Source organism: Equus asinus, chromosome 8, assembly GCF_041296235.1.
Source record: "Equus asinus isolate D_3611 breed Donkey chromosome 8, EquAss-T2T_v2, whole genome shotgun sequence".
Taxonomy (NCBI): domain Eukaryota; kingdom Metazoa; phylum Chordata; class Mammalia; order Perissodactyla; family Equidae; genus Equus; species Equus asinus.
The window spans coordinates 98,198,926-98,341,150 of NC_091797.1; the positions used below are offsets into that span (position 1 = coordinate 98,198,926).

Sequence of the window (142,225 nt, forward strand, 5' to 3'; positions counted from 1 at the left end):
CCCTGCCAGAAAGAGATCACCAGTGGGTTCAAAGCTGCCACGCCTATTCCTGGATCCACCTCCTCTTTGGGAGTGCAGCTGCACTGTGAGCGCTCACACATGCCTGGGCTGTTTGCCCCAGCACAGAATCTGCTGATGTCCCTGTTTACCATCTGCAGTCGGCAGTCCACTGTGCTTGTGGGTGAGTCTTCCCCACTGGGACCTGAGCTATGGCTGCTCCTTGATGGCCCTGGGGCACATTGGGCTCCCCCTCCCCACCGGGAAAGTGAACACACATGTATTCAAAGCTGCAGTGACTTTCACCGCGGCCGCCCAGACCCGTCCCGTCTTTGGGAGCACAGCTGCACTGTGAGCGCTGGTGCATGCCTGGGAAGTGTTTGCTTCAGTGCGGAAGTCTGCTGAGGCCCCTGTTTATTCTCCTCAGTCGCAGTCCACAGGCCTCCGTTCTCGGTTAGTGGGGCTTCCTTGCCAGGACCAGAGCTATGGCTGCTGCTTTACAGCACAGAGGCATGGTGGGCTCTCTCTTTGTGCAGGGAGAAGGACCATGATTGTGGGCTAAGGGTTACCGCCTCCTCCTCTTACCATCAGCCTGCTGCGTGTTCCCACTTTCTGGGAGCTTGCAGCAGGTTGCAAAGTGTTCATGTGCATGCACTGCACTACTGAGGGAGAGCAGGACGTGCTCACCTATCTCTGGCACTTCCCCAGTGGCCAGTCCATCCACCTGCAGATGTATAGCTGTGTCTCTCAGGCATCCTTTGTGCTGTGTGGGCTTCCTCCAGTGGTCAGCGAATGTCCCTTTCATTGTAGTTCAAAAGGTGGAGAGACAAAGGGAACAGCTCACTCTGTCATGTTGCTGATGTCACCAAGTGGAAACTTTATTGAGGTTGGCAGCTGACCTGTTGTCATCTACCCTGTTCCTTGACCAACTTATCCTATCATGGGAGTCCTCTTGAGGCAGCAAGTACCTTGATGTCTCATCTGTTCAACCCATATCCACCAATATTGTGGTCATTTGGCTTCCAAGACGTCCCTTAGCAACAGTTTTTGCCTCATGTGCGTGTGAACCCACAGCAAAGTTTGTGTAAATAGATGCCGGTCTGCTGAGATGACAAACTCACCAGCCTGTGGGGCTGGCCCGGACAGCAGCCTTGTAAGGCCTATGCCTGCATCCTACCCTATGTTATTTCTTTCTTGTAACATTTGACACTAAACACAGAGACAAAAAGAAAAGATACAGTGACTATCTCTGGGAGGGAAAGGACCAACAAAGCCAGCAGTACTGCACCAAATTTACCAGAGTCACTAAAAAGCACAAGAAACTAGTTTCCAAAATATTTTCTCCTGCCAATCCAAATTTAGAAAGAGAGAAAGATATTCTCACCACCTGCTTCCCCCAGAGCCGGCAGACAGAGATTCCGGGAAGCTGACGTGGTCAGAATCTCCCCTCTTGCCGGCCTTCACCAGGTGACCCAGGATCTCCTCCTCTGCCCACCGTCCTAGGGAGGAAGCAGTCCTTCCAGCCAGAGAGGGCAGCTTGCCAGCCAGTGGGGATCCTGCCATCTGTGCCAAAGCTGCAGGGGAAGAGGGAGTATGCCCTCTTTTCCTCTCTGGTTCTCATGGCTGGTCAAAGAATTAAAATGACGTGAGGCAGTTTAGCAGGAGAAAATCAAGCAAAGTTTAATATGTGTACACAGGAATTCACGTGAGCAGGAAGAATTCCAAAGGCAGTCAGGCAAATGAGGTGCATATGTCCTTCTGGACTCAGGAGAGGGAGATAGAGGTCTGGGACCTAAAGGGGGAGAAGGAAGTGTATAGGAAGATTAAAAGTGTTCACGTGTGGTAAGCGAATGTTTGCATTGTCCCATCGATAGACAATGGGACCTGAAAGAGATCTTTTGAAGCAGTGACCCCAGCTAAATGTCTACCATCCCCAGAATTGTCGACGGTAAGAGCTTCTTCCTAGGGCAGGCCCTTTTATCTTAAATTCTTTTAGGCAATTTGGGGGAAGGGCAAATGTTCTTCCAGAAACTTCTGGCTCTTGATTGTCTTCAGCTTAAAATAGTTCACACACCAGAGTGACATATCTTGGGCAGCCTGTCCTGAAAAGTGTCAAAAGTTTGTGGTAACCCTGCATCAAGAAGTCTATGGGCACCCTTATTCTAACAGCATTTGCTCACTTTGTGTCTTTGTGTCATATTTTAACAATTCTCACAACGTTTCAAACTTTTTCATTATTATTAGTTTGTTATGTGATCTATCACTGATCCTTGATGTTAGTATTGTAATTGTTTGGGATTGCCACGAACTGTGCCCATGTAAGACAGCAAACTTAATAAATGTCGTGTGTTCTGACTGCCCCACCGACCAGCCATTCCCCCCTCTCTCTCCCTCTGCTCAGGCCTCCCTATTCCCTGAGACACAGCAGTATTGAAATTAGACTGATTAGTAGCCCTATGGTGGCCTCTAAGTGTTCAAGTGAAAGGAAGAGTCACACATTTCTCACCTTGGATCAAAAGCTAGAAATGACTAAGCTTCATGAGGAAGGCATGTCCAAAGCCTGGATTAGCCAAAAGCCAGGCATCTTACAGCAAACAGCTAAGATCTGAATGCAAAGGAAAAGTTCTGGAAGGAAATTAAAAGTGCTACTCCAGTGAACACATAAAAGATAAAGCAAAACAGCCTTATTGCTGATATGGAGAAAGTGTTAGTGGTCCGGATAGAAGAGCAAACCAGCCACAACATTCACTTAAGCCAAAACCTAATCCAGAGCAAGGCCCTAACTCTCTTCAATTCTATGGAGGCTGAGAGAGGTTAGGAAGCTGCAGAAGAAAATGTTGAAGCCAGAGGTTGATTCATGAGGTTTAAGGAAAGAAGCTGTCTCCATAACATGAAAGTGCAAGGGGGAGCAGCAAGTGCTGATGTAGAAGCTGCAGCATGTTCTCCAGAAGATCCAGCTGAGATCACTAATGAAGGTGACCACACTAAACAGCAGATTGTCACTGTAGGTGAAACAGCCTTATGTTGGAAGAAGATGCCATCTAGGACTTTCCTAGCTAGAGAAGAGAAGTTAGTGCCTGGCTTCAAAGCTTCAAAGGACAGACTGACTCTCTTGTTAGGGGCTAATCCAGGTAGTGACTTTAAGGTGAAGCCAATGCTCATTTACCATTCTGAAAATCCCAGGACCCTTAAGAATTATGCTAAATACTGTGCCTGAGCTCTATAAATGGAATAACAAAGCCTAGATGACAGCACATCTGTTTATAACATAGTTTACTGAATATTTTAGACCACTGTTGAGACCCACTGCACAGAAAAAATGATTCCTCTCAAAATATTACTGCTCTTTGACAATACATCTGGTCACCCGAGCTCTGATGGAGATGTACAATGAGATTGACGTTGTTGTCGTGCCTGCTAACACGACATCCATTCTGCAGGATCTGAGCAGTCATTTTGATTGTGAATCAAGGGGTAATTTTGACTTTCAAGTCTTATTATTTAAGAAATACAATTGATCAGGCTCTAGCTACCATAGACAGTGATTCCTCTCATGGATCTGGGCAAAGTAATTTGAAAACCTTCTGGAAAGGATTCATCATTCTACATGCGATTAAGAATATTCACGAGCCATGGGAAGAGGTGGAAATATCAACATTAAGAGGAGTGTGGAAGAAGTTGATTTCAACCCTCATGGATGCCTTTGAGGGGTTCAAGACCTCAGTGGAGGAAGTAACTGCAGATGTGGTGAAAATAGCAAGAGAACTAGAATTAGAAGTGGAGCCTGAAGATGTGACTGAATTGCTGCAACTTCATGATCAAACTTTAATGGATGAGGAGTTTCTTCTCACGAATGAGAAAAGAAGTGGTTTCTTAAGATGGAATCTACTCCTGGTGAAGATGCTGTGAATATTGTGGAAACGACAACAAAGGATTTAATTATTAGACAATTTAGTTGATAAATCAGTGGCAGATTTTGAGAGGATGGACTACAATTTTGAAAGAAGTTCTAGTGTGGCTAAATGCTATCAAACAGCACTGCATGCTACAGAGACATTGCTTGTGAAAGGAAGAGTCACTCAGAGTGTCAAATTTCATTGATGGCTTATTTTAAGAAATTGCCACAGCCACTCCAACATTCCAGAAACACCACCCTGACCAGTCAGCAGCCATCAACATCCAGCAAATTTTCCACCAGTGAAAAGATTACAACTCACCGAAGGTTCAGAAGATGGTTGGCATTTTATGAGCAATAAAGTATTTTTAATTAATGTGCGTACTTTCTGTTTTTAGACATAATGCTTTGCACACATTAGACTACAGTATAGTGTAAACATAACTTTTATGTGCACTGGGAAACCAAAAATTCATGTGACTCACTTCATTGTGATATTCATTCTATTGCAGTGGTCTGTAACCAAACCTGCGATATCTCCAAGGTATGTTTGTATAGTTTCAGCTCTTAGATTGAGGTCTCTGATCCATTCTGAGTTAATTTTTGTGTGGTGTGAGGTGGGAGTCTGACTTCATTCATTTACATGTGGAGATCCAGTGTTACAGCACAGTGTGTTGAGAAGACTGTTGGTACCCCTGTTGAATGTTAAGGCACTTTGTCAAAAATCAATTGGCCATCAAGAGAATGAGAAGACAAGGCATAAACTAGGAAAAAATATTTGTAAAAGACATAGGTGATAAAGGATTGTTATCCAAAATATAGAAAGTACTCTTAAAAATCAACAATAGGAAAACCAACATCCCAATTAAAAATGGGCAAAGTTCTGAACAAACACCTCACCAGAGAAGATATTCATCTGGCAAATAAACCTGTGAAAGATGCCCCATATCCTATGTCATTTGGGAATTGCAAATTAAAACAACCAGGAGATATGACTAAAACCTTTTGGAATGCAAAAATCCAATTCACTGACAACAGCAAACGTTGCTGAGGATGCAGATCAAGAGGAATGCTGGTGGGAATGCAACATGGGATGGCCATTTTGGAAGAAGTTTTGCAGTTTCTTGCAAAATTAAACATAATTTTACCATATGATTCAGCAACAACACTCCTTGATATTTCCCCAAATGGGTTGAAAACTTATGTCCACCCAAAAACCTGCACATCTATGTTTTATTCATTATTCAGCTTTATTCATAATTAGCAAAACGTGGAAGCAACAAAGCCATCCTTCAGCAGGTGAATGGATAAATAAACTGTGGTCCATACAGACAAGAAATATTACTCAGCACTAAAAAGAAAAGTGCTATCAAGGCATGAGAAGACATAAAACAACCTTAAATGCCTATTTCTAAGTGAAAAAGGCCAATCTGAAAAGGCTACATAGTGTACAGTATGATTCCAACTCCATGACCTTCTGGAAAGTGAAAACTGTGGAGACAGTGAGAAGATCAGTGGTTGTCAGGGGTTAGTGGGGAGGGAGGGATGAATAGGTGAAGCACAGAGGATTTTCTTTTTTTTGCTTTTTTTTACTTTTATTTTTTATTTTTTTTAATTTTATTAAGATTATGATAGATTACAACCTTGTGAGATTTCAGTTGTACATTATTGTTAGTAATGTTGTGGGCACACCACTTCACCCTTTGTGCCCTCCCCCCACCCCCCCTTTTCCCTGGTAACCACCGATCGGTTCTCTATGTCTATATGTTAACTTCCACCTATCAATGGGGTCATATAGAGTTCGTCTTTCTCTGTCTGGCTTATTTCGCTTAACATAACACCCTCCAGGTCCATCCATGTTGATGCGAATGGAAATATTTTGTCCTTTTTTATGGCTGAGTAGTATTCCATTGTATATATATATACCATATCTTCTTTATCCAGTTGTCAGTTTCTGGGCATTTAGGTTGATTCCACGTCTTGGCTATTGTAAATAATGCTGCGATGAACATAGGGGTGCATGGGACTCTTGGGATTGCTGATTTCAGATTCTTAGGGTAGATACCCAGTAGTGGGATGGCTGGGTCATAAGGTATTTCTATTTTTAACTTTTTGAGGAATCTCCATACTGTTTTCCATAGTGGCTGCACTAGTTTGCATTCCCACCAACAGTGTATGAGGGTTCCTTTTTCTCCACAACCTCTCCAACATTTGTCACTTTTGGTTTTGGATATTTTTGCCAATCTAATGGGTGTAAGGTGATATCTTAGTGTAGTTTTGATTTGCATTTCCCTGATGATTAGGGATGATGAACATCTTTTCATGTGTCTCTTGGCCATACTTATATCTTCTTTGGAGAAACATCTGTTCATGTCCTCTGCCCATTTTTTGATCGGGTTGTTTGTTTTTTTGTTGTTAAGCTGTGTGAGTTCTTTGTATATTATGGATATTAATCGAAGCACAGAGGATTTTTAGGGCTTACTGTAATAGTGTGTACATGTCATTATACATTTGTCAAAACCATGGAATGTACAACACTAAGAGTGAGCCCTAATGTAGACCCTGGACTGTAGGTGATAACGATGTGTCAACGCAGATTCATCAGTAATAACAAATGTACCAGTCTGCTGGGGGATGTTGACAGTGGGGGATGCTGTGCATGTGTAGTGGCTGAGGGTGTATGAGAACTCCACCTTGCTTGATTCTTAAAAATAAATGGAAAGACTGTTTTTTTAAAATCAGTTGGCCATAACTGTAAATTGGCCATGAATTTTAAAAAATTAACTGACCTTATTTTGGATTCTATTCCATTGATCTATATATGTCTATCCTTATGTCAGTAAGACATTGTCTTGATTCCTGTAGCTTTGTTTAGTAATCAGAAAGTGTAAGTCCTCCAACTTTGTTCTTTGTCAAAATTGTTTTGGCTACTCTGGGTCCCTTGTATCTGCATATGAATTTTATAATCAACTTGACAATTTTTGCAAAATAGGCAGTTGGGATTTTGATAGGGCTTGCACTGAATCTGCAGAACAATTTGTGGAGTGTTGTCATCTTGATAATATGAAGTTTTCTAGTCCATGAATGTGGGATCTTTCCACTTATTTAGATTTTCTTTGATTTTTTTCAATTATGTGGAGCAGTTTTCAGTGTACAAGTTTTGTATTTCTTTTGTTACATTTATTCTAATTATGCTTATACATAAACATTCTTTTTGACGCTATGCAGGCAGAAATATTTACTTAATTTCATTTCTGGACAGTTCATTTCTAGTGTATAGAAATACAATTGATTTTTGTACATTGATCTTGTATCCTGCCCCTTTACTGAACCTGTTCTAATATTTTTTGTGTGGATCCCTTAGTATTTTGCCTACATAAGATCACGTCATCTGAGGCTAGAGATAGTCTTAGTTCTTCCTTTCCAATCTGGATTCCCTTTATTTCATGTTCTCACCTAATTGTCATGGCCAGAACGTCCAGTAAAATGTTGGATACAAGTGGTGAGAGGACCTCCCGATGTTGTTCCTGAGCAAAGGGAAAGCTTTCGGTCTCTCACCACTGAGCACCGCAGCTGAGGTTTTCTCGTAGATGGTCATCGTCAGTTTGAGGGCGGTCCCTTCTTTTCCAGGCTTGTTGACTGTTTTTTTTTCTGCCTCTGTTGAGAAGATCGTGTGGTTTTTGTACTTTATTCTATTAGTCTGGCATACTACATTGTTTGATTTTCATATGTGAAATCAATCTTGCATTCCTGGGATAAATATCACTTGGTCCCTTTCATATGTTGCTGGATTTAATTTGTGGCTATTCAATTGAGTAATTCTGCATCTATGCTGATAAAAGTTGTTGGTCTGTAGTTTTCTAGTGATGTCTTTTTTGGGTTTGGTGTCAGCATGCTCCTGGCTGTGTAGGATGTGGTGGGAAGTGTTCTCTCTTCTTCTCCTTGTATTTTTGGTGCTTTCTCTTCACTGCATCTCCATGTGTTGCTCTGTGTAACTGCCTTCCTCGCTGGGGTCCAGCACTTGGCCCAGCCATGTCCCTGGAAGTTTAGTTTACTGTGTCAACCATGCTTGGCCATGAGTATCCATTGGATGTTAGTGCCTGTGAAGGGGGTGTGGTGAGAGCCCCTCTCTGGGTAGATAAAAGTCAGTGCTCTGAAACCCAGCACTCCAGCTCTCAGGTGGCCGTCAGTCAGGCCTTGGGGGAGCTCCTGTTACACAACTGCCCAGACTTCTTGGTTGCAAATGCACTTTTCTGGGTTTCTGTGAAGGCGTTTCAGAACAAGGAACATCTGCTCGGTTATGTTTAGGCCACACAGGAGTGAGGTGCAGGTGGGGTCACCCCTGCAGGAAGTGGGAGCCCATCTGAGAAGCTCCTCAAAACAACGTCAGCCAAATACCAGAAGGGAGCAAGGGACTGGCTAAGGCAGAGTGTTCCAAGTGGCGCCATCTGGTCTGGGGTCCACCATCTTGTCACCAGCCCACTGAGCCAGACAGCCTGCAGGTGCCCCTAACGTCTTATCCCACAAACCACATAGAAACCTGACAACACGGAGAGAGTTCTGGGGGAAGAGGATGACTGTTTTGGTTTTGCTTTGCTTGGATGGGTTGTCCTCATTCTGCTGTAAACAAGTTCACACCCTGTCACACCAGCCTTTCCACTTTCAAAGTGGGAAGAGCAGAGGACAAAGACCTCTCAGCCCCAGGAATAAATAAGCCTGAGGGGGTTTGTGATGGTCACATGATGAGAAACGTGATGTGTCCCCATGATGCGGGGACTGGCATGGAGCAGATGTTCAGCCCATGACACCTCACAGATATTCACAGTGGGGAGCTGCTGTTAGGGTCCCCCAGGCTTGACAGGTGCTCCTGGGCTGGGAGGGACTGCCATTGGGGTCTGAGGGACCCTAGGGTGCCTGAAGCTGGAGGGCTGGAGGTGGTCCCCAGGGGTCTGCCTGCCACCTTTCAGGACACTGTCTGTAGCTAGAAGCTCAGAACAGCCAGCACGAGTTCTGTCAATTCACAGAACACTCCCCACAGCCAGGCGCTCCCTCGTCAGTGGGTTAGGGCGGCTTACTGCCATCCCATTGTGCCAGAGGTCAGGGACTGCCCAGGGCCTCTCAGACACATTCAGACCCTCATCTTACCAGCGTCTTGCCTGACTCCTGCAGCCCTCAATGTTGAGGGAGCTGGGTGGTGCCCAGCTGGTGGAGTCCATGTTTTGGGATGAGGGATCAAGGAGGGCTTCTCAGCAGTGGAAAGCAGGTGGGCTCCAGACCCACTCCCCATACCTGGACATTAACATCCACAGGACTCCCAAGACCACCCCGGTGACCTGGGTTAGTCACTTTCCTGGTGGCCTGGGCTTCCTCATCTGTGAACCAGACACAGTCATAGGGCTTCCCTAGAACCTGGGAGTCTGGCTGACTGTGTGACATGTAGGTAGGTTGGGCTGAGTGCATGTCTGACTGTGAGGCGGGGCTGGGTGCTGGATCTGGTGCCCAGAGTGTGGCTGACACAGCACACGGAACAGTCGTGACGGTACCTTAGTTGAAGCAGGTCCTTCAGGGACGGACTTGGGCCAGAGAGGAGGGAAAGGCTGTGGTACCACGGGACAGCGGCACAGCAGAACTGGCTCCAGAGGCATGTCAGGGTGTAGGGGTGGGGTGCTGGGTCTTGGATGCTGGGCGCAGGGCTCAGGTCACTGTCCACTCCAGGTGAGGTGTGCTGATACAGCAGCCCGGTGGCGCAGGGGATGGGACCATGACCACTACCATCTGAGGCCACGTGGATGCATGGGCATAGCCCAGGGCCACAGACTCACTCCTGCTCAAGATCCTAGAGGCCAGGCTCAGCTCCAGGGAAGCCTTCAGTTTTCCCCCTGCTCAGAGATCCCAGAGCACTGGAGCGGCTCCTAGTGGGCTTCCTGGGGCTGCTGCCTCCCCACCCTCAGGTCCTCTCCCAAACATGCCTGTGTCAGGCCTGACCAGGCTCCCTCCCTTGCCTGGGAGGCAGGCTGAAGGGATCTCCATGCTCCCATGTGACCTCCTGCCCACCCCGCTGGCAGGCCCTGACCCTGCCTCATCCCAGTGGTTCCAGGCTTGGATCCCCAGGGCAGGGTCAGAGCAAGGACTGAAGGCTGGTCAGGACCCAGCTAGGTGACCTGTCACTCCCCTCTCACCCTTGTACATTCTGGCAGCTGGCCTGGTGCCCCTCTCAGCTGCCCATCATGGCCCATGGGCTGCCCAGCACTGCCAGCTGGCATTCTTCTGACAAAGGCTGAATTGGCTGAAGACACAGGAGGAGACTAATCATGGAGACATCGTTGTGTCACGACGTGACCACACTGGACCTGATCCTGCTGGGTGTGGGTGCCATGGGGAGAATGGGCCTCTATGTGCTCACGGGCACTGTGGTGAAGGGGATAGCTGTGGCTCCTCCTCATTGGTGGAACACACTTCTTGAGTACCTCATTGGTGGTACATCATGGCCCCTGACTGCAGCAGCTTCCTGGAGGCCATCTTCAGCCCCTGCATCTGCAGCTTCACTGAGGCCCATGTGGGCATCTGGCAGGTGCCTTCCTGGCCAAGCCTCCAGTCTTTCTGGCTGCTAGTGCCATGCTTTTGGCTTCTGCATTAGGCTCTTATGGAGCCCATGTCTCTCCCTGGCTCAACCGCACATTCTCTGTTATCAACTTGGTCATCATCTTATTCGTCATCATCCTGGGGTTTGTCCTGGCCCTCCAGCACAACTGAAGCACTGAGGAAGGTGGCTTTTCACCGCTTGGCTTCACTGGCATCATTTCTGGGGCTGCCACCTGCTTCATGCCTTTGTGGGCTTTGGTTCCTTTGCTGTCTCTAGTGTGGCAGCCTGGAACCCAAAGTGAGCTGTGCCTATGGCCATCACCATCTTCCTTGGCTTGCTGCTTGGTGTCAACATCCTCATCTCCACTGTGCTCACCCTCATGGTGCCCTGGCACAGCCTGGACCCTAACTGGGCGCTCACTGATGTCTTCAACCAACAGGGCTATTGCTGGGTGGGTTTCATCATGGCGGCTGTCTCCATCTATAGTAAAGGGCCCTTCCAGACAAGGTAGGAGGGAACAGCGTGGTGGGACACTGCCCTAAGCCTCCCAGGGAACACATCTCCATTTGGGCCTATGCTCCCAGTTGCATCCTGGGCCTAGGAAGGTGCTAATGATTAGACTCTCCACCTGGGCTTGTTTGGAGGGACCTACTCATCGCCCCTCCCATTTGTACATAGAATGTCAGTTCTGTGCATGTGCTTCCAGATCCTTCCAGGCAGAGGGACTCTGCCCTCATCAGATTCTCCAGTGGGTCTGTCACCTAAACAGGGGTGTCTTATTCCTGAGTGGTGAGGGGGAACGATCCAGCACCCACATACACTCAGGCTCACTCTTGTAATGGAAACTTTGGTCTCTGAACCTGGTGCCAACCCAAATAATGAGAACAGAATCTTGGGTCAAAAGGAAAAACAACTTGACTTCCTTTGCCAGGCAGAAGGAACAAAGCAATGGCTAGTGCCTTAGGAATTGCTAGCTCCCCGTTAGGGACTGGGGTCAAGGGTTTTAAAGGTTTGTGAGGAATGTGGCTGCTGGTAGGAAGGATGGGGAGGAAACAAAGGATACCATAGGATAATGTCCTTGGCTGTCTGTCTCTGTGGTGGACTCTGGTGCCAGGAAGCTGAGGAGTTGGGCCTGGGAAGCTTCAGTTTCTTGATATTCTCTGGACATCAGCTTCCATGTAATCAACTTCAAGGACCTGAGATTAGCCAAAACTTTTGTGTGAGTTGTAAAGCTCAGGGAGTCAAAAGTTAAAGAAACAGGTATGTACATATGAGTGTAACTAAAGACGCAGAGAAGAGAGATGAGTGTTTTTAGTTTTGACCCCATATATGCTGGATTCAATGTAGGGGAAACTATATCATGGCTGGCATTAATTGAAGGCCTGTAACATATGCCTCACTGTCATTTTTGCTTTCCACTTGTCTGGAAAAGGGGCATTGTGGTCATCTAGCTACTTCCTGCTGAATTGGGGTGACGTGAGGCGGTTTTCATGGTGGAAAGCTTGAACACACTTTTGCCACTTTCTTCTGTGATAGTTATAGTGTCAGTTGGAATACAGGAGAGAAAGTGTTTAAACATGATATATATCCCAGCCACCAATAGGTGTATAGATAAACCAAAATGTAAAATGTCAATGTGGACCAGATTCCACCCAGTATTCAGGAAAAGAAACTTGAAAAGCAGTCACCAACACTTGCTTTATACCATTCAGTACTGAAGTGTGATGATCTGACGTTTGTTAGAACCAGGTATTTAATAAGAAGCATTTCTAGAGAGACAAAAGGAAAATAAGGTTAATGGTTGGAGCAAATTATAAATCAATTTATGAGCTCAGGCACAACTGGTTAAAAGATTTATAGGAATCAGAGTCGAAGCATCTTTTGTAGCTTGCAGTGTCTCTGATGGTATCATCTAGCATTTAGGTACATTTTGATTGGCTTATACAGCAGCAGACATGAATCTCTCTTAAATTCATATCAAGTTGTCCAGCTCCAGTTTGCAAGGCTTCAGGAAAAAGGGTTGGTTCAGTTTTCAATGATTCCAAGTGAAAATGATGGGGAAAAAAGGGAACGTTAGTTTGGAGGTTTGCTATTTCAGATATTTTAGGAGACTCGAAGAATTCAGGATCCAGTCCAGTTCACAGGTAGAAAACAAAAACCTCAAAGACAATTAACAGAACCCGGGTCTAATATCCACAAATGTGTATTGTGGTTTCTACTGAAACATATTTTTTCCCTAAAATCCTCCTTATTTTTACGAAAGATAGCCAAAATAAGACTAAGTGGTTTGCAAAATAAGTCTATTTTCAATAAATTTGGCCCATTTAGTTACATAAATACAGCAAGAATAGCAATGGATCATATAGGCTCTTTTAAATCTGCTTTGCTGGAACTTTTTACCAGGAATCTCAGATTGAACTTTAAACTCCTCTCAAGGCCAGGAAAGCCAAGCCAAGGACTTGTCATCAGATTTCACCTGTAATACCTACAGATTTGGGTGGATTCCTCTCTTTGTGAGGTCCCCCCAAATATTCTGGGGTTCTTTGCACATGCCAGAGGGAGTGAAATTCTTCACTCTACCTTACCAGGTTCCTGGGAATCCATAAGTAGGGTACGAAGCCAATATTTTCAAGTGGCTTTATTCCATAAAGTCAACCTTTATTCCTCAAAAGTTATCTGGTCATATTTGAGTCTGTATGTTTTTCTCAAATATGACGTTCCAGTCAAAGTCTTGGTAATATAGTGTTTCCAATTGTCTCTTGTTATAGGAAGAACAGATTCTTATTGAACTTAGGTAATCAATTATATAGGCATGAAAATAAGAACACTTACTTATCAGGAGTTTTTAAATTCTGGAGGGATCAGATAAGGGAGAAAAAGATAAATGTTTCAATTTTGTTTGCAAATTTGTACAAGTTATAGTTGTCTAAGAGAAAAAGATCTCCTTAAATCTGGGGGGAAAACCCAAAACAAAACTTTTAGAAAATCAGCAGTATTTTGAACAAAAAGTCATAAAAGCTTACAGTTATCCTCATCAATTTATTTAGTCTCATGTAATTAATTCTTGACCTTCTGTTAGCAGTTTTATGAGGCCACCAGCTTTTCCGTAATTTTTTACCCAGTTCAGTTTTATGATCTGAAAGTTTATCAGAAAGCTGTATTCTAGAGTAAGTGCCAGAGTCCTTTCCACGATTTTTTCTGAAGATGCAACATATTTGCAAAAACATCAGAGTAAAACAGCAACTGTCTGCAAATAACAAAATATTCAAAAATGGCAACTGACAAAGACATTTGACCATTTCTGTGATATACAACGTTTTGAGATAACCAGAATTATGATTCATAACCAAGACAGATCACAATTTTAGGAATGTTATATAATTTTTAAACATTTATATCCATAACACTTATCCACACAATACCATCTAAGGAAGTTAATCATTACTTATTTGACACTCTTTGCATGTAATCTAAAGTGCCAAATAAGCCTAATTAGTTTAGTGTTTTCCTCCTTGATAGGAAGAGAGTAAATTTCTCTGGGAAGTCTCAGGGGCCCTCTGAAAATCCCCAGAGAAACTCTCCCTCCTCTCCAGGTCAAAAGAAAGCTTTTATTCAGGACTTGAATAGGTTTAGGTGAGGAGCTTGTCAAAAATTACTTACAAGTAAAGAAATATTTTTTATAACCTCTTCATTAAGAACAGACCAAAAGTTAAAGAAAACTATCTTTTTAAGACAGAGAAAGCCAAATTCTAATTCTGCGCCAGCTTATCCTTGATATTGAAAATCATTTATTTAATTGAATTTATTTAAATCTCAGCCAACTTGACCATGCACAAAACCTCTCAGGGTTTTACTTCCACAAACGTCTGTCACTTACTTTTTACATTCAGAATTTGTCCCATGTTTTCTTTTTTTTTCCCTTCTAGTACTTTAGGACAAACTTATCATTTTTAACAAACAAAAATATTTTCTTAATGAAAACATACATTTTATTTTCCTTGTATACATAAATATGTACTTTTTTCATAGAAAATTCCACAGCATACATAAAACATGTTTATCAATAAACCAAAGCATCTTTTAGTTTTTCTGTAATAAGAAAACAAAAGTAGACAAACTTATATTTAGTAATTAATGTCTAATATCTTATCTTATTTGAAAATGATCTAAATGTTTTATGAATTTTTATCTTTTAAATTAATCTAGCAAAACTTCTAAGTATCAAGTTACCAAAGAGATTTTGGAAGTGATTGAATACATGTTATATAATATAATTATTTTTAAAAGTTTACCCAACACTTTCATTGTTCCACATTTATTTAGTTTATTTACTGCCAATAATTATTTAGGTTGCCTACAAAACTTCGTGAGACATTTGGGAAAATTCTCCATCATTTGAAGTTATTCTTCTTAACTAGTTTTGTATTAGAGATGACATCAGCTTATTTGACCAATAAATGTAGAATAAAGGCTGCATGCCTGCACCATATTCAATGCTGAGAACTCTGAAAACATGTTTATTTTAATCAAACCAACAAACTTAAATGAGCTTTCAGTTACCAAAGATTAAGTTTTATCATGTTAATTTAAAAATCACTTGGGTTAATTTCTTTTATATTTAGAAACAATTTAGGTAAGTGCTTACTTTAAGCCAATTAAACAGAGTTCTTAATTATTGGCCACACTATCAGGAGGGAAAATACCCCACACATATAACACACATATAGACACACATACACAGTTTCCACAGCTATTGTTTTAAAGATTACTGCCACAAATCATGTACAGTAATACAAACCTCCCTAGTCATGAATCCAAATTTTGTTTTAAGTCTTTTTATTAATATTTGTAAAGAAGACACTCAAGATGCTGGATTTTTGGTGAGGGCAGTCTCCTTCTCCCGTTCTTTCCAGGAAGGCCTGTAGTCTGAGTGCATTTTCTGGTGAGACCTGTAGTGGAGCTGTTTTTTCTTGGGTGAGAAAGTTATCTGAGCATTCAGTTTACAAAGCAAATCTCACCCTGAGAGGGGAATGGGACAATCCGTGATACATAAAAAGCTATGTTTCAGCTTTTGTTTTCCCAAGTTGCATTCTGGCAGTTGCAGCATGGGTCTCTGTTGAATTTCGCCAGTGAGTCCAACAATGGCAACTAAGGAATTACTTAAAGATGTCAATTTGCAGTTTAACACTAAATAAGTGCCACCACTATCCACTAGAAAGTCAACCAATTGTGTCCCCACTGTCATTTGTACCAGGGCTTGTGGGGGACTATTGGAATGGGAACCACCAGTATGGCAAGGAACCCTGGGCCCCATTGCTGTCTTCCTCTTCTGAGTCTTGGACTCAAGAGGTCATGAGCTTCCTCAGGGAACCCTGATTTTTCTCTTGGGTGCCTTTTTCTAACTTAGGGCATTCGTTTTTCCAGTGTCTGTCTTCTTTGCAATAGGGACACTGATTTTTCTCTAATTTTTGGTACCCCTTCCTCTTTCTCCCATCTGGGGGAGCTGCATAAACCACTGTGACTGCCTTGGCACTATGCTGCTCTCGAGTGTTATAAACTTTGAAAGCAACTTCCACCAATTGACCAGAATTCATAGCTATGACCTCTTCAACCTCATTGAGCTTCCTTCTAATGTCTGGGGCACTTGCCATCAGTGCTTGTGTCACATTGAAATTAGGATTAAAAGGATTCAACACACTTAGGGCAGCCATGTCCTCATCAAGTTTTCCTTTTGGTGTCTGAGCATCTTTGACTAACAGAGGCTTGACTTTTCTTTGGACCATCAACTTGGTCCTTGGCTGGTCACCTTCCTGATTATGTAACTGCATAAAAGCCTGCATGTATGGAATCTCATCCCATTTTCCAGACCTCTCATAAAACAACTCCAACTGTAAGATAGTGTAATAATTCAAATCTGCCTCAAATGGTCATCTTTCCTCACTTTCCAAGACAGACATTGGCCAAGTGGTGTTACAATAAAATACCATTTATTTTTTTGTCATTGTCTTATAACTATAGGTTGACCAATCAGCCGAAATCTTTCCCAAGGGGCTCTTAGGTGGAATAGATGTCGTGCCTCCCATGAGTTACTGGCAAAACTCAGCAGAGACCCATGCTGCAACTGCCGGGATGCAACTTGGGAAAACAAAGCTGAAACATAGCTTTTTATATAGCCCAGATTGTCCCACTCCCCTCCTTGGGCAAAATTTGCTTTATAAATTGAATGCTCAGACAACTTTCTCACCCAAGAAAAAAACAGCTCCACCTACGGGTGCCACCGGAAAATGCACTCAGACTACTTTTAAAAGGACAGACAAAGATACAAACAACAAGCAAAGACCAAACAAGCACACTTTCGCGAAAACTCAGTTCAGAAGTTCATGTTCTGCTCGATGAGGATGTGCATGAGGCCCGTTTCCTTCATGGCTTCCCAGCTCCATTTTAAAGCCCTTAGACATGAGTGACTGCCTCACATTCCACATCCCCAGTCAGGTAACACACAAGGGGCCAGCTTAGGGGAAGCATTGGTCTCCCCAGTTCTTACTCTGCTTCTCTGTTGACCAGGCTCCATCTCTCTCAGGCACCCAGCCCTTCCTGCCCCTGGAGTTCTTTCTTGGAAACAGTTTGCTGATTTACCTTTTCTTTTGGTAATAACTTTATTCACATAGCATAATACTCACCAACTGAAAATCTACACTTCAGTGGGTTGTAGTCTATCCATAGCATTGTGCAGCCATTGCCTCTAATTTCAGAACATTTTCATCGCCCCAAAAAGGAACTCTGTATCCAATAGCAGTCACTTCACGGTCCCCTCTCCCCCATCCCCTGCGAACTACTGATCTACTCTCTGTCTCTACGGATTTGCCTGTTCTGGACATTTCATATCAATGACATTATACAACGTGTGCTCCTTTGTAACTGTCTTTCACTTAGCATAATGCTGTCAAGATTCATCCATGTTGTATCACCACTTTTCTCATTCTTATAGACAAATTATATTCCATTGTATGGAGAGTTCACATTTTATTTCTCTACCATGAGTTGATGGCCATTGGGATTGCTTCCACTTTGGGGTACTATGAGTAAAGCTGCTATGAATATTCACATACGAGTTTTTGTGTGGACACATGTTCTCATGTCTTGAGTCCATACCTAGGGGCAGAAAGGCTGGATCATATGGTCACTTCATGTTTGGCATTTTAAGGAACTGCCCAATGGTTTTCTAAAATATCTGTGCCATCTTACTTTCCCACCAGCAGTGTGTGAGGTTTCCAGTCACTCCACATCATCCTCAACACTTGTTCTTCTCTGACTTTTTTTTTTTCACTGAGGAAGAGCTCCTGGGACAGGCCCTTCTCTCAATTCTTTTAGGCAATTTGGGGGAAGGTCAAATGTTCTTCCAGAGCTTTCTGAGCCTTGATTGTCTTAAACTCAAAATAATACACATACCAGAGTGGCATGTCTTGTGGTGGCCTGCCCACAACCCCGTCAGTTCCCGTAATCACCAAAAGGGGTCTTCCACTCGCCATGAGACAAGCTGACAGTCAGGAGGCAAGGTGGTAAGAGAGAAAAGGTCTTTTTATTATAGCTTGCCAGCAAGGGGGAAGATGTGGGATGCATGTCCTAAAGAACTATCTTAAAACTACAAAATTTTGAAGCCTTTATATAGGGCAAGTGGGCCGAAAAGGGGGGAGGTCTCGAGGTGTTGACCGTCTGGAGTTGTGGTCCTTGAGACTACAGAGTATCCTTTTCTCTCTTCACCTGGTGACAGATATCCACAGAGGTTTTTTCCTGAAGGTCATCACATCCCTGGAGAAGCTGAGAGAAAAAGTTATTGCCTTATCAGAATAGGGAGGTCTGTGTATAAGCCAAGGCTACAAAAATAGCAGAGCAAGCAGATGTGTACTTCTCCAAGCTGCATGCAAACCAGAGGATTGCTAACAAGGGAAAGGGAGTGTCTTGTTACAGTCCCAACGGAGTTCCCCTCTTTGAGATGGCTTCCCTTGTGCTAACCGATGTTAACCATTGGCTGAATTTATCTTAGCTATTTAGGCGGCACTAAAATTCCCTTCTCTGAAACTTCCCTGGAAGTGTCACATTTTAAAAGCTGAGCTGGTGACTATGGAGAGAGAAAATGAGTTAGTAGCCAGTTGGTAAGAAATTTGCAAAGGGAGAAAAGAACATAAATTAGAATGAGGATGAACAAGCAGATAGGAAGGGATCGGAGCCCTTCTCTTCACATGCCATTAAGCCAGTTCCCGATCCTGGGAATGAGTCAGTTCAACGAAATGGGTGAGCTTCATTCATCTGATGGAAAGTGTGAATCTTCTCTTTATAGATGGAAGTTAGATACCACTTGCCCTGTTTTCATATAAAAGCAACACTTTTCACCAGTGACTGCACAAGCCCCTCCTTGCTGGGCAGTCAGTGTGTCCAGAGCAGGTCCCTTTTGGAGAAGCACAGAGACTCGGCAATCAATCTGACTGGAGTGTCACCAAGGTTTGCGTGGTGGGGTTGAACTCTTGTCCATCACCATGGAGAGACTGAAGACTGCCTTTTCCAACTCATAATTTCCAAAGCAGGGGAATAAGACTCTCGATGCTGAAAAGAACTTGGAGTTGTGATAGTCAAATGGATTCTCTACAATCTTTCAACTGGCATGTTCATGTGGCACAATCTTATGAAGAAAGGAACCTAAGTTTGCAATGTGGCTGGCATTTAGAGTAGAGTATCTGATGACAGAAGAGACCAGGTATCTAAGTCCACATCATCCTGGCCTATTAGCTGGGAGCCCTTTATATACTTTATTGTCACATAAAATAAAAAGACCAGTGTGGTTTACAGACAATGTTAGAGCTGAACCTATAGTTTCCAGGTTCTGGAGTGTTCCATGACCTTTGTCTCTGGTGCTGTTAGTGCCTAAATATCTCCATTTTCCATCTGTTCCTGTCAACCTGGGAAAGCAGAACAGATGCAGAATGGCTGGTACAGGAGGTCTGCAGCCTCATTTGGGCAGCTGTAAAGCCTGGTCCTGTCATCTGACCAAGTGAGTCCAGAGTTTGGATCCACCCATATGTAGTTCATGGTATTGGGCAGCTTGACCATGTGGGCAGCTGTACTACCCCAAGTTGGACAAGGGTGGCTCGTAAGCCATCCAGAACATGTGGTGATTTAGCAAGTGTTTGTGCCAAAGGGAATAGTGTTAGAGTCACTTACAATTTCCTTTGAGAGGTTTGAAGATGCCACCTATGGGTCAAATCGTAGAGTGAGTTTGATTGCAATACTGTCCTGGTATGTCACCCAAGAAAGTCCAGTGTCTAGTTTACTTTCAATGCAAAGGGAACAACTTTCACCTATTGCCTTTATCTGGGCAAGGGACAGTCCTGGAACTTCTATAGAGGTTTTCTGGGGCCCACATGACTCACCAGGAGAAGAGGCAGAGTGACGTCTTCCTTGTCGTGGACACCATGCCCTGTCGTTCCTCCATCTTCTGCGCTTAGTCCACCAGGTGTTCACATCAGCAGGAACAGAGGCCAGTTCAGGTTCTTCTGTGCTCTCTAGCTGTTGACATAGCCAACAGTCAGACATTATTTAGTGTGGCCAGGGTTTGGTAAACTGGGATAAGGGGGAGATTGGTTTGTGCTTGACCTGTTGAGAAAGAGAGAGTTAGTAACAGCAAGACAGAGATTGGAAAAGAGCCCGAAGTAGAAGCTTAGGGAGGGGAAGTGGGACAGATGGAGACCAGTGATCTCCAGTCAGCTTTCTAATAAATGATTAAAAGGAATATATATATTCCATAATAGTAAAAGTGTTGTTGTTATTGTGTATGTGTGTGTGTGTGTGTAGGGAGTTTTAAAAGCAAGGGGCAAAATTGGGTGAAAGAGAGATTTCTTGATCCAGGATCTTGGGAAAAGCTGTCTACTCCATGAGGCAAGCCGCTTCTGGGGCCTGGGAATCAGCCCTGGGAATCCTTAGTCTAAGGTCACCTGGGGGGACTGTCTCCAAGTGGTCCAAAGAGTGATGTTATAGATCTACATTGTTGTGGCTTCTGTGGATCCAGGAATATTTTTCCTATATTTTAATGGCAGTGTAGGTGGTCAGTAGGACTTCATAAGGTCCTTCCGAGTGAGGTGACATCGCATATTTTCTTCTAGAGTCCTGGACGGACACCCGATCTCCAGGTCCAGAGGAAGAGCAAGTTTTGTCAGCAGGTGGGGGCCATGCCTCTTTTACCTGTTGACCACATACTTCAAGTGGACTAATTAATTTTTGTCTACAGCTACTCACAGCACCAAACTGTTCGCTTAAGTTCCCATAATATTCACGTAATCCAAGTATGGAAGGTTTAGATGTGTCAGTAGGTGTTGGGTGTCCAAGAACTATTTCAAGGAGTCAATCCATGGCTCCTATTTGGAGTATATTGGATCTTTATTAGGGCCACGGGAAGAGGTTCCAGCCACTGAAGTCCCATTTCTTGACAGACCTTTCCTAAAGTCCTTTTGATGTCTAGAATTTTCCATTCCCCTTGCCCTGATGATTGAGGATGATATGGGGAATGACATTTTAATGAGTGCCCCATTAGTTTCTAATCCATCTGATCCTTGTTTGGTGCCTTTTGTATCCAATTATCTTTTTCAGATTGTGGGGCATTTGCCTGAAATTTAATATCAGTCAGGAAAAGTGAGGTTTAAAAATTGGGTGTAGAAGGGACAAGGGGGTCCATGGTGAGCTGTATATTTAGCAGCTCTGTCAGCCTGCTGTTTCCTGAAGATTTGACATCAGTCTCCTGAGTGTGGACTGACCAGGGAACAATGGCGCTTTGTGAAGGGAGGTGAATAGCTTGAAATAGGCAGGAATTAAGTGTCCATTGGCAATGGGAGTTTCCACAGAAGTTGAGAATCCGGGGGATTTCCAAATTGTGCCCACAGCATGGCCGACTCCAAAAGCGTATGTGGAGTCCATGTGAAGAGTGGCAGTTTTCCCTTTTGCTCATGTGCAGACTCTAGTGAGAGCTATGATCCAGCAGCTTGGGTGATTTTACAGTGGGCAAGGAAGAAGCTTTGAGCATTTCATGTGGGGAAACTGTGGCATAACCAGTTATTATGTTTCCCCAGAAATTCCAGTTACAGGAGCCATCACAAAACAGAAGTAAGTCTGGATTGTCTGAAACGGTGTCTGAGAGATCTTCTCATGGCTTTGAGACCATTTCTATGTTGCAGGGCAATCATGTGGGATGGAGTGGGGCTCTCCATCATCAGTAAGGGGTAATATGATAGCTGGATTTAAAGAATTACAGTGATGTAAGATGATGGAAGGGTTACTTAAAAGAACCTGCTTGCAGGTGGTTTGTCACCATGTAGAGAGGTGTTGTGTTCTGTGAACTTGCAAAAAGCAGACACAGCATGGGGAACATAGAGATGACTGGGAGAGCCTAATGTTAGAGTACTGACTTTGTCAGTCAGAGTGGCAGCTATGAACACAACAGATAAGCATGGGGCATACCTGATGCCACAGGGTCTAGCTGGCATGAGAAATATGCTATAGTACATGTCTGAGAGGTGAAGACTGTCCTAGAATGTCTGTAGCAGTTCCATTATTTTCATGGCAGTATAGATGAAAAGATTTGTCAAAATTCAGTAAGCCAAGGGGCTGGCCCCGTGGCTGAGTGTAAGTTCACACGCTCCACTGCAGGCGGCCCAGTGTTTCATTGGTTCGAATCCTGGGCACGGACATGGCACTGCTCATCAAACCACGCTGAGGTGCCATCCCACATGCCACAACTAGAAGGACCCACAACGAAGAATATACAACTATGTACCGGGGGGCTTTGGGGATAAAAAGGAAAAAAATTAAAAATCTTTAAAAAAAAATTTCAGTAAGCCAAGAACCAGGAGAGTGGACAAAGCAAATTTTAAGGCTTCCCAGGAGTTTCACGGCTCTGAAGGCCAGGGAATAGGCTGTGGGGTGATGTCTGGGAGAAGAGCACACAGAGGGTTAGCAAGGGCTGCAGCATCAGGAATCCACTGGGGCAGTAACAAGCTGCCCCTAGATGGTTACGTAGCTGTTTCTTCATTTGGGGAGAGGGGTGGACAAAATGGACTCAAGGCATTTGGGGTGAGCTGTTGAATGCCTTGACATGGCTCCTGTCCCGAATAGGGCCCAGTTGTCTGCACCCGCTGAGGTTTAGATCTGGAGGCTTTATGGCCTCGAGCAGCTCGTGCCTTCAGGAGAGTGAGGGGTCTATAAGGGCTCCCTGTTTACTCTGATTACAGAGTAGAAGGTTATCCACATACTGAACAGGAGCAGAGCCTTGAGTGAAGGCTACAGAATCCATGTGGGCTGTAGGATTGGGGACAATATGAGGGGGACTCACAATATCCCTGAGGAAGGTGAGTCCATGTGAATGGCCTCCCTTTAAATGTAAAAGCAGAACGAACTTGTGAGTCAGGCTGCAGTGGGATTGACAAGAGAGCTGAGCAAGGTCAACTCCCGTCACCCAGGCTGCACCAGCAGGAACCGAGCTCAGGATGACGGCTGGATCGGGGCCAAGGATGTGGAGGATTACAGACTTTATGGCTCTGAGGTCTTGTACAGATCTATGGATTTGGTTCCCGTCTGAGTCAAACGTGCCTGCTTTTTTCACTGGCAAGATTGGGTGTTACAGGGTGAGGCAGTAAGAACTAGTCCACCCTGTTGCAGAAGGGGGTCTGTTAGAGGTTCAGTTCCTCACTCTGTGTCTCTGCAGAGCGGGTATTGGGCTACCGATGGAAAAGTATTTTTTTCCAAGTAATATGCATGGGTTCTGCACTCAGTAACAATCCTATTTCATTTGCATGTGTAGCCCAGAGACTAATGGGGACATCTTTTAAAGACTCATCCTCTTCAGAAGAATTTAAATCAGATGAGTTTCTAGCAAGGAAAGTAGGAGACTTAGGGTTTGGCCTGAGGGCCGGGAGGTGAAAATGCCTTTGTCATTACAATTTCTAGTTGCATTAAATTCACATAACAAACCTCTGCCAAAAAGGTTTCCTGGTGAGCAGTGGGAGACTAGAGAGGCAGGGTGAGTGTTAAGGGGCTGAAGCTGTTGGAGTGGCTGGGATGTGGGCCTCGAAGTAGGTAGAGATAAACCCTCTGAAGGGATAGTAGAGAAAGTGTCACTTAAGAAATCCAGTTCCCCATCCTCTGTTTTAAGTTTCATGGTGGCTCAGGGGAGCGACTGAGGATCAGCTGATCCCATCATTTAAGGGGTAAATGCCCCTCAGGAGGAGAAAAGTGAGACTTCTGGGGGTGCTGGGAACAGGGGGTTATTTTTTTTAACCTTCCCTTCTCTTTTTTCTTTTTCTTTTTTTTTTTTTTGAGGAAGACTGGCCCTGAGCTAACATTCATGCCCATCTTCCTGTATTTTATATGTGGGACACCTGCCACAGCATGGCTTGACAAGCAGTGCCATGTCTACACCCCGTATCCACACCAGCAAACCCCGGGCCGCCGAAACGGAACGTGCAAAATTAACCGCTGTGCCTCCAGGCTGGCCCCTAACTTTCCCTTCTCTTAAGAGCAGGACGATCTCTCTCCAATGCCCTGGTTTCCTGCGAGACCTGCAAGTGTCTGGAGGTGAATAGGGAGCCCTCTGAGTGGGCTTCAGTTGACTCTCAGTTACATTTTTTTTGCTTCTCTAAAGATTCACGTTGTAAAGCCGGAAGAGTTGCTCTTATTGTTTTCTTTTACTCTCCTGCTGACTATTTTCAAAGAACTGTGTAGCAGCCTCCATTATTACACATACTGGTTGCCCTGACCCACCAACCACACTATTTGGAATTTGTTTTTTGATATCAGGAAGAAAATTTCCTACTAAAGCAAAAATTGGGAGATTCCTGTGCTCTGGGGCTTCTGGGTGTAATGCACTGCACCTTTGAAAAGTTTGTATAAAATGTTCAACAAAGTCTTTTAGATGTTCTCCATTTTTTTTTTTTTTGAGGGTTTGATACCGACTCTGGTATCTGTTCCCCCACATTAAACCCAGCATATATAGGGTTAAAACCAAAACACCCATTCCCTGCTTACTTTCTGGCTTCCTGCCTCCAGAATCCACTATGCTCCACGGAGACAGACACCATCAAGGACAAGCACCTGGACCATCTCCTCCCCACAAAGAGATACAGGCTGGTGGGAAAGCTGCTGACCAGCAAGGTCATGAGCTCCCTCCTGTCTGCAAGTGTCTCAAGGCCAAAGACAGGCTGGTGGGAAAGCTCCGACCAGCAAGGCAATATGCTCCCCCTCCCCTACCTAAAACCCCAAATAAAATCCCTTCCTTTTAGCTTTTCGGGGAGTTTTGGATTTCAGAGTTAGCTGCCCTCTCTCCTTGCTCAGCGCTGTGCAAAACTAAAGTTCCTGCTTTCTTCCACCACCCCCGGTGTCAGAGATTGGCTTGCTATGCAACAGGTGAGTGAACTCACTTCAGGTTCAGTAACAGGTTTTATTTTACTTTGTTTTTTTATTAAGATTATGATAGTTTACAACCTTGTGAGATTTCAGTTGTACATTATTATTAGCCATGTTGTAGGTACACCACTTCACCCTTTGTGCCCTCCCCCCAGCCCCCCTTTCCCCTGGTAACCACTGATCAGTTCTCTTTGTCCATATGTTAACTACCACCTATGAGTGGAGTCATACAGAGTTCGTCTTTCTCTGTCTGGCTTATTTCGCTGAACATAATAGCCTCAAGGTCTATCCATGTTGTTGTGAATGGGACGATTTTGTCCTTTTTTATGGCTGAGTAGTATTCCATTGTATATATATATACCATATCTTCTTTGTCCAATAGTCAGTTGCTGGGCACTTAGGTTGGTTCCACGTCTTGGCTATTGTGAATAATGCTGCAATGAAGATAGAGGTGCATGGAACTTCTGGAATTGCTGATTTCAGGTTCTTAAGATAGATACCCAGTAGTGGGATGGCTGGGTCATAAGGTATTTCTATTTTTAACTTTTTGAGAAATCTCCATACTGTTTTCCGTAGTGGCTGCACCAGTTTGCATTCCCACCAGCAGTACATGAGGGTTCCTTTTTCTCCACAACCTCTCCAACATTTGTCACTCTTGGTTTTGGATATTTTTGTCATTCTAAGAGGTGTAAGGTGATATCTTAGTGTAGTTTTGATTTTCATTTCCCTGATGATTAGTGATGATGAGCATCTTTTCATGTGTCTATTGGCCATCCTTATATCTTCTTTGGAGAAATGTCTGTTCATATCCCCTGCCCATTTTTTGATCGGGTTCTTTGATTTTTTGCTGCTGAGCTGTGTGTTCTTTATACATTATGGAGATTAACCCTTTGTCAGATAAATAACTTGTAAATATTTTTTCCCATTAGTGGGCTGTTTTTTTGTTTCAATCCTGTTTTCATTTGCCTTGAAGAAGCTCTTTAGTCTGATGAAGTCCCATTTGTTTATTCTTTCTATTGTTTCCCTCGTCTGAGGAGTTATGGTGTCCAAAAAGATTCTTTTAAAACTGATGTCAAAGAGTGTACTGCCTATATTCTCTTCTAAAAGACTTATTGTTTCAGGCCTAATCTTTAGGTCTTTAATCCATTTTGAGTTTATTTTTGTGAATGGTGAAAAAGAATGGTCAATTTTCATTCTTTTACATGTGGTTGTCCAGTTTTCCCAGCACCATTTGTTGAAGAGACTTTCTTTTCTCCCTTGTAGAGCCTCAGCTCCTTTGTCGAAGATTAGCTGTCCATAGATGTATGGTTTTATTTCTGGGCTTTCAATTCCATTCCATTGATCTGTGCACCTGTTTTTGGTACCAGTACCATGCTGTTTTGATTACTGTAGCTTTGTAGTATGTTTTGACGTCAGGGATTGTGATGCCTCCAGCTGTGTTCTTCTTTCTCAGGATTGCTGTAGCAATTCGGGGTCTTATGTTGCCCCATATGAATTTTAGGATTCTTTGTTCAATTTCTGTAAAGAATGTCATTGGGATTCTGATTGGGATAGCATTGAATCTGTAGATTGCTTTAGGTAGTATGGACATTTTAACTGTTTATTCTTCCAATCCATGTGCATGGAATGTCTTTCCATCTCTTTACATCGTCATCCATTTCTTTCAGGAAAGTGTTGTAGTTTTTGTTGTATAGATCTTTCACTTGCTTGGTTAAATTTATCCCAAGGTATTTTATTCTTTTTGTTGTGATTGTGAATGGGATTGAGTTCTTGAGTTCTTTTTCCATTAGTTCATTGTTAGTGTATAGAAATACTACTGATTTATGTATGTTGATTTTATACTCTGCAACTTTGCTGTAGCTGTTGATTGTTTCTAATAGTTTTCCTAAGGATTCTTTGGGGTTTTCTATATATAAGATCATGTCGTCTGCAAGCAGTGAGAGCTTTACTTCTTCATTGCCTATTTGGATTCCTTTTATTTCTTTTTCCTGCCGAATTGCTCTGGCCAACACCTCCAGTACTATGTTGAATAGGAGTGGTGAGAGTGGGCACCCTTGTCTTGTTCCTGTTCTCAGAGGGATGGCTTTCAGTTTTTGTCCGTTGAGTATGATGTTGGCTGTGGGTTTGTCATATATGGCCTTTATTATGTTGAGGTATTTTCCTTCTATACCCATTTTATTGAGAGTTTTTATCATAAATGGGTGTTGGATCTTGTCAAATGCTTTCTCTGCATCTATTGAGATGATCGTGTGGTTTTTGTTTTTCATTTTGTTGATGTAGTGTATCACGTTGATTGACTTGCGGATGTTGAAGCATCCCTGTGTTTCTGGTATAAATCCCACTTGATCATGGTGTATGATCTTTTTGATGTATTGCTGTATTCGGTTTGCCAGAATTTTGTTGAGGATTTTTGCATCTATGTTCACCAGTGGTATTGGCCTGTAGTTCTCCTTCTTTGTGTTGTCCTTGTCAGGTTTGGGGATCAGAGTGATGTTGGCTTCATAGAATGTGTTAGGGAGTACTCCATCTTCCTCAATTTTCTGGAATAGTTTGAGAAGGATAGGTATTAAATATTCTTTGAATGTTTGGTAGAATTCTGCAGAGAAGCCGTCTGGTCCTGGACTCTTATTTTGGGGGAGGTTTTTGATTACTGTTTCTATTTCTTTACTTGTGATTGGTCTATTCAGATTCTCTATTTCTTCCTGATTCAGTTTGGGTAGGTTGTAAGAGTCTAGGAATTTGTCCATTTCTTCTAGGTTGTTCAATTTGTTGGCATATAGTTTTTGATAGTATTCTCTTATGATCCCTTGTATTTCTTTGGTATCTGTTGTGATTTCTCCTCTCTCATTCCTAATTTTATTTATTTGAGATTTCTCTCTTCTTTTCTTGGTGAGTCTGGCTAAGGGTTTGTCGATTTTGTTAATTTTTTCGAAGAACCAACTCTTTGTTTCATTGATCCTTTCTACTCTCTTTTTTGTTCAATATCGTTTATTTCTGCTCTTATTTTCATTATTTCCCTCCTTCTACTGACTCTGGGCTTTGTTTGTTCTTCTTTTTCTAATTCTGTTAGGTGTTGTTTGAGGTTGCTTATGTGAGCTTTTTCTTGTTTAGTGAGGTGAGCCTGTATTGCAATGAATTTCCCTCTTAGGACTGCCTTTGCTGCATCCCAAGTGATTTGGTATGACGTGTTCTCATTTTCATTTGTCTCCAGATAATATTTGATTTCTTCTTTAATTTCTTCAATAATCCATTGTTTGTTCAGTAGCGTGTTGTTTAGTCTCCACATTTTTGCACCTTTCCCTGCTTTATTCTTGTAGTTGATTTCTAGTTTCATAGGATTATGATCAGAAAAGATGCTTGATATTATTTCAACTCTCTTGTATTTATTGATGCTTGCTTTGTTTCCCAAAATATGGTCAATCCTTGAGAATGTTCCACGCGCACTTGAGAAGAATGTGTAACCTGCTGTTTTTGGATGAAGTGTTCTATATATATCTATTAAGTCCATCTGGTCTAATTTTTCATTTAATTCTATTATTTCCTTGTTGATTTTCTGTCTGGATGTTCTATCCATTGGTGTTAATGGGGTGTTGAGGTCCCCTACTATTATTGTATTGTTGTTGATGTCTTCTTTTAGTTCTGTTAAGAGTCACTTTACAAATTTTGGTGCTCCTGTGTTGGGTGCGTTTATAAGTGTTATGTCTTCTTGGTGGAGAGTCCCTTTTATCATTATATACTGTCCCTCTTTGTCTTTCTTTATCTGTTTTGCTTTGCAGTCTACTTTGTCTGATATTAGTATAGTGACACCTGCTTTCTTTTGTGCATTATTAGCTTGGAGTATTGTCCTCCATCCCTTCACTCTGAGTCTGTGTTTGTCTTTGGGGCTGAGGTGTGTTTCCTGGAGGCAGCATATTGTTGGGTCTTGTTCTTTGATCCATCCTGCCACTCTGTGTCTTTTGATTGGAGAGTTCAATCCATTTACATTTAGAGTGATTATTGAAATGTGGGGGCCTACCGCTGCCATTTTATGTCTTGTTTTCTGGTTCTCTTCAATTTCCTTTGTTTCTCATCCCATGGTTTAGTCTGTTCTGATGGAGAGCTGCTTCTCTCTGTTGTTGTCCTTCTACTTATCTCCTTTGCTCTTGGCTTTTTAGCCCCTTTCCTTTTTTTGATTGTTCAGGAATGAGGGTTTTCCTGAGCATTTCTTGAAGAGGAGGTTTTGTGGCAATGAATTCCCTTAATTTTTGTTTATCTGGGAAAGTTTTTATTTCTCCATCGTATTTGAAGGGTATTTTCACCGGGTAGAGAATTCTCAGCTGCAGGTTTTTGTCCTTCAGATTTTTGAATATATCATTCCACTCTCTTCTATCCTGTAAAGTTTCTGCTGAGAAATCTGCTGATAGCCTGATGGGGGTTCCTTTGTAGGTTAATTTCTTCTGCCTGGCTGCCCTTAGTATTCTCTCCTTGTCGTTGACTTTTGCTAGCTTCACTCCTATATGCCTTGGGGTTGGTCTTCTTGCATTGATAAAGTTTGGAGATCTATTGGCTTCTGTCACATGAAGTTCCATCTCTCTCCCCCAGGTTTGAGAAGTTCTCAGCCATTATTTCTTTGAATAGGCTTTCTGCCCTCTTCTCCCTCTCTTCTCCCTCTGGTATACCTATAATCCTTAAGTTGCATGTCCTAATTGTGTCAGATTATTCTCAGAGAGTTTCTTCATTTCTTTTTATTCTTAGTTCTCTCTCCTCCTCTGCCTGCAGCATTTCTATATTCCTATCTTCCAAATTGCTAATTCTTTCCTCCATATTATCGGCCCACTGTTCAGTGTGTCTAGATTCTTCTTAATCTCCTCTATTGTGTTCTTCATTTCCAGTATTTCTGTTTGGTTCTTCTTTATAGTATCGAACTCTTTTGTGACATAGCTTCTGAACTTGTTGAGTTGTCTATCTGAATTCTCTTTTAACTCATTGAGTTTTTTAATGATGGCTGTTTTGAAGTCATCATCATTTAGGTTATATATTTCATTGTCTTTGAGATTGTTTTCTGTGTATTTGTCATTTTCCTTCTGTTCTGGAGATTTAATATATTTTTTCATATTGCTTGATGCTGTAGATTTGTGCCTCCACATAAAGATAGAGTTTAGTTACTGCTTCCACTTGTTTCTACTGGTGTGGTGGAGGGACAGCTGTTTATACTGCACCAACCAGGAACCCTATCAGCTGTTGCTAACTGGGCCTGGGCCCCTCCTCGTAGTCACAGTGGTCCTGTGGGTTCCCTCTTCAGCTGTGGGGGCCATCACAAGGGGGCTTCAGGCTGCTGGTGCCTACTGTTGCAGACCACCTAGACGTGCTCCCTCCTTAGGTTCTGCAGCGGTGTTATGGGCTTTCCCAGCAGCCAGGGGCAGGATCACTTATATTTGCAGCTCTGTCACTGTCAGCACCCACAAAATCTCACTTGTCCACTATGGGTCACAGCAGAGCTATGGGCATCTTCTGCAGTCTGTGGTTAGCTCACCTAGCTATGCTACTTTTGTCCCAGGGTCTTCCAGCCTTGTGGTTGCCAGGTGGGTGCTCTCTACTAGTGCTGTGCAGAGGCCATCGCTGAGGCTTCTGTGAGACTGTAGAGTTTCTCCCTGGGCCACAGAGCCAGGTTGCTGGAACTCCACCCAGCCCCAGTCCTCTCCCCTAGGATCTCGGGGTGCCCCTTGCCCTGTCTGGGGGATAGCCAGAGACCTTGAGTTCAGTGGCAGCTGGCAGGCTGCTGCCCTGCCTGGGATTCTCCTCTCGGGACCCTCCCAGCATTGTGGATGCTGGGCAGGGCCTCTCTGCTAATGACAGGTAGAGACTTTGCCTGCTGCCTGGACAGAACTCCAGAGTTTCCCCCCAGGCCACGGAGCCTGCTGCTGGAGGTCCACCCAGCCCCAGTCCTCTCCCAGGAGATCTCCGGTAGCCCCGAGCCCTGCCCAGGTGAAAGCCCAGTCAGTGGGGCTGGCGGCAGCAGCTGGCAGGCTGCCACCCCGTTTGGGATTCTCTCCGGGAGCCTCCCGGCATTGTGGATGCTGGGTGGGCCTCTCTGCTAATGGCGGGTAGGAGTTTTCCCCGCCGCCTCCAGAGTGTAACTCTGGAGCTTCCCTCTGGGCTTAGGTGTAATTATGGGGGGCTTAGGTAGGGCTCTGGTCACCTGTTTCCACTGTCGCTCCTCTGGTGTTTGCTCCCTCCTGCCCTTGGTGTGTGGCAATGTTCTGGGGGCGTCCGCTGAAAGAAAGCCGCTTGCAGGTACTAGGCTGTTCAGGGGTCAGGGTCGGAGAGTTTTCACCTATCTCCACCTCCTCCAGGAGGGGAGTCTGTCCGCCTTCCAATGTATAGCAGTGTGGGTCTCTCAGGCGTCCTGAGATGCTATATGGATATCCTTTGTTAAGCAATGAATGTCCAATTAGTTGTAGATTCGAAGGGGGAGAGACAAAGAAGACTACTCATGCTGCCATCTTGGATCTTCTTCACAAATTTGCCTTTTTAATGTAGAAAAAATGTCATTCTTTTCCAAGGCAGTTAAACACTAAGGAGAGAACCCCAAGTACGAATTATTAAAAGAAAGTCTAGTCCCAAATCACTGCTTATTCCAACCCTGTTTCACTTCAGTCCAGACCTGAGTCAAAGCCTCTCCAGAGACCTGTCTTCACAGCTCCAACCCTCAGGCTCGGGACACCTGGTGTCAAGCGTCCTTGTTTCCTTCTCCCTTCTCCCTGCCTCGTCTCTATGGCTCCACAGCCAGAGATGAGCTTGCCTTGACCACGTCCCTCTGCTCTGAGAAGGCCGCTCAGCACTGGATTCCATCATTCTAACACAAACAGAATACGTGTAATTGTCCTGAAACAGCACATGCTTGTTCAATATGATGTGTGGTTATTATCAGAAGCGTTAGTATAATGGAAATCCCATAGGGTTTCGGTTGACAGACTTGGGGCCAAATCCTGATCCATCAACATTGGATCCTGGATTCTGAATCAGAGATCAGCTCTAGTCTAGATACAACGTTCTGTTTCCTGTTCCTTCACTGTTATCATTAGTCTAATCTGCCTAGCCCAGATTGTAGCCTCAGCTTCAAGGGAAATCCTTCTGAATCCTTACAGTTCACGTAAAACCCTTCCCAGGACTCAGCCTTGTGTCCATGTGAAATGGGGCTAGTACTTTCCAGCCAGGGTCACTGTGAGACGGGATGAGATGACAGACCCACGGAAAGGGCCTGTGCAGAGACAGACTCAGTGCTGGTTCTCTTTCCCCAGCCTCTCTGGTTTTCATTTCCTGTTGAAGAACAACATTTATGCAGGAAAGTGCACATGGATTAAAGGCAGAGCCTGGTGAATTTTCACAAATGGCGTAGACCTATATACCCAGCCCCCTGAAGCCCCCTTGAGCCACTGTCCTTCTCTGTTTTAATAGTTTGGGGAGTAATGACATTGTCATCCAGAGGAGAGAAGCTGTCCTAAGGAGCTTCTTTGATACCCTGTGTCAGTAAAAGAAGTCAAGTTCTCAGAAGGTGACAATGTGCTGCCTGGTCCTGGGTCTCGCCTCAGGATGTCCAGGTGAGCAGACAGTTTGATGACCTTGCCAGCTCAGTGAAGGTCACTCTTCCAGGGCTTTGCATAAAGACTGCTGCCCACAGAGTGATTCACAGAACAGAGTTGCTGCCAGCCTTCAGCCCGTCCCCACCAGTGTCTGCCCCTAAATGACTGTGGAGTGCGGCTTCCTCATCTTCCATGGGCCACTTCAACTTCCACATGCAGGGTTGTGGGTCTCGCCATGCCTTGTTACCACGTGAGTGTGCACTGAGTCCCCATGTCACCTGACAGGTAAGTCGTATGGAGCTGGCCTTCATTATGATGCAACCATCTGCACCCTCCTCAGCCCCCACAGTTCCCACACTAACCTGGGCCTTTCTCTGTTCTCATATGTGTAATATGAACTCGTATGATGTGCTGCATGTTGAGCTGGACACGGCATCAACGATGCCATGAAGGATGAAGGAACTTAGGAGACAATGAGAATAGAAGGTGGTGTGCAACTGGCATTCCCAACATCAATTTGTGAGAATGTGAACTGATGCAACTCTTTTGGAAGGCAATTTATCACTATGTACCAAGAGCCTTAAAACTGCCTGTGCCCTTTGACCCAATGGTCTGACTAATCTTCTCTACAGAACTAACCAGAGATGCAGAAAAAGATTGATGCCCAAAGACATTCCCTGAAATGCTGTTTATAATATGAAAATTGGAAATAATCTAAATGCCCAATAACAAGTGATTGGTTAACTAAGATTTGGATCCCTGCAAACATTAAAGCCAATGTTCAAAGAACATGTGAGAATTTGTGAAAATGTGCGTGATTAATAAAGTGAGAAAATCCAGATTAAAAAATCACACAGTTTGCCTGGCAGGTCCTCAGAAGGTCCTCAGAAGGTTAAACATGGAGCTGTCATATGACACAGCAATTCTGCTCCTAGAGAAATGAAAACAGATGTTCACAGCAACACTTGTATACAGATGTTCACAGTAGCCTTCTTCATAACAGCCAGAGGTTGCAATGTCCATCAGTGATGGATGGATAAATACTGTGGTACACCCATGCAATGGAATATTACTTGGCAATGAAAATGAATAATATTTGGCATGATAAAAATGTTCTAAAATTGATTATCTTTATGGTTGCACAACTTCATGAATATACTGCAAAAACCTGAATTGTCTCTTTTAAATAGGTGAATTGTATGGCATGTGAATTGTATCTCAATGCAGCTGTTTAATAGCAAAAAGAATGCAGTCGCATGCTACTACAGGACTGGATCATGGAGCAGGAGGATTGTGTCCTGCACAACATGGATGGACCTTGAAACATTCTGCTGAGTGAAAGAAGTCAGTCACATTGTATGATTCTGTTTATACAAAATGTCCAAATCAGGCAAATCCACAGAGACAGAAAGCAGGTTTGAGGCTGCCCAGGACTGGGGAGGTGGGAGGCATGGAGGTTGGCAGCTGAAGGGTCTGGGTTTCTTTTGGAGATGGTCACAATGTTCTAAAATTGATGGTGGTGATGGTTGCACAAATCTGTGAACGTACTAAACACCATTGGATCATCCACCACTTTAAATGGGTGAATTGTATGGGATGTAAATTATATCTCAGGAAAATTGTTCCCAAAAAAACACGTTATTTGATCCAAATTGTGTAAAAAGACAATATGTGAATGTACATACACAGAAAAAAAAAAAGACCAAAAGAACCCCTGGCATGTTAACAATGTTTACCTCTAGGTTGTGAGTTTATGTATTTCTTCTTTATATTTTTCTGCATTTTATGCACTTTCTACTCTAAGTATGTGCACTTTTAGAATCAGAAAAATAAATGGTATTTAACACAACATGTTACAGGCTACAGTTCAGTAATGTCCATGGCGTGGTTGGAGCCCTGAGGAAGGAGGGTGCTAATGAGTGAATTTTGTCACCCCACAGTTCATGCATTGAGGCCTGAACACCCAGTGTGACTCTACTTGGAGACAGGAAGTAGTTAAGGTTAAATGAGGCCATAAGGACGGGGCCCTGACCCAAGAGCATTAGTGTCCTTATCAGAGGAAGCACCAGAAAGCTTGCTCTCTCGCCCTCGCCCATGTGAGCACAGCAAGAAGACAGCCCTCTGTGGGCCAGGAAGAGAGGCCTCACCAGAAAACAACCCTCCCGGACCTGGATCCAGGACTCCTGGCCTCTGGAAGTATGAGATGTTGACTGAGGAAAAATCCACTACACTTCAAATAGCAGATATTTATTTGGGCAATTAGAATTGCAGCTCAGGAGACACAGATTCAGGCAGAAAATCAAACTGTGTTCTGAGGAAAACAAGGATGTAAGGGTTTATAAAGGCAAGAAGAGAAAAATTACACAGGTCGTTTTGCTAAATTTGTGATTGGTGCTGGCAACAACTGTTACGTCTTGGCTATATGTGATCAGTTGCTAAAGCCGTCTCTAAGGCAGGAAGTTCTTATCTTTGAGAGTGAGCATATTTCATGAAAGAAGGTCAAGATGACAACAGAGAAGCACAGCTCAAAAGTTAACATTCCCTCTGGTAGAGACGTGGTGTGCCTGCATGAGCCCCATTTCCTTAATGGCCTCCCAGCTCCATTTTAGAATCCTTAGCGTATGTTACTCCATTTTGTTCTCACTGTCCACATTTCCCCTTCTCATCAAGATCTTGCAGCAGAAACCGTCTCGGATCAACTGTTCCATATATTAATATTTCCCTCATTCCTAGAAATGTTATTTTCTGGAAAGTCATGTCCCTTCTCGGGGGGAAGCCACGTGCTCAATCTTCCATAGGAGAAATGCAGTCAGAGGCTCTGGTGGCATCTGAACAATAAGGAGGTGATCAAGAAATGAGTCTTAGGCACTGTCTCTATCTGGAAAAATATCAAGTCCTTTGGAGTTTGAAGACTGGTTGATGATCTCAAGTCACTGAGCAATCATTGTTCTGGAGGTAGAGACAGACACACAGCATCGAGAAATGCAAGTCATTCGTAGCTTGAAGGTGACAAAGATCATGCAAATCAGAACAATAATCATTAGTATAACTTGGAGCAGATCTGAGGCAGTAGTAGCATAAGAAGCTTAAATACAAGTACACATAGCACAATTCTAATAATCATCGTAAACAGTATCTGACATCCTGATCTCCTCTAAGTACCTACACCAGGAAGCCAGATGAAAACATCAATAGAGAATCACAGGGTGTCATTAAAAGACACTGGATGGGAGACATCCTATGATATTATTATGATTTTTCAAGTTCTAGCTGAACTTCACCAGAAGAGTTTATGCAGGTTCAGCAGGAGGTTTTGGCTACAACACAGATGCCACCCTGTCCTGCAAGGAGATACTGAGTGCCATTCAGTTATCTAACATGGCCCTCAATAAAGAATCGGATTGTTGTTGAGTGAAGGCTCGAATGGTAGAATTTGCCACTTTAACTAGGGTTAGGGATAAGTTTTTTCTCAACAGGTCATTATGAATGACATCAACCCAAAGAACAAAGCCTTTCACAGTGGTAATCAATGACAGTAGCTGGGGTGTAAAACAGGATCACCTAGTCTCTCATAGACCTATGAGATTGCAGTTGGGTTTCTTCTTTAACAAGAACTTGAAATGGAATATTATGATATCCTAAAAGGCATTGTCCTGCAATATGCCAGCTGGCTAGACATTCATAAGCCCATGGTTCCCCATAGTAATCACAAGGGTCTACCCAAAGGGGCACATAGAATGCAATGACTTCTAGTTCTGCAGCGGTGTCAGTGGTCAAGAGCTCCTGGTAAGGTCCTTTCCAACGGGGCTTGAGGGCTGTCTTCCTCTTATGATGCTTCCAGAATACCCAGTACCAGGCTCTAGATTATGACCAACAGGATCCTTTAAATTGGAATCCAGGAAAGCATCTTTAACCTGTTGATAATGTTCTGGGGATAAGACAGTAGAGACTCACAGGAGCTGGTCACACTCACATGAGACGACAGGGGAGCAGCAGAAGGTGTGGACCAACAGACACTGATCTGCTGACGACTGTCTCATACCTAATACCTTAGGCCAGAGGAGTGTAGTCCACAGCCATGGAACAAACCTCAAAGATGGTTAACAGGACTAGAATCTATTGTCTACAAAGATGCAAACATAATTTTTCTCTCCATAATTACTCTCAAATTTTTTGTCAAAGATAATCATGGTAAAACTAATTGTTTATATTAAAAACTTGGCCTGATTATTCATACAAGTGAAAATAAGAACACTGAGAGTTTCTGAATTCTGGAGGGATCAGGAAGGGAGAAAAGGTAAATGTTTCATCTTTGTTTACATAGGAGTGTGTTACCAAATAGTTGATAGAATAAGAGAAAAGATTTCTTTAAATCTGGAAAAACAAAACATTAGACCATCTTTCTCAGCTCATGTGGTCTCACGTAATTTACTATTTCTTCTGCTTGAATTCAGTTTTTCCATTAGTTTTCTCAACTTTGCCTGATGATTGAGGATGATCGGAACAGTGAAATTCCAAGAAGTTTGAAAGGTTTTCATCAAGGTTCATATGATTTGCCCACTGAAGTGGGTGCCTGGAGATTGTGGAAGGTGCATCCCAAGTGGGAAGCTCGTATTCTAGCAGTTTCTCTGCCATTGTGAGGGCATCAGCTTTGTGGCAAGGGAAAGGCTTTAACCCATCCGGGAAACACAGACAACAACAAGAATGTATTGATGAGCCATAGGAAGTGGCAGCTGACTGAAGTCCAGCTTCAGGTGCTCAAAGGACCCCGAGGGAAGAGTTCTGAGGCCTCTGGGGACAGAAATAGCTTCTCTTAATGTGGGTGAAGAAATGTAAAAACTGAAAAATGAGATTTGCCAGGGAGCTGGGAAGAGCCCAGGAGCCGTCTTGGATTTTCCATAGTCCTGACTGTTTGTTGAATTTACAGCGATTGTTCACCCACCTTAATTTCTCTGCTTCAGGAGCAGACTGTTGCCCTGTTATAAAGACCTCAGGATGGCAAAAGTCTGGCAATGAGGGACTGCTCTTTGCAGAGTCTGAATGGACTTCATCCACACATGCCAACCTTTACAAATTCTGTGGTTGCTGCCTTTATGTGAAAATCAGCTAAAGAGCTTTCCTGATATTTAATGCAAACCTCAATTTTGATGACAGCAGCATTTTATTCCAGGACATATTAGACTCCCAGGAATTTCACATAATTTCTGGACCTCTTATAACCTATACTTGTAAAGACATAACATAAAGATGGCTTAATGTTATTTCTTATTTGACAACGCTTCCACATAATTTAACATTTCAAATAAGCCTAATTAGTTTAATGTCTCTCTTTTTATAAGGAGAGAAAATGAATCGAGATTTTTCAGGGATCCTCTGAAAACTCCCAATGTTATCTAAAAGTCCAAAAAAGACTTTATTTAGAATCTAATTTTGCAAAGTTTATCAAAAATATCAAAGAAAGTCTTAAAATACTTGCCTAAATAGGATCACAGATCATTACAAAACTTCATATTTAATTATTATTTAACCAAGGTGACAAAAAGGTTTCAAAGACAAATACAGAATGTTACATAGCTGCAAAAACTTAGCTTTCTGTAATAGAAAAGACTCAGCTTTTGACACAAAGCACAGGAAATAATTTTGCTAAAACATAACGTCCATGCCTTTTCACAGATTACTCAAATGTAAAGAAAACTTTTCATAATTGTTTTATCAGGAGATTAAAAGCCCAAGAAACCTTGTCCTTATAATAAACACAGAAAGAGAACCAAGTTCTAATTTTGCACCAGCTTATTTTTGATACTAAACTCATTTACTTAATTAAATTCATTCCAATCTTAGCCAGCTCGACCACACATGAGACTTTTTTCTTAGGGTTGCTCTCCCACAAACTTTTTTACATTCACAATTTGTTCTTTACTCTTTCATGAGCTTATCACATGCTTGTCATAAACATGAGCTGATATGATTAATACCCCAGGTAGAATAAAAGTTGTATGTTTCCATTGTATCCAGTGCTGATAACTCTGAAGACACACCTATTTTAATTAGACCAACAAACTGAAACAAACTTTTATTGACCAAGGATTATTTTACAGCATGTTAACTTGAAAAATATTTGGATTAGTTTCTATTATATTTAGAAATAATTTACATAAGCTCTTAATTTAAGTTCATTAAATAGAACTCTGTTTAGAAATCAATTTTGTTAATACCATCTAGAAGCAGAAAAATATGACTTATATATAATGTACGTACATATATTTAGACCAACACAGACAGAGATCTTACAGCTTTTATTTAAAAAGTTTTAGCCATGAAACAGGTAGAATACAAAACTCAGTAGTTTACAAATAATTGTGTCTCAAGCAGATGTAACAAGTTAAGGTCACCTGCTTAAAAGTTTGTTGTTGTTAATATCTGTGGAAGAGTCTTTTAAGATTTATCTTTGTTCTAGATAAAGAGGGGATGAATTAGATTTGGGAAGAGAGCCTCTCTAGCAGCCTGCATTTAAAAGGAAACATATTCCCTTTTTTTCCCTCTAACCTCAGGCTTTCCTGATTGAGGAGCCAGGTTGAGCCTGAGGTGACTGTGGGCTGTTAGCTCCTGGGCTGTTTACATGCTAAAGACAGGGGAAAATTTACAACTTCAAAGGACACAGAGAAAAAATGCAAGTTTGTCCCTAGGGCTTTCAGGGTAATTGGGGTTTAAACTTTTCCTTCAGCCTCAGGAATTGGGGACGGTCTAATAAGGATGCTCCTGGCGAGGGTCCAGGCTTTGAGTCAGATGTGGAGATGTCAGGATTGGTGATGGGGATGGTGGAACCTGATCTGCCTGTGGAGCTGCATTTTCAGTTTTGCAAAGATTTGTGAGATGAGGACAGTTGCTCTCAGTGCCTCAGAAATTGGGTTGTAACCTTTTACATTATCTGTAATTTGCTTCTTTCTCTCTGGGTACATAGATTTACTGTAACTTATGTAACAGTGGGCCCTCCAGTACCAGTTCACCTGACCCCATCTCTTATCAACTGAGTGACTAATGATTGCCTTTCAGAAAGTGTGCAAAGTCACATCACCAGAGCATGAGCAGAAGAAATCTTGACCTGAAATGACCGCAGAACTTAAGATTCATCTCCCTGTAGAACCCAAAGGGCTAGGACATGACTGGACCTTGAAAGTTGACTCTTCTCAGAAGTAAGGGGTCCCTCATTCAGGAAGCCCCAGTGTTAGAATTTCTTCCCCACCTCATCATAAATGTTTAGAGCCCTATCATAAAACTATAGAAACTTGCCATAAATATTTAAAGCTGTACCATAAATGCTTGAAGCCTACCAATCAAAACCTGTGCCACTAGTGTTTCTGGGTGCCACCCTGTCCTCCCTAATGTCTTAAATTTCACCCCAAGTCCTGAATCAGGGAGACCAGTATGAGGGCACACACCCCCTGCCTCCCTGCAGATCCATCTCTCAGAATAAAGCTGATTTCTCCTCCAACATCCAATGCCATAGTTACATGGCTCATTAAGCTCATCAGGCAAGAGAACCCCAATTTTCTGCAGTAACAATTAGTGACCATGAAGGGACAAGGTCCTGTCACCACCCTCCTGAGACTTTGGAACCCCCAGCAGGATGTGTGGTCTTTTCATCAACCCTAAGCAGCTTCCTAGACAGTTTTGTCTAGAGACATGACTGATTGGATTCCTGTTTCCAGCTTTGGTGGTCCCAGTACCAGGGTGTTTTTCTTTTTCCCATTAGGAGAAGAAATACTTTCTGGATCAAGACGTCTCTGAGCTCTGGGTGAGTAACTTTAAGAAAGTGACTGTCCCTCACCTTGTCTCTCTGGTTTGATTTCCTGTAAATAGAAGTTGGCTTTCATTCTGGGGAATCCTGGTGGGCTGATACCCAAACCTTGAGCCTGAACCACCCAAGGTAACTAGAGGCAGGATAAGAGGTTCACTCGTGAAGTTGCTTCTGGATCTGGGCAACACCTGGCACTGGTTGTGAGCTGCCCCTGGCAATCTGGTTTTGAGTAGCTCCTTGCGCTGGTTCTGAGCTACTCCTGGAAAACTAACTAGTGTTCTGGTCTGTGTCATACATAGAATTGTATTGTGTGTTAATGTTTGCCTGAACAGCATTCAGGCTAACCTGGGATAATTTAAAATTGCAGCGACCACTTTGGGGATCCTTTTTAAGAGCCAGGTAATAGAGAAATTTCTTCAAAGAGTCAAACTCACCACTTTCTGGCACCTAAAGTTTCCAGAAGCTGCAAATGTTTACAAAGAATTGTAGAATCTGACCCAGCTTGTTTAGTGTCCTGAGGGCTTGCCTTAATAATCATTAGGATGGAGTCACAAAATACAGTTGGGCAAAATCCCGTTGCACTCTGTTTTGTGGCTAAGGTTCCCACCAAACTGCCATCAGCCTCAGGGAATTACATTGGCCATTGGAAGGAAGCCTTAGTTTGACATCATTGTGAGCACCTTGGTTTCAGGGACACCCAAAATTTTCACGACCTAGTTCTATCTGCAGCATAAATATACTTTTGACCAGCTGTGTCTAAAGTCTGAAACAATGGGAAATGCTAATTTGATTCCCATCTGTAGCCCCTTAGGCTACATTCCCCCAAACTGGGCAACTTTTAGCTATGAGCCCATGAAACAGGAAAAATGATATTCCTTTATAACACAGCCTGGCTATCGTGTTCTTTAAAATCTGGAGAAAATGGTCAGATGATAGATCATTCAGTGACTCTGAGAAATTTGGTTTGAGTACTCACTGGTTAATTGATCCTTCTCCTCCCAGAGATGGTCACTATTCTTTCTTGTCTCTGTCTTTTGTGTCAATTGTCATAAAAAGGAAGGAACCATAGGGAAAGACACAGATATCTCTATAAGCTGTTGTCTGGGCGGGCCCTCAGTAAACTTTGCTGTAGGTTAAGTATGCACATGAGGTGAAAGCTATTGTTAAGGGGCCTCTTAGAAGCCAAAAAGGGCCACAAAACTGGTGGGCACAGGTCAAGCAGTTAAGAGCCATTAGGGTACTTGCCTCCTCAAGAAGACTCCTGTCATAGGAGAAGTTGGTCACAGAATGGGGTACATGATGACAGGTCCCCCACCAATCTCAAGAACACTTCTGTGTACAAGGTACTCTGTAAAACAACACACAATCCCCAACCCCAAGGTACTTCCCTCCTTGGTATTAGTTTGGCTCCAAGAGACCCAAGGCTTAGGTAAAGCTATTAGTGTGCTTGTAGGGGAGAAAGACATTTCCTCTACCCAATGTGGGTTCTTCTGGCCGGAGAACGAATTAAATTCACATGAGACAGAATAGCAGGAGAAAATTAAACAAAGCTTTATAACATGTATACATGGGAGAGGCTCAGGCAAGCTGATCAACTCACCAAAATGGCTGAAGCCCCCACCTTAAATATCCTCCTCAGCTAAAGACAAAGGAGGATGTTGGGGGTGGGGAGAGTCAGTTACAGGAGGTTACCAGACAAGCACAATAAACAGGAATAAGATTATTATGCAGATTTAAATCCTGGCATTCTGTATTGATAGGAGTTTCTAGAGATAAGTTCATCCCCCTTCTTCCTGGTACAGAGAGGGAGACAACTTTAGAGATGGAGATTTCCCTTTCAAATGTAAATGTCTCCTAACAAAGGGCAAGAAAGTTCCACTCCTCAGAGCCTCCTTCCCTGTCCCAGTTTATTAAAAGTAACCAGCCCCAGATAATCCTCATGCAAAGAGACATGTCTTGGGGTGGCCAATGCCAGTCCCCCACATGCTTATAAGATGAAGATTTTTCTTTCGTCTTGTTCCATGTTTAAGAGCTTCGCTTTGTGTCCTCTTTGGTCTCTGCCATCTGCAGGATGCACGTACCAGCATGCATCTTGGTGGCCAGTTGAATAGACTGGGGTTCTGAGATGCACTCTCTTTGTCTGCTGTACCAAATCTCAGGGGAGTTTGTCATGAGGGTCCCAGTCCATCAGGGACCTTTGTTGTCTCAACCTTCATTGCTTCTTAGTGCACTACCAACTGTGCAGTGGAAACCTTTTCTTTCTTGGACTATTTTTTGGCAGTGAACTTTCTGGATCTTGTGAGGGCTGCTTCTTTTGCACTCTCTTTTGGGGGTCCCTCTTGTGTTCATAGTTAAGCCATAAATGCTTACTGGATTGAGTCACTATTAAGATCCTACTCCTCAATGGTCAGACGATGGATTCTTAAATTGGAAAAGCTTCTAAATTGGAAAAGTTTTTTAGAGAAGTCTCATAGTGACTAGTCTTAAGAACTAAACTTGGTGTCTCAGCCTCCTCTCCTGATCTTCCAGAAGTTAGTGAAAGCTCCACCCACTCCCAGGGTAAATTGGTCTAGAGCTGAATTGTGCACTTGGCAAAGGGCCTTTATTAAACACTTTGTGCAGCCTTTTTAAAGGTGTGGTACATTGTGCTGAAGTTTTAAAACAAAAACATCTTTTGACTCACCTCTTAAGGTAAAAATCTCCATAATATAAAGAAGCAACTGGAAAAACGTAGCTGAAAGGATGGGCCAATCTCTGTTATCATTCAGACTGTAATTAGTTCTTTGGGGAACTGGAAACAACCATGTTTGTCTTGCAGATCCCTGCAGTGCCAGAGGTGTGGCTCTAGAAAGCGGTTCAAAGTTTGCTTGTCCTTTCCAATCCCAAAGCCTCCCCTGTTCCTCTCTAGATGCTCGTAGATATTGGCACATTGGAGACAGACAAACAAAATATGCCCCAGAAACTCCATCTTGGAGAAAACTTGAATGGTTTTTCTGTGCCTTTGTGATATAGCTGGACAGGCTGATCAACCTATAATATCATTATAGTTACAACCCAATTTCTGAGGACTTAAGAGCAACTGTACTTAAAAAAAATCCTTGCAAGACTGGAAATTCAGGTCTAGAGGCAGTTCAGAGTCCACTCATTTCTCTTATCTCAAAGACCTTGCAACCTTTCCAAGAAATATCTAGCACATCACCAACTCATAATGATGAGGATTTTTAGACTCATTACTTTTAAAACTACAGATGAGAAGTAGGCTCCAAGGAGCAGAGTTTGCTTGCCCTTTTTTGAGAACATTTACATTTGTAAGGGAAACCTCCATCTGTGAAGATGCCTCCCTCTCTGTGCCAGGAAGAAGGCAGGATGACCTTATCTCTGGGAACTCTTAATGGGGAAGGCAAGGACTTAAGTTGGTTACTGTCTGGCAACCTCATGTAACTGATTTAGGGTGGTGGCTTCTGGCCTTTACTTAATCCGATTTGATTCTTATCCAAAAGTTGTGGGACCACCCAATGGCCAGACCCCACCTGCACTGATACCATTTTAACTTTTTTACATGTTCTTTCCTTTGTCTTGTAAAGAGATGGCTCACATACCTATGCCTTAAATTTAGCCTTACTCTCCACCCATGTTTGCAGCAGTGGGGGGAGGGGGGCAGCAGCAGCGGCTCCTCCTGCCCGTGGGCCCTGGCCCCACGCAGCAGCCTGACTGCCCATGGGTCCTGTCCCCATGCTATTCCACACTATTCTCTAAATAAAAGAGCACTACCGCCAGATCTTGAGAGTCCAAGAAATCTTTCTTTTGAATCCTCGGCTCACCGACCCCGCATCAATAAGACTGAAGGAAAAAAGGAAAAAGGAAATAAAAAATGGCCATAAGAGCACCCTCACCAAAAATCTAGCATCTTGAGTATCTTCTCCACAAATATTAGTAAAAAACTTAAAACAGAATGTGGAATCATAAGTAGGGAGCCTTTCATTACTGTACCTGATTCATGGCAGTAATTTTAAAACAGTAACCATGGAGTCTCTGTGTTGCACGTCTATATATGTGTTTGTGTGACATCTTACTTCCGGGTGGTCTAGTTTGTAAAGAGCTCTATTCAATTGGCTTGAAGTAAGCATTTATATAAGTTATTTCTAAATGTAATAGCAACTAACCCAAGTGTGTTTCAAGTTAACATGATAAAAATTAATCTTTGGTAAATGAAAGCTTATTTAAGATTGTTGGTTTGGTTAAAATGGACGTGTCTTCAAAGTTGTCAGCATTGGATAATATGGAGATATGCAGGCTTTATTTTATGATTATGGGTCAAATAAGCTGATGTTATGGCTATTACAAAACTGGTTAGCAAAAATAATAACTTAAAATGATGACTAATTTTGCCTACTGTATCATAAAGTTTTGTAGGCAATCTAAGGAATTACTGGGATTGAGTAAACTAAACAGATGTGAAAAAGATAAAAGTGCTGAGTGAACTTTTTAACAATAATTATGTGTTATGGCATGTATATTTAAGACAACTTCCAAAATTTCTCTGGTAACTTGAAACTTTGAGGTTTTTCCAGGTGAAATTAAATGACAAAAATCTCATTGGAGAGGCCGGCCTGGTGGCACAGCAGTTAAGTTAGCATGTTCCACTTCTCAGTGGCCCGGGGTTCACCGGTTCAGATCACAGGTGTGGACATGGCACCACTTGGCAAGCCATGCTATGGTAGGCGTCCCACATATAAAGTAGAGGAGGATGGGTACGGATGTTAGCTCAGGGCTAATATTCCTCAAAAAAAAAATCTCATTGAATATTTGGGTCATTTTGAAATAAGATAAAATACTGAAACATTATTGCTGAACATGTCTAAGTTTATCTACCTTTGGCTTCTTATTACAGAGAAACTAAAAGATGTTTTGGCCTATTAGTAAACATGTCATAATTTATAAAAATTATATTATTAAGTAGCATGTATCTAGAAATTGTAAAAACTGTTTCTTAACTTGCCAAGCCACAGAATGCTAATGTAAAAAAGCAGTTCATGATTATTTACTTTTTAGTTTTCATGAAAAATGAACATCCATAAGGGTAAAAATTTCAGTTAATATATGTAATTAAAGCTACTAAAAATGAATAAGGAAAACACCTTTGTCTCAAGGAAAGTAGGATATATGTTTTCATTAAAGAAGCTACAAGGAATGGAAATGTTTTTGTTTGTTTTGTTAAGAAAAATTTGTCCTGAAATAGTAGAAGGAAAGAAGGAAGGCATGGGAAAATTCTGAACGTGAAAAAGGAGGTTATAGAAGGTTTGTGGACGAGGAACGCTGAGGAAAGAACTTTGTGCAGCAACACTTAGGGAAGAAAGCCTACTATAAAAATTCTCTCAGGCTCTGAGTATCAGCTTTTCATTTGGCCAATTGTTGACCACAGAGCTACTGAAGAAATTAAAAAACCTTTAAAATATCTGCTTAGTTTTCAGCCAGAACAAACAGTAAATATTTCTGGGAGTATTAAATAACCTCAATTTTTCTAATTTTAGTTTCCCCTGGGCTGTTTAAGGGAATGACATAGCAGTTTACCAGGAAAACCCTCAGAGTCTTGAAAACTCTGGAGTTGCCCCTCAGGGCCCTCCTACAACAGTGGATGTGAGGGCGTCAGTAAGGCCACTAACCTGGTGGACTCCTGTTTATGGTTGTGAGGTCTTTCCTTTTAGGTCCCTCTTACAGCTTTAATTTTCCATTAGCTTTTTGCAACAAAACTTCCAATGAAGGCATTTTAGCATTTTGAAGCTTTGGTTTGGAGTGCACCTGTTAAATGATCTTATCTAGTTAGAATGTTCCCTCTACTGGCCATTGTGGTTTTAAATCATCTTTAGTAATTTTGGTCCATTGAGATAGAAATCTACAAGAGAAGGGACCATAGTTCTTAAACAAAGCCAGCTGGAGTTCCTGAGGGAGAAACTTCTTGGGAAACTTTGGAAAATGAAAGTCCCATGTGAAAGAAAAGCTCACAGACAGGAATGACAGTAGAGACATCCCTCAATTCAGTGAGAGTACTCATAGAACAAGGCAACACCCTGCGGAGGGAATCCCATCCTTGGCAATGGCAGCCACACTGGACTGAGACAATCATCTCCTTGGCTGTCATCCTGATCCCCAAAAAAAGGCACTGACCTTGACCCACTGGAGGGAGGTCACAACCTGAGAGGACCCACAATCACCAGAGTCAGTGATCCATGGAAACAGTGAGCCCCAGGTGGCTCCTACAGGTACCATACCTGGTTCCAGGGGAGGGTGGTCCACAAAGATGAGATCATTTCAGGTCCCACTTTCTGACACCATGTATGTTAACCTATAAATAAAGAGCTAAAATGAGGGGCAGAGAGGAATTTATTTGAGGATCAGAGAACTGTAATTCAGGGAGCACAGACTTAGGTAGAAACCAAAACAGTGTCCACCTAGAGAGTAAAAGCCAGGGGTTTTTAACGGCACAGAAAGGAGATTTGCATTACAAAGAATGTTAATTGGGGTTGGTAGCAAAATTTATTCTTGGCTAAAAATAATCGATTACTAATGCTGGCTAGAAGGGGGCAAAAGTCCATCACTGTGAGGGGCTGCAGGTTTCTTGCAGCGTTACTCAATTCAGAAGTTCATGTTCTGCTGGATGAGGACGTGCATGAGACCCATTTCCTTCATGGCTTCCCAGCTCCATTTTAAAGCCCTTAGACATGAGTGACTGTTTCACATTCCACAACCTCAATCAGGTAAAGCACAAGGAGCCAGCTTGGGGGAAGCACTGGTCTCCCCACTTCTTACTCTGTTCCTCTGTTTACCAGGCTCCATCTCTCTCTGGCACCCAGCCCTTCCTGCCCCTGGAGCTCTTTCTTAGAAACAGTTTGGTGCTTCATCTTTTGTCTTGATAACAACTTTATTCACATACCATAATGCTCAACAACTGAAAATGTACGCTTCTGTGTGTTCTGGTATAGCCACAGAATTGTGCAGCCATCACCACTATCTAATTCAGAACATTTCCAGCCCCCAAAAGGAAACTCTGTATCCAACAGCAGTCACTTCCCATTCCCCTCTCCCCCCTCCCCTGGCCACCACTGATCTACTCTCTGTCTCTATGACTTGCCTGTTCTGGACATTTCATCAGACAACATGTGCTCTTTGTAACTGTCTTCTTTCCCTTAGTGTGATGTTCTCAAGATTCATCCATGTTTTATCACTACTTAGTTCATTCTTATGGACAAATAATATTCCATTGTATGGAGATTTCACATTTTATTTCTCCATCAGGAGTTGGTGGACATTTGAATTGCTCCTACTTTGGGGCTACTAGGAGTAATACTGCTATGAAAATTCAGGTGCAAGTTTTTGTGTGGACACATGTTGTCATGTCTTGGGTACATACCTGTGGCAGAATGGCTGGATCATACAGTAACTTCATGTTTCACATTTTAAGTAACTGCCCAGTGGTTTCCCAAATCAGCTGCTCCATCTTACATTCCCACCAGCAGTGTGTGAGGGTTCCAGTCACTCTACATCATCTTCAGCATTTATTCTTGTCTGATTGTTTGACTGTAGCCATGCTAGGGGGTGCCTCACATTGTAGTTTTGATTTGCTTTTCTCTAACGACTAATGATGCCAAGAATCTTTCCATGTGCTTATTGGGCATTTGTATATCTTCCTCAGAGAAAAGTCTATTCAGATCCATTGCTTATTTCTCAATTGGGCTATTTATCTTTTTATTGTTAAGTTGTGAGTTCTTCATAGGGAATGATGTCAGCATCATGGCAGAGTGAGCTGTTCCCTTTGTTTCTTCCCTCAAAGTTACAACTAAATGGACATTCATTAACCAACAGAGGATCCCCACACAGCACAACAGGAATCCTGAGAGATCCACACAGATATACTTCTGAAGGTGTGTGGACTGGATCCCTGAGAAGCAGTGGAACTAGATAAGCACACCCCACCCACTCCCCAGTAGCAGCAAGCCAGGTTGCAGAGCCTCACACAGTGGCCATGCAACTGTAAGAGGAGGCAGGAGCAGCTCGGCCCAGACATGTGAATCTTTTTGGAGTGGTAGCCTGGCCTGCAGGAGTCCCCACTGTGCCATGGCAGCCCCACCTGAGAGATCACTCCCCACCAAGTGGCAAGTGGTGTCATCTCAGCCCCCATGAAGGTACCCCACACACCAAATGGAGCAGCTCAGCCAAACCACCCATGAACACAGAGTTGGCATGCATGTACACAACCCACCTGCTGAGCAAAGAGTCCCCACCCCCACAAGAGTGACCCACCAAGTGGCTGCAGCCAGCCTGCAGAAATGCAGCTGTACCCACACAACTTCCATCAGAAAAGGCAGGATCAGAAACACAGCTCCTGCCCCTCCCCAATGTTGGCAGGTGGAATCTGCCACTTGATACCACCACAGATGCATCAGTGAAGGATATGTTCATCAAACACCATGAGACAGTAACACTTCAGGGCAGAAGGAAAATGACAAGTCTCCCTAAACCAATCCTGAAGTCACAGAAATTACAAACCTAATGACAGAGAATTTAAAATAATTGACATACAGAAACTCAATGAGTTACAAGAAAACTCAGAAAGATAGTTCAATGAGCTCAGGAATAAAATTAATGAACAGAAGGAATACTTCACCAGAGAGATTGAAGCCCTTACAAAAAACTATACAGAAATTCTGGATATGAAGGACACAATTAATGAGATAAAAATTAATCTAGAAATCATAAAAAATAGAGCTGACATTACAGAGGATGTTATTAGTGAATTAGGGGACAGGAATCTAGAAATGCTTCAGGTGGAGGAGGAGAGAGAACTAAGATTTTTTAAAAATGAAGAAATTTTTTGATAAATATCCAACTCAATTAGGAAAAGCAACACAAGGATTATAAGTATTCCAGAAGGAGAAGTAGGGGAGAAAGGAGAAGAGCTTGTTCAAAGAAATAATACCTGAGAACTTCCCAAACCTGGGGAAAAACTAGACTTACAAGTACATGAAACCAATAGAACTCAAAATTACATCAATGCAAAAAGACCTTCTCCAAGGCATATAATAGTAAAATTGGCAAATTGAATGACAAAGAAAAAACATTAAGGGCAGCAAGGCAGAATAAAATAAACTATAAAGGAACCCATATCAGGCTTTCCTCATATTTCTCAGCAGAAACCTTACAGGCTAGGAGAGATGGAATGATATATTGAAAATACTGAAAGACAAAAACTTCCAGCAAAGAATATTCTATCCAGTGAAACTATACTTCAGGTATGATGGAGAAATAAAAGCTTTCTCAGATAAAAAAAAACCTGAAGGACCTCTCTTACAAAAAATGAAGAAGGAAGCCCTCCTACCTGTAACAAAAAGGCAAGGTTTACAAAGCTTTGAGCAGGGAGATAGACAAAATCAGAAAGTTGCAGCTCCTTATCAGAACAGGTTATCAAACACACAATTATAACATTAAAGATAATGGGAAAGAAAGTATCAAAAATATTTATAAGCCCTTCAATTTAGTCACAAAACAGAATAATTTGTGACAACAATACCTCAGAAGTGGAAGAAGAAAGGGATGAAAGCTGCTTAGGCTAATGGAGATGAGAGGCTATCAGAAAATAGACTATCTCATCTATGAGATCTTTTATACAAACCTCATGGTAGCCACTAAACAAAAATCAGAGCAGAGATACAAGTCATAAATAAAGAGAAAACTCAGAAAACCACCAAATTGAAAGGACTGTCAGAAATACAAGGGAAAAGAAATATACAACAACCAGAAAACAATAGATAAAATGGCAGTATTAAGGCCTCACATATCAATGATCACTCTAAATATCAATGGATTGAATTCTCTGGTTAAAAGATACAGAGTGGCCAGATGGATTAAAAAACAAGACCCAACAATATGCTGCCTCCAGGAAACACACCTCAGACAAACACAGGCTCAGTTCAGAGTGAAAGGATGGAAGATGATACACTAAGCTAATGGCAAACAAAGAAAGCAAGTGTTGCCATACTTATATCAGACAAAGTAGACTTCAAGATAAAAAAGGCAATGAGAGACAAAGAGGGGCAGTACATAATGATAAAAGGGACATTCCACCAAGAGGACATAACATATAAATATGTATGCACCTAATACAGAAGCAACAAAGTACATAAAGCAACCATTGACAGACATAAAATGAGAAATTACAGCAACACAATAATAGCAGAGGACCTAAACACCCCACTTACATCAATGGATAGATCATCCAGAGAGAAAATCAACAAGGAAACAGTGGCCTTATATGAAACACTAGACCAGAAGGACTTGATAGATATATAGAGATCATTCCATCCAAAACAGCAGAATATACATTCTTCTCAAGTGCATATGGAACATTCTCAAAGATAGACCATATGTTGGGAAACAAGACAAGCCTCAATAAATTTAAGGAGATTGAAATCATATCAAGCATCTGTTCCAACCACAATGCTATGAAAATGGAAACCAACTGCAAGAAAAAATCTGAGAAAGCCACAATATGTGGAGATGAAACAACATGCTACTGAACAACCAGGGAATCAATTAATATATCAAAGGAGAATTTTTAAAAATACCTAGAAACAAATGAAAATGAAAACACAAAATACCATCTCTTGTGGGATGCAGCAAAAGCAGTGTCAAGAGGGAAATTCACAGCAATACAGACCCACCTTAACAAACAAGAAAAATCTCAAATAAGTAATGTCAAACTACACCTAACAGAACTACAAAAAGAATAACAAAGCCTAAAGTCAGCAGAAGGAGAGAAATAAAAATTAGAGCAGAAATAAATGAAGTAGAAACCAAAAAAATAGTAGAAAGGATCAATGAAACTAAAAGCTGGTTCTTTGAGAAGCTAAAGAAAGTTGACAATCCCTTAGCCAGACTCATTAAGAAGAAAAGAGAGAAGGCTCAAATAAATAAAATTAGAAACAAAAGAAGAGAAATTACAATGGATACTGCAGAAATACAAAGGATTATAAGAGAATGCCATGAAAAACTATATGCCAACAAATTGGAAAATCTAGAAGAAATGGATAAATTCTTAGACTCATGCAACCTCCCTAAACTTAATCAAGAAGAAATAAAGAATCTGAATAGACCAACACAAGTAAAGAGATTGAAACAGTAATTGAAAACCTCCCCCAAAAATGAAAGTCCAACGCCAGAGGGCTTCACTGGAGAATTCTACCGAACGTTCAAAGAAGATTTAATTCCTGTCCTTCTCAAACTATTCCCAAAAATTGAAGATGATGGAACACTTCCTAACTCATTCTACGAAGCCAATGTCACCCTTGTCCCAAAGCTGGACAAAGACAACACAAATAAGGAAAATTACAGACTAATATTGCTGATGAACATACATGCAAAAGTCCTCAACAAAACATTGGCAAGCTGAAAACAGCAATACGTTAAAAGGATCATACACCACGATCAAGTAGGATTTATACTGGGGACACAGGGATGGTTCAACATCTGCAAATCAATTAATGTGATACACCACATTAACAAAATGAGAAATAAAAAAACACATGATAATCTCAATAGATGCAGAGAAAGCATTTGACAAGATCCAACACCCATTTATGATTAAAATCTCGATTAAAAAATCTCAATAAAATGGGTATAGAAGGAAAGTACCTCAACATAAGAAAGGCCATATATGACAAACCCACAGCCAACATCATACTCACTGGGGAAAAACTGAAAGCCATCCCTCTGAGAACAGGAACAAGACAAGCGTGCCCACTTCTGCCACTCTTATTCAACATAATACTGGATGTTTTGGACAGAGCTATTAGGCAAGAAAAAGAAATACAAGTTATCCAGATTGGCAAGGAAGAAGTGAAACTCGCTGTTTGCATGTGACATGATTCTGTATACAGAAAATCCTAAAGAATCCATCAGAAAACTATTGGAAATAACCAAAAACTACAGCAAAGTTGCAGGGTACAAAATCATCTTACAAAAATCAGTTGCATTTCCATACCCTGATAACAAACTAGCAGAAAGAGAAGTCAAGACTACAATCCCATTTACAATTGCAACAAAAAGAATAAAAATAGCTAGGAATAAATTTAACCAAGGAGGTGAAAGACCTATACAATGAAAACTATAAGACGTTATTGAGAGAAATTGATGATGACACAAAGAAATGGAAAGATTTTCCATGCACATGGATTGGAAGAATAAACATAGTTAAAATGTCCAAATTACCTAAAGTAATCTACAGATTCAATGCAATCCAAAGCAGAATACCTATGTCATTCTTCACAGAAATAGAACAAAGAATCCTAAAATTCATATGGGGCAACAAAAGACCCTGAACAGCCAAAGCAACCCTGGAGAAATGAACAAATCTGGAGGCATCACAATCCCTGACTTCAAAATGTACTACAAAACTATAGTAATCAAAACAGCATGGTACTGGCACAAAAACACACACAGATCAATAGAACATAAGTGAGACCCCAGAAATAAACCACACATCTACAGAAAGCTAATCTTCGACAAAGGAGCCAAGAACATACAATGGAGAAAGGAAAGTCTCTTCAATGTACGGTGTTGGGAATACTGGACAGCCACATGCTGAAGAATGAAAGTAGAACATTATCCTACACCAAACGTGAAAATTAACTCAAAATTGATTAAAGACTTGAAAGTAAGGCGTGAAATCATAAAACTCCTAGAAGAAAATATAGACAGTATACCCTTTGATGTCAGTTTTAGAAGCATCTTTTTGAATACCGTGTCTACTCAGGCAAGTGAAACAAAAGAAAAAGTAAATAAATGGGACTACATCAGACTAAAGGGCTTCTGAAAAGCAAAAGAAATCAGGAACAAAACGAAAAGACAACCCACCAACTAGGAGAAATATTTGCAAATTGTATATCCAACAAGGGGTTAAGTTCCAAAGAACACAAACAAAAAAACAACAACAAAAAGACAAACAACCCAATCAAAAATAGGCAGAGGACATGAACAGACATTTTTCCAAAGAAGATATACAGATGGCCAACAGGCACATGAAAAGATGTTCAGCATCACTAATTATTAGAGAATTGCAAATCAAAACTACAATGAGATATCACCTTACAACTGTCAAAATGGCTATAATTAGCAAGACAAAAAATAATAAATGTTGGAGAGGATGTGGAGAAAAGGGAACACTCATACAATGCTGGTGGGAATGCAAACTGGTGCAGCCACTATGGAAAACAGTATGAAATCTTCTTGAAAAATTAAAAATAGAAATACAATATGATCTGGCTATCCCACTACTGGGTATCTATACAAAGAACATGAAATCAACAATACAACAATACAAATACCATACACACCCCCATGTTCATTGCAGCATTACTCACAATAGTCAAGATGTAGAAGCAACTGAAGTGCCCATCAGTGAATGAATGGACAAAGAAGATACAATGGAATACTACTCAGCCATAAAAAAGACAAAATTGTTCCATTTCCAACAACATGCATGGATCTTGAGGGTATCATGTTAAGCAAAATAAGCCACACAGAGAAAGACAAATACCTTATGATTTCACTTATATGTGGAAGATAAACAAACACATAGATAAAGAGAACAGATTAGTGGTTACCAGCGGGGAAAGGGGTGGAAGGCTGGGCAAAAGGGGTAAAGGGGCTCATATGTATGGTGGTAGCTAAAAACTAGACTATTGGTAGGGAGCACGATGCAGTGTATACAGAAACTGATAGATAATAACGTAGACCTGAAATTACACAGTGTTATAAAGCAATATGACCTCAAAATAATTGAAAAAAAGAGTTCTTTATATATTCTGGATACAATCCCTTTATCAGATATATGATTGCATATATTTTCTCCCATTCTGTGGATTTTCTTTTCACTTTCTTGATGGTATACTTTGTGCATGCAACTTATTAATTTTGATGAAGTCCAACTTATCTACATTTTCTTAGATTGATGGAACTTTGCTGTCATATTTAAAGAAAGGTTTGGGGGAGGGCAAAATGGGTAAAAGGGGTAAATTATAGGATGATGGATGGAAACTACACTTTTGGTGTGAGCACGCTGTTGTGTATACAGATGTTGAACTATAATGTTGTACACCTGAAGCCTATACAATGTTATAAACCAATGTTACCTCGATAAAAGTAAAAACTAAAAGAAAGAAAGGAGCCATTGCCTAACCTGCAGTCATGAAGATTTACTCCTATGTTTCCTTCTAAGAGTTTCCTGGGAGTTTAGCTAAACTTCTCCATAGTGTTGCTGCCTCAGCATCCATTTCATGTGGACAAGCAGCCTGCAGGGCCTTTGAAGTGACACTAGCCCCTCCTGAGAGTGCACGCCATAGATAACCACCAGCAGAGTCACAAGTCAACGGAAGTTTCTGGTATGGCTTCCACCACTGCCTTTGTGAGAAGCATTCTCTCTGTCTCCCAGGGCCTTCCCCCTGCGCACCCCTTAGATAACAGCCCTGTGAGACTTACCAAAACCTCTTCTCAGTTTGAATTGACCAAACCAGACTTAGCCTGACAATCCCAAAGCACTCCACCTGTGGACCCCAATAAAGGCATATGCCCCAGGTCCTGCCCTGCTCTCCGCCTGCCCTCTGCCTTAACGCCCCTCAAGGTGTGCAGCGGACCTTCTCCAGAACCTGTAACAAACTTCTCTATTTTGATAACTTTGTGGTCTTTGATGAACCAAGGCTTACCCTCCAATACCCCCCAGGGCTCTAATTAACAAACGTTAATTTGACGTTAATGTTATGTTAATCATAACAGCTATTACACGCATATCTCATTCTATTGTGCTTTGCAGATATTGCAATTTTTACAAGTTTAAGGTGCAGGGGAGGAGGAGGAATTTCTCCCCTTTTCCCCTTCTGGTTCTCATGGCTGGTCAAAGAATTAAAAATGATATAAGGTAGGTTAGCTGGAGAAAATCAAACAAAGTTTAATACATGTACTTGAGGGACTCACATAAGCAGGAAGAATTCCAAAGACAGTCAGGCAAAATGAGGTGCGTGTGTCTTTCTGAGTTAAGGAGAGGGAGATAAAGGTCTGAGACTTTAAAGGGGGAGAAGACAATTTACAGGAAGATGAGCAGAGTTCATATGTGGTAAACAAATGTTTGTGTTGTGCCATCTACAGACAATGGGACCCGAAAGAGATCTTTGGATACAATGGCCCTTGCTAGATGCCTTCCTGCCCCCCACACCTAGAATTATCCATCGTAAGAGCCCCTCCTGGGACAGGCTCTTCTCTCTTAAATTCTTTTAGGCAATTTGGGGGAAGGTCAAATGATCTTCCAGAGTCTTCTGAGCTTTGATTGTCTTCAGCTCAAAATAATCTGCATAAAAGAGTGGCACATCTTGGGGTGGCCTGCCCTGAACCCCATCAAAGGTTTGTGGCAACCCCGCATCAAGCAAGACTATCGGTGCCATTTTTCCTACTGCATTTGCTCACTTTGGGTCTTTGTGTCACATTTCAGTAATACAATGTTTGAAGGTTTTCATCATCAACTTGTTATACTGATCTGTGATCAGTGATCTTTGATGTTACTATGGTAATTGTTTTGGTGTGCCACGAACTGTGCCCATGTGAGACAGCAAACTAAATTGATATATGTCGTGGGTGTACTGACTACTGTACCCACCAGCCATTCCCCCATCTCTCTCCCTCTCCTCAGGCCTCCCTATTGCCTGAGACACAACACTGTGGAAATTAGGCCGATTAATAAACCTACAGTGGTCTCTATGTGTTCAAGTGAAAGGAAGAGTTGCATGTCTCTCACTTTAAATCAAAAGCTAGAAAGGATTAAGCTTAGTGAGGAAGGCATGTCAAAAGCCTAGATAGGCCAAAAGTTAGGCCTCTTGTGCCAAACAGTTAGCTAAGCTATGAATGCAAAGGAAAAGTTCTTGAAGGAAATTTAAAGTGCTGCTCCAGTAAATACACGAATGATAAGAAAGCACAACAGCCTCATTGCTGATATGGAGAAACTTTAGTCTTCTGGATAGAAGATCAAACCAGCCATGACATTCCCTTAAACCAAAGCCTAATCCAGAGCAAGGCCCTTTCTTCAATGCTATGATGGCTGAGCCAGTGAAGAATCTGCAGAAGAAGAGGTTGACTCTAGAAGAGGTTAGTTCATGAAATTTAAGGAAAGAAGCCATCTCTATAACATAAAAGTGCAAAGTGAAGCAGCAAGTGCTGATGGAGAAGCTGCAACAAGTTCTCCAGAAGATCCAGCTGAGATCATTAATGAAGGGGGCTGCTCTAAACAACAGATTTTCAGTGCACATAAAAGAGCCTTCTGTTGGAAGAAGATGCCATCTAGGAATTTCATCACTAGAGAGGAGAAGTCAATGCCTGGCTTCAAGGCTTCAAAGGACAGGCTGACTCTCTTGTTAGGGGCTAATGCAGCTGGTGATTGAAGTTGAAGCCGATGCTTATTTACCATTCTGAAAATGCTAGGGTCCCTAAGAATTGTGCTAAATCTACTCAGCCCATGCTCTATAAATAGAACAACAAAGCCTGGATGACAGCACATCTGTTTACAACACGGTTTGTGGAATATTTTAAGCCCAATGTTGAGACCTACTGCTCAGAAAAAAAAGACTCCCCCTCAATATATTACTGCTCATTGACAATGAACCTGATCACCCAAGATGTCTGACGGAGATGCATAATTAGAATAATGCTGTTTTCGTCCCTGCTAACACAACATCCATCCTGCAGGATCTGGGCAGTAATGTTGATCATGAATCAAAGAGTAATTTTCACTTTCAAGTCTTATTATTTCAGAAACACATTTCATAAGGTTATAGCTGTCATAGATAGTGATTCCTCTGATGGATCTGGGGAAAGGAAGTTGAAAACCTTCTGGAAAGGATTCACCATTCTACATGCCATTAAGAACATTTATGATTCATAGGAAGAGGTCAAAATACCAACCTTAACAAGAGTTTGGAAGAAGTTGATTCCAACCCTCACGGATGACTTTGAGGGGTTCAAGACTCCAGTGGAGGAAGTAACTGCAGATGTGGTGGGAATAGCAGGAGAACTGGAATTAGAAGTAGAGGCTGAAGATGTGACTGAAATGCTGCAATCTCAAGACAAAACTTAATGGATGAGGAGTTGCTTCTTATGGTTGAGCAAAGAAAGTGGTTTCTTGAAATGGAATCTAGCCTGGGGAAGATACTGTGAAGATTGTTGAAATGACAATAAAGGATTTAGAATATTACGTAAACTTAGTTGATGAAGAAGTGACAAAGTTTGAGAGGAGCGGCTCCAACTTTGAAAGAAGTTCTGTGGGTAAAATGCTACCAAACAGCATCACAGGCTGTAGACAAATTGTTTGTGAAAGGAAGAGCCTATCGATGTTCCAGACTTCACTGTTGTCTTATTTGAAAAAATCTCCACAGCCATCCTAACCTTCAGCAACAACCACCCTGATCAGTCAGCAGCCATCAACACTGAGGCAAGACTCTTCCCCAACAAAAAGATTACAACTCTCTGAAGGTTCAGATGATGGTTAGTTTTTAGCAATAAAGTATTTTTTAATTAATGTTTGTAATTCTTTTTTTAGTCATAATTCTATTGCACGCCTAATACACTACCGTACAGTGTAAATAAAACTTTTATATGCACTGGGAAACAAAAAATTCATGTGACTCACTTTGCTGTGACATTCATTTTATTCTAGAGCTCTGATACTGAAACCACAATATCTCCAAGGTCTGCTTGTACAATTTCAGCTCATCAATTTAGGTCTTTGATCCATTTTGAGTTAATACTTGCGTGTGGTGTGAGGTAGGAGTCTGACTTCATTCATTTGCATGTGGAGATCCAGTTGTTGCAGTGTGTTGAGAAGACTATTGTTTCCCCCATTGAGTTGTTTGGCACTCTTGTCAAAAAGGAATTGGACATAAAGAGAACGAGAAGATGAGGCATAGACTAGGGGGAAATATTTCTAAAAGACATATTTGATGAAAGATTGCTATAAAAATAAACAAAGAACTCTTAAAAATCAACAATAAGAAAACCAAAAGCCCAATTAAAAATGGGCAAAATATCCAGACACCTCACCAAAAAAGACGTACAGTTGGAAAATAAGCCTATGAAAAGATGCTCCACATCCTATGTCATTAGGGAATTGCAAACTAAAACAACAATGAGATGCCAGTACACACCTGTTAGAATGGCAGAAATCCAATACACTGACAACACCAAATGTTGCTGAGGATGCAGAGCAACAGGAACGTTCATTCATTGCTGGTGACAATGCAATATGGCACAGCAAGTTTGGAAGACAGTTTGGAAATTTCTTACAAAACTGAGCATAGTTTTATCCTATGAATCAGCAACCACACTCCTTGCATTTACCCAAATGAGTTGAAAACTTATGTCCACACAAAAGCCTGCACACGGATGTTTACAGCAGCTTCATTCATAATTGCCAAAACTTGGAAGCAACCAGGATGTCCTTCAGTAGGTGAATGCATAAATAACTGTGGTTCATCCAGACGATGGAATATTATTTAGCGCTAAAAAGAAATGAGCTATCAAGCCATGAAAAGACATGGAGAAACTTAAGTGCATATTACTAAGTGAAAGGAGCCAATCTGAAAAGGCTACATACTGTATGATTCGATTCCAACTCTATGACCTTCTGGAAAGGCCAAACTGTGGAGACAGTGAAAAGATCAGTGGTTGCCAGCGGTTAGTGGGGAGGAGGGACGAATAGGTGAAGCACAGAGGATTTTTAGGGCTTACTGTAGTAGTGTGTACACGTCATTATACATTTGTCAAACCCATGGAATGTACAACACCGAGTGAACCCTAATGTAAACCATGGACTGTAGGTGATAACGATGTGTCACTGTAGGTTCATCAGTTATAACAAATGTACCAATCTGGTGGGGGATGTTCATAGTCAGGGAGGCTGTGCATGTGTGGGGGCTGAGGGAGTATGAGAACTCCACCTTCTGCTCAATTTTGTTGTGAACCTAAAACTGCTGTAAAAAAATAAAGTCTATTTTTTAAAAATCTATTGGCCATAATCTTAAATTGGTCATAAATTTTTTTAAATTATTTTCCCATGTTTTTGAATTCTCAATTCTATTCCATTGATCTATGTCTATCCTTATGTCAGTAACACACTGTCTTGATTCCTGTAGCTTTATAGTCAGTTAAGAAATCAGAACATGTAAGTCCTCCAACTTTGCTCTTTGTCAAAATTGTTTTGGCTCTTCTGGGTCCCTTGCACCTCCACGTGAATTTTAGGATCAACTTGATGATTTCTGCAAAATAGGCATTTTGGATTTTAATAGAGTTTTAACTGAATCTGCAGACCAATTTGGGGGGTATTGCCTTCTTGACAATATTAGGTATTCCAGTCCATGAACATGGGATGTCTTTCCACTTATTTAGGTCTTATTTAACTTTTTTCAATGATGTTTAGTAGTTGTCAGTGTACAAGTCTTGCATTTCTTATGTTAAATTTACTCTAAATATGTTTATACATAAATTTTTTGATGCTTTGTAGGCAGAATTGTTTTCTTAATTTCATTTCTCGATAGTTCATTGTAGGCGTATAGAAATACAATTGGTTTTTGTATATTGATCTTGTGTCCTGCACCTTTCCTGAATTGGTTTATTAGTTCTAATATTTCTGTGTGGATTCCTTAGTATGTTGTCTAGGAAAGATCATGTCATCCGAGGCTAGAGATAGTCTTAGTTCTTCCTTTCCAACCTGGAGTCCTTTTCTTTTTTTTTGTTGGTTTTTTGTTTTGTTTTGTTTTTGGGTTTTTTTTTTTTTTTTTTGAGGAAGATTAGCCCTGAGCTAACTACTGCCAATTTTCCTCTTTTTGCTGAGGAAGACTGGCCCTGGGCTAACATCCATACCCATCTTCTTCTACTTTATATGTGGGACACCTACCACAGCACGGCTTTTGCCTAGCAGTGCCATGTCCGCACCCGGGATCCAAACTGGTGCACCCCGGGCCGCCAAGAAGCAGAATGTGCAAACTTAACCGCTGCACCACCAGGCCGGCCCCTGGATTCCTTCTATTTCATGTTCTCACCTAATTGCCATGGCCAGAGCCTCCAGTAAAATGTTGGATACAAGTGGTGAGAGGACATCCCGATGTTCCTGAGCAAAGGGAAAGCTTTCGGTCTTTCACCACTGAGCACAGCAGCCGAGGGATTTTCGTGGATGGTCTTCGTCAGTTTGGGGGGGCAGGGGTCCCTTCTATTCCAGGTTTGTTGACTTTTTTCTGTGTCTGTTGAGACAATGGTGTGGTTTTTGTCCTTTATTCTATTAGTATGGCATATTCCATTGATTGATTTTCATATGTTAATTCAATCTTGCGTTTCTAGGATAAATCCTACTTGCTAATTTTTATATGTTGCTGGATTCAATTTGCTGGTACTCAGTTGAGCAATTCTGCATCTATATTCATAAAAGATGTTGCTCTGTAGTTTTCTTTCCTTGTGACGTCTTTGCTGGGTTTGGTGTCAGGGTGCTCCTGGCTGTGTAGGATGAGGTGGGAAGTGTTCTCTCTTCATCTTGTATTTTTGGTGCTTTCTCTTCACTGCATCTCCATGTGTTTCTCAGTGTAACTGCCTTGCTCACTGGGGTCCAGCACTTGGCCCAGCCATGTCCCTGGAAGTTTACAGTTTACTGCGTCGACCACACTTGACCACGAATATCCATCGGATATTGGAGCCTGTGAAGAGGGTGTGGTGAGAGCCCTTCTCTGGGTAGATGAAAAGTCAGTGTTCTGAAACCCTGCACAACAGCTCTCAGGTGGCCGTCGGTCAGGCCTTGGGGGAGCTCCTGTTACACAACTGCCCAGGCCTCTTGGTTGGAAATGCATTTTTCTGGGTTTCTGTGAAGGCGTTTCAGAGCAAGGAGCATCTGCTAAGTTATGCTGAGGCCACAAAGGAGCGAGGTGCGGGAGGTGTCACCCCTGCAGGAAGTGGGAGCCCATCTGAGAAGTTTCTCAAGACAATGTCAGCCACATACCAGAAGAGAGCAAGGGGCTGGCTAAGGCAGAGTGCTCCAAGTGGCACCATCTTGCCTGGGAGTCCACCACCCTGTCACCAGCCCGCTGAGCCAGACAGCCTGCAGGTGCCCCTAACGTCATATCCCACAAACCACATAGAAACCTGACAACATGGAGAGAGTTCTGGGGGAAGAGGGTGACTGTTTTGGTTTTGCTTTGCTTGGATGGATTGTCCTCATTTTGCTGTAAACAAGTTCACACCCTGTCACACCAGCCTTTCCACTTTCAAAGGAGTGGAAAGAGCAGAAGGACAAAGACCCCTCAGCCCCAGGAATAAATAAGCCTGGGGGCTTTGTGATGGTCACGTGATCAGACATGTGATGTGTGCCCATGATGCAGGGACTGGCATGAAGCAGATGCTCAGTCCATGACACTTCTCACAGATATCCAGAAGTAGGGAGCCATTGTTTGCGTCCCCTAGGCTTGACAGTTGCTCCTGGGATGGGAGGGGCTGCCATTGATGTCTGAGGGCCCCTAGGAGTGCCCCAAGCTGGAGGGCTGGAGGTCATCCCCAGGGCTCTGCTTGCCTCCTTTCAGGACACTGTCTGTAGCTGGAATCTCAGAACAGCCAGCACGAGTTCCGCCAATTCACAGAACACTCCCCACAGCCGGGCACTCCCTCGTCAGTGGGTGAGGGTGGCTTACTGCCATCCCATTGTGCCAGAGGTCAGGGACTGCCCAGGGCCTCTCAGCCACATTCAGACCCTCATCTTACCAGCGTCTTGCCTGACTCCTGCAGCCTCTACACCTCCCAGGGTCGAGGGGCCTGGATGGTGCCCAGCTGGTGGAGTCCGTGTGTTGGGATGAGGGATCAAGGAGGGCGTCTGCAGCAGTGGAAAGCGGGTGGGCTCCAGATCCCTCCCAGACCTGGACCTTAGCCTCCACCCACCTCCTGAGGCCACCCTGGTGACCTGGGCTAGTCAGTTACCCTGTGGCCTGGACTTCCTCATCTGTGAGCCAGGCACAGTTATAGGGCTTCCCCAGAACCTGGTGAGCTCTGGTTGTGACCGTGTGAGGTGTGGGCAGGGTGGGCTGAGTGCGTGTGGGACCGTGAGGCAGGCTCCAGTGCTGGATCTGGCACCCAGGGCTGGAGCAGGCCCTGCATGCTGAGGGGCAGCAATGGGGACAGCAGGGGATTCAGAGCAAGTCCTGTGTGGTTGAACTCAGCCAGAGAGGTCATGAAGCCTAGGGTACCTAGGGACAGCGGTGTGGCAAAAGTTACTCTGGCACTGGTGAGGCAGCAGTGTGTCGAGGTGCAGGGTGGGGACGCAGGGCCTTGGCATTGGGTGCAGCGCTCAGGGTGCCCCCCAATCCCAGTGGGGTGAAATGATAGACCAAACTGGCAAGGCAGGGGATGGGGCATGAACATCACTGTCTGAGGTCAGGTGGCCACCTGGGTGAAGCCCAGGGCCACAGCATCACTCCAATCCTGGGTCCTGGAGGCCTGGCCCCATTCTTGGGAAGCCTCGGGTTTCCAATGTGCTCTGGGATCCCAGACCACAGGAGGGGTTCCTAGCCTGGCTCCCTGGGGCTGCCCCCTCCCCACTCTCAGGACCCCTCCCAAACACCCAGTCCCTTGCTCGGGAGGCAAGCCGAAGGGATCCCCACACTTCCCTGTGGCCTCCTGCCCACCCTGCTGCCAGGCCCTGAGCCTGCCTCATCCAGGCCTCCAGCTGCCAGTGGTTCCAGGCTTGGGTCCCCAGGTCAGGGTCAGAGCAAGGACTGAAAGCTGGTCAGGACCCAGGGCAGCCTCTCACTCCCCTCTCACCCTCGTAGGTGCCAGCAGCTGACTTGGTGCTCCTCTCAGCTGCCCACCATGGCCTGGGGGCTGCCCAGCACCGCCAGCCTGGCACGCTTCTGCCAGAAGCTGAACCGGCGGAAGACACCGGAGGAGCCCACCACAGAGACATCACTGCGGCGCTGCCTGACCACACTGGACCTGACACTGCTGGGTGTGGGTGGCATGGTGGGCTTTGGCCTTTATGTGCTCACAGGCACCGTGGCCAAGAGGATGGCTGGCCCTGCGATGCTTGTGTCCTTCAGCGTGGCCGCTGTGGCCTCCCTGCTCACAGCCCTATGCTACGCGGAGCTTGCAGTGCGTGTGCCCTGCAGGGGCTCTGCCTACCTGTTCACCTATGTGTTCACGGGTGAGCTGTGGGCCTTCCTCGTTGGCTGGATCATGCTCATCCAGTGCCTCCTTGGTGGATCCGCCGTGGCCCGCATCTGGAGCAGCTACCTGGATGTCATCTTTAGCCACCGCATCCAGAGTTTCACTGAGGCCCATGTGGCCATCTGGCAGTTGCCCATCCTGGCCCGGTACCCAGACTTCTTGGCTGCTGCCATCATACTTTTGGTCTTGGCTCTCATCTGCTGTGGAGCCCGTGTCTCTTCCTGGCTCAACCACACCTTTTCTGCCATCAGCCTGGCCATCATCCTCTTCATCATCATCCTGGGGTTTGTCCTGGCCCGCCCGCACAACTGGAGTGCTGAGGAGGGCGGCTTTGCACCCTTTGGTTTCTCTGGCATCATGGCTGGTGCTGCCACCTGCTTCTACACCTTTGTGGGCTTTGGCGCCATTGCTTCCTCCAGCGAGGAGGCCCGGAACCCAAAGCGAGCCATTCCTATGGCCATCGCTATCTCAGTTGGTCTGATGGCTGGTGCCAACATCCTTGTCTCCACTGTGCTCACCCTCATGGTGCCCTGGCACAGCCTAGACCCTAACTCAGCCCTTGCTGATTCCTTCCTCCAGCGGGGCTATAGCTGGGCGGCCTTCATCGTGGCAGCTGTGCAATCTGTGGTAAGGGGCTCTTCTGAACAAGGTGGGAGGGAACAGAGGGGTGGGGCCCCTGGAGGCTTAGGGCACACATCTCCATCGGGGCCTGTGCTCCCAGTTGCATCCTGGGCCCATGATTAAACTCTCTATCTGGACACCTTGGGAGGGAGCACTCACCACCCCTCCCAGTCATACACGGAATGTCAGTTCTGGGCATGTGCTTCCAGATCCTTCCAGGCAGAGGGATTCAGTCCTCGTCAGATTCTCCAGTGGGTCTGTCACCTAAACTAGGATGTCCCATTCCTGGGTGGTGAGGGGGAGCAATCCAGCACCCACTCTCAGAGCCCAGACAAACTCATGCCCGTGTTCCCAAGGGGCCACCCATGCCCTAGTCCCCAGCAGCAGCCCCCGATGGGCCTGTGCACCATGGTGACCAGTCTCCCACCCTCCTCCACAGCCATGACCACTCTCCTGCTCACCATCTTCTTGTTCGTGCCACGCATGCTCTGTGCCATGGCTGCCGACGGGCTCTTCTTCCAGGTGTTTGCCCGCGTGCACCCCCGGACACGAGTGCCTGTGGTGAGCCTCCTGGTGTTCGGGATTCTCATGGCTTTCCTGGCGCTGCTGCTGGACCTCCAGGCACTGGTCCATTTCCTGTCTATTGGAACACTTCTGGTCCTCACTGTCCTGACCATTAGCATTATCATGCTACGCTTCTGAAAGTCCCCTCCATCCAGTTCTCAGGGCCCAGGCAGCCCTGTGGGCAGAGAGCAGACCTCAGCCCCTGAGCCCGGGCAGCTGCGACCAGCCCTGAGGCCCTACCTCCGCTTCCTGGGTGGGTGCAGGCCTGGAGTCGCTGTGGCCTGGGCCCTCGGTGTCCTGGTGGCCTCAGCCATCACTCTGGACTGCGTGCTGGTCTTCGGGGACTCGGCCCTGCACCTCCCGCCCTGGGGCTACACCCTGCTGCTCCTGCTCAGCTCCGCCACGTTTCTGCTCAGTCTCCTCGTCCTGGGGGCCCACCAGCAAGAGCGCCGGCAGGACACCTTTCAGGTACTTCCTCCAGCCAGCACCCACCACGCTCAGCCCAGCCGGCTCCCTTCGCCCCTTCCTCCTCTGCCGTGGCAGGATGCACCAGGGCCGCAGGGCGGGGAGGCCAGTACCCCACAACCCTCTCTCTGCATGGCGGGTGGGCCCTTGTCTCCAGAATCTCCAGAGGTGGAGAAAGGCTCTGTGGACTCCAGAGAAATCAGGCCGTGGGCCAGCAGCCCTTCCCTGCAGCTCAGCCCTGCCATTGTCCCCACAGGTGCCCATGGTGCCCCTGACTCCCGCCCTGAGCATCCTCCTCAACATCTTCCTCATGCTGCAGCTGAGCTACGTGGCCTGGCTGCGCTTGTCCATCGGGCTGCTGATCGGTGAGTGGGGGCCAGGCTGGGACCCCAGGGGGCTGCAGGAGGAGGGCACACAGGGAAGCAGGGCTGGGACCTGGCCCTCAGGCTTATGCCACCCTTGCAGGACTTGTGGTGTATTTTGGCTATGGCATCTGGCACAGCAAGGAGAACCAGCGGGAGCAGCCGGGGTTGACTGCCACACACGGCAGCCTGGAGGAGATGGTGCCAGCCCTGCAGTCCCCCAGCCAGGCACCGGCCCAGGAGCCCAGACTCACGGAGCAGCCCTCTAGTCCATGAGGACCACTGGGACTTGACTGCCCTCCCCCACCTCCTTGGGAGACCGGAGAAGCTGGCAGCCCCTCTATCTGGGGTAGCTTGGGTTTGCAGGCCTGCCCATGCTGGGGGGTCCTCAGGACCTCAGGACCTTAGCCCAGGTGCCAAGCTTTGAGTCTTGGGGAGTGGGCCATGGGCAGCGCTGGTGTGGGGGTCTCTTTGCCCAGCGCCTTCTAGTTTATGACCAACTCCAGCTACCTGAGCAGGTGGAGTAGGGCGGGCAGGGAAGAGGCCCAAGTCCCAAGGGTCCACAATAATAACAGATCGGCCAGCAATGTGGCCTGCTGCTGTGTCCACTGTGGGGTCTTTGTGATCCTTAGTCCTTACCTGTCCCCAGGAACCAGATGATTATCTCCAACCTACAGCACATTTGACAAGGTTCTATAAGGTGAGGGTGCCAGTTCTGGGACAGCCCTGAGCCAGGGACATGGCCAGACCTCGGTCCTGAGATTCTGCCCTCAAGCCAGTGCCCTCTGCCCAGCTCACAGGGGAGCTACACATACCAGGCATAGAGGGGTCCCTGACAGGGCGGGGCCAGGCTCCCTGCCAGGCTCCCCACATGTCCCCTTCAGGGTAGATCCAGAGAGCAGAGCCTGGACCCCAAGGAGGCCGCCTAGAAAGGGCAGTGCAGTTCCAGGGTTCCCTCGGTTTCCCAGAGCCCCCAGAGAGCAGGGCAATCCTGAGGCCTGCCCTGGATGGAGAGGGCTCCCTGCCCGGGCACACGCATCTCTCAGGCACATGCCCACATGGCCCACACGGTCCCCTGGGCATGCAACCACGTGCAGACTGAGGCAGCAGCTGTTTCCCAGCCCAGGCGGCCGCTGGAAGCAACGGCGTCTCTCCCTGCCGCTCCCTCAGGGCTTTGTGACAAAAGCTCAGGGTGGGACACACGTGTGCCTGTGGGGACACAAGTGCCTGGGCCTGCTCCAGGTACCTTCAGCCTACCTGGTGACAATGGGACCCCATCTTTGGGGATTCCCAGGCCCCAGAGGGGGCTTGGCTTGGCTCCTGCAGCCCCATCCCTCCCCTCCTGACCGTGGGCCCAGGACATGGGGAAATTCTCCAGCAGGCAGGACTTAGGCCCCCAGGAGGATTCCAGAGCCTGAACCAGGTCAGCCTGCTGGGGGCCCCGTGTCCTCTGTTAGGGACATTCTCTCCAGCCCCTGGGCTCCCACTGGGGTCTTGGTCAGAGCGTGGTCCTCGTGCAGTTGCTCTGGCTGGAGTAGGCAGCTGCCCAGACATATTCTTGGGTGTGACCTTGGGCAGCAGTGACATATGTGTCCAGATATACAGCCTCCCCACCCCATGGCTCCCAGGAGCCCAGTGAGCAGGTTCCAGGGCATTGGGCTGGGGGTTACAAAGGAGACAGACAGAAGGACCCAAAGGACTCCATGCCCACCAACTCAGCCCCTCTGCCGCTCCCATCCCAGCCCTCCACAGCCTGAAAGCTAGCACCAGGAAGGGGCTGGTACTCATGAGCTGAGCAGGTATGGGCCCAAGAGGGTCCTGTGCCCTTAAATGGGGTCCTAGGAGGTCGGATCATCTGCCCACCACACTCCTCGCTCCGTGGATGAGGCCCAGAGCTGGGAGGGGCCCTGACCTGGGAACCCAGCACAGAGCAGCTGCCACAGCTCCTCTTGTCAGGCTGCCTTCTCCCTGGCCTTGGACTCTGGCTGCACAGACCCCAGTGCGGGGCAGCTGAGAGGGCAGGGGCTCTCCCTGTCAGAGGGTGCCAGCAGGGGGAGGAGGGCTGGGAGCCAGGCAGGCCCGGAGGTGACCACCGCCAGTGTGGTGGACAGCTGCAGAGCGGGGAGCTGCTGGGAACACTGGAGACGGGGCCTGGGAGAGCGTCTCCAGCCCCAGGCGGAGCCCCACCGGACCAGGGCCCTGCGTCTGTTCCCTGCAGTCTCTACACAAAACTGGCTTCTGTGGTCCCCAGGCAGCACCTGCCGAGGCTGGAGCTCAGGGAGGGACAGTCTATCTGGGAGCTGAAGGGTAGAATTCTCCCCCCACCTTTGCCCTGGTCCTGCCAGGGCTTCAGCCATGAGTAGCCAAAGTTGGACCCCCAACCTTTCCAGTCCTCAGCCCCCAACCAGCAGAGAAAGGCTACAGGCCTCAGGAATGGGCCAGCGAGTGGGTGCCAGTCCCACCCTGGTGACGGTGTCCAGCTCCCAGCAGAAGCAGTGGGGACAGGTGCTGGGCCCCCTCTAAGGCACCTGGGCAGCCAGATGTGGGGGTGGGGAAGCCACCTGTCTGCTCAGGGTTGGCAGTTCCCTTTGGGGCCTTTGCCTGCAGATGAGGACAGCAGGGCGGGGCTCCAGCCACCATCCTCCAAAGTGTAGCCCAGGGTCAGGCAGGCCCGCAGCCCCCTCCTCATGCTTGGTCCTCCAGTAGAAATGGGCTTCTCCATCCACGTACAACAGCAGTAGGTCACAGAAGGGGGTGATCTGGGAGAGGCAGAGCAGACACACGGCCTGGCCCCCAAACTGCCATCCCACCGCCTCCCCAGCCCTCACCCCAAGACTCAGTGTCAGCCCTGAGAGCCCGGGGGTACACTCAAGGGGCACATGGTTGCCAGCAGCTAGAGGCAGCCAGGATGGTCAGACTCACCACACCCAGCCGGGCCGCTCCAGTGCCCAGAGCGAGGGTTGTGAGGATGAGCCCGAACTTCCCTGCCTGAGAGAGACCTGGGCTGAGCCTCTCTGCCTGTGGCTGTCATTCCTCCCACCCCTCACCCCTGCCCACCCCACCTGCCCCGGCCTGAGCCCTACCTGCCCAGGGACGAGGATGTCAAAGCGGATCCCGTAGAGCTGAACAGGCTCCGGGCCTCCATGCCTGAGGCCTCCCCCCACTGAGCGGCTGTTCTGGGGCAGGAGAGAGTCCAGTGGCTGCTCTGCCCACTCCTGGGTGGCCTGGCCCTCACAGGCCTCATCTTACTCATCCACTGACTCCATCCACCCCAGCCTGAGTCCTGGGTCTCAGCCCTGTGTCACTGCTGACGACACAGGGGACAAGCAAGGTGGGACTTGCCTCTCAGAAGCTCCCTGCCTGCTGAGGGGACGGGGATAGAGGGGTCCCTAAACAGACACTGGTAGTGGGGATTGAGGAGGTGGGGCATCCCGGGGCTGTGGGGTCCAGAGAGGGGCACTCACTCTCCCCCGGGGACCAGGGAAGACTTCCTGCCAGGAGACCCTCAGGCTGGACTCCCAGGGCTCAGGGAGGAGCTCTAGGCAGAGACAGAGGGCGGGGAGAGTGCAGAGGGGAGGGGAGCAGGGCGTGGGCGGGTCCAGCCCCACATGGTTGCACAGGGCTGGGGGGCCAGCGAAGCCAGGCCAGGAGGGCCCAGCAGGCAGTGTCTCGGGCATCACCTCCAGGGCTGGTGGCTGTGTGCACATATGTGTGAGGGTGACGAGGTGACATGAGGGGGCAGAAGGATGGGACAGTCTCCTTAGGAGCCTCAAAGACATGAGAATATATGCAACGCAAGAGCCTTGAGTGCATCTTGGATTAAAAAATAAAAGATTTAGGACTATTTCTGGCACAGCTGGGGAAATTTAATATTAGATTTATCTGCCAATGTTAAATTTCCTGAGTGTGAGAAGACAACAGCGGTCACCTGGGGAAGGTCCTCATTCTCAGGACAGCAGTGAGAGGGGTGAGTGTCTGGATACCTGCCACTTACTTTCCAACGGTTTCCTGTGAAATCCATCTAAATATACCCGGTTCTCGAGAGAGGAAGAGAGAGAGGAAATGGGGCAGAAGGGTGAAAAAAAAAAAAACACAAAAACAAGTGTGGTGAACCCCGATGAAGGCTACATGAGTTTTCGTGGGACTAATCTTTGAGGTTTTCTTTATATTTTTGTAATTTTTAGATAAAACCTTAAGGGAAAAGTAACAAGAAAGCCCCTGTGCCGTGGAGGGAGGTGCTGGAGGCAGGGCGGAGTGGAGGAGGGGCTGGGGTGAGGGGTCCCAGCTGCAGCAGGGTGTGGGGACAGATGGGGTGGAGGCCAAAGGGCTCAGGAGGGGGGCTGGATGGAGCCTGTGATGGGGGACCTGGAGCTGAGACCCCTCCTGCCCTGGGACCCCCTCGTACACACAGCAGAGCATCCAGAGGGATGGGCCAGGCTGTGGTCTGTCCCGGCCACCACAGGAGGACAGGTCGGGGAGGACCTGGCTGAGAAGCAGCAGCTGGGCAGTGGGGCCGCACCTGAAGTTGTAGCTCCACTCCTGCAGCTGGAAGGAGTCGTGGGGCTGGCAGTCCGAGCCCCTGGCGTCCAGGTCACAGTCCCAGCGGACATGGATGCCACAGCACCGCCCTGCACACAGCGCATCACTGCTCCACCAGCACACGGGCCCCAGGCCCTCTTCCCGAGGCCTCCCGGAACCCTGACCCCCACGGGCCCACCAGCAATGCCAGGTCCTCAAAGACACCTCCAGCCATGGCCATGAGGTCCCGATGCAGAACACAGGACAGCAGGGGCTGAAGCGTGCGTCACAGCAACAGAGCTTGAAATAGGTGGTGTCCCAAGTCTCTAAGCCAGTGGACCTGAGAGGGGGTGGGGCCAATGGTCGGGCCAGGAGGGGACAAGGATGATCAGGGCCAACCAGGACCCACCATGCTTACTTGGAGAAGTTGAACTTGCTGAAGGTGACAGTGATTTTGATGAACAGCGTGAAGTTCTCAGCCTGGACCAGCAGGGGCTTCCTGCAGGTGGGGGAGGTAAGGGCAGGCTCTGCGGGTCCTGGGACCCTGCCCTGGATGTCGGAGACACTTACACAGGCACAGTGTCACTCTCCACAGGGCACCAGCCCCAGATCTCACAAGTCCTTTGGGTCCCCTTAGAGATCACACACTGGCCCATTTTTGTGCCTTGAAAACACAAGACAAACTCCAGGCCTCCAATCCCCACAGGGCCTGGGACGGGCGTGGGCAGGGGGCTGCTGGCAGAAAGAAGAGACACAGAGACACCACCAGGCCTGCACGTGGGAGCAACACAGGGTCCCAGCCCAGCCCCCTGAACCCCTATCCCAGTGGAGGCGCTGGAAGACAGGGCCCACAGTTACCGTGGCTGTGCATCCCCGCCTCCCCTTCAGGACAGTCCTCGTCAGACCAGCAGTTCGCCAGTGGGATGGAGGGGGGCTGAGGTGGTGAGAGAGCAGAGCTGTCCAGGCCCAGGAGGTGTCTCCCCTGAGTGACCCAGCCCTGCAGTCCCCAGGGACACACCCCTCCCCTGCTTAGCCCCCAGGTTCCCTGAGTTTGGGGCACATGGGAAACCTGGAGGGTGCAAATAAAAGGAGGTGCTCAGAGGGGGAGGGTGAACAGCACCCCGGCCAGATAGGGGTGCAGCGATATCTCCCAAGGCAGAGCGAGACTCCTTCCCTCCCGACAGTTCTGTCTCCGGGGGAGGGGCAGAAGTGACTCCTCGAGGCCCAGCTCCTCTGGTCCAATTCAGATGACAGAATAGGGACGGTGGAGGGACTCTGGGAGGGTGAGTCATGCCAGGATGGACATGCTGGGCGTGGCACACAAAGGGCGGGACCCTCCTCAGAGGGGTCTCTAGGGACATGGACCCCACACACTGGCCAAAGGACCACAGGCCAGTCCCTTCCTGACTTGTTCTGCTGTAAACAGGGACATTAGTGCCTGCACAAGGTCACAGAGTTCTGGGCATCAGCCAGGAGGGGATGGGGACAAGCTCTCTGGGAGTCCCAGACCTGGGAGAGGAAGCACCCTCAAGTGTCAGGCACTGGCACAGACATGGCTCTGCTGTCCCTGTGGTCTTCTTGTGGACCCCCGGTGCACTTCACGTAGCAGCCAGGCTGAGCTTTCACAGGTAACACCATCAGAGCCTGCCAGCCTTTGCTTGCCACCCTTGGAGGCTCCTTTTCCGTGATGGCAGCCACCTAGTCCCTGCAGATCCTGACCGCTGCCCAGCCCTCCCCTCCCTTCCTGGGTGTGCATCCCCGACACATGCAGAACTGTCATGGGTAGCACATGGTGCCAGCCACCCTTCCCCACAGCTCATGCTTTTTCCTAGGCAGAGCTCACCACCTGCTCCGCTGGCCCCCAGCCATGCATGCAATGAGGGGTCCACCTCCCCACTAGCCTGGGCGGGCGCCCGGCCCAATTTAGCTCTGGATCCTCAGTGCCTGGAAGCATGAGGCTCATGGAGAATTCTGGTTGAGCGAATGAGAGTGAATAGAGAAAAATAGAGAAAAAAACTTACCTCAAAGAGGCAGACAGGGGCTCAGAAATGGCTGGAAACCCAGCCTGAATCCTGTCTCCGACACGACTCACCTACCTGGAGGCACAGGGTCGTCCTGGGGCACAAGGTCGATGACTCGATGAGGCAGGACCTCTTCCCTCCCAAACCCAGCTGCCAGCCTGGAAACCTCTGACACATCCCCGAGAGCCTGTCCAGGGCCACTCCTCGGTCAGGCCCTTCCTGAGCCCAGCCCTGTGACAGCACCAGCACCCCCTCTGGCATCACATCCCCTCTTTCATACACTCACGACAGGGGTGGGGTCAGAGGTGTCAGCACCTGGCAGCAGCACCCAGACACCCACCTGTGGCAGCTTCACAAAGTCACCATGTCCCACCACCGGTTCCCCAGCTCCTTTTCTGGGTCATGGAAACCCCTTTGAGTTTGGTGATGACGGAAACCTGGGGGTCCATGGTCGGCTCCTGGTAGCCTTCTCTGGTGGGAAGGGCCCACCTGGGGAGGAGGCGATGGGCAGTGTGGCGTGTCCCCGGCACATGGTGAGCAGCAGCAGAGCTGGTCCCGCCCACTCAGCCCCTACACACCCTATAGGCTCCCAGCACAGCATTCAGATCCCGCCTCTTCTCCAGCCTCATTTCCACCCAAACACCCTGCACAGGCCAGATGTTTCGGCCAGGCATCAGAGAGCCATGCGCTCAGACTGAGCTGCCCACCTCCTCCCTCACCACTCCTCCTCCTCCCCTGCCCCGGCCACACCAGCTCCTCCTCAAAGGCTCCCCTGACCCAGCACAGCTGGTGGCCTTTCTCAGGGGCCTCAGGGCTGCAGCTCTCACAGGGGTCAGGGACTACATCCTGCCCTCCCGGAGCCTCCTGGGCAGGGCAAGACCCATCCTGCTCTGTGCCCAGAGCGCAACACGGGGCTGGGGACAAGGCCCAGCAAAGGAGGCAGTTGGGCACACAGGAGGACACAAGCACATGGCTCGCTCTTGTCCCTGCTGGCCTCTAGACAGACAGAGATCCTTCCTTCTGCCCCTCCCCTGTCCAACATGCCCCCTCCACCACCACCAGCCCAGCCCCTGGAGAGTCAGACCCCCAACCCTCAGCCCAGCAGGACCAGTCAGGGTCCCTCCAGCCAACGCACCCAGGAGCCATTCTCTCACCCACCACATAGACCAGGACCCCGAGCTGCAGCAGCCTCTGCAGGGTGCCCACCCGCCACTTCCTGGTCATCACTTACTTCTCAGTTTTGTAATCCAGAAGCCCCAGCCTGTCCAGGCCCCTGGGGAGCCCCTGCTCTCAGCTCCTGCTGGCTGCTGGGAGCAGGAGTCAGCACAGCAGCTGCAGCCCCAGCTGAACAGGAGGCAAAGCAGGGGCCGAGGCCAGGCCAGGCCAGCTGTTAAAGGGACACTCGGGGCAGGATCCAGCCCCACCCCAGCCCTGGGCTCAGTCCCAAACCCCAGCTGCCCTGGGCCTCCCTTCCTCCCCACACTCCATCTGCGGGGCCCTGGGGCACCGACAGGAGCAGCCCCTCTCCCCTGTCCTTTGACCTCACTTCCTTGGGGGTGAGGGGATGACAGGGTTATAGGTAATTTGAGAGGGTGCCATGGTGGTGGCAGAGCCCAGGAGGGGCCAAGGAAAGCTTCAGAAAGAAGGGCCCTCTGAGCTGACACTGCAGATTCTGAAGTTCAACAAGCGAAGCTGGGGAGGGATGTTCCTGGTGGAGGAAGCCGCACATGCGACGCTAGAGCAGGAGAGAGAACAGGGACCCACAGAGAGAGAGTGAGACTCTGGCTCCAGAGAGGTGGCTGGCTGGCTCTGCAAGGTCCCCCAGGCCCTCCTGTGGGATGCTCCTGCAGAGCTGCCCCACCCCTTAGCGCAGGGACTAAGCACAGCTCTGGAGTCAGGCAGGGTCCCCAGTTCGCGGAAGGCGGGCGCTGCTGGACCCACGTGGGCGGCAGGGGGAACAAGCGCCTGCAAGGCGCCCAGCCCTGCGTCTGGCCCGTGGCGCGCGCCTTTCTGCGCCCTGGCCAGGAGCAGGCTCAAGGTCAGTGCAGTCCAGCGGCGGAGTCCGCAGCGACCAACAGCCCGGGGTTGCCCGGGCGACCGCCACGCGGAGCGCGTCTCTACTGGCTGCGGGGGGCGCCTGTCCGCGGCCCGCCACATAGGATTGGTCCATGCGGCCGGCAGGTCCGCCCACATCCCCGGCCGCCCTCTAGGTGCCGCCTGACTCAGTCCCAGCCGAGAACCCGCGACTGTGAAATGGACGGAACCATGAGGGTACCTGCGAGAGGTCGGAGGAGAGTGAAGAGCAGGAGGAGGAGGCGGCGGCCCCTGGGCTTCCTGCAGGGGTCCCGGGGGCCGAGGAGGGTTTGGACTCGGAGTTGGACTCCGATCTTCAGACAGCAGGTGCCCGGTTAGAGGGTTCAGGTCTGTCTCCTCACCTTGGGGCTTCTAGGCAGCGGTGGAGGGGGCAGGCTGGGGCGGAGGGGGCAGGGGACCCGTGTCCAGCAGAGACCCATCCCTCCCTGGGACACCTTCTGGGCAGCGCTCCCGGAGATGCTCTTGGCAGCAGCAGTTGTTCCGCCATTAGAACACGCTTCCAGAATGATGTTAAAAAGCAAAAGCTCAGCCAAACTGTCTAAGAAGGGGTTTCCCATCTCTTCCTGAAATGGGCTCAGGGCTGGGTTTTCCCCACCCACAGGAAAACTCAGCTAATGGATGTAGGGAACTTAAAGAAGGAATAATCAAAGGAAAAATAAAACAGTGCTCAGTTTTTCTTATTCTAAACTGATCTAACAGGTTCATCTTGTTCAAAATAATCATTGTAAAATACACTTGGTGATAACAGTTCATGAACAAGTGGCGCCATTTTACACGGGATGGGAGGGAGGAATCGGGAGGACTCTGTCATAGGGACCCGCATTAACCATGAAGAAACAGTGTCGTTTCAAAGTGAAGTGAGGTTAGTTGTAAATTTAAATTGTAAGCTCTATGGAAACCATTTAAAAACCGTAAAGAAATCTAATTGACACACTAAAAGAAAAAGTGGAATCATATGAAATGCTCAGTTAAAACTATAGAAGGCAAAAAATAATTTTAAAAGTGCAAGACAAAAAAGGGAAGATCAAAAGAAATGGCTAGAACCAGTTAGAAATATGGTAGATAATAATCCAATTATTTCAATAATCACTTTAAATAGGAATGGTCTCAATGCGGCCAGTAAGAGAGATTTCAGACTAATATGAAAAAATAAGAGCGAACTACATGCTGTCCAGAAGAAACCCACTTTCGTTGTAAAGACACAGCTGGATTAGGAGTAAAGGACAGGACAAGACTAAGTCAGGCTAACACACATCCAAGGAAAGCTGAGGAGCTGTGTTAATTCCAGACAAGCCGATTTCAGAACACGGGAAATTCTCAGGGACAAAGAGGCATTCCATGATGTGAAAGGGGTCACTTCTCCAAGAAGACATGACAGTCCTTAACATACACGCCTCTAACAACAGAACATCAAAATATGTGAGGACAAACCGATAAAACTGCAACGAGAAATAGACAAATCCACTATCACAGTGGATGGACACAGAACCAGACAACTCCCCACGACAGCACTAAACACCGCTCTTTCAGTGACTGACAGACGCAGCAGGCAGAACCTCAGGAAGGACGGACTGGACAGTGCCACCCATCTACTGGAGCTCAGTGACACTCATAAAACACCGCATCCAACACAGCAGAACACCCAGGCTCCAAAGCTCACAGAAGGGGACCGCCTCGTGGTGTAGTGGTCAACTTCCCACACATCACTCCAGTGGCCCGGTGTTCATGGGTTCTGATCCTAGGCACAGACCTACACATGACTAATCAAGCCATGCTGTGGCAGCATCCCACATACAAATTTGGAAGATTGTCACAGACGTTAGCTCAGGGCCCATCTTCCTCACCAAACACAAACAAACAAAAACTCACATGAAATATTCACCGGATAGCACACATTCCAGGTAAAAAAGAAAAATCACACCTTAACAGATTTAAAACAACAGAAAGCAAATAAAGTATGTTCTCAGACCAAAAATGACATTAAAGTAGGAAACAAAAACAGAAAGATAGCTGGAAAACCCCAAAATATTTGCAGATTAAACAATAGATGAGTGAAACAAAAGACGTCTCAAGAGAAACTGCAAATATTTTCCACAAAATGAAAATGAATATACAACTAATAAAAATGTGTGGAATGCAGTGAAAGCAGAACCTGGAGGGAAATTTATGGCAGTAAATGCACATATTAGAAAAAAAGGGGCTGGCTCCATGGCTGAGTGGGTAAGTTCGCCCACTCCACTTCGGTGGCCCAGAGTTTTGCTGGTTCAGATCCTGGGCGCGGACATGGCACTGCTGATCAGGCCATGCTGAGGCAGCGTCCCACATGCCACAACCAGAAGGACCTACAACTACAATATACAACTATGTACTGGGGGGCTTTGGAGAGAAGAAGAAGGAAAAATCAAAAAAGAAGATGATGGGCAACAGATGTTAGCTCAGGTGCCAATCTTTAAAAAAAAGAAAAGATCTGACACAATAAGCTAGAGAAAGAAGAACAAAGGAAGCCTAAAGCAAACAGAAGAAAGGAAATAATAAAAATTACCACAGAAATTAATGACACTTAGGGGCCAGCCCAGTGACCTACTGGTTAAGTTCGCACGTTCCGCTTCGGCGGGAGGTCACTGGTTTGGATCCCTGACGGGTATTTATGCACCGCTCATCAAGCCATGCTGTGGTAGGCGTCCCACATATAAAGTAGAGGAAGATGGGCATGGATGTTAGCTCAGGGCCAGTCTTCCTCAGCAAAGAGGAGGATTGGCAGCAGATGTTAGCTCAGGGTAATCTTCCTCAAAAAGAAAAAAGAAATTAATGACACTGGAACAGGAAAATCAATAGAGAAATCAATAAAACCAAAACTAGCTCTTAAAAAATATTTAAAAAACAGATAAACCTCAAGCCAGGATAGCTCAGAAAAAAAGAGAAACACAAATTACTAATATCAGAAATGAGAGAGGGGCTATGATTACTGATCCCATGAGCATTAAAAGGATAATAAAGAAATATTTGATAGTTAATATCTTCCCTGACGAGTTCTTTTGGATCTATAGCAAATCTTGAAATGAACTAATTCAAATCTTGCCCTGACCCTTTGACAGCTGGCTTCTAACTCAGATAACCAAAATATTGATGAGGATGTGAGAATCATTTCCATCTAGTAAGACTCTATCGTGCATAAATTAGACATCAGCAAAATGAGAAACTTTTGGGATTCAAAGGACACCATTAAGAATGTGAAAAGATGATCCACAACAGAGAGACAAATTTGTAAATCGTATATTTGATAAGAAACATATCTAGAATATATAAAGGACAGTAGCAACTCAGTTATAAAAAGACAACCCAATTTAAAAGTGGGCCAATGAGCTGAACAGACATTTCTCCAAGAAGACACACAAATGGCCATTGAGCACTTGAAAAGATGTCCAACATCATCAGCCATCAGAGAAATACCGATCAAGGCCGCAGTGAGAAGCCATTTCACACCCACAGCGTGGCTAGAATCAAAGACAGACGGTGAGTGTGGGTGAGGATGTGGAGGAACTGGGACCCTCACACGCTGCTGCAGGAACAGGAAACGGTGCAGGCGCTTTGGAGAAGGTCCTCCTGGCATCCAAACAGGGACACAGAGAGTGACCATCTGACCCAGCAGTTCCGCTCCCAGGTGTGCGCCCAAAAGAAATGAAAGCAGATGTCCGCGCAAAAACTTGTGCAGGAATGTTCACAGCAGCCACAGTCATAAAAGCCACAAAGTGGGCACAACCCAAATGTCCCTCACCTGAGGAAAGGAGAAATACATCGTGCTACAGCCACACCATGGATATTATTCAGCAATCAAAGCAATGAGGGGCTGACACACGCCACAACATGGATGGACCCTGAAACCATTACGCTGAGGGAAAGGAGCCAGACACAGAAGGTCACACACTGTGTGATTCCATTCATAAGAAATGTTCAAAACCGGCCAATCCATAGAAACAGAAAGTGGATTTGGGTTTGCCTAGGCCCTAGGGGCTGGGGGAAATGGGACTGTCTCCTAACGAGGAGGGTGTTTCTTTAGAGGGATGGTGGAAAGCTTCCAGAATCGACTGTGCTGATGTTGCACAATTCTGTGAATATATTAAAAAACCACGAATTGCATGCCTTCAAGTGTGACTTGTATGTGAACCATTTCTCACTAAAGCTGTTCCCATGATTAAAAGACAGCATTGTGCGTCGTCAGCACAGAACGTAACCCCCAGAAAGGAGCACGGAATCTCGTTCACTCACTTTAAAGGATCTGAACTAGGGCAATGAAACCCAGAGGAATTCTATTAGCTAACGATCTGGGTGGCAGGAAATCCTGAAATACTCAAGAGGATGTCCATGTTTTAATTTTTAGAAAAAGGAAAAAGGTTTAAAAACACATATTGACAAGTGTCAGGAAAGAATCATCATCGTTCAGGGGGAGGGGACACGGGGAAGTCATCAAACGGAAAGATTGTCAGTTTGTGTCACACGGATCCATACCCTGAATGTGAAGGTGGACCCACATCCATCACTGCTCCAGCCCTAAAGATCACCTCCAAGTCATCTTTGATTTTAACAATTAATAGTACCTCTTTCTTAAGCATTAGTTTGTCAAAAACCAAAATATTAAAAGATAAACATTTTGGAATCATGAAGAATTTGATTTTGCAGATTCCCAGTTTTAAAACTATAAACTTGTGAGGAGTCCATTTCATAGGTACTGAAGGGACTCTCCTCCTCGCCTTTGGAGTGGATTCCAGACATGACAGACGCCTTAGGAGACAAGTGAAAAGAATCCACAGTGTTTGTAAAGGCGTCTTTGTTGACCCTGAATCCAACCCTAAACGCTCTATCAGACAACAGACACAAATGCGGGTCAGCATGGCCAGCAGGCAGAGAAACGAGGATCATGGGAAATTCAGTACTTTGCAGTGATGGTCAGGGCGCGTGTCTATTAAAATCCATCAGGCTGGGGCTGGCGCCGTGGCCGAGTGGTTAAGTTCTCGCGCTCCGCTGCAGGTGGCCCAGGGTTTCATTGGTTCGAATCCTGGACGCAGACATGGCACTGCTCATCAAACCACGCTGAGGCAGCGTTCCACATGCCACAACTAGAAGGACCCACAACAAAGAATATACAACTATGTACTGGGGGAGCTTTGGAGAGAAAAAAGAAAAAAATAAAATCTTTAAAAAAAAATAAAATTAATAGAATTTAAAAAAAAATTTAAAAAATCCATCAGGCTTTAATGTGCCTTCCACGAGTAAGCAAATACAAATACAAAGACATCCGGATTTGTCACAAAGCTGTGCACCTGTTCTTGATGCCAATCGTTGTCCCCCTTCAGTTCACATGACCATCACTGACCACAATACGCTCCCCTGGGAGCACACCACTCACCAGGGCCAAGGTGCCTGTGGTGCTGGTGCCACCGAAGTCCCGGCTACTTAGCCAGGTGACACCTGCAACCCCCACCTCCCCACTTCTGTCCTGGGAAGGTCAGGAGGGCCCCCACCCTACCCCAGCCAAGGGGCTCTCCAGTGGCTGTCATGATACAGTCAGGGTTCAATGACTTTGGAGGCCTAGGGTCACCAAGTACGAATGCATAAAGAAGCTGCCCTCTACCCTCACTATGATCGTATCAAGGAGCATTCTTGACACTGAAAAGGAAGGATGTCGTTTCCAGAATAAAGGACAGGCCTTCCCAGGAAACAGCAGTTGCCAAGCTCCCCATGACATGTGCGTGCACATAATATACAAATCGCACTCACCTCACCTTTCTAAGGGTTCCCTCCTCCCTAAATGGAGATGGTGAGAAACCTGCCCCCAGGGGTGTGGTGAGAAATGAGCACCGGGAAAGTGTGAATCCAGCCCCAGCACAGAGCCAGAGGGAAGACATGTCAGCTGCTTGATTCTCACACACTTGTCTCCTCCAGGCCTTGATCTGCTCACTGCCCGCCGTCAGGGAAGACTGTCATAGGCCAGCCTGGGGCAAAGCCTGGCTGTGGGGACCAAGACTTGGAGAGGCCCAGGTGGGGACACCAGGTCACGATGCAGGGGCCCCATGGCGTCATTAGTACAATGCAGCTCGGGTCCACTCTGCACACCCACCTGAGCACTGACCTGCTTTGTACCAAGCACAGCGCTGGGCGGCCACAGTCAGGAGCAAGACAGCTCCTGCCCCCCAGGAATGTCAGACCCAGGGAAAGGAGAACCAATGACGGCCTCAGACATCCGATGATCACTGACCTAGTGCTTCTTGTAGAGGTTTAAACAGAAACGTAAAGAAGCAGGGCATTTGAAACACAGTCAACAGAAATTAGAGGAAAACATAAAAATGAAATCATCTGGCTAAATGAGCATTGCAGATGCTCATTCCACTTGCAGACATTGTAGCTGTGACCGTTGCTAGAATTACGTAAAACCCTGTGAAGAAGCTAGAACAGCGGAACATCCTTATTTACCTCCTGAAGTGGGGGAGTCGTTTGCTCGTGGAAGTTTGGCAGGATGCTCGGGGCCTGTGACGGCTGCTGGCTGAGTGTGCAGCAGAGGGAGCAGAACAGAACCACTCAGCGAGGGAGCCAAGCACACTGAGGGGGAGACTCCACCCAGAGCGGGGCTGTCATCACCAGTTCCCAAATGACCTGTTATGCAATCTGACCCTCCCCCAAAATCTGCGCCGAGGGGTCATTTTATTCATGGAGACCCACGTGAGCACCCCATGTTCAAGCTCTGGAACAGCAGGACATCGACTGGCTGACAGATACCAGGACCCGGCCTTGGTCCTCTATCCAGCGGGTGCCCTGGTGCCAACAGCGAGCCCACCCTGATCTGCCCGAAGCCAGTGGTGATGGTAGCAGCGGAGGTGAAACCTTTAATGACTGATGGGGCAGGACATGATATCCAGCAGGGACCCCCGTCAGCCAGGAGGAAATACTGAGTGGTCATGGCTCTGCTCTGTCTCAGAGGACATGGGTGGATGTGGGCTGGGAGATGGGGTGTGGGTGGGACTGGGTCTAAGGGCCAGTGGTGACACGCCCTGTTTGGGCTGGTCTGGAGAGCAGGAATAGGAGGCTGGGGTCTGAGGATCTGGGCGCTTCTCCAAGTGTCCTGGCCTCTCAGCAGAATGTGGGGGGGGGGGCTGAGGGGTGAGGGCACCTCCACCCCCACCACACACACACACACAGGGACAGTGCTTGGAATGCAAAGAAGGAAATGCTGAGGGCAGGGGCAGCCCCAGGAGGCAGGTGCCTCAGGGCCCCAAGAAGAGCAGAACTACAGTCCCCGCCACAGCAGGAAGGCCTGAGGGTCTCACCCAAGAGCAGGAGCCCCAGGGCTCACTGCATGCAGCCCTACAGGAAGGCCAGCAGCATAGCACAGGCGGGCTCACGGGAGGCGTAGGAGGAGACCGGGAGGGACATGATGGCCATGGGGGCCAGAGTCACATCCCGGGAGGTGCCAGGAAGACCTACACGAAGCACCCATGAAGGCAGAGTAGAGGCCAGACTGTTGGGGAGAGAAAGCGATGAGCCCCCAGGAGGCACACGGCACGCCCATGGCATCCCTGGTGTAGACATCTGAGCACAGGGGTCTGTGTGTCCATTGGGTACGTTGGGCACACCAGCGCACACAGGCAGGGTAAAGGCTCACCCTCTATCACCCACAAGTGTGACCTGCAATGACCAGGGGACCTCTTTTCTTCCCGTACCCATCTGGTACCACCTGGGTGACACCTCCGGGAGCACAAAGGCCTGTGTGCCTCTGTGTGAGTGTGTGAGTCTGAGGAAGTGTTCTTAAGGCCACGGTGGGTCATCCCGCTGGCCCCCTCACACAATCCAGAAGTAGCTCAATGCCTGTGTGTGACAAAAGCAGGTATAGGGGCATGTGTCACATGCTCCAAATTGTAAACTGAGGCTTCTTGGCCAGATGGGGCTGGAGCCCTGGGTGCCCCACTGCCTGGAGGGGATACTGTGCATTTCTCCTCGGCTTCTGGGTGGACACTGAGGCCCATAGTGGGGTCAGGCCATGGGCAGAGCATGTGGCCAGCAGCAGGGCAGACATCTCACCTGGGGCAGAAGTCAGGCCCCTCAGCACAGGCCAGCGCCTGGGGTATGACCTTGAGCCCACCTAGAACCTGGCCATTAAGTCCACCTTCAGCCACAGCACACAGCAGTTGCACAGCCAGGCCAGGATGGGCAGCCTCCTCTGCAGGGCCGCAGCGGGGCAGCAGAGGGCCTTTGGGGCCATGAAGGGTACTGTGGGCCTGGCCTGAGCCAGCACCTTCACTGAAGAGGGCACGCACCGGGTGGGCCTGCAGGTGACACAGAGCAGCAGCCAGGGTCCCAGCTTCAGAGAACCCAGCAATAGGGTGGGGGTCCAGGGCATCAGCAGAGGCACAATCTGTCTCCCCTCCAGGGGGTCTGACCCAGATGGGTTAAATGCCCCCTTGCTGGTCTGAGAGGAAGCCAACAGGCTGTGCAGAGGGGCCTCCACCAAGGTGGGCCGTCCCCTCCCCTGCCCACTGCTCTCCCCAAATCCCCCTGCCCAAACCCTGGGCGCCTTCTCTCCCTCCATCAGCGCTGGCCCAGAAGAACTCGGTGAAGAATTTCTCAGTGAGAAGCCGAAATGCTCATTAGACTCAGGGCTTCTCCTCCGGGAGAATTTGTTTGCTTTTTTTTCCTCCCCAGGGAATTTAACCGGGAGCAGCGCAGAGAGAAGCCGGGTCCGGGGGGCACCCTATCTGGGTGGCGGGGAGTGGGTTGGGGGACTGGAGGTCCTGAGGGACTGGGGTTTCCAAGTGCGCACCATGGGGGGCTGCACCCACTGAGGGGGACTATAGTGCTGTGCGGGGTTTCTCACATCTGAGGACAGGCCTTACCCCACCCCCCACCTGTGGCGTTCGCATCCCTAGAGGGACCCCAGGGGTTCTAGTTGGTTCTCAGAGAAAGTCTCGGTTAATTCTGGGTGCGCAGCATCCTCTCGCATCCTGGCGCCCCCTGCCGCAGAGCGGCCCCAGACCACCCCTCACCCAGGGGCCTCGCGAACCTGCTCCGGGCAGAACCCGGCCCCCAGCCCCGGAAGCCGCTTGCCCCGAATCCTCGGGTCTAAGAGTAGGGACATCACCCAGACTGCGGTCCACCGGCCGCAGGCCTTGAGGACGGCGGGGACCTGGATGGGGACATGGTTTGTGAGGAATCGAGATCCCTGTGGGAGGCGCCCTGCGCCACTGGATTCCTGAGCAGCCCCTCGCGTTGTCGTCCCCCGTCGCCCCCCGCCCATCCCCAGCAGCTCGCCCACCTCGCTCTGGGCCCGCTGCCCGCAGCAGACCCACCTCGCACCGCAGCTCTGGGGTCTCCCGACGCCGCCGCATCCAGGTCTGCAGGAATCCGAGAACTTCGGGTGCAATGGGCGGGGCCGGGGCTTAGAGGGGCGGGACAGGCTACAAGGGCGGGGCCCGGCGGGACCTTGAACGCAGGGCAGGGTCGAGGTCAGAAGCCACCATCCCGTGCCCTCCTAGGGCCAGCTTGCTGGGTGCTGCTGCTACTGGCACTGGGCGTGGCCCCAGAACGTGCTGCAGATCCTTCGTGAGTGCTGTAGGGGACAAAGGCTCAGGGAGGTGAAGTGACTTGCCCAGGGTCACAGAGCTAGTGAGTCGGCCAGATCCTAAACCTGGGTCTGTCTGAGTTCAGCTCTTCACAAATCATCATTCTGCCTCCCTCTCGTAAAATAAACAAAGCAAATAAATAAAACGAGTCGCTACTGGCCTGGCTGTGGGGACCATTTGCAGGAGAAAAGCAGGTCAGAGGATTGGGGGAATCACATCCCCGGGACCTGCTGTAAAAGGTCCTGAGCCGCTGGAACAGCTTCTTCTGGGTCCTGAGAGTACCATTTGCCTGGGGCTCCCCTGCGGGCCCCCTGGTGTGGGCTGGGCCCTTGGCTGATGTAGAAGTTGGTCCCAGGCCAGGGTCCCCTGAGGTCTGTGCCACCCCTGGGTGCAGGGGGCAACAGGTGCCACCCACTCCCCCAGGCAGAAGCAGAGACCCACCCAGACGAATATACAGACAAAAGGCCCGAGCGACATTCTGGGTGTGACCTGGCGACTGAGAACGGGAGGAGCAGCTGGCCCAGGACCCACTGAGGTAGGATCTGCGGGAGGTCAGGACCCAGGGCAGCCTCTCTCCTCCTCCCCTCCGTCGTGTGTGTGTGTGTGTGTGTGTGTGTGTGTGTGTGTGTGTGTGTGTAGATGTCATCTCCTCTCCCCTGCTGTTTTTCCCTCTCCCTCTTCCTCTCCTCGCCCCCTCCTCCCTGGCAGCTCTGGCCCATTTCTGCTTCTCTCTCTACTTGCTGCCCCCTCTTTCCCAGATATCCTCCCCTGTGTCCAGGGCAAAAGGGGTCACCTCTTGGCTCCTGAGTGTACACACCCTTGTCCACCTTTCCTGTGCACACAGGCCAGTATCCATCAACCCCAAGTCTCTCCCCTGGGAGAGGGGTCAGGGTGGGCCCCGTGGGTGTCAGGGGTCCACCTTGGCCCCATCAGCCATGTGCAAACATGGCTGCCTGGGCTTGAGGGCCACTGCCCAGAGGACAGGCACCACTCTTGCACCCAGGCCTGCGTGGGGCTGCCCAGCACCTTGTCCCCCTCCCCACTACCCCCTGACAACCTCCACAACCTACACGGAGGAAGGCAGGGCAGGAGCCAAGTTCTGCCCAGGCCTCGAAGCCTAGTTTGGACCCAGCTCAGGATATGAACTCATGCCAGACCACCTGGGTCCACATCTTCGCTCCAACAACTCACCAGCTGGGTGACCTGGGACAAGGGATTAATCCTCTGCTCGCCTCGGTTCCCCCATCTGCAAAACAGGGGACACAACAGTACCTGCTTCTCAGAGTCCTTGTGAGGATTGAACACAGATTAACGTATGTGAAGAATTTAGCACGGCTCCTGGTACAATGGAGCTCTGTGCGCGTGTTTGTGATCATCATCATCATCACTATGTGATAAGAGGTCAGTCATGCCCTTCAGCCAAGGAACACCTGCACCACACCTGCACTTGACCACACTGAGTTTATCACTCGTTGCCATGTGGGAGAACACAAACCATGCGGAAGCGCAGGGTATCTCCATAAGAGGGTGGTACAAGGAAACTATGATCAGATCAGGTTCTAATGGGTGCTTTTGACAAGGGTCCAAGGCAGTTCCAGATTGGGTGCTGTCAGAAAGGGGAGAAAGTTCTATGAGTAGGTATCTTATACACCTTACCTATGGGGAGGGTAGAGAAGAGACTCTCCTCCCAGAGTGACTCCTGAGTGGCGTCTGGACACAAACAGCACAAATGCATGGAAACTCCACCAAGACTAGAACTGTCGACAAAAGGCAAGACAGAATGTGCAGTCTGATCTTCACTGTCTTGAAGGCTTGATTAAGCAACAGAAAAAGAAAAATGGGGGCTGGCCCCGTGGTCGAGTGGCTAAGTTCGCGCGCTCCGCTGCAGGCGGCCCAGTGTTTCGTTGGTTCGAATCCTGGGCGCGGACATGGCACTGCTCATCAAACCACGCTGAGGCGGCATCCCACATGCCACAACTAGAGGGATCCACAACGAAGAATACAAAACTATGTACCTGGGGGCTTTGGGGAGAAAAAGGAAAAAAATAAAATCTTTAAAAAAAAAAAAAAAGAAAAATGAACATTCTGCAGAAGATTTCAATAGAAACCAGAGTCTCACAACATAATGAGTAAACTGTCCAGGACTCCATCCAAAATTACACAACACAGGGGCTGGCCCTGTGGGTGAACAGTTAAGTTCACACACTCCGCTTCAGTAGCCTGGGGTTCCCCAGTTTGGATCCTGAGCACAGACCTACTCACCGCTCATCAAGCCATGCTGTGGTGGCATCCCACATGGAAGAGCTAGAAGGACCTATAACTAGGATATACAACTATGTACTGGGGCTTTGGGGAGAGAAAAAAAAAAAGAGGGAGACTGCCAACAGATGTTAGCTCCAGGCCAATCTTCCTCAGCAAAAAAAGTGCACCTTAAATAAATAAATAACCCACAAAGATTAAGAAAATCTACCACCTCTCTAGAGAAAAGGCAGTCCACAGATCCAGCCCTGAAATAACCTATAGAAAGGACCTCTCAGACAAAGCAGCTCTTCCAACCAGGCTCAATGTACCAAATACAAATATTCTCAAATTCATGGAAAGAAACACGTTCTCAGCACAGAAATAAAAAGTATGCAACAGGGGCCTGAGGGCTCAGCGCCTGGGCAGTGGGCAGGTCAGTTGTTATGATGTCCCCATTTTACAGGTGAGCAGTCAAGGCTTGGAGACAAAGTAACTGCTAGAATGACAGAAGCCCGTTGGGGTCCACCACAGCCAGACCTGTGGCTCACCACTCACCCTCGCAGCCTGGTGCCCAAGATCAGCAGGCCTTATGACCTCTATTCTGATGCCCCCATGGGAGGCTCCTGGTGTGGGGCAAAGATGCTGGTCCAAGTGGGAGAAACAGGAAAGGCTGCAAGGAGGAAGGGCCTTGGGGTAGCCTTGAACCACAGGGAGCAACAAGCTGCTCTCACCCTGCAGCACTTCCTCGAAACCACAGCTGACAGATGAGGAGACTGAGGCTCAGAGAGGCAGGGGGCAGGCTGAGCAGCTTAGCCCACGAGTGGTCACATGCTAGGTACCCCAATGTGCAGTAGGGGCCCACCTGCCACTCAGCCCAGTGATGGACAGGCCTGCTGCTGGGCTGAGCCCTGGAGGAGAGGCCAGGGCCCTGGGGTCCAGCCTGAGCCCCAGCTCCAAGGGGAAGACACCTGCCCAGACCTGTGGTCCTACCCCTCAAGGAGCAGAGAGGGGAGGTACACAGCAGGCAGAGGGAGGGTGAGGCTGGATGCCCTGGCCTCCCTGCCCTAGCGCAGGCTAGGGTTGCAGGGCAGAGGAGGTGAAGTCACTCCCAGGTGGGTGGAGCAGAGGGCGCCTGGGCCCGGGGCGCCGGCCAGGACTCGGGGCCCAGGGGCTGTGGAGGCAGCTCCTCCCGTGAAGCGTCACACCTGGGGAAGCAGTGGCCCAGGCCTCTTTGTGTCCTTGTCACAATGGAGCTCTCCGGAGGAGGCGGTGTGCGGCGTGCCGAATCCTGCAGGGCCCGGCTTTGTCGCCCCCTTGCAGCCGGAGCCGGTCTTGGCGATGGGGCTGGGCAAGTCCCAGGAATCCACCGGGGCGGGGCCCGGGCGGCCTGATGGGACCCGCGGGTCCGGAGGCCAAATCCTTGGGACGCCCTCGTGCCGACCGGATCCGCAGGCCCGGGTAACGGGCGGATGCATTTTTCTGGGACCCGCCGGGTCGGGGAGGCGGCCCCGCCGTTTCCGCGGGGGTGGGCGCAGCAGAGCCAGCCGGCTCCCGGGTGGGGTGCGGACCCAGTGGGGTCTTGGCCACCCGGCTACGCTGTGTTATTTTTAGCGTGAGCTGCCCTCCTCCGTGCTTCCTGCTGAGTGCCAGGAGCAGATCCCCGCCCGCTCTGGCCTCAGTTTCCCCATCTGCAGAGTGACATGCCCTAGCCCACGTGGGGACGTGGGCTCCCACGGCGAGAGGGGAGGATCACTACCCACGACTGGCCTCGGGCCACGCAGTCCCTGAGCAGCTGGTAGCTGTGGGCAGGTTACCCCTCTTCCCCTGCCCGCCACTTCTGCCTTCTCACCCGCGAAACCGAGACTCCAACGCGAGAAGCCCAGGGCTAGAGGGTCTTTTGACACTCCCCCCAACTCATGTGTGGTTTGGCGGCGCTGTTGGGGCTAAGCCACCAGGGGCCCCAACCCGCAGGGTCTGCCCTTGAACTGGGAGTTCTGGGAAAGACCAGCTCCGACTTCCAGGAGGGTTGGAGGGTTTTTGCAATGGGTTGACGCGGCACATGCGTGACCTTGTGGAGTCTCAGGGACTCCTCCGTAAAGGAGGCTGAACCTACCCACGTGAGGGTCGTGAGGGGAGCAGAAATCAGCACCAGCTGCCACAAATACAACCACGGCTTTCAGACTCAAGGTTAAACTCCCAGTTAATGTCTGCCGAACAGACACCTCAAGCTTCCTGGCTTAAGGATAATAATTAATAGCGGGCGGGGGAGGGGGGGAGGGGGGGAGGGGGAACCGGGGTGGTGGTGGCGCCCCAGCCTGGCCAGGTCCTGGACTCAGAACATTAAACCCAGTTCTGAATTTGGTACTTATCACCCAAGGTACTCCCTCAAGCTTTTACCACATACCTATTTATTCCTACTCGACATAAGACATAGGTGTGGTTTTGTGTATTTCCAAACTATAAAGGCTTTACCATCTATGCACGTTTCTGCAACTTTATTCACACAGCTTTGCTTCCCTTACACCGATACCGTTCCTCAAGTTCATTGCTTTTCACTGATGAGGGGCATTCTAGCGTTTACTAGTTTGTTTCTCCATTTTCCTCATGACTGACATTTGGGTTGTTGACAGTTTTCTGGTATTACAGGCAATGCTGCATTTATGAAGAGAGGTTCTTGGGCATGAGATGAAGAGTTTCTCTAAGGCAAAGCCCAGGAGTGGAACTTCAGGAATTGCTGGGTCACTAGGCATTTGCAACTTCAATTTCCTAGATACCCCAAATTGCTCTCCCCATGGCTGCACAAATTTACATTTTCATCAACAGTAGGTGAGCATCCCAACTGATTCTTCCCACCTTGGTACTGCCAGAATCAAAATGGCAGCCCGCTGAGTGGGAAACAGCCCCCCCTTGTGGATTTCATTTGCATTTCCCCATCACTAATACACCAGAGCACCTTTTCCTTCGTTTTTTTGGCCACTTCAGTTCTCTTCTGTAAGTTCCCCATTCATAGCCTTTGCTCCTTTCCTTTTCTTTATGAATATGTAGGAATTCTTTACATATTCTAAATACACTTTGTTGGTCATATGCTTGTGGACACCTGCTCCTGGTCGGTAGCTTTTGGTTTCATCTTCTTATGGTGTCTTTTAACACAGATTTTTAATTTTAATGACGTTAAATCTTCACAAGAAACCTGTACGGCTTATCCTGAGGTTATAAAAACATTCTTTATTTTCTTCTAAAATGTTTAAAGTGTGCTTTTCAAATTAGTTTGTATGCACCTGGAATGATTTTTATCTACCAGGTGAGGTAGAAATCCAATTTCATTTTTCCCCAGAGAGAGAATCCACTGCCCCAGCACCATTTATTAGTCCATTATTTCTCCAAAGATTTTTTTAAAGAGAGGAAAAAAACAATAGCTGTTTTGAAAAAAATAAATCTATCTAAACAAAATATTAGCAACAGAAACCAACAGTGTATTGATAGCAACAATTACAACATTATGACAAGTCGTGTTTACCCCAAGAATTCAAGGAACCTTCGAAATCACTAGAAACTATGCATGTAACTGAGCTGTTAAACGGAGTAAAGTACAAGCCCATCCGATCATCTCAGTAAACGCAGAAAAGCATGCAATTAGCAACTGCTAACATTTTACTTATTGTATTTTTCCTTAAGAATGCACGGGGTCTCTACAGATTTTTAAACGTTCAGAGCAGCAAACATCAGACAAAAACCAAGCACCAGCAACAGCGATACTGCAGCATCCATCCTGGGGCATGTCCTGTCAGTCTCCGCTCAGATGACTTCCTAAGGTCACTTTCAGGTCTATTTCCATGACCATAAATAGCATCTTTGGCAAGTCTGGTTCCGGTTTGGCCCTTATCCAACTCCTGTTCCACGAGAAGCCCTGAGAAATAAAAGATTAATCCAGCCAAGTGGACCCTACGGTTTCTCACCTCCGAACGCGCCCCAACTATAGGCGGGGCGAGCCTCTCACGCAATGGATCCCCTGGCAGCAAGCCGAGACGGGTTATCTTCTCGGCATTCCAAGTCACTAGCTCGGCCAAGACGGACAGATGCGAGCGCTCCAGAGACTGGTAGGTCTGCCTTTCGGTCTCTCCCAATTCTGCCCCACCTCCGGGGAAGGGGTGGGGACACCTTGACTGAAGGAGGGTGGGGATGTCCGTGCAGAATCTGAGGGCTACGCCTTCAACCAGTGCCCAGGGACAGGAGCTTCCCAGGGACTGGGCCGCCCGGGCCCTGGTGGCGGCAGGGGCGCCAGATGGAGGAAAGGGGAGGCCGGGCAGAGGGGCCAGAAAGGGCGACGGCGGCGGTCGGAGCGGGAGACAGGCAGGAACCCGCAGATTCACTCCGGAGGCGGCAGCGAGGGAGGGGACGGGGGGCGCAGGGCCGGAACTTCCGGGGAGTCTGGAACAAGGTGATGAGACCCGCCGGCTGGGACCTGCAGATGCGGAGGCAGGGCGTGGGCCGGGGTGACCTCGGCCCAAGCTCCCTTCTGGTCTGCAGAGATGGGCTCCAGGCTCGGCGGAGTAAGGAGTAAGCGGCTTTTCGGCCACAGAACTGCAGAAAGGGAGGGATGGAGGATGAACAGCAGCTGTTCTTACGGCCTCGGACTCAGGCGACCCGCTCACGGCGCCCACACCTCTTAACGCCCCCTGCGCCTGCGCCTGCGCCTCGGCCGCCCTCCGCGTGGGAGTCTCGCCGCTCCGTGCGCCAGTGCGCCTGCGTCTCGGCTGTATGTTTTGCGCAAGTCGTCAGCTCATCGACTTCCCTCAACACCTACTGCGCTTGCGCATGCGCTTCTGCCTCAACCTGAGTTTGCGCCCCTCTAACGTTCTCTGAGCATGCGTTTCTCCCTCTCGGCTCATTTGCTTCTGGCGAATGCCCTAGTGAAATGAGTGCACCACCCTCCCCCCAGCGCGCATGTGCCGGCACCTGCCCGGCAATGGTGGCCGCGGTTCCCCTGGGGCAGGGCAGAAGCTCACAGGCCGCACTTCTCCCGAATACTGGAGAAATGTGTACGTGCTCGATGCCCTCCTGCGATCTGGAAAGGTCTGAAGTCCAAAACCTGCCCGGCCTAGGCGTTTCAGATAAGGGATTGAGGACCAGCGTGAACTGCACGGGCGCGGCCACTCTGGAAGGCTTCACGACGGCGTCAAATGTACAGAAACCCCTCGTGCTTGTTTGTGGAGTTTGGTGCTGGGCTCAGACGAGCATGCGTAGGTGTGCACGCGCAGGGATGGTTTGGTGGCCAGTGCAGGGTGGCGAGGGGTCACATGTCTGCAGATACGCGGGCCGGCGGCATCCCGGGCTGGCACCCATCGCGATGCCCTCGCGGTCCTCGTCCTCGTCCGGGCCAGACGCGCCCCGAGAGGAAGCCGGCCCTGGGCGCTGCAACCGTGGCTGCCAACCCCCTCCTGTGACTGTTTCCCACCCTCGCCTCTTCCTCAACCGCCTTCTCCTCCTCCACGCTTCCTCTAAGCTCTGTCCTGACGTCCTGCTTCACCGAGGGCATGGGGGTACCAGAAGAGGACGCCCACACCACCCACCACCCCGTCCCTTGGTTTCTCTCCAACCCGCGCTGATTTCCTTCAGATGTGAGCACAGCGCACCTACACCCCTCCTTCAGGTCTTTGTGCAAATGTCACGTGACCACCTTCTCCAAAAGCTCCCCCCTCACCCTGCCCTGCTTTACGTCTCCGTCGCACTAGCTAACAGATTGTATGTTTTCCTTGTTGGTTTTGTTATTTCCTGTCTGCTCCACTGGAAGGAAGGCCCCCTGAGGCCGCTGCTTGAGTCTCTTGTTCACTGCTGTATCCCCAGCTCCTAGAACAGTAGGTTTATTGTCCATAGTAGGGAGGCAAGAAAGATTTGTTCACTGAGTTAAGAATCACCGTCGTAGCTAAGGTCTGAATGCTTTTCATGACAGGCACCGGACTAGGCAATCTCCATGCAGGATCTCATGGAATTAAATGATTCCTGCTGTCTTGGAGACCTGCCAGCACCCCCTGCCGCATGGGCTCTGTTGTCGGCAGGCACTTGTCTCTTGCTGCTTTCTGCAGATCTGCTCTCTTAGAGGAATTCTCACCTGCATGCAGCCTGCATGGAGCTTTGCCCTGACTCCAGTGAGACTGACTACCGCCTTCTCAACTGGCTTTCTCCTGAGGCTTCCGGATTGGGAGGAAGTTCCTTAGGCCTTATAGGAACTGTGGGCAGCCAGGGTGCCTGTCACAGACCAGTCTCCAGACCTGTGGCAAGATCTTTGGCAGGACCCTGCCCACCAGAACCTCTTCCTCTGCCTCCCCATCCCCAGCACAGTATCTCACCAAATGCTGCATGCATGTCCCTCTTCTGCCAGCTGTATGTGCCCCAGCACAGTTCTTGGCTGGGACAGGCACTTGGTCTTTGACTGACAGATGAGTAAACAGTCCTCAGGTTCTGGAAGTTCTTCAGAAAACTGTTAGCCAAACATCCTTCTGCCATGAAACTTGTATTTAAGTATTAAAAAAAATCTTCATGGGGCCAGTCTGGTGGTGTAGTGGTTAAGTTTGCATGCACTGCTTCATCAGCCCAGGGTTGAAAGATCCAGATCCTGGGCACAGACCTACACACCACTCATCAAACCACACTGTGGTGGCATCCCACATACAAAATAGAGGAAGTTTGGCCTAGATGTGAGCTCAGGGCCAATCTTCCTCACCAAAAAAATAAAAATAGAAAAATGATCAATTTGACTTGTAGGACCTTAAATTTGCACAACGATTTGCCAAAACGAGAAAAGCAGTAGGATTTGCTGGGAAAAGATCAACGGTTTGATTTTTGTATAGTTAACTACTTTGTGAATGCCGAGGAGAACATCTGAGGGGAGCAGTTCATTGTCGTGCCTTTGAGGGAGTGGAGAATTTTCAGCATATACTGAATTTTCAAAATTTTAACGAGAATGGTATTTTGTAATTAAAAATTATAAAAGGAAAAATACAAATAAGATTCTGAATTCCAAAAAAATTCCAACTAAACGGGATGGAGCCTCAGGGCCCCAAGTGCTCATGGCTGGTGCCCTCCATCTCTAAGGGCGTTGCACTAGGATGAGGAGCTGTCCTTTATGGGACCCAGTGTGTGTGGCCTATGTGTATCGTGGCTGTCTCCCAGCCTGGAGGTGGGCATTATTATCTCCAGGTCCAGCGAGAAAGTGACTCAGAAAGGGTGAGGGAGCAAGGGCAGGGCTGGCATTGGGACCCAGGCACTGCCACCAGCTGCGGCTGCTCTCTGCTGCTCCGTATGCCCCCCATGTCCCCACGTGTAGTCCATGTGGCCCCTTCTCTTAGCCTCATTGCACACCAGGCTGGGAGGTAAGAGGATCCCCAGCCACTCTGTTGGAGAATGTTCAGGTGGGGCGAGTCACTGGGGCTCACGGGCTGCTGTCCTGCCAGGGGCAGAGCATCATCCACTGGGGCCCCAGCTCAGAGCGTGGTCCTGCCGAACCACAGCAGGCAAGCCTAGGGACAGTCCGGCATGGAGGGCCGAAACTGCTGTCCCTTTCAGGAAAATGCTGGCAGGGGTGGGGTTGGGGGGGTGAAGGGACAGCAGGGTCCTAGGCTCAGAGCAGAAGGCTTGGGTTCCTCTGCTACCTGCTAGCCCTGTGACCTGGGTGACTCCTCTTCTCTCATTGCCTGGCTCAGACCGATTGCAGTGCTGTAATTGGCAGGCTGCAGCCCCAGGACAGAGGTGGACGCTGTTAGTGGTCACTCTGTTCTCTCTTCCCTCAGATTCAGGGCAAGGTCCTGCTCCTGACCATCTGTGCGGCTGGCATTGGTGGGACTTTTCAGTTTGGCTACAACCTCTCCATCATCAATGCCCCAACCTTGGTATGTACCCTCCTTGCCCCCCGTCATCATTCCAGTGGGTGCTGGGCGATGGCTGACAGCTGACCCCTTTGGAGCTTCAGGCCAGCGTCCAGTTGGTGGCGCTTTCTCCCACGGGTTCATCTTCCCTGGGATGTCCCACAGGTCCTGTGGGTTCAAACCCAGCTCTGCATCCTCCCCCGAGCCCACATGTCCCCCTGAGTCCCTAATGTCAGTGGATGACACCACTGTCACCCACTCGGGGTCAGCCTTGACTCTGCCCTCCTCTCTCGGACGCCAAGTGCTTCCTAACTACCTCTCGCATCCAGCTGTTTCTCCCTGTGTCTCGACCACAACCCCACTTCCGGCCCCACCTCTCCGGCCTGGATTGCTGGCCGGGCCTCCTCACTGGCCTCCCTGCCTTCAGTCTCTCAAGTTTGATCAGGCCACTCCCCTCCCAGAAACATTCTGTAACCCCCCCCCCCCCCCAGTGCCTATGGGAATAAGGACTCATCCTCCTGAAGTTCCAGGCCTCCTGGGATCAGAACCTGTCCTCTGTCTGCCACCTTCATTCCCCTAACCCTGCTACCGAAGCAGGTTAAATGCAGTCCCCCAAAAGCACACCACCCTTCTCTAAGCCTCCTCCCCTTGGAAACCCTCTCTGCCCCACATGCAGACGCCCTTCAGAACCCTCCCAAATACCATCACCTTCCAGATCCTTCCATCAACACCCCCCAGCTGGAAGTCACCCCCCGACGCATATCCATGGTGCAGGTGCCTTTCTCATCCTCCTGCTGGTTTGCTCTCAGTGTCTGAGTCATCTTTGAATCCTCAGCACGTGACGCTGGCCTGGCCCATGTCAATTTTCAGGGAGTGCCTGTGGAAAGGAGGGATCTTTCAGCCCCAGTGCTAGAAGCCACCTCTTACTTCCTTCAGAAGGGAGAGTGTCCTGTCATGTAGCTGGGAAGGAGGTGGGGCTGCACACCCTGGGGGTGGGGGGAAGAGCTGCAGGAGCCAGGCCCCAGGACGGAACTGGGGCTCTCCTGTCCCTGCATGGCCTCACCCTCCACCCAGTGACAACAGCTGTCACCAGGCTCATTTCTTGCCAGCTGGGAACCCCAAATAAAGTCTTCCCTGGTAGCTCCAGTGGAAAGGCCTGGGAAGAATCTGATTGGCTGGTTTAGATACATACCTGTTGACCAATCATGTGGTCAGGAGGATGGAGCACTCTGATTGGCCAGGTCTGGGTCAGGTGACCACCTTTAAGGGGATGGGGAGGCTGTGATTCACAATGGGAGAGAACTTCCTGAAAAGAAGGTATGTTAGCAGTTGGCAGAGCTGGGGATGGGAGCACATTCTGGGCAGGAACAGTTACAGCAGCCCAGCCTCTTAAAGGAAGGATGGAATGAAGGGTTTAGAAAGGGAGGTTTGAGCTGCAGCATTTGTTTGTCTGTTCGTCCACAAGCACAGGAGCGCCCACTTCAGTGCACACATTCAGGCTGCAGAGGGATCCGCTGGCAGCAGGGTGCTCGCAGGCCTGCTTCTCACAGGCCTCATTGCCCCTGCAAATGGGACTTTCGGGGGCTCAGAGGCTCTGCCTACCCCCCTGAATGGTCACTCTTGAGGAGTTCCAGCCCAGATCTTGGGAGGCTGGCCCTGGTCCCAGCTCCCTTGGATGGGTCCTTCCCCGAGAGGGACCTGGCGGGCACCAGGCCAACAGCCATTACCCTGAGCTGGCTGGGCAGGAGAGAGCTCTCCCCACACCTAAACCCACTGCCTTTCTCACGTCCTGTCCCGAGGCCCAAGACCAGCCAGACACTGACATTCATCTCTGACCAAGGGAAGGGTGTCTGGCCTTCCCCATGCTCAGTCATTCCTGACCTCCTGGCCTCCGTTCACTTCCTAAAGTGGCAGCTGTGTGGGGCAGGGTGGGGCTCCGGGGTGTCCAAACTCCCCGGTGCAGCCCTGACCGTGGGCAGGTCATTTCCCCTCTCTGGGCCCAATTCCCAGGGTTAACAAGGAGCAGAGTAATATGTGTCTAACAGAATACTCCCGAGGGCTTGTCACAGTCGGGGTCCCTGGAAACACGTGGCTCACTCCAGATGAGTCAAGCAGCTTTAGAGACCACAAAGGCAGGTTTACAGAGGACTGAGGGGCATCAGGAACACATGAGGCGGTGCGGGTGCAGGAATGCAGTAGGAACACCGAGTCCTTACCACCTGATCCGCAGAGGCACAGTGGGAGGAGCAGTTCCCAGAACCAAAGGACAGAGCCATGTGGCATAGGCCCCCTCGAGAGGAGCAGTGACCTCTGGTCGAGCTCACAGCCAGCCTGAGGTGACCTCCCAGGACGGGAGCCCCAGGCACTCGGGGCACAGATATCCCCCGACCATGGCCTCTCTCTCTTGCCTCCTCTGATGCCCTGCGGGGGCTCACCACAGGCTAGTCCAACGGGGAGCCAGTCAGCAAGGGGGCCCGCTGATGTGGCCCTTGTTAAGTGGCTTCCTGGGCCTAAAGCAGGGAGACAGGTGACAGTGGACTAGGAGGGGCACGGGGAGACTGTCCAGCACTAGCTCCAGGAGACACTGCCTGTGAGAGAGACCGGCACAGGGCACTCATAGGGTGGGGCTCAGGCAGGCTTGTTCCCGCCCCTCAGGGAGGAGCATCGCTCAGGGGACACTGCCTGTGAGAGACACCCCACAGGGCACTCATAGGGTGGGGCTCAGGCAGGCTTGTTCCCGCCCCTCAGGGAGGAGCATCGCTCAGGGGACACTGCCTGTGAGAGAGACCGGCACAGGGCACTCATAGGGTGGGGCTCAGGCAGGCTTGTTCCCGCCCCTCAGGGAGGAGCATCACTCAGGGGAGCTGGTGGCCACTCCACAGAGGCAGAGCCCTGGGGAGAAGGCATAAGGTGGAAAGCCCCTCCCTGGGAGGCTGACGGGCATCTCTGTCCACAGCACATTCAGGACTTCACTAATGAGACGTGGTGGGCCCGGACTGGCCGGCCACTGCCCGACCACCTGGTTCTGCTTGTGTGGTCCCTCATCGTGTCCCTGTACCCCCTGGGGGGCCTCTTTGGAGCGCTGCTTGCAGGGCCCCTGGCCATCAAGCTGGGAAGGTAAGTGCTTCCTGTGTACCCCTAGTGTCCTTTACACGAGGGCACTCCAGTCTGCAGGCTGGAGAATGTGGAGATGGAAGATCACCAGCAGGCCCAGACCCAGGCCAGCTGCTCACCCAGCCTCTTATTCTGCCCATAGTTCCACCAGGAGGGTCACCCTTCCGAGCAGATTGGGCCGAGGGAGGAATCCTGTGCTGTGAGGGAGGAAGGACTCCAGGTTTCCAGTTCCCCATCCACCAACAAATGCCCTTTGACGGTAAACAAGTGTATTCTCCCTGGGCCTCATCTCCCCCGAGTATCCAACTGATGCAGTTCTTGGGTCACAAACGAGAGAGACCAACTCTGACTGAGTTAATGGAAAATTGTAATCACCAGAAGGACACTGGAGCAGCTCACAGAATGGAAGGAAGGGTCAAAAGGCAGGTCTTGAGGAGGCAGGAGCCAAGGCGGGGCCGAGGATCTCGACAGCCAGAGCATTGGACTTTCCTCCTGGAGGATGCCTCCAGCCCGTCAGCTCCAACTACATTCCATCTCCACCATCTTCAGGCAAGATTCAGAATCCAGGAAGACGGGTTCTTACTGGCCCACCTTGGGTCACATGCCTATACCTGTGAAGGAGCAGGAGAGACGCAATGCTGGGCAGAAAGACAAATGGCAACCACAGTCCACCCCTTTGCTAGCTACCCGGTGGGAGTAGACACATTTCTCCCATATATTCAGTTCCATACATGCCCCTCCTAACATTACTCGACTGTGCCATCATATACACCAGCATTGTGTCTTCACCCCTTCCCAAGTGACACCACTCACAGCATTGTCTTGTCACAGCCACCAAGCCAATGTAATGGAGATATTCTTTCTGAGCACAGGCTTTCCACTTGATGACCATTCTGCCAGCCCTGCGGTTAACCTCTTGATATTCTGCTATCTATACACTTCATGATAAATTTACCTGCCACCAAGACACCCCACGGGAGGAGGAAAGAAGAAGAAAGAGTAGGAAAAAAATGAAGCAAAAGAAAAGTAGTGGGTGAATTTATTTTAAAGCATGTGACACAGAAAGTCTGGAAACACAGGTAGGAGTTCTTCTGGTTTCAGAACTGGTCACAGGCTGTCGCACATCGGCGCCTTCCATCCTCTGCTTCTCCACTCTTGTCTGGGGCCAGCACTTCCGCCGGCTGAGGCTCTGCCCATTGCGGTTGACTCAAATCTTCCTTCTGGAGTGGGCCTGGTGGGCCTGCTGTTGGAGGATCTTCAGCAGGTTGTTCTGCTCTGAGCTCATCTGCTTCTGCATCATGGGATTCCTAACGTAATGGAGGCCCCGGGCACCAGCCTCTCTTCTTTCACTGATGTAACTTCCTTCACTGGCTGCAAAATTACATGGGTGCCATGCTTGTATATCTAATGCGTGTATCTGTAAGGATGTCTTCAACTGCAAGTAACAGAAAACCAGGACTCAGTTGGCGAAAACAACAGGAGACCCTTGATCTCACACAACAAGAAGTCTGGAGGTGGCTGCCTTCATGAAGGGCCACCGCAGCCCCAGCTCTGCTCCTCCGAGATTCCCTTGGCTGCCAGCTCCACTGTGTGTCAGATTTGTCTTCAGGCTCGCAGCTGGGAAGCTACAGCGGCCTCACCCAGATGCAGCACCACCCGGCAGAGGGGGAGTTCTTCCAGGCCAGTGCTCTATATCAGAAAGAAAAACACCTGTCAAAAACGCCCCGGGTCTCCTTGCCCAGCCCTGAGTCACTGGCACGGAGAACGGGGTCACCAAGACTGGGCTGGATGATCGGGGTCACACCTGAGCCGTATGGGGAAGGGGCACATTCCCAAACGAACTGAGGCTCTTCCTGCAAAGAAAAAGGTGATGAGAGCTGTTGCCTGCATATCTAGTGATACCTGGAACAGTGTCCCTAGATGGTGGCGCTGGCAGAAGCATGAAGGGAAGGAATTGAAAATTCAGACTCAGCCCATGTGTCTGTTCCAATTCTAACAAATTAGTGGCCCATCCCCAAGGCAGGGACCAGTGGAAGGAGTTCACCTTCCACCCAGGAGCTGACTGGAGCCCTGACACTTGTTGCCGTTTCTGGGAGTCAGGGTTGGCTGTGTAGGGTGGCAAGGTAGCTCGTCAGCTTGGTGACAGGAAGCCCCTGTCGTTGAGTCCATGTGCATTTTCTGTCCTCGAGACCCTCCCTGCTGTGTTTACGAGCCAATGGAGCGAGCGCTGGGCTGGCTGAGGACGACAGCGGGATGCCCTCACAGAGGGGCCATCCAGGCCGCCTGGTCACGCAGAGTCTTTGCAGTGGCAGGGACTTGTGCTGAACGGAAACATGGACAGATGTATGTTCAGGCTCTGGGCCAGTTCTGACAGCTGCCTCTGCTTCCTTCCCTGCACCTCCTTGAAGCCAGGCTGCAAATCCTGCTTCATGTAAGACTTTGACGATCTAACCAAAGTCTTTGGAACAGGGACAAAATTCCATTCTTGAGATTCTGTCTAGAGGAAGGGTTTAACTCCTCCAATATCTGTTAGGGCCACCTTTGAGTGACCATAGCTCTACATTTCTGGCTAGAACAAACATATGCACACAACCATCTGCAAAGCAAGGTCAAGCTTTGGGTTTTGTTTTGTTTTAAACTAAAGACTGAGGCCCCGGGTGTGCCTGGGAGAAGGGCGGCAGCAGGGGCAGAGCAGGCGTGCTGATGTGAGTAACCTGCTTGTGGGAATCTTTGGGGCCCCCACGGGCGTCACTAAATAGTGACTGAGTGCTACTGGGCTCACTCATGCTTAGCACAGGAGTGTCACATGCACCCCATTCATGATGGGCACACAGCAACCAGGCACATGGTCCTGGGTACATGGGTACATGGTCCCACACTCTGGTGTTTACTCCCCACTAGGGCCTAGTGACAAGACCAGGAGTTATTTCTCATTGAGAGGATGGTAATTCACTGAGGTAGAGGGGCTTTCCTCCAAGACCCGAGGTCTTGCACTGTGTTCTCCTTTTAGCCAACTGCCACAGGCACTCGGAGCAGCGGAGGGTCTGCTAGTCTACAGGGCCGATGGCAGAGCTCTGTGCACTAGGTTTGGACACAAGAGAACACTCCTCTTGCTTAGCTCCACTCAAAGCTGCCACGTCCCAAATCACCTGGTATGTGTGTCAGATCCCGACACCCAATGTGCACATGCTCCCTCCAAAATGGCAGGAAGCCCTCTGAGATTTGCCTGTCCTTCTTGGAGGAAGGGCAGCAATTTGTCACACACTTGGAGGAAATGTGCTGACACGTGTTGGTTCATTGGACCCAGGAACCTTACTGACGGGCGGCCCCTCACTCACGCTTCCATGCTGTCATGCTTGCACCTCACCAAGACATCTGGTGTCCTTGCTGCTTCCTCTTCTCCAGGTCCTTTCAGGACAGGGTCATCCCAGTAGTGGGTCAGCAGGATGCCCTGTGGGTTGCGCAGCTCCCTGTGGAGGAGGTTGTGGCCCAGAGCTAGAGAGCTGCTGTGTCCTTAAGGCAGGTCCGTAAAGGTGTAATACTGTCCCTGCCTGGTGACAGCTAAATGTTTCTGTGTCTGTGTATTGAAATGCAGCAAAGTGCATTCACCAGATGAATAGCCACAATTGAAGTACTTTATTAATGTATAGCAGTGAGGAAACCATATATGGTATATTAGTTACAACTGGAGTTACCACTGGATTGAGTGTGTCATAATCTCCTGACCTCGTCCATTCTCTGGACCCAGGACGTCTAAGCTGCAGCTGGGATTCCATCACCGATGTGCTGCTGACTTTGGGCAACACTGGCCTCCTCTGGGCTCCAGTTTCGCTGTCGGTTCAGCGAGCATATGACCCACGCTCAGCTCTCCTGAGGGGTCTGTAGACACACTGCTGAGCTCAGCATCAGGAGCCCAGAGCCGGTGCTTCGTTTTGGGGGGAGCCACTGACACTTCCAGCGCCCCTTCCTTGTTTGCAGTCTGTCCTGCTGAACTGGGCATGGGCCGTCCAGCCATCCTGAAGCATCTGAGAAGTGACTCTATAACACAGGGGGGAAATGTGAGGGGACTGCCCCGGGCTCCCATCACCCCTCCCTCAGTCTGAAAGTCCCTGTTCTTCCTCCCATGTTTCATTGAGTCTGAGAAATTAGATATCAGTCCCTTCATTTTCCAGCGGACCTTGAGAGAACAATATTTCATCTGTAGGGATAAAGCCATAAAATATAAGCTCTGTCATTTCAAGGTATGGCACAGGCAGAAAAAGCAGTCTGGGGGTATGCTGGGTTGGGGGGGAGTGGTAGTATGCCCCTGCAGCCACACCGTGGTCACCCAGGTACAATAGCCAGTGGTCATTTCCGTTCATGCAGTTCAGACTCCTTGACACAGTTCACACTCGCACACACGCACAGGTCTGACCAGGGCCGGCTGGAGAGGCACAGAGGGGTCCCCAGAGAGGGTCCCTCCAGACTGAACCCGAGCTCTCTCGCCTGTGTCCCCCGCCCCCCAAGGAAGAAGTCCCTGCTGGTGAATAACGTCTTTGTGGTGGCCGCGGCGATCCTGTTTGGCTTCAGCCGCAGAGCAGGCTCCTTCGAGATGATCATGCTGGGACGGCTGCTCGTAGGAGTCAGTGCAGGTATGGGCAGAGGGCGTCTCATCCTGCCTCTCTAGCCCTGCTCATTCATTCCTTCCCTTCCGTCATTCATTTATTCGCTTTATTCATTGATTTCCTTCTCATTCATTCCCACCTTTTCCTGCAAAATGATTAAATATGGTTTATCTTAAAAGGCTCATATAACTAGACACTTAAAATGTATAAAGAAAAATGCAAAAGTTGAACAGGGGTGTGAGGACAGACATCCCCAACCTACGCTAACAGAGGTCCTGGGTTGGAGCATCAGTCTCAGCCACGAGCTTCCTGGCAGCCAAGGTGTAAAGGCATCTAGGATGAGTTCTCTGATCTTCCCTACAGAGGCAGAATAGCCTGTTAGGGACTCCTCAGTTTCCGGGGCTTGTCATGTGAGGAAGCAGAAATTCGAGCACATCCACCTGGGCTTATAGGGGCTCCCATCAACAACCCCCTCTTGACTCCCTACTGTTTATACAGCCAGGTGTCAATGTCTATATTAGTTTCTATTGCTGTGAAACCAAGTTCTCTAAAACTTAGTGACTGTGCACACATCCAGGTGTGAGCATGAACGTCCAGCCCATGTACCTAGGGGAGAGCGCCCCCAAGGAGCTCCGGGGAGCCGTGGCCATGACCTCAGCCGTCTTCGCCGCCCTGGGGGTCGTGATGGGCCAGGTGGTCGGACTCAGGTCGGTGCCCTGCTGCGTGCACTGAGTGGTTAGAGGGGTGTCAGAAAAGCCCTTCTTCACCTGAGTTTCTCCCCTGCTCACCAAGGAGATTCAGGCTTTGCTTCTGTGTATTCAGGCACTGAAACCCTGTCCGCTTCCATCTGGCCAGTACACAAAATTGATGTCAGTCAGCCACACTTCAGTGTGAATCACCCATTTCCATCCTCTCCAGACCAGGGAGCAGAAACAGGTCTTAACAAAGGAGAGGGTGAAGGTTTGGGCTCTTAAAGAGGAGCATGTCCTGGTCATCTCAGAAAAGAGAGGAGAGGGCAGAGCCTGGAGCCCTGGGAAGAGGAGTTGCTAGGGACGACGTGGGGCTGCAGCCCTGCCTTATCCTAGGTCCCTGCCTGGGTGGAGGGATCTTGGTGTCCAGACCCAGAGCCAGTCAGGAAGAGGCACAGGGCAGTGCAGGCCCTCTGCCCTCAGGAGGGCAGGCAGGCAGGGGGTGGGGCTCTGGCAAGGAGGCGTCTGGCCCAGCCTCTCCTCTGCCTCCCCAGGGAGCTCCTGGGCGACCCGCAGGCCTGGCCCCTGCTGCTGGCCAGCTGCCTGGTGCCCGGGCTGCTCCAGCTGGCCTCCTTGCCCCTGCTTCCCGAGAGCCCGCGCTACCTCCTCATTGACTGTGGAGACACCGAGGCCTGCCTGGCAGGTGAGTCCCTGATCTCGGTCCCCCACATCACCCTTGACCATGGGGCACATCTGACCAGAGCATATGGGGCCCATTTCTGGGTTTCATTCATCAGGGAAAAGCTGTCCCCTGTTTGTGCCTCAGTTTCACGATCCATCCATCTATCCATTCAAAACTGTATCAAGGCGCCGTCCTAAGTGCCAGGGCAGGGGGATGGAGCAGACCCAGGCCCTGCCATGCAGGAACTCCAGGGTGGTGCAGAGAAAGAGCCCTCCACACACGTGTGGGATGAAACACCATGTAAGACCTCATGGGCCCAATGCCAACTGGGTGCCCATGGTCTTATCTGTTAGCTGTGGCCACAGTAATGATGCCCAAGGAACAACCCCAAAACCTCTGGCTTAAAACATCAATCACTTACTGTATCTTCTGCTCTTTTACTTGCTGGGCTGGCTGCACGACTCTGCTGGTCTCACCTGGTACAGCTCTGCTGTACATGCCTCTCCTCTCACTCTCGGTACCAACAGGCTGGCCCAGGAGTGTTCTTATTACGCTGATGGCAGAGGCACAAGAAAGCACATCCAAAGGCACAAGCATTTTCTGAATCTTTGATCCCACTGGCCCAAAGTCAAGGGATGGGAAAATCAATGGCATACCCTCTCGGATGGCAAAGGGTGTAGATTGAGGGAGGGTGAAGACCAGGGCCCGCCAATGGACTCTTCTCAGCTTGCCATCATGGCCACAATTATTATTCATGTCCTTCCCCTGTGCAAAACGTGCTCAATGCTGTCCTGGGGACACCCCCACCAAGTCTCATCCAATCATGGCATCAGGCTTGAAGTCCAGGATCTCAAGATCATGTCAGGTCTATATGTGCCTTCTCTTGATCCAGAGACCTAGGAGCTAAAAACACAAAGTGCCCCTCCTGCACTCACAGACAGTGGTGAAAGTGGGACAGTGCAACCACACCCAAGCCCGTTTCAAAAAAGAGGAGGCAGAGAAACAGAAAGCAGTCAGCAATCCATAGCAATGCTGAAGGGCCCCCGGGAAAACGCTGCTGGGTCCCCTGCCTTGGGGGTGGGGAATGTTCCTCCATGGAGCCCTGGCTCGGCCCCCAGGAAGGGGCTCCCCAGCCATGGCTTCCCCAGGTTCTTGCTTCTGCCATCTGAGGTGTCCTTCCTTTTCCATCACCTTCCTTGACACCTTCTGAGAAAACGTGCCTGTGGAAAATGGGGGCACAGAAGTCTTTACACTTCAGACTGTCGCAGTCTCTTCACCCAGGCGGGCGGAGCTTTTGTCAATATACCTTTCTCAAAAACGACCTGAATTTTCTATGTATTTGATTTGTGTGCCAAAAACTACAATTCTTTTTAAGATGTGCTTCTCTCTTGCAACTTAATTACTGGAATTTTGGGTCTCTTGGTTTGCTATGGACCTACACCTGTAAGCCCCGAAATGCCCCTTTTCCAGCCATGAGGGTCTCTGAGGCAGTGCTTTAAGCCACACCCTTGATTTGACCTTTCCCTGAGTCCACGGCTCACTGGCAGAGCGCTGGATTTCATCTTGCTTCCAGGCTCTAACTTAACTTGGGACTGTCTTCGCTATCTGGAGAGGCTAGAGATGAGAAACAGGTTTAGTTTTTGTTCGTGTTTTTTATTTAACTAACCTAGCAAGTGCTGGAATCAGTTCAATTTAATTAAATTGTGTTCCCTCTGAAGGTCTCTTTGAGCTTGAGTTTTTCTCCTAGTACGCTTAGAGCACTCAGCCAAAAGCAGCCGGTTCCTGCTCTCCACACTTGAAATCTCTTCGCCCAAGTCCAGAAGTTCATTGGGTCTGTTTTCTTTCCTCCCTGTTACTGCCCTTCATTCACGGCCTTTCGTGTTTCCAGCCTCCTCATGTCCTCTGCCTGGTCTTGGAACGGATACTGTGTCTCAGGTCCTAGTGCAGGTAGCAGTTACTCCTGGTTAATTGATCAGTTTGTAATTGCTTCCTAGCAACCACATCTCAGTGGCAGACAAAAGAAGCAATAATTAGCTCAAACCTCTGTGAGTTCTAGAGTTGGCCCATGAAGGTGGGGTCTGGTGGTGCCTCTGCTCATCTTGGTCACTCATGCAGGTCAGCTGGGCATTGGTTGATCTAGGACGGTCCCAGCTGGGCCAGGTCTGCTCCTCCTGGGACCAGAGGGCTAGCCCCGCCGCACGTAGAAACGAGCAAGGTCTCAAGGCTTGGGCTGGACCCTGCACACCCTCCCTCCAGCCTCCTTCTATTGGCCAGAGCGAGTCACGCGGCCGAGCCCAAGGCCCAGGGCTGGGCTGCGGACTTGCCCCTTTAGTGGGAGCAACTGCAAGATCACAAAACAAAGGACAGGGATCCAGGGCGGGGTGAAGAACTGGGGACGATAATGGCAACCTACTGCAACTGTCTGTCCCTTTTGATGGGTCCGCAGAACCCTGAGTTTCGAAAGCCCTTTTTGGTCCGAGGTGCCGGTGAAATGACAGGGCCAGGAAGGTCATCGCCCTCTGACGGGGGGTCCCGGAGAGGGAGGAAGGAGTGGGGCTGGGGAGCTCACGGTGGGGAGCTCAGCGCCCTCTCCCCCCGCCAGCGCTGCAGCGACTGCGGGGCCCCGCGGACGTGGCGGGCGAGCTGGCGGAGCTGGAGCAGGAGCGCGCCGCCTGCCGGGACAGGCGCGCGCGGCGCCCGTGGGAGCTGTTCCGGGAGCGCGCCCTGCGGAGGCAGGTGGCGAGCCTGGTGGTGCTGGGCAGCGCCATGGAGCTCTGCGGGAACGACACGGTGAGGCCCGACCCCCGCCCCGGGGGGGGCCCGGGCGGTGGGAGGGAGCCCGCGCCCCAGCCGCCCTCGGCCCGCCCTTTGCAGGTGTACGCCTACGCCTCCGGCGTGTTCCGGGAGGCGGGGATCCCCGAGGAGAAGGTCCAGTACGCCATCATCGGGACCGGGAGCTGCGAGCTGCTCACCGCCTTTGTCAGCGTGAGTGTGGCCCTGGGCTGACCCGCCACTAGCCCTGCGGGGCCCTCGGAATGCTGACACTCAGGACTCAGTCCTCTGAGCTCAGCCATTCTTCACTCCAGGTCACTGTTCAAATGTCACGAGTTAGCAAGCATTTATTTAGCACCTACTGTTTGAGGGGCACCCACACCACCATTTTGCCATGAGGACACTGAATGAAGTTGAGTGGCAAAGGTCCTCTGGGAAATTCATGTCTTCATCTCCTGAAGGAATAAACTTCCCCTATCCCCCCACCAGCTTCCTCATGAGGCCCCTCCCCACTGCCTGTCCTAAACCAAGGGGACCATGGCCCCTGCACGGGGTGAGTTACTGAGGACTAGTTTCCTTTGCAGTGTGTGGTCATTGAGAGGCTGGGCCGTCGTGTGCTGCTGATGGGGGGGTACTGCCTGATGACCTGCTGGGGGAGCGTGTTCACAGTGGCCCTGTACCTGCAGGTAAGTGGGCAGGGGGTGAGGGAGGAGTGGGAGGCTGCAGCCCACCCAACGACCACCTCACCCCATCCCCTCTACTGCAGAGCTCCATCCCCTGGATGCCCTACCTGGCCATGTCCTGCATCTTTGCCTTCATCCTCAGCTTTGGCATCGGCCCAGGTGAGCAGCCCCAGGGGCTCCAGGCATTGGGCCTTGTTAAAGGACCAATGGATGTCTGGGTGAACCATGGGTCGACATGAACGCATGTTGCCAGCCTGCCCCTCTGCCTCCAACCCACCTGTACCGAGGCTTCTGGGAGGGAACGGCTGGAGGAGAGCACCAAGGGGCCCCTTCATGTCTGGGGCAAGGTTGGGGAAAGGCAGGGTAGAGAGCCCTGGCTGGCAGCTCCCTGTCCCCGCTCCTCCTTCCAGCCGGAGTAACAGGGATCCTGGCCACGGAGCTGTTTGACCAGACAGCCCGGCCTGCTGCCTACATGGTCTCCGGGGCGCTCATGTGGACCATGCTCTTCCTGGTGGGGCTGGGGTTCCCCTTCATCATGGTAGGCCTGCGCCTCCCCCCAGGGGGCCCTGTCTTAGGTTTTGTCACTGTCCACATGAGAACCCCCACGGGAGGCTTCCCTCCAGGGAGACTGAGGCTGAAGGGGATGGGGCTTATCTGAGCAAAGAGGGCCCAGTCCCTCATCATGACCTGTCATGGAGCCTTCCATCCAGGGGCTGGATGGGGCCACACCAGGTCTCGGGCTCTCTTTTAACCCACAGGAGGGCTTGTCCCACTTCATCTATGTGCCTTTCCTCGGTGTGTGTGTCTGTGGGGCCATCTACACTGGCTTCTTCCTCCCTGAGACCAAAGGCAAGACCTTCCTGGAGATCTCCGAGGAATTACACCGACTCAACTTCCCCAGGAAGAGCCCAGGCCCCACGTGGAGGGACCCGGAGGTCATCCTGTCCACAGAGCTGTAGTCTACGGGTGTGGCTGGGGCCCAGATCCACCTGCTTCTCTTCCCTTTGCTCCTCTCGAGGGTCTGGCCCTCTCCAGTCACAGCTCCTGCATTCGTGTGTTTAACGGGTGCTTATTGAGCACCCGTATGCAGGCATGGTGCCAGGTGCTTAGCAGTCAGCATTGAGCCAGAGAGATGGGATCCAGGACATCTTGGTGCGCCCCATCTAGAGGCTGTTAACCCGGAGAAAACCAATAAGAACGGAACTACGAATCTGGGAATCCAGTGGAAGGAAAAGCCAGGTGATGAAGGACGTGCATAGGAGGGGGGTCTGACCTAGTGGGAGAGGGAGATGGTCAGAAAAATGTTCTCCAAGGAACCGATTTTTAAAAATCAACATTATTGAGGTATAATTTGACATACAATAAAATGCCTTAATAGTAAGGATACAAGTGATGAGTTTTGACAGATGTGGATACCCATGAGACCACCACCACAGTCCAGGCAGAGCTTTCACATCACCCCAAAAGCTCCCCCCTGCCCTTTTGCAATCAATAACCCACCCCACCCCCAGCCCCAAGCAACCACTGACCTGCTGTCTGTCAGTGTGTGTCCGATGGGCCTTTTGGGGACTGTGATATGACTCCTTACTGAATGTTTGCATTAGTGTCTGGCTCTGCTCCAGATGAGTATTTTGAGATTCCTGCACGTCGCCGCGTGTATCAGCACGTATTCCCTTGTGTTGTTGAGTCGCATTCCACTCTGTGGATAGGCCATCATTTGTTCCTCCATTTCCCTGTTGGTGGACGTTTGAGCTGTTTCTAATTCTTGGCCATCATGAATAAAACTGCTGTGAACATTCCTGCACAAGTTTTGTAGACATGTTTGGATAAATGTTGTGGGTAAATGAATTCCTGAGTTGAATAATGAATGTATATTTAACTCTAGAAGAAATTGTTTCCCAAAGTGACTTCTGTTTCACGTTCCCACTGGCAACGTCCGAGAGTTCCGGCTGCTCCACCTCCTCAGCAGCACTTCTTGTCGTCAGTCTTTTTAATTTAGCCATCCTACTAGCGTGTAATGGTGTCTTGACTAATAATGTTGAGGATCTTTTCATGTGCTCAGTGTGTCCATTCTTGTATCTTCTTTTGTGAAGAATCTGTTGAAATCCTTTGTCTGCTATTTTTTTTAAAGATTTAATTTCTTAGAGTGGTTTTAATTTCACAGCAAAATTGAGAGGAAAGTACAGAGATTTCCCATCTGCCCCCTGTCCCCACACACGCATAGCCTCCCGCGTTATCAACATCTCCCAGCACAACAGTGCATTTGTTACAATCCATGAACCTACACTGACACATCATTATCACCCGAAGACCATGATTTACATTAGGTTCACGCTTGGTGTTGTACCCTCTATGGGTTTGCACAAATGTCTAATGACATGTGCCCACCATTATAGTTCATACACAGTATTTTCATTGCCCTAAAACCCCCTCTGCTCAGCCTGTTCATCCCTCCCTCCCCGCTAACCCTTGACAACCACTGATCTTTCTACTGTCTCCATAGTTTTGCCTCTTCCAGAATGTCATCGAGCTGGAATCATACAGTCTGTAGCCTTTTTGGATTGGCTTCTTTCACTTAGTAATATGCATTTAAGATTCCTCCATGTCTTTTCATGACTTCATAGCTCATTTCTTTTTAGTGCTAAATAGTATTCCATTGGCTGGATGGATCACAGTTTATCCTTTTACCTACTGAAGGACATCCTGGTTGCTTCCAAGTCTTGGCTATTATGAATAAAGCTGCTGTAACATCCATGTGCAGGTTTTCGTGTGGACAGAAGTTTTCAACTCCTTTGGGTAAATACCAAGGAGCAGGATTGCTGGATCACATGGTAAGTGTATGTTTTGTGTGTAAGAAACTGCCAAACTGTCTTCCAAAGTAGCTGTGCCATTTTGCATTCCCAACAGCAACAAATGAGAGTTCCTGTTGCTCCACATCCTCAGCAACATTTGGTGATGTCAGTGTTCCAGATTTTGGCCATTCTAATCAGTGTGTAGTGGCATCTCGTTGTTATTTTCATTTGCATTTCCCTGAGGAGACATAATGTGGAGCATCTTTTCACATGCCTGTTTGCCAACTGTATGTCTTCTTTGGTGAGGTGTCTCTATTCAGGTCTTTGGCCCGTTTTAAAAAATTGAGTTGTTTGTTTTCTTATTGTTGAGTTTTAAGAGTTCCTTGTATATTTTGGATAAGAATCCTTTATCACATAGGTCTTTTGGAAATATTTTCTCCCAGTCTGTGGCTTGTCTTTTCATTCTCTTGACCACGTCTTTCACAGAGCAGAAATATTTAATTTAAATGAAGTCCAGCATATCAATTTTTTCTTTCATGGATTGTGCCTTTGGTGTCATATCTAAAAAGTCATTACCAAACCCGTGGTCTTCTAGCTTTTCTTCTAGTGTCTGTCATTTTTTGTTGGGTTGTTTGTCTTATTTTTGACTTATAGAAATTCTTCGTACATTCTAGGTGCCAGTACTTTGTCAGATCTGTGTATTGCACATTTTGCTTGCAGTCTGTAGCTTTTTTGTGTTCTTAATAGTGTCTAAGAGCAGACATTTTTATTTTGATAAAGTCCAAGTTACCAATAGTATCTTTTATGATTCATGCTCTGTGTCCCAAGACATCTTTGCCTATCCCAACATTGCACAGATTTTCTTCTAGACGTTTGATAGTTTTAGCTTTTACACTGATGTGGATGATTGATTTTTTTTTTATTTTTTTTATTTAAGATTTTATTTTTTCCTTTTTCTCCCCAAAGCCCCTCAGTACATAGTTGTATATTCTTCGTTGTGGGTCCTTCTAGTTGTAGCATGTGGGACGCTGCCTCAGCGTGGTTTGATGAGCAGTGCCATGTCCGTGCCCAGGATTCGAAGCAACGAAACACTGGGCCACCTGCAGTGGAGCGCACAGACTTAACCACTCGGCCACGGGGCCAGCCCCGTGGATGATTGATTTTGAGTTGATTTTTATGCAAGGTATGAGATAGGGTTGAGTTTTATTTGTTTATTTTTGATGGATATCCAGTCATACTAGCACCGTTTGTTCAAAAGGCCATCTTCCCGCCCTTGAATTACCTGGGCATCTAGGTCAGAACATCAACTGACCTTTGTTGTGTAATAAAGAATTTGACTGACCTTTAGTAGGAGGCAGTAAGTGCCAAATGAGTGGGCATGGTGGGCGGTGGGCTTTCTGGGGAGAAAGGAGTCTCTGAGTGGGGGTCAGGAGAGGTCTCAAGGAGAAGTGACCTGAGCTGGCTTCCCAAGGGCAGGCTTAGCTGGAGTTCTTTTTAAAGCTGGAGCCATTGGAGGCAGGAGCATTGAAGGATGAGGACAAAGCCCCTGTGTGTCCAGTAACTGTGGAGCATTCTGGAAAGCAGGCGTCAGCACTCTTGGAGCCTGGCTTCTCTGTGCCCTCTGCGCCATCACTGCCTCTGCTGACCAGCCTCCCCAGCTTAACCTTGGGTTCCAATCACCACCCTGGCCGCTGCTGGCCTCCAGTGAAGATTCATGAGAAAGGATCCATTGGCAGGCGTCCCTCGAATTCCCATGGTGTACAGACTGTGAGCAGGGCGGGTGTCAGACGGTGTCCCAGGTCTGGGACTGCATTAGACACACTATGTTCCCTGGTCCCATGGATGTCTCTGCAGCATGGGCTGCAGAGACGGCCCCAGCCCAGGCCCAACCCTTGGGCTGTGTCACACTCACCCTTCTCCCAGCCAGAATTGGCCCTGGTGAGGCCTCCCACACTCTGGGCGTGTGGGGTGGGCGTTGCAAGTCCTTGTTGCCCAAGGAACCCCTCAGCTGGGCAAGGAGATGGAGACTCAGGATAGGACCCTGCAGACAGAGAGACCGTGCCAAGAGAGGTGGGGGAGATGGCCTGGGCATCACAGGGGATCCGGCCTAGTGGCCGACCTGTCTCTGTTCTCCAGGTGTGAGCATGAACCTGCAGCCCCAGTACCTGTAGAGAGCGCCTCGAGGGGTTCCCAGGAGCTGTGGCCATGACCTCAGCCATCTTCCCGGCCCTGGGGATCCTGATGGGACAGGTCAGGCTCAGGCAACCAACACCACCTGCATGGAGGGTTTGGGGCCACCAGTAAGTCTTTCTGTCCTCAGATGGTTTTTCAAGCCCCACAGCCTGAAATCTCCCAGTTTGGGTTTAGGCTGTTATTAGCTCTTCCCGCTTGAGTGTGGATTGCCTTTTGAGACGCCACCAGGACAAGGAGCAGAGCTAGGATAGGGACAGAGCGAAGGCTGCATTGAGTGAGGGTGGGCTGATGGAGGGGTTGGAGGGAGAGCACCAGCCTCAGAACATGGTTATCTCAAGACAGGGAGAGGCTGGGCCTAGGCCCCTGGGCAAATGGTGCTGCACCTGATAGAGGAGAAGCTCCCTGCTCCCCTGGCCCTCTCTTGGGTCCTTGCTGGGCGGACATCCTGACCCAGAACGCGTTAAGAAGAACCACTGGGCAGGTGGGCAGGGGAATGGGGGGCAGGGGCAGAACAGGAGCCAGGGTGGGGGCAGGGGCGGAGGGCTAGGAGGGATGGCTCTGTCAAGGAGGCATCTGGCCCGGCCTCTCCTCTGCCTCCCCAGGGAGCTCCTGGGTGGCCGCGGGCCTGGCCCCTGCTGCTGGCCAGCTGCCTGGTTCCCGGGCTGCTCCACAGGCCTCCCTGCCCCTGCTCCCCGAGAGCCCGCCCTGCCTCCTCATTGACTGTGGAGACACCAAGGCCTGCCCGGCGAGTGAGTGCCTGACCTCCGGTCCCCAGACCACTCTTAATGGAGAGGTCCCAGCAGCCTGGACCCCCAGCCAGCCCCTTCGTGTCCTGTCTGCTGGTCTCTATCAGACCCCAAATCCCCCTGAAATGCTCTCCCCCCATAGCCAAAAGCTCCCTGGTCCTGGCCCACCTGCCCAGGCTCCAGACCCAGTGTGGCCTCTCCCCACCTCCCAGAGCGCTTGGCTGCCTCCCTCTCCTGGCCAGCACCCCTCCCTCGCTTGCTTGCTGGTTACCTGGGCTGTGTGTCTCAGCTTCCCAGGGCCCAGAGCCAGGGGCCCAGCCTCTCCCACCAGCCAGCAAACAGTGGTCAGGCAGCTGCATGGTGGCCAGGGTGCATGTACTGTGCACGAGGGTCACAGGTGTGGCTTCCAAAGGGCTACAGTCCGTTCCCCCACATTTTCTCTCATCCGCTCCCCTCTCGAACGCTTTGAGACTCTGCTTCCCTCTTGCTGGGACACAGGTCGCCCTCTCTGTGCCTCAGCTGAGTCATTCACTGATTCCCTCCATTTACACATATTCTTTTAGGGCCCCACTCCCTGTCCTCAGGCGGCACCCAGGACCCTCACCTCGCAGAGAGTGAAACAGTCTCGCAGCAGCACCGTCAGCACCACCATCCAGAGCTGACATCTGTGGAAGGGTCTCTGCATATCAGGACTGTTCTGAGTGCTTCACAAGCGTTGGCCCCTTTAATCCTAACAAGGGCCCCATGAAATAAGTACTTTCAATATCCCCGTTTTACACAGAAGCAGAGGAACATGAGGGCAATGGCTTGTCCCAAGTCTCACCACTAGGTGGCAGGGCCAGGCTTGAAGCTGGTGTCGTGACCACCGCACCACACTGCCTCCCCTGCCCTGGCTCTTTTGCTACCTGACCTCATTTTTGCTACCCCTGCCCTGGGTCGGGGAGGCCCAGGGGCCGAGGGTCCAGGGTGACACTGTGGACTCGTAGTGGAGCAGGGCTTGAGCCGGTGCTCTCTGAGGGTGGGGCCAGGACGGGCGGCGGGCCATAGAGGACAGAGGCCATGACTCAGGCTCTGCAGAGGCAGGTGGGGAGCCCGCACCCTGGCCCTTGTCACAGAGCCTGCGCGAGATGAGGTCGTGTCCTGCCCGTTCCCTGGCTTCATTCTGCAGGCAGCAGGGAATCGCCAGAGCTTAGGGAGAACCAGACACCCAGAGAGAGACAAGGATGCTGCAGGGGAGCCCAGGTCCCTCCCCATTGCCCCAGCGGTGGAGCGACATTCCAGGGGCAGAGGCCAATTTTTTGCCTACTCAGCCCTGTCTGGCTTCAGGCGGCCAGGGAGGGAGGCCGAGAGCCAGGAGCAGTGTGGACACAGAGAGGAAAGAGACGGGCCTCCAGGCCCTGATGTGCACACACATGCACACATACACACACTCACACACACCCCTTTCTTTGGAGGCAGACCATGGAAACATGTCCACGTAGGCCCAGGTTGAGGAAGCCTAGAGATGGGTGGGTTTCCAGCTAGAAGTGCCAGGAAGGCTTCATGGGGGCCGTGGGTGCTGCTCAGTGGACATGGGAAAGCCCTGGGCAGAGGGGAGGTGTCAGAAGGGAAGCCCAGAGTCCACCTGGACTGCAGTGGTGGAGAGGGGCTCTGAGCCGAGGTGGGGGCCCTGAAGGCCAGGCTGGGGAATTTATCCTGTAATCATGGGAGCCAGACCCTCCAATGGTCTCATCCCGCTCACTCCAATGACCTGTGTCCCCACACTCTCTGAGGTGCCCCCCTAAGGTGCATGCTTATGCCTCCTCAGTGCTCCAGGAGGTGAGGGTTTCTCAGGAGCCCAGTACACCACCTTTGGGACAAGTTACTGTGAGCTGCTCGTGGGTGTGAGTCTGAGCTAGGCTGCACCATTGTCACCTCCTGTGCAGCAGCTGGAGCAGGCATGTGCCCTGGGGGCTCCTGAGCAGCTGGCCCTCAGCCTTGATGGGATCTGGCAAGGGGAGGGCTGGGTGGGGACAGGACCTGGCCAGCAGAGAAGGAAAGCACAGTCGACCACTCTGCCTAATGCCCACTCTTGGAGTTCAAGCCTGTTAGTCCATTTCCTGCTCCAGCGTGCTTGGTTACAATGCAGTAAGATCAGGGAGCATTTATTGAGCACCTGCTGTATGCCAGGAACTTTGCACTTGTCCTTAAATCTCATTTAATCTTCACACGAGTCCACGGGAAAGGAATTACCACCTTCCTTTTGAAATTATGAAAGTGAGGCTCACAGAGTTTGAGCAACTCAACCCAGATCACCCTGCTCTGAACCATGTCTTAGGTCCTGTGGAGAGAGCTGGCCGTGACCACTGGCTCCCGCCGAGCCCAGGCCCTTCCTTTGCAGTGGGCAGACTCCTGGCAGACACCCCTCTTTGCATTCCTGTATCTTTGGGTACGGCTGGGTGGGGGGTCACCAGCAGGGATGATGACCCTCCAGGTCTTCTTCTACTATGAGTGGAGGAGGATGGGGGTGTCTTTGCTGGACTTTTACCACATTCAGTGAACAAGGGCTTGGGGACTGGTGCATGCCCAGACAGTCGGGGGCTCAGGGCTGGCTGGGTTGTTGCTGTGGGAGTGATGCACCAAGCATGACTAGGGGAGGGATGCCGAGGACAGTGAGGCTGGTGCAGGGCAGGTAGCCCCTTTGAGGGAGCTGCCGGGCCTCCCTCCTCCCCCACACCCTCCCTGCAGTGTGGGGGACTTGGATCCCATCCACAGAGACGTTCAACCGGCAAGGGCAGGGAGGCTGGCTGCTCAAGGCTGCCTACTGGGTGCTCATGTGGGCCGTACCCCTCCTCCTCCAGCTGGTGTTTCCCGACATTGTGAGGTTTCCTTCCATCCCCCTTCTCTGCCCGACAGCCCTCACCCACGGCCCTCAAGAAGTCCTCTGCACCAGCCAGGGGTTGCACTGGGGCTGCGAATGTCGGAGACCCTGACAAATGGTGCTTTCAGCAGAGGCTTCTTTTTCTCCTGTAACAGGAAGGCAGCAGAAGACACTGGGCAGAGCAGGCAGAGCCCCAGGCTCCTCGGGGCTGCCACTCTCCGCTCCTCTGCCTGTGTTTTTCCAGCTCCCAGCTGCCTAACAGCTGCTGCACACCTGGGGGTCGTGTCCAAGTTCCAGGCGGGGCAAGAGGAGGGGGGTAGGGTGCACCTCCATCAGGAAAGCAGCTGCTGCCCGATAAACCCTGGACACTGCAGGAGCCTCACGGGGCCACTCCTGGTTGCCAGGGGCTCCGGGACTGTGAACATTCTAACTGAACAGAGCTGGGAGTCTGTCCGAGAGGAGGACGGGAGAGGCTCCCAGGCAGGCCGGCAGCCGTGTCTGCCGACGCCTCCCAGTGCCTGTGTCCTGTTGCTCGGCGGATAATTACTGAGCGCCTATTGATGCCAGGGGCGTTACTTTTCTATTGCTCTTAGAACAAATTACCACAAATTTAGCAGCTTAACACAACACACATTTATTATCTCACAGTTTCTGTGGGTCAGAAGTCCAGCAGGAAGTGACTGGGTCTTCTGCTTCAGGTCTCACACGGCCAAAGTCAGGGTGTCTCGAGGTCAACTGGGGAAGAACCCACTTCCAAGTTCATTCAGCTTGTCGGCAGAATTCAGTTCCTTGCGGTTGTATGACTGAGTGCCCTGCCCTCTTCATCATCAAAGCCAGTGATGGCGCACCGAGGCCTTCTCCTGCTTCAAGTCTCTCTGACTTCCCCTCCTGCCGCATCTCTCTGACTCTAGCTGGGGAAAATTCTCTGCTTTTAAGGGCTCATGTGATTACATTGGACCCATCCGGATAATCCACGATAATCTCCCTATTTTAAGGTGCGTAACCCTAATTACATCCATGAAGTGTCTTTTGCCTTGTAATTCGAAGGTTCCAAGGATTAGGGCGTGGACATCTTTGGAGGTCCTCTGCCTCTCACTAAGGTAATGGGTCAGGAGGTACACGTACAGCAATGACCAAAAAGAGGCAGTCCCCAACCTCATGGAGTTACCACCGGAAAGGAAGCATCACCTCACAGATACAAATATGGTGACAGCCTCGAAGGACAGGACAGGTGCTGGGCACATTACAAGACCTGACCAGGCCAGGAGCTCTGGGGCTTTCTCAAGCAACTGAGCCCAAGTCAGATGAGGGAAAGCGCAGGCAAACTGCATTTCAGGACCAACGACCGGCCCAGGAGCCAGGAGCAGGGCCCTGAAGGGCAGTACACAAGATCCAGAAAGCCAGGGAGGGTGGTGCCAGACGTAGGGCAGAGACCATGTCACCCAGGGCATTGTCATAGCACTACCGCTAGCATCAGGGGGCCTAGCAGCAGTCTTTAGACCATTTGGTCCTCCCAACACCCCTCTGTAAAGTGGCCACTACTATCATCCCAAATTACAGGTGGGGAAACTGAGGCTCAGAGAGGTTAGCCAAGTGTCCATGAGGCGGGACTGGGAATCAGATCACGTCCTCGGATGCCTTTCTAAGACGGCACTGACTGCCCTAGGAAGGGTAAGAGGACACGGTACATGGCTCCGAGGCTGTGCCGATCAGGGAAGGCTCCCCTCTGCTACAGCAACAACCTGAAAATCCCAGTGGCTCAGCGACATGCGCATCGCGGGTGTTCGCTGGCAAGGCTCCATCTCGTCACCCACTTGCGCCTTCTCCGAGACTGCGAACCAGGCCCTGGCTGTTGAATCTTCTGCCTAGAGTCACTCATGTCACTTCCGTTCACATTTCACGGGGCAAGTCACACAGCCAGACCCGCTGCCAGGTGGCAGGGAGGTAGAGTCCTCCCGGGAGGAGCAGGCCACCACAGCAGCTGTCACAGCAGCCAGCCAGGCCAAAGGTGATGCCAGCTAACTTACACCAAGGGGGGCGGAGAGAAGTGAGGACAAGGGGGACAATGGAGGAAGATATGTTTCACTGGCAGGCGACTAGATGTGGGAGGAAAACCATGCCCTTGGATGTGGACGTAGAGAGCAGGAAGTGCTGAGTCGGCTGCTGGGGCTCAGAGGAGAACCTTGAGCAGGAGCCGTGGCCCGGAGTGCATCAGTGCATCAGCGGTAAGGGAGCCCTGGCAGAGGTAAGAGCGTGCGGTTTAAGAGCGAGGAGGGGAGCAGCCTGAGGCCCAGCCGGAGGAACCCACACTTACAGGCTATTTGCACTACTGGGCCATGGGACCTCCTGACCGGAGGCTGGCTGGTCCCACAGGCATGAGAGTCCTCGCTGTATCACATGGCCATTGCCAAGGCCAGTGTGTGCTGTGCCACCTTAACTGGATCAGACCTGCCAGAGACCAAGGACAGGACCTTCCTGGAGAGCTCTGAGGACTCAGCCAAATGCACCATGACCCCTCCAGCGCCTAGGAGAATGTTCTCTAGCACAGCACTCTGACCAGTGAGTGGGGGCGGCCATTCAGCCACAGGCCCTTACACCCAGCGATGTCAGGGCCTGCAGGCTCAGGCCTGGCCCTCGGCACAGCCAGGGCCCCAATCCAGCTCCCAGTCCATCTGCTGCCATGTCCCCTTCCTGCGTGTCATGCCTCTCTTCATTCACTCATTCATTCATTCTGTTCATGTCTCTCATATGCCTGGCACTCACTAGATGCCACCAAGCTTATCATCTGTGGAAGAGACAAAGAACTCACCCAGGGCTCGGTGAGAGGGCAACCCTAGAAGACCTGACTCCGGTGGGGCCTCCCTGAGGAGCTCAAGTTTCCCAGACCTGCAAAGAAGTTGCCCAAGGCATGGACGTTCTAGGGGTGGGCTCTGAGACACAGTTGCTGACCGCCTTTGGCCCACAGAGCTCTGTCTGGGCCTCCTCTCCTACTCCCTGCCCCTCCCCTGGGTGCCTGGCAGCATCCTCACCCACCCCGAAGAGCGGGTGCGGAAAAGGAACCTGGACAGTGATTCTGCTGTGGCAACTCCCCTCTCACCCGTAGCAATGACTACCTCTCCCCATCTCACACTCACACACACACACACAAACAAGGCCACGACTGTAGCCGTTAGGGACATGTGGCCCCAGAGACTAAGGACACAGAAGGGCCCAGTGCGTGTGGTGGAATGAGCTGAGACTTCATCTATTTGGCTGGCCGTGAGCTCCCGGAAGGCAAGGTGTCACCTGTCCCTTTAACCGCAGCATCCCCAGCTCCCGGCACACAGACGTCGCTGAGTAACTACTGGTGACTAAATGAAAGGACTGACAAAGAAAAGGACAGGCAGGTTTCTGGCCGCCACGTGGAGAATAGCTCTGAGACAGTGCGCGGGGCCGGGAAGCCATCGCCCAGCCCCCCGGAGTCCCGCCACGCGGGGTGACCTCCGCCGGCGGTGACGTCACCACGCGAGACCGAGCCGCAGCCTCACGGGGCCGGGCCTCCGCCGGCGGTGACGTCACGGGAGGCGGGGCCTCTGCCGCCGGCGGGCGGTGCCCGGCCGCGGTCACGTAGCTCAGGTTCCTGGTCTGCTGCGGCGCGCGTTTCAGTCGGTTCCTGTGCACAGTGCCCGGCGTCCCTCCGCCATCATGCCGATGTTCGTGGTCAACACCAACGTGCCCCGCGCCTCCGTGCCGGACGGGCTCCTCTCCGAGCTCACCCAGCAGCTGGTGCAGGCCACGGGCAAGCCAGCCCAGGTTGGCCGGGAGGGAACAGGAAGGGGGGTGCTGGCCGAAGAGGTGGGCCGGGGCCGTGGACGCGGGGAGGCGACTCCGGGACGCGGGGAAGGGACGGGGGACGCCCGGGGCCCGGCGAGGTCGCTGGGACCGGCTGACCGCGCCCTTCCCCCGCAGTACATCGCGGTGCACGTGGTCCCGGACCAGCTCATGACTTTCGGCGGCTCGAGCGAGCCGTGCGCCCTGTGCAGCCTGCACAGCATCGGGAAGATTGGCGGTGCACAGAACCGCTCCTACAGCAAGCTGCTGTGCGGCCTGCTGGCCGAGCGCCTGCGCGTCAGCCCGGACAGGTGCGTGGGGGCGCGGCGGGGCGGGGGGCGCGCGCAGTCCGCGGCCAGCGACCGTGCAGCCCGCTGAGCCCGCTTGGCTTCCATCCCTCGCAGGATCTACATCAACTACTACGACATGAACGCGGCCAACGTGGGCTGGAACGGCTCCACCTTCGCCTGAGGGCCGTGCGGGCCCGACCCGCCTGCACCAGGCCCCGCCGCCCGCCGTATTCTGCCCGCCCGACCTCCAGCGACCCCCACCTCCCGGTCGGGAGAAATAAACGGTGTGGACATCATGGCTGACTCAGGCTTCCTTGGCTTGCGGAGGAATAGGTGCAGGGTCGGGACAGTGACTGGAAGGGGGGCCCCGTCAGAATCTGCCGTTCGGGTGCCTTTTGCCTAGCCTTTCCTCTGCGTCCCCAGAAGCACCCCAGGAATCAACTCAAATCAGCCTCCCAGGCCACGCTAAGGACTGCACTGGGCGGAGCCTGGAGCCGAATCTGTCCCTACCGCAGGGGCAGGGCCACCACGTGGTTGAGGGCTGGCAGGGAAGAGGGTAGGGGTTGGGATCCCTGTCTGATTGGCATGCGGGGTCAGAGGGTCAGCTGGGCCTGGACCTTTCAGCCCCATCTTCCTTCATCTTCCAGAGGGGCAGAGGTTGCCCTGGGGAGACAAAGCCTTCCGCCCTTCTCCTCAGGGTCACTCTCTGGTAGGCTGGTGCCCCAGTGTCTTGGCCTGGAAAATCTCATTGTTTGGGGCAGTTTTCAGGTGTGGAGGTGGAGGGAGGTGCACAGGAGGCAGAGTTCCTGGTTATACTGCCTTGTCTGCCCCTTATGCTGTGCCTTTGCTCTCCTCCCCTCGGGCCCCCCCAGCCCTGCCCCCCACCCCCCAGTAGTTTCCTGAGAAAACAGCCATTCTGTAGTTTCAGTGCCGTTAGTGTTTTATGCTCCAACAGCTCTGGAAAGCCTTCAGGTGCCAGTCCACCCCGATAGGACAGTGAAGGACCTGGCCCTGAGGGCACGGTCCAGAACAAATCCGTATCAAGGCCTGATGTGACTGGGGTCTCTGCCCAAGATCCTCCGGCCTAGTGCAGGGGCTCCCTGATAGGGGTGGTGGTAGGGCAGTCGGCAATTTCAGTGGCCACGCCTGGACCCTAGGGGCCTCAGCTGCCCTGTTGCCCATCCTCCTGGCCGAGAAGTGCTGCTCGCCCAGGCCACTTGGCCTTTGGGCCCAAATGCCTCACCACCTCACAGTCTGAGAGCCTCCATGTGCCCTGGCACAGTGCCCTCCAAGCACGGCCCTGCCACTGGCACCAGGAATTCACGTGCCTGGTGCTGGCCGGTGGGCGCCTCCTGCGCTGCCTGCCCTGTGGGAGAAGTCAAGTTTATTTCAGCTGCTTGCACAAAGGGGGCTCCTCTGGCTTGAGCTCATGAGGCTTCTTGCTCTTCCTTAGCTTCGATCTAGGCAAGAACATGCTAGATGCAAGGTGATTTTTAACATTGCACAGGATTTGATTTGCTTTTGGAAACTGGAGTGGCTCTGGGGAAAGGGGGTGCTGCCTAGGCCGAGCCTTGAGAGCCTGTTAACTTCCCTTCTGACTGAGAGCAAAGAGCAGGCCCGCCTCTGAGCCGCAGGCAGTGATGCCGGCTGCCTTTGTGTGGAGAGGCCCGGGGCCTGGGATGGCCACAAGTTCCTCCTTCCTTGGGTCACCTGTGTGGCATCAGTGTGAACACCCGGCAGGCAGGGGCAGGAAGCTCCGGGTGCCCAGTCCAGCCTTGAAGCAGAGGATAAGTCAGACGTGTCCTCTCATTATGGCAACTTCAGAACAACGCAGGCCCCAGTGCTGCCGAGCCCAGTCAGTTGGCACGTCCCCTGTGGCTCCACAACCTCCCTCTCCCTCCTCTCACGGTGCAATGTTCCTGGCGTTCTGTCCTCAGGGGCAGCCCCCTCTTGCCAGCCTGCTAATCAAGATGCCTGGGACTGGTCTGCTGCTCAATCCAGGTCCTGGGGTGCTCTTCCCCCACAGCCCCCTGTCATCTTCAGCCCTGGGCAGCAAGAGTTTGCTTCCAGAAGAGCAGCAGGGAAGACTCGGGTGATGTTTAGAGAGAGGAAGGAGAATCAAAGCTCAAAGGAGTCTGGAAAGGTGCGGCCCATCTTTGGTGGGGGTGCGGGACGCGCTTCTCCTCCAGAGAGGTCTGTGAGAGCCTTCCTCCAGCTCGCCTCAGTCTCCTCAGTGGAAGAGCCGGGATGCTGCACGTCTGTCTCAGTGCTGGGGGGGTGTTGGTGCCATGGCCCACGCATCTCAGCCTAGCTTGTGGGCTGGGGCCTCCCTCCTGGATCTGAGCGCCTGTCATGGAACAGGCTCCAACCTCAGCCCTGGCCTTTGTCACGTTCCCTCAGCTCCCGTGCCCCCCTGACCTCCCAGTTTCCAACGCAGAACCTCTTTCCTCTGCTTCAGGCTGCGTTCCACCTGGCCTTCATCATCCTGCTCTTAACCTTGACCTCCCAGCCTACATTATACATGGTCACGGGAGAGCAGGGGTGTGAGTCTTGGTGAGCAGCTAGTCCATCTCCCTCTTCCCCAGAAGACACTGACCCTGGCTCCCCTGGGTGTGCTTCTGCCTAGCCAGCTGCCTCCCAGGGCTTAGCCCCACATTCACCCCCTGCCACCCCCAGCGAGGGCTCTCATCTTGTCACCTCACATGAACAGTAGCAGTCTCTCCAGCTAAAGTTGGGGTCTCTGAGGGCTGAGGAGGCAGGCAGGGCAGGCTGGGTACCTGACGTATGAGGGGAGACTGGAGCGGCTCACAGGAGCCAGGTGAGCAGAGCATGGCCCACCACCCCCTACAAACAGGAGTGTCAGCGGCTTTGGCCAGCTGGAGCATCCACAAGGCAGTGGCTCCTTGCATTCCAAGGAAAAAGAGGGTATTGGTCAGGAACCCACATTCTTGACCCTGCCCACCATGCTCCCAAGTCCCCAGGTGCTAATCATCAGCCCTGCCTGCCAAGAAGGCCAGCTGCTGCACCCCACCCTCAAGCCATATCCTGTCCCCCAGCCCAGTCACCCCCCGAGCCAGCCCCATTTCCTCTAGATCATAGGCTCCACTGCCCACCGAGCAGCCTGTCCCTTTCTCATGCCCCAGTGGCTGCCCCAAGATCCACAGAGGTGCGGTCAGCCTTTGCAACAGAAAACCTCGAAGCAGAAACTCTTTTCCAAAGAACCCCTCAAACAGGTGCGGAACCAATGGGAGTCGGGGCACAGACTGCTCCCCATCATCGTTCAGTGGTACCATGTCATCTACCGGTGGAGACCCCTGGCCTACAGGATGCACGGCTGTCCTCGCAGCCACTGTTTGTGGGAGATGGGGCGGCCCTGGCAGCCTCGTGCCTCGCCTTGCTGGTGCTGTTTCTTCTGCATGGAATGCCTGTCCCCATCCACCACTGTGAGCCCCACGCCGCCCCCTTCTAGGAAACCTTCCCTGAGGCCACCTGGTATGGGACAACATCAAGGCCCCTCTGCTTCAGCTGAGGCCCGTTAGCTGGGGTTTCTCTTCCTGTGACCCCAGCAGCCTGTGGGCATCAAGAGGCGGCTGCACCCAGCTCTCTGATCTTTGGGCTGTGGCTCCAGGGGCCTCTCAGGGCTTGTCCGTTCTGGAGAGCCCAGAAGCAATGTAGGCTCTCCCCCAGGCCTCCCACCTCATAGCTGCTCTCCTCTCAGGCATGCCTTCCCAGCAGAGACCCCACTGCCCCCTCTCCCAGCCTCGGTGGAGACCCCTGCCTCAGGCCTGCCTCCACGGGACTCCCCAGTCCTCTGCTTCCCCTGGGAGCCTCATCCCAGGGAGATCAGAGTCAAGTGCCGCTTTGCTCTCTCTCTCTGACCTCAGTTTCCCCCATCTGTGAAATGAAGGGATTCACCAGATGTCCTTCCTACATATTCCGTCAACCGTGGGGCATGACGGGAACATCTTGCAGCCTCGAGGGCAAGATTAGCGTGGACGCAGAGGGAGGGGGAGGAGCAAGCAAGGGGCCGGGTCTGCACTCAAGTCTTGGTAAATTGCGAAACCCCTTCTTCAGGTGGGTGGGCAGAGAAGCAGCAAGGCGGTGAGGGCAGGTGTCTTCGAGGCAGCTCCACCTGGAGGCCGAAGGTGCTGGAGGCCAGGTGAGGGAGGAGGGCTTGGAGGGAGCACAGGGCCCCTGTGGGAATAAGCTGAAACATTCGCTGTGGACCCCGGTCCACACCCGTGCCTCCCCGCTGCCCCTAATGCAGTAGACTGGAATCGTCAGGGCCGCCCCTCAGTTATCATGGGGAGGTCGGCTGGGCCCGGAGCTTAGGAAGCTTCCAGTGTTTCTGGGCAGCTGATGTCTTCCTTGACTCCTTGCCCTACTGGGCAACCAAATGTTAGCCCCAAGCTGTGCTCATAAAGCCTCTCCTGCCAGCCAGCCATCCTCCCAGCTGAGCAGTGGCAAAGCCCAGGTCCCGGCCTCCCAGCGAGAATTCCAGAGCCAGCTGTGTGTGTGACAGGGGCGCAGTGCAAATCCACCAGCCTCTTGCCCAGATTTCCCCTCCTGGTTAAGTAAACACATCTCACTTGTGTGTTTGAATGCCAGATAACGGAGATAAAAATTGTCACTTTTCAGAAATCGGCTCTGCCCCCTCACTCCCGTGCTTCAGCCCCCACCTGGGGACAGTGGGGTCTGGACTCTGTGTCTCGCGGATCAGGCCCCCAAAACATCCAGACAGGGCTCCAAATCCAAAAGCTACAAACAAGAAGTCTCATCCCCATGTCCCCCTGCGACCTGGTTTTTTCTTACCTAATTTTATTCTCATTTTAATAGGTAATATATTTACATGGCTTAAACTCAAAGCATTCCAAGGGTTCCCTCCTGCCACCTCCCTCCATGGGGTAACTGTCCCTCAGATCTCCCCAGCAGCATTTTATGCATATACCAACAAATATGTGTAACACCCCCGTGCCCCCTGGTGTTTGGGTGTTTTTTTTTTCCACAAATGGCAGCATATTCTGCACAAGTTTTGCACTTTGCTTTTTGTTTTGCTTAAAAGTCTGTCTCAATAGCTGAGGAGTCTCCAATATTCCCTTGTTGGGACAGGCCCCGGTTCCATTGAACCAGCCCCTATCATGAATGTTCAGGCCGTTTCCAGCCGTCAGCTCTTAGCTCCACTACACTGAACTGCACACAGGCATAAGTGGACCTGTAGGATAGCTTCCCAGAAGCAGAATTGCTTGGTCAAAGGCCCTGATGCTGTTTTAATATGGCCAGGAGGCCCTCTTAGAGGTAGTGTCTGCGGCAGGGCCAGGTGGGCCCAGAGGCCCTCGCAACCCAAGTTTTGACTTTTGGCCGTCTGATGGGGAAAACGCTTTTCTCTCAGGCCAAAAGGTTTTAATTTGCATTTCTCTTATTATGAGGTTGAGCATCTTTTCCTACGGTGAACAGCCATTCCCTTTTCATTTTCTGGGTGCTAAGCCAAATCCTTAAGCCCACTTTCCCACTGGATTATTTTTTTGTTTGAAAGTTCTTTATAGATTAAAGAAACTCACCCTTTGCTGTGAGTTGCAAGTATTTGCCCCAGTTTGTCATCTGGCTTTGTGGGGGCAGGCTCTGGAGACACACTTACCAACAGTTCTCAGGACCCGTGTTACTCCTGGGCTCCCCCCTCCACGGTTGTCACACTATCCTCATGAGCTCTTCCAGGACTCTTTGTGACTTTGTTTAGGCATTTACATCTTTGCTCTGTCTGGAATTACCCATGTCAAATCTGAGGTATGGCTCCATCTTTTATTGTAGATGCGACCCACCTGTCCCCTCACCCTCTGTTATATCGTCCATCTTACCCCACTGAGGAAATGCCATTTTTATTCCAAATTAAATCCCCTCCTATACTTGGGTTTCCTGCTGAGCTCTTGATTCTGTTTCCCTGACTTGTCCACCAGATTTCGTTGTAACAGAAGGAGCTTGTTTGCAGACTACCCCGGACTTGGGAAAGCGGAGAACCTCTCCCACACCTCTGTGGGGCCTTTCCCTCCGGGCCTCATCCTGACTCTGCCCCTTGGCCCTCCTCAGCTGTGCCCTATTGCCCTCAGTTTCCCCCACTGCCTGCCTCCCCATGTGACAAATGTCTTCCCTCTGGTCTTGCTTTCCCAAAGGGACTTTGCCTATTGAGTTTCCCAGGCATCCCACAAGAGCACGGGGACTCCAGATGTCTTGAGGACCACGTGGATGACAAACTCGCATGCCACATCGATGCTGCCAGCAGCAAAAGTAAGCAAGAACACATTCCAGAGTTTTCTACTCGGCTTATGAATCAGGACCTCCTGTTGGTACCAGACTCCCCCTCCCCGAGAAGTTTGTTCCCTCGTGCCAGGAGCTTTGCTGCGGAAGCAATGCCCAACTGCAGCTATTCCTTTAACCCATGATCCTCAAAGATGGTATGAATTTCAAGGTCTCTCAAACCTTCCTGACTAGCCAACAAAACAGTGTGACGTCAGGACCCCACACAGAAGACAATGGGGTGGAGCTCCATCAGAGCCTTCCACTATTTTCCAGGAGAAAACTTGACTCTTCAAGGAGTGCGTCTCCTCTTTTGCTCTCTGATAATTCAGAGGATAATCCTCTTGATTATAAAAGAAGCCCATTTCCTTCTAGTTCAGAGAGAAGTGAAAGGACCCTTTGGATTGAATTCCTTTTGACCGGCCTTTAAATTCTGGTGAGTACGCAGACTTCAGCTCCAACACTGGGTCCGGAGGGAAAGGGGCAGAAACCAGACCGCTTCCAATGAGCACACGGCTTTGGAGAAGAATATGAATGAATCTGCTAACCAGAGCGAGGGGCTGATGACACCTGAGTGGCATTGCTCCTAACGTCCTGCTTTGGAAGTCGGACTAAAGAGGAAAAACAAGACAAAGCAGCCAGATAAGAGGTGGAAGAAGCTTCGCTTCACCCCTCTCCATGCAGACTGTGTAGCTGATAACCCCCAGCTCTCCCCGACAGTGGACAGACCAGGCAATAGCGCCTGAGAACAAGGGTCAAGTGACTAAGTCTTTGAAGCTCATCCATTCATAGGACTCCTCCTCTAACAGCAAAGCATGAATGAGAGCTGTGTGCTAATAAGGAAGGTTCTGGAAAGAATCCCTGTTTCCAGGAATGAATCCTTCCGTGACGGGGTGATTCCTTAGTGAGTTGCAGCCAATCAAAACAAAACACAGCTACAAAGCAGAGAAGAGAGTCCAGCCTCTCCAGTCCCTCTATTGCCATTTCTAAGTGCAGAGAAGGATTATCTTTGTCTTGACATTAAGGATGCTGGTGGTCATGAGTGAATAGAAAGAGCCAAAGAAAGACGTGAAGGGTGTGGATTTATACAAGTTTAACATTTAAGCCCATGTAAAGTCACTACAATAACGTATTTACCAGACAACAAGACAAAGAATATTTAAAATACATGCATTGGGTATCAATGCAGAAACAGACATTTTTCAGAATGAGATATGACTTTACAGATACCACAAGAATATGACTTCGCATGTGGAAAGAAGAGAAGATGGGGGTACGGAGAGTAAAGGAAACAAGCAAACAATTAGAGAACGTTGCCCTGTACCTGGGAATAAATCCAAGATGTGCAAAACTACAGAGGAACCACCCTCCTGAGGTCACGAAAGAACTAACAAGTGGAGAGACCAAGCACTTCTGCGGCTTGGAGGCAGTATTGCAATGATGTCATTCCTCCCCAGTCTGTTTCATGATTCAACACAGTCCCAATAGAAATTCCAACAGACTTTTTAATGGAATTTGGCAGCCAAATTCTAACATTTACATGAGAATCCAAAAGGCCAAGAGGAGCGTCGATGGTATAGTGGTTAGCATAGCGGCCTTCCGAAAGGCTAAGAGGAGCCAAGACATTTTCTTGAAGAAGACAAGGTGGGAGGACTTGCTTTCCCAATATCAAGATTTGTTATCAAGCTACATGATTAAGGCAAAGTGAAATCAGCACAGGGGCAGACAACAGACCAATGGTAAGAAGAGAAATCCCAGAAACAGACTCCTCCACAGACATACAGACATGACACATGATTGGGGCAGCATTGAAATCTGTGTGAAAGGAAGTGCTGTTCAGTTAGAGATGCTGTGCAGCTGGCTACCACATGGGGAGAAAAATCTAACTGGATTCCTATTTCGCACCTACACAAAAATGAGTTCTCCATGAGTTAAAGCCATAAAGAAAACATCATAAAGATCTTAAAAGATCGTATAAGAGAATATCATCTTAATGAGCTCTTAAATGAGATACAAAAAGCACATAGATCTAAGGAAAAGATGGACACATTTGACCTTATATTAGCAAGATGTCATAAAAAGAGTGAAAAGACATGCCACGGTTTTTGCAACTCGTGTTACTGAACAAGGGCTCATATCCAGAATACATAAAAAACTCTTACAAATTGGTAATAGACAATCCAATAAAAAGTTAGCAAAGGCTTTACAAGTCACTTCATAAAACACAATATGCAAGTGGAAAAGGTGTTCAGCCTCAGTGGAAATCAGGGAAATGCAACTGAAACCACAAGATCCCACTACCAGCCGTCACATTGGCTGTAACGACCACGCAGTCCCACCCCTCGGGATATCCTCTAAAGAAACTCGTATCTGGAGACAGCCCAAATGCCCATCAAGAATAGAACGGATAAATAAATCATGGTATATTCAAGTCACAGAGTACTGCACGGCAGTCAAATGATCAAGCCACAGACACACATACCACTGTGGGTGAATCTCACAGGCATAAAATGTTGAGTACAAGATGCAAGATACAGATAATACAATTTCATTTATTTAAAGTTCAAATAGGGAACCCCTAACTACGTTGGTCAGAGGTCCACACCTAGGTGGTAAAACTGTGATGAAAGTCAGGAAATGATTCCCCTTAGTCATGACAGCGGTCGCACTGGCGAGGAGGGCGGGCTGGACTGGGGTGGGGCATGCGGGAGTTGGTGAGGTGCTGCCATGGTATTTTTCCTCACTGTTCTCACAAGTGTCTGTGTTATATTTGTTAAACTGTTACGTGTTTTTCTGTGTGTATGTTACGCTTCATGATACACATGATTACACACGCACACAGGAGGAAGGGAAGCCCACCACCAGCATATCTACCATACAGAGGTGCTGCCCAACTCGCTCATCCCTCTGAGACCTTGCCCCCACTCTGGCCCGTGCCAAGCGCTGCCTCCACTTTGCTACCCTCTCCCCAGCTCGCCCCCAACCTCCCTGAGCTTCCTGCCACTGGTGTTCCTGCTGGGGTTGGGGGGCCCTTCCCCCTGATCTCCTCGAATGAAGTGCTTCCATCCCTAAAGAGACCTCCTGGGCCCCCTCTGCACCCTTGAACTGCCTGGATTGGCCCTCCGGGGCCTGCTCTGTGAGGTGCTGCTGCCTGCCCTCCGGCACATGCTATGACCCCCATGATGACGGCAGAGGCCTTGAGATTGGAATTGGAAGAAAACAGTGTTCTATTTAGGCCCCCTTGAACCCAACATCTTGCACCCTGGCTTCAGGCTTTGAGTCCACACCAGTAGCCCACGGGAAGGCCTTGGGGATGCCTGGCGTGGGGGACGCTTCATGGAGACCACACTGACGTCTGGCCTTGGTGGTTCCCCACAGTGCTTTGGTGCCATGAGCTGATGCTTATGGTTGTGTGGTTGGCTTTGATGGGGTCCAGGGCAGGCCGCCCCAGGATGTGCCACTGTGGTATGTCGATTATTTTGAGCTGAAGACAAGAAAGGCTCAGACTCAGCAAGAACATTCAACCTTTCTCCCCAACTGCTTAAAAGAAATTTAAAATACAGGCCTGTCCCCAGGACAGGCCATCACCATAGATAACTCTGGGTTCCGGTAGGCTGGGAGGATCCTTGCTAAGCCCGCTCTTATCGAAGTTCTAGTTACCAAACATTTGCTTTTCCATTTCCAGGTAGGTTGCCTTCCTCCCCTTTGAAGACCCAAACCACTACCCCAAACATCCTCCTTGTCTGTAGCTGAAGACACTCAAACAGGTAGCCTCAGCCACTTGGCTAAGTTACTCAGTGTCCCCTGAGTTTCTCCCATGTATACATGCTATTAAACTTCGTTTGATTTTCTCCTGCTAACCTGCCTTTTTTTTTTTTCAGGAAGATTAGCCCTGAGCTAACATCTGCTGCCAATCCTCCTCTTTTTGCTGAGGAAGACTGGCCCTGAGCTAACATCCGTGCCCATCCTCCTCTACTTTATATGTGGGACACCTACCACAGCAAGGCTTGACAAGCGGTTCCATGTCTGCACCCGTATCCGAACTGGCAAACCCCAGGCTATCAAAGCGGAACGTGTGCACTTAACCACTGCGCCACCGGGCTGGCCCCCTATCCTGCCTTTTTAATTATTTGACCAGCCGTAAGAACCTTAAGGAAGAGGTTGTGGGGAATTCTCCCACTTCCCTGACAGCTTTTAACTAGAGGCCAGGAGAGAGGCTCTCCGCTGCTGCAAGCAGGGTCCACGTGGGGGTTGGACCTCAGCAGCTCAGGAGAGTGATTTGGGGGTGGTCACAAGCTCACAGCTGTGCTCTTTACTAGGTGAGGTCTTAGCAAGCCCCAGCTGCTGGGATTTGGTGAGCAGTGGGAGGCCTTGCATGGGCCTCAACCTGTGATAGATGGCAAGACAGAGGCAGCTCTGAGGGCTTGTGCCTTCTGAGGCAGGGCGGGGGTGAGGCATTCGAGGCCAGGTCGGATGTAGGCACTTTCAACCACAAAGGCAGTGAACGGCCGGAGCGCACCTGGGTGGCACTCTTGGGCAACATAGGGTGGGAGTCATCAATGAGTTCCTGCCAGAGCAGGGGCTGTGGAGGGTCCCTCATGCACCCTTCAAGTGCATCCTAGGCTCTCGAGAATTAGGCTTTCCCTGGAATTGGGAGACTGAAGCCTGGCTTGCCCACAGAAGGGTGATAGTTTGTTACTGGACAACGGCATTCAAAGGAACCGGGGCCCTCCAGAGAATACGCCACTTTCTTGGGTTGAGATAGAAAAATAACTCAATGAAATCACTGCACACCCAAAAGCTAGTGAGGCCCTGCAAGAAGCTTGGGCTAGGAGCCTTCTGCCTGGGGAGTCAAGTTTTCCGGGGAAATCCGAAAAGAACTGGAATGGTTTGAAAAACACACCAGTCTTACCCTCAGAACAGGAGCAGTGAGAGATTAGCTGTGGAAGGGGCACGTCCTTCAGAGAACATAAACTGTCAGAAGACAGGCTGGCAGAAATGAAGGGGTTACTGAGGTCCTGGAGGGGACCAGGCAGGCAGACCAGCTCAGAGGACAGGAAAGCTTCCTGCTGGGAGAGGAGCGCAGGGGCTGTGGAAGAGGCAAGGCCACCCTGCAGGGAGCGAGGTGACCCAGAACACTCTTGAGGGGTTGGCCGTTCAACGCCGCAGACAGGGACTCCGTAATAACCAGAATGCAGTCCTAGGGCCTGGCAGCTCTCAGAGGCTGCAGAGGATCTGGGCAAATTCAAGGATACGAGATCAGCATCAAATACTGAGAAGATTTTAGGATGTGTGTTAGGACAGCACAGTTGCCGGAGAGGGGAGGGGGTGCCCTGGGATCACTCGAGCCCTGAGAGAATAGGCTTTAGAATGCACGGGTGGGGCTGGCCCTGTGGCCCAGTGGTTAAGTTCGCACACTCTGCTTGGGCGGCCCAGGGTTTCACTGGTTTGGATTCTGGGCACGGACCTAGCACCACTCACCAAGCCATGCTGAAGTGGTGTCCCACATAGCAGAACCAGAAAGACCTACAACTAGAATATACAACCATGTACTGGGGGGCTTGGGGTAGAAGAAGGAAAGATAAAAAACAAAAATTAACTAATTAATTAATTAAAAATAAAATCTCTAAAAAAATGTATAGATGTAGGTCTCAAGAAGGCTCAGCTGAGCCTCATTAGAGGGGATCAGAGCAAAGTGCAAGAGGGGAGCTGGCAGCTGGTACAGTGGCCAGTGGCCAGCGTCTCTTGGATGGAGCCACGGGACTGTTTGAACAGTAGATGCTTGTGGTGAAATCAGAATTGACTTATTTTTCTTTCTCTTGCCATGAGAGACCCCCAAGAGACAAAATTTAGAGGACTATGTCAGGAAAAGCAAACGTGTGGTCAGAAAGCCAAGAGAAAGTAAGAGGACGGAAGGCACTGGAATCCAACAAGAACTGTTAGCCCTCTGTGTGATGAAGTGATGAGCCCGCCCTCAGGAGCCAGCACAGCGCGACCGCTAGGGGCGCAGCTGAGCCATCCTGGGGCCGCGAGCCTACAATCGCGTGAGGAGGCGCGCAGTGGAGACGGAGCCGCCCCACTGGAAACTAGGTTGCAGAAACAAATGCCGCTCAGGCCAGGAGCATCCCCAAAGGAGGAGAGCTAGTGTCCTGAGAACCAGCGGGGCAGAGCTGCTGTTCCTTGGCCCTCGGCTCGGGAACCTGCTCCAGGCAGGTCGCGCGACACGGCGGGGAGTCGCGCACTAGGCAGAGCCCGCGCTTGGACTCCTTGTCACCAGGCAGAGCTCAGCACTGGGCGCACGAAATTTCAAACGTCCGGGAAGAAAGAAGGTACCCTAAATGAGACCCAGTGACTGGGCTGCCCGCGGAGCAGGTGATGACTGTGTGAGAAGTCAGGCGTGGCAGAGCTGTGCTCAGGGAGGAGAAGGAATGCGAAGCTGCTCCCCGCCCCGCCCAAATCCCTCGAACAGCGAACCCTCCATTGAGGCCGACTCCCGAGGGGTCTGGGCTATCGTCTCTCCCCTTCTCTGGTCACTCTCCTTCCGCCAGCGGCCGCGACATTTCTGCTGTCGTCTTGAGGCAGCGGGAAGAGGGGTCGACACTGGGCCGAGCATTGGATTCTGGGGACCCCCAGCAGCCCGCAGGCTGCCGTGTGGTGGGTGGGGCTATGAAGCTGTCACCATCTGGTTTATCCTAGTAACTCTGGATCTTTCAAAAGCGGAGCACATAACAGGCTAGTTAAAATGCTGAAATATGCAGAAGCACCCCATTCCAGAAGCGCACCGGTCCACCCATGCCGCCCCCCCCCCCAGAGGAAGTTAAGGCCCCCAGGCTTTGTGTGACAGTTGGGCTCTCTGTAAATGCTTTGGGCTTTAATCCTTTGACCTTAGACTTTCAGTTTTTATTTCTTTGAACTTTAACCTAAAAGGGCAAGGGAATTTAATTTTTTATTTGAATTTCACCCTAGGAAATTCATAATGAGAGAGGGCATTTCTATATTGACTTTTTATTGGGGTGTCTTTGTCACTTTATCTCTTTGCAGAACCTCTGTGCCAAATTTGGACTTTGGGTTTGGATCTAATTTAGGATGGGAAAAGTAGGGAGATAATTCTTAGTTTGGGGTCCAACGTGGCCTTGGAGTTCGTTAACACTGGGTTCTGACCCATCCTAAGGCCTAGGTGGGGGGATCTAAACTGCCCACAGGGCCCTAAAAGGGGGGGATGGAATGGGGCACAGCCTCACCCTCCCCCTGGGGAACAGCTGAGGATGCACGGGGGGCCCTTTCACTCCCCACCCCGTCCCACCCCACCACTCTGCTCAGCAAGCAGCAGCAATATTGCTGACCCCTGAGTTTGGGAAAAGCAAATGGACAGGTTCAATTCAGCTCCTTTGGGTCCTCTCTTGGGATCTGGCCCGCCCTGCCATGTGGGTGCCCTGAGTACCCTCTCTCTAATTGGGGGTGAAGCAGAGCAAGCTGCCCAGCCTGTGAAGGTCTCTCTCCATCACCCGAGACCCCACAGGCTGCTGAGGAGCACCTCTCCTCCTCCTCTGGCTTCCTCCTCCTTTTCATCTTCAATGCCGCAGTCATCCATTTCTCTGCTGGAAATGAGCTCCATTTCAGGAAAGCTTTTTTGTTTTTTAAAGGGCTCCCTCTGTATACACTGGAAGAGGCAGAATATGTTCAGATAGTGGAGGCGATGGGGAGCAGGACCAGGATGAGAAGAGCTAGCACCGGGTATCCTCTGGGGGAGCAGCAATCAGGGAAGGAAGCAAGGAGGCCCCCCAGCTGGGAGGCACCCTGCTGCTGCGGCCTCGGGCGGTGGTGGTAGCCCAGGTCCCGGGCCTAGAGACTGAAGTGAACCTTCGGCTTTGCAGTCTCCTTGCTCCTTGATGCCCTCAGGGCTACCCTGGCTACCCGGGCCCCAGGGCTACCCTGTCACTGCCTCTGCTGACTGTCCTCCCACAGGCACTTTCCTCCCCTGGAGGGCCTTTATCCTGGTCCCCTGCCTGTGCTGGTCCTCTTCCCTGCGGCCCCATTGAGGGGCAGGCTGGGCTGCTCCAGGCAGCTGGGGCCTGGCTGGACCAGAACAGCAACTCCTCAGTTTTCCAGGCTTCTCCAATGGGCCTCGGCCAGTCAGGGCTCAGGCCCTGGGGCACCCACCAACTGAGCTCAGAGTTTCCGACTCCCAAGCCGGCGCTCCCTCTGATGGCGCCAGGCTGCACGGGGCGCGGGAGGTTGTCTTGAGCAGGGCTGCTCCGCCTAAGGCAGGGTCAGCTTTGAGTAAAGGTGATTTCCCCAAGCAGGGGAGGCCCAGCCCTGTCCAGGGCCCCTGAGTCGACTTCCCCCTTGGGCCAAAAGGATTATGAGGGGTCCTATTCACAGTGACCTTTCCCAAGTTCCCAAGCAATGTCCCCAGTCGATACCTCTGTTCGCCTAACAACAACCCTGTGCGGTAGGTATTAGCAGCCCTACTTTAAAGGGGAAGCTGAGGCCCGGAGAGGTAAAGTAGGACTCCGCCACAGGCACCGGACCAGTTACGGCAGCCGGCAGAGCCCGCCCTCACCCCACTGCCCTTCCTTCCAAGCTGCCGCCTCTTCTCTTCCAGTTCTTTTGCACTTTTTCTCTCCCGTCTCCCCTGCTGACATGTATTTTGTACACTTGGGGCGTCCTACACACGCGTCTTCAACCGCTCCACTCAGTCCTCTTACAGGACAGGCAGGGCACAGGGGTGCTGGCAGGGGTTCTGGGGCCCGTCTGGGACCTGAATTGGGACTGGCCTGTCTGCCTCCCACGCCTCACCCCTTCAGGAAGTGTGCCTGTGCTTCAAAGGTCAGTTTGACCAGCTCTGTGTGTGCGAGAGAGCAGTTTTTACAAGTTGGTTGAGGCCCACTGACTTTCCATTGCAAATTCCTATTGTCACATAGTCTCCTGTGGGAGTACACACAGGAGTAGCTGTGGGCATTTTGGATGTGCCTAAGGGGGAGGTAAAATCTGGAGATTATTAATGTATGAGTTGAGTGGGATATATTTATGTGCTTTGAAGTCTCTTCTGGGAGTACCGAAATTACTATAGCTATCTTGGTGCATAAATGGTTGTCGGTGTCTGCTTACTGCTGAAGGAATGACGGAATCATCTATTCTCTCTGTAGGAAATATTACAAAATCATTGTCATATAAAAAGGTAATCAAAGAGTCTGCAGTCAGAAAATATGGGGGGAGGGGCTGTTTTAAAGGTGAAGGTGTGTTCAGCAGTTAATGAAAATGTCAGGATGTTTGTGGTATTTGTTTTTAAAATTAATAATTTCATTCCTCAGTCTAAATAATCACCTCATTAAAAAAAATGATTATCCTTTTCACTGTGTTGACAGTGACCTGGTTTTCTGTTGAGCCTCTTTTCCAACCAGCTCTTCACTCAAGACTCAATGCCCGCCGATGCTTATGGGTGAGACTCTCGTCAGCTGTTAACGAGATCCCTAACGTTCTCTGAGGCTCGTTCGCACACCACGCCGACTGCTGCTCTCTACAACTGAACACCCCACTTCAGGCATTTCAACTGTAACGTGACCTACTAGCTTCCTTGTCCCAAGCTCACTGATTCCTATAGGAATCATCTCCCCCAAGTCACACATGAGGAAACTGAGGCCAAGGCCAATGTGAAGGCTGAAGGAGGTGACAGGATGATAGAAGGGACGAGGTAAAGGCAAGATAGCAGCAGAGCTTTGTCCCAAGGCCATTCCAGTTGGTGACAAAATAACTGTCTCTAACAGATTTCCCAACCAGGGCTCCTCCCCCACAGCAGCGGCCTCCCCTTGGAGCCAGAAATGCCTGGGTTTCTATGGTCTCGTTCACAGGCCATCTTAGCTCTACTTAAGCAGGAAAGCTGAAATGACCTGTCCAAGATCCCTCAGCTAGTAAATGACAGATCCAGGCTTCAAATCCAGTCCTGTCCTTCCCCAGGGGCTCCCTGAGCCATGTGAAGTGGGCTTTCTGGTAATACGTCCTTGACTTTGAGGACCCCACACCCTTTAAATGCACTTTCAGTGTCTCACTAGGTCTCTGACAACCTCTGGAAGGGGCAGAGCTGGCTTATTTTACAGATGACAAAACAGCCCCAGGAAACTTTGGGAGCTCCATAACCTCCCTGTTGGCATGTTCCCTGGTGTGATCAGCAGTAACATTCCCCAAAGGCACAGGTTCTATGGAGAGAAGACCACCAAGCTACTCCCTGGGAGATGGGGGCTGAGACCCCAAGGCGCCCTGGCAAAGGATGAACAAAGCATGAACAAGGTGGGGGGAGGGGTCAAGCCTGAGAAGTGGGTCCCACATGAAGTCTCCTTATTGACAAGGGTCTTCTCCAGACACCCATCTTACACTTGGTTCACCACACCCGAAGCCCTGAAATGGGATTGGGGTGTTCATGACACAGACTTCTCTTAAAACCGGTTTCTAGTTCTCACCAGCCTGCATGCCCACGGTGTCCTCTCCCGCACCTCCCATTGGCATCCCTTCCTTGCATTGCCACTGTCCATCTGTCCCTTCCTCTTTTCCCCTCTTAACCGGAGAGTAAGCCTCCCAAAAGGAAACGTCTGAGGGTGGTTAAGAGGGAGCTTTAGGCACCAGAAAGAGCTGTGATCAGACTTCCAACTACATGTGAAAGCAACTTCTGGGGTCCCTTCCTGCTCCAGGGCTGCGATCTTGATTCAGGTCAAACGAGCTTTTCTTTCTTTTCCTCCTTTCTGCCCCGCCCCCTGTTCCTGACCGGGCCTTTCCCTACTGGATCCCGTCCATGAGAAACATGGACCTTCCAAAACTCAGGAGGGGTCTATTATGGCGTGCCCGGTGATTTGGTCTATAAGGCTGGGGAGAGATGCCATAGGCTCAGCTTCGTCGGAAGGCCTCCCCCCTCTCGGTTTCTTCCATCTCCACTTCTCCCCTCCACTTTTTGAGTCCACCCCTCTTCTCTTCACACCTTCCTGTGCTCCCTTCTCCTCCTTCCCCCTGGGACCCTGCACAGTTCCTTCCACTCGACTCGGTCTGCGACTCTGGACCCGGAGGTGCCACCTTCCCTCGCCCGGCGGGGACAGCGGCGTGTCCGACCCCTGCCGTCTGCCCAGGACCTGAGGCCCCCAGGCCCGTCCCCTCCCGCCTCAAGGCTCTGGCGCTCTCCACGCTCCCCACTCCCGGGTAGCCTTCCTGCCCCTCCTTCCAGCCTCGGCGGCTGCCGAGCAACACCCGAGCCACCCGGCGCCTTCAGAGGCTCCTGAGCCCAGTGGCGGTTTGGCGACAAGAGTAACGGACCAGCGCGCGCTGGACGCCCGCAGCCCGCGCCGCCTGTTGCCAAGGCAACCCACTCAACAACCCCCTCCCACCGGCCCCCACTCCCAGCAAGCCCCGCGCCGCTGCTGCCCGGGCGGAGACGCGGGCGGGGATGGCCAGGGTGGTGAGTCCGCCCGCCCCCAGCATGCTGCGCGCGCGGGGCGGTGCTCCGAGGACGGGGCGGGGCCAGCGCCGTCAGCCCGCCTGCAGACCCGGACGCGCGCGCTGGTCGTGCCTGCCCAGTGGAGGAAGTGTGGGCGGTTACTGTGCTAAGGGCCTGGCAGGAGGCAGCGCTGTCTGGCTTAATTTTTATTTTTGCAATGAACTTTTGTTAGTATGGTGATTTTATGTATTATTATAAAGTGTCATGTGCGCATACTCTTGTATCCCCCGCTTGGATCAGGCTGAAGTGAAGTCCCCAGGTGCTGCTGCCGTAAAATCACGCTTTGGAATGTGGTGTTTACAGTTGTGTCTGTGTTTACAATTGAAAGAGTTGACGCACCATCCGCAAATACGCTGCTCCGGCATGTTCACTATTTCGAGTTAAAAACACTTGACAAACAGCAAACGCAAGAAAAAAACCCTGACTTTATCTTGAAAACAAGATGAAATTCTCGTGTGAAAGATATCCTCCCCATACCAGAAGGAAAGTAACATTCTTATCATCAAGGAGAAAAAGTCCAGGGCCAGCCCGGTGGCCCGCACGCTCTGCTTTGGCGGCCCAGGCTTTGCTGGTTTGAATCCTGGGCGCGGACATGGCATTGCTTGTCAGGCCACGCTGCGGTGGCGTCCGGCATGCCACAACTGGAAGAACCCACAACTAAAACATACAACTCTGTACTGGGGGGATTTGGGGAGAAAAAGCAAAAAAGAAAAGGTTGAGACCAAGAGAATTCTGTGCAAACAGACCTTGTTAAAATAATTATCTTCCTTTACCCTGTCCACATAGTTTAGTTATTTTCCCACAAACTAATATAAAAGCATGTAGATTTTGCCATTTCTTTGGGTGTTCGTTCCTTATGAAGGCTCCCATGTCACGTAAAACTTGTATTACATACATTTGCATGCTTTTCTTCTGTTGATCTTGCTTATGTCATTTCATTCTCAGGCCCAGCCAAAAAAAACCTAAGAGGGTGTAGGAGAAACCCTGACGGTTGTTTTTTTTCCCTTTTTGTAATGCACGTGCCTGACTTAAGCTTTGATTGCCAAGGCATCTACTTCAGAGATGGCTATCTCCAATAATCATTGCCAGCAACAGGACTAGATAAAGAACCAGGCCTCCCCCCCTCCCGGAGGCTCCTTTGTGTTAGGGATCTGGGTTGGTTTCAATAACTGACAATCAGGCCACTTGTTTTTTTCTCTCCCTGCACTTTAAATTCCCACTCTTATGTTTTAAATTCAGCAATAAAGAGTGAGCCCGTGAAACGCTAGGCCCCCACATCGACCCCAATAAAAGCAAAAACCCAGGCCCACGCACTCTCCCTGTCTCTTTTTCTCCACTTGCAACCTTGCTGTGCGGCCCCTGGTGCGCTGTGTAATTTTCAGGTCCTGTAAATAATAAACCTTTATTTTTTGAAAGTTTCCTGATGGTTATTGCTGAAGGGCATCTTGCAGTCATAGTAGGAACCACAAGGGCCGGTCCAACCACAACATGCGTTATTGATAGGCTTAGACCTGCACAAAACAGAGAGCAGAAGTAAAATTTTCCTAGCCTACACAATCCTTGCAGCTGGCTTCATGGTTTGGGTTTCCTTCTAGCACTTTCCCCCACAGCTGTCTGAGATGCTCCCATGCAGTAGTGTGGGTTTAATTCGCTAATTTTCACTCTGCACCATGTTTCATTCTCTGGCTAATGGGCATTTAGAATGTTTCCAATTTTTTTTTTTGAAGAAGAAGATTAGCCCTGTGCTAGCTACTGCCAGTCCTCCTCTTTTTGCTGAGGAAGGCTGGCCCTGAGCTAACATCCGTGCCCATCTTCCTCTACTTTATATGTGGGACGCCTACCACAGCATGGCGTGCCAAGCGGTGCCATGTCCGCACCCGGGATCCAAACCGGCAAACCCCGGGCTGCTGAGAAGCAGAACGTGCAAACTTAACCGCTGCACCACGGGGCCGGCCCTCCAATTTTTTGCAAGTACAAGATTGTATATGATGGGGTTCAGGGAAGGCCGCCCCAAGATGTGTCACTCTGGTATGCAGATTATTTCAAGCTGAAGACAGTAAAATCTCAGAAGACTCAGGAAGAAAATTTGACCTTCCCTTGAACTGCCTAAAAGAATTTAACATAGAAGGCCTGTTCTAGGAAAGAGCTCATACCACAGATAGCTACTATAATGTAAAATAGGTGTCACAGAAAGATAACAACAAACCCACGTTTTGGCTCAACAAAACTTGTTTAACAAACATTTTCATTTCTATCTCCGTGTAAATTGCCTTCCTCCCCTCTGAAATCCCAAACCACTACCCCAACATCCTCCTTGTCTGTAGCTGAAGATACTTAAACTGGCAACTTCGACCAGAAGGCTGAGTTGCTCAGTTTTTCCCGAGTTTCTGTTATGTATACATGTTATTAAACTTTGTTCAATGTTCTCCTCCTAACCTGCCTTTTTAATTATCTGACCAGCCATAAGCAAAGGGAAAAGGGGGAGGAATTCTCCCTCTTCCCCAAAGAGCATATTGAATAGCATACTGAACATATTATAAACATAGCAACCTAAGTGTGGAACAGTATTAATAATTCATTGTAACTTTGATTTTCTTTTCTCTGCTTTTAATAAGTTTGAGCTTCTTTTTATGTGTTTTTGGCTGCTCAGTTTTCATTCTGTTAATTGTCTGTTCATATCTTTTGCCAATTTTTCTATTGCATTGTGCTTTTTTCCATACTGATTGGAGGAAGTTTTTTATGCTGTTATTGATACCCATCTCTTGCCAGTGTAGGGGAGGAAGACAAATCCTCTATCCTCTGGGTCCTTCTGGCTGATCTAAGAATTAAATTGACACGAGACAGACTAACAGGAGAAAATCAAACAAAGATTAATAATATATACACATGGGAGAAACCCAGGAGAACTGAGTAACTCACCAGAATGGCCAAAGTTGCCACCTTAAATATCATCTTCAGCTAAAGACAAAGAAGGATCTTGGGGATGGTGGTTTGGAACTTCAAAGGGAGGAAGGCAATTTACACGGAGGGAGATAAAACCACAAATGTTTGATAAACAAGTGTTTGCTGGGCCATCTATAGACAATGGGACCCAAGAGAGAGAACTTTGATAAAAATGGGTTTGGTTAATAACTAAGGAATAAGTCTGAGCTACGATATAATTATAAATAATTTTTGTTGTCTGTTCTTGTATTTTACATAATAAAGGAAGTACCTTATTCCTAATTTTATAAACTTGTGTCAATGTTTTCGCCACTGCTCAAAATACATTTTAGAAGAGTTCTTAATCTAATTACCTTTACAATGGTTGGTGTGTTTTGAATATCCTCAGCTATAGGAATTCTTCACCTTCACATTCTAGAGTTTTGGGAAAAGCCACTGAGACCTCAGACCTTGATTCTGAGGTCACATTTCTCTGTACCTGAAATACATCCTTTAGAAGTTCTCCAGGCAGGGTCGATTAGTTGTCTGTCTGAAAATGTCTGTCTTTATTTTGCTCACACCCTCATATAACATAGGTTGTAACGTTCTAGGTCATAGGGAAGGACAGCTACTGCTAGGGCCGTAGCAGCCTCTTCCTCTCCCGTCTACCGGTACTGATTTTCAGCCTCCTCTTAATGTTCATCCCTGGAGCGTTCCCTTATTTTTTGTGAGCTCACTTATACCTTTAAAGGGATGTTTCTTCCCTCACGGCCAGCATTTCGGGGTAATTTACAGCAGCAGGACATTTCTGGCTCCCCACACCCCTCAGCACTGCTGTATATTTTTTAAAGACTGTCTTGTGGGGTCACACTAGACTCTCTCTGGCAATCTCAACCGGCTCTAAGATTCTAGGTCAAAATGACCTTCTAATGCCCCCGCCCTCAGAGCCCTTGCTCCAGTCAGCACTCTGGGCTTCTTCTGACAAGTCTCAGACTGGTGGGAGAGGAGCACCCCCTCCTGAGCAGAGATTAGAATGTTCAAAGAGGGTCCTAGAAAGGGCAATGCATAAATTACCAGGCTCAGTGACCAGGGAACCGCCTTCTTCATCGAAACTGACCCCAGCTCAGAGGACTGTTGGGCATCCGGGAGACATCGGGGAATTTAGCCCAGCCCTAAATAGTGACTGTCTCCATGAGGAATTTCAGACACTTGTGGTCAGGCAAGTTAGAGGGAAAATAGCCACAGTCGACTGCCCATGCACCTGACAAACACACACATATACGCTCTTACACACTCAAGCACACACTTCCACAGATACACACAGATACTCCCAAATATACACACACATATACACTCTTACACACCCTTCACACACATACACGTGTTCACACACACACACACACACACATATATATATACACATATTTTGTTTTAAAACGTACCCAAGATTTATTTTAATCAGGTATGGTAAGACACACAGACACAGAAGTGACTGTCATGATACAAGTTTTTTACTTGTTAACCTTAAAATAAAGAGCCAAATTGAGAGGCAGTGAGGCATTTATCTTGGGACCAAAGAATTACAATTCAGGAGCACTGTTTCAGGTAGAAACCCAAATATTGTCCTGCTTACAGGAAAGGGGCTTAGAGTTTTTACGGGACAAAGGGAGAATGAGGTGAGTTGTAGTAAGGAAGAGTTCATTGGTGCTAGATGAGGTAAGAGTAGGTTTGTACTAAATAGATTGACTTGAGGTTCGATCATCTGGCAGAAGGTCAGACTTGTACTTCATTGATTGGTTAGCGATCAGTCATCAGCAAAGTCCAGTTTCATCAGTCCTTACAAACAGGATATTCCTGTCCTTACTGACTTCTTGGAATGTTGGCAGTTTGGTCCAGTTTGGAAAATAAAGAAAATAAGACATGCAAGGCAATTCCTCTGAAATGCTCTCCAGCTCTATTTTAATATGGCTCCACTCATGTCAGCTTTCACATTTTCCCCTTTTGATCAAGATCTTTCTCTAAAGCATCACTGACCAAACACTGGAAAGCATTGCTGATCGACAATTGAAAAGTCATCAAAGCATTCTTGGTATCCTGTGACCTGGAAGGTTTATTACCAGTGTGTCACATCCCATGTAGGAGGAAAAGTGATTTCCCTAGGAGCCTTAGGCAATATTTGAGCAACAAGAATGCCAGAGCAGAGGAAGACTCTACTGTCAAGTTCTTTTAAGGGTAAACATCTTTTGCAGTTGTTTGAAGTTTCTTGAAGTTGCATAAACCTTAATATTCAGTTCTGTATGTTGAGTGACCATAATCTTGGTGTTTGTAGAAATTCTGGAGCAGCTCTGAGTGAGTAGTAGCATAAGAAGTTTAAATGAAAGTACATAT

General features: G+C 49.4%; 3 protein-coding genes, 1 long non-coding RNA gene and 2 pseudogenes across 14 annotated transcripts; 3 read left to right on the forward strand and 3 right to left on the reverse strand.

Moving 5' to 3' along the window:
- Positions 1 to 39,884: 39,884 nt before the first annotated feature.
- On the forward strand, positions 39,885 to 68,068 carry LOC106847113 (cationic amino acid transporter 4-like). The gene is given in 6 exon segments (XM_014866252.3): positions 39,885 to 40,274; positions 63,164 to 64,170; positions 64,173 to 64,184; positions 64,618 to 65,210; positions 65,464 to 65,572; positions 65,673 to 68,068. Coding segments are annotated over 5 exon segments (1,854 nt in total). The 5' UTR covers positions 39,885 to 40,274; positions 63,164 to 63,203; the 3' UTR covers positions 65,846 to 68,068.
- A 14-nt stretch (positions 68,069 to 68,082) lies between these two features.
- On the reverse strand, positions 68,083 to 70,666 carry LOC139046044 (P2X purinoceptor 6-like; annotated as a pseudogene).
- A 6,406-nt stretch (positions 70,667 to 77,072) lies between these two features.
- LOC139045959 (uncharacterized) lies at positions 77,073 to 85,828 on the reverse strand. Its single transcript, XR_011505499.1, has 3 exons — positions 85,467 to 85,828; positions 85,002 to 85,056; positions 77,073 to 83,797 (listed from the first exon to the last, which is right to left on the reverse strand). It is a non-coding gene; the product is annotated as an uncharacterized lncRNA (long non-coding RNA).
- Positions 85,829 to 89,403: 3,575 nt separating this feature from the next.
- Positions 89,404 to 108,348, forward strand: SLC2A11 (solute carrier family 2 member 11). Of its 11 annotated transcripts, none has more exons than XM_014866256.3 (12): positions 89,404 to 90,148; positions 93,839 to 93,937; positions 96,870 to 97,030; positions 101,534 to 101,658; positions 102,209 to 102,338; positions 102,875 to 103,023; positions 105,605 to 105,792; positions 105,877 to 105,987; positions 106,359 to 106,460; positions 106,541 to 106,616; positions 106,868 to 106,995; positions 107,216 to 108,348. In XM_014866256.3, exons 1-12 carry the CDS (start codon positions 90,128 to 90,130, stop codon positions 107,414 to 107,416), a joined length of 1,491 nt encoding a protein of 496 aa, XP_014721742.2. In that variant the 5' UTR covers positions 89,404 to 90,127; the 3' UTR covers positions 107,417 to 108,348. The 11 variants fall into 11 exon arrangements, with proteins under 11 accessions (XP_014721742.2, XP_070372626.1, XP_044631335.2 ...); XM_070516525.1 differs by having other exon boundaries at positions 106,868 to 106,968; XM_014866253.3 differs by lacking the exon at positions 89,404 to 90,148 and adding an exon at positions 90,818 to 91,233.
- Positions 108,349 to 116,976: 8,628 nt separating this feature from the next.
- On the forward strand, positions 116,977 to 119,444 carry MIF (macrophage migration inhibitory factor). Its single transcript, XM_014866259.3, has 3 exons — positions 116,977 to 118,840; positions 118,997 to 119,169; positions 119,263 to 119,444. The coding sequence occupies exons 1-3, from the start codon at positions 118,733 to 118,735 to the stop codon at positions 119,327 to 119,329; spliced, it is 348 nt and encodes a 115-aa protein (XP_014721745.1). The 5' UTR covers positions 116,977 to 118,732; the 3' UTR covers positions 119,330 to 119,444.
- A 21,836-nt stretch (positions 119,445 to 141,280) lies between these two features.
- The window catches only part of LOC106847144 (proteasome subunit alpha type-1-like), a 12,790-nt pseudogene continuing 11,845 nt past the window's right edge, over positions 141,281 to 142,225 (reverse strand).

Excerpts from the sequence above, each read along its gene's own strand:
- SLC2A11 (XM_044775397.2), top strand. The coding sequence starts at position 90,967 with ATGAGTGCACCACCCTCCCCCCAGCGCGCATGTGCCGGCACCTGCCCG. Across the intron at positions 97,031-101,533 it reads CTGGCCATCAAGCTGGGAAG|GAAGAAGTCCCTGCTGGTGA; the intron begins GTAAGTGCTTCC and ends CCGCCCCCCAAG. Across the intron at positions 103,024-105,604 it reads CACCGAGGCCTGCCTGGCAG|CGCTGCAGCGACTGCGGGGC; the intron begins GTGAGTCCCTGA and ends TCCCCCCGCCAG.
- MIF (XM_014866259.3), top strand. The coding sequence starts at position 118,733 with ATGCCGATGTTCGTGGTCAACACCAACGTGCCCCGCGCCTCCGTGCCG. Across the intron at positions 118,841-118,996 it reads CCACGGGCAAGCCAGCCCAG|TACATCGCGGTGCACGTGGT; the intron begins GTTGGCCGGGAG and ends CTTCCCCCGCAG. Across the intron at positions 119,170-119,262 it reads CTGCGCGTCAGCCCGGACAG|GATCTACATCAACTACTACG; the intron begins GTGCGTGGGGGC and ends CATCCCTCGCAG.